The following is a 144179-nucleotide window of genomic DNA, read 5'->3' on the forward strand; positions in this document are numbered from 1 at the left end:
TTTGGGGTTCTATCATAATCGTACGCTGCGACTTTCCACTGACATTTCCGAAGTAAAACTTGAGGATGCCTGGTTGTATGGCAAATATATGCATTCAGTATAAAAACGGTCTACCATGGTACTTAGTGTTCCGATAGACCATAAAGATTTTTTCCACACGTAATGGAGTAGCGAACCTGTGATGTAGATGTTGACAATTGTTTATATGATTTTCAATACAGTCTCACAGAAAAGGAACCAGTCTCCGCTTGGATTAGTATTTCAGTGAGCGAAGGAACACTTATCAGGTAAATTTGATACATAACGGCACAATACTTTACTTAAAAGGAACTGCTAAGGACAGAGCTGATCAGTAGTGGTGTGTGTGTGTGTGTGTGTGTGTGTGTGTGTGATTTGGATTGTTAACGTAGCTTTAACAATTTTTCCAGTCATATCGCTACGATGTCTGCAGTGTGACAGTTTATAGTGATGTCTAGCACTGGGACATCATGCTGAAGACATGTAGCATGATGTTGCACCCAGTCACATTATCCTGACACCAGGTCGATCAGTCCTAACACTAACCTCTTAATGCTGTGCGCCAAGCGAGGAAGCTGTTAGTACCATAAGTATTTGGTATGCCTCGACAGAAGATCGAACCCACGACCTACCGCATCTGAGGCGAACGCTCTAATAACTAGGCCACCGGACCGGTCCAGTAGTGGTGGGATGTTTCACGAGTAAGACGTGCAAAGAGGTCTCGCGACGCTCTTGGATTGCTTTGGGCCGAAATTGTGAGAAGCCGTGTTTACTGCGCGCTTGCCGAGATTTGCTCTGGTTTGGTTTCGAAACCGTACTGGTTTAGATATTGTAAATTGCCGCTGTGCGCGAGTTTATGTGCGCTGAGAATGCACTCACGATGCACTCGTGAGAACGCAGGGATAAACTTATGGCGAGAAAAAGGAGCTTACTTTACTCGGCAAATTATTTCTTAAATCCTTATTTCACATTACTCAACTCAGCTTGACACTCTACATAGTCCCTCTAAATGATGTCCACTTAGTCAAACCACAGATGTACCGATAACGACAAGAGATATTGGAAACTGCAGATGTGAATACACAACAAGTTTGGCTTAAACGAGAAAAAGGTAGTGGTATTATCGTTTACACTGAGACCTTTTAGTAACCTAGAAGTGCAAGAATTTGGAGTTGTAGATTTATGTTACCGATTGCAGTTAACTCCTTCTATACACAATGACCTTTCCCTCGCGGTAAATGCAAATATGTGGTGATAAAATCCAAGTTCAAAGTGGAGGCGGTGATCACCCACAGTGGGCGTAGCGCAAGAAATCCATTATGGTGGCTTCCGCTCTAGCCTGCAACATCTATTAACCACGAGTCTACATTCAGCAGTATTTGTGTAAGATTAATCTGATAAATTTCTAGTTTTGCGTGACTATAATTCTGAAAGAAAAAACGAAAAAATTTCAAATTAGGTCCTTAACAATCAAACATAGCCACCGCCCATGTAAAACTGACCGTATAATTGTTGGTGGATGTCCTAAGTTAATAATTTGTGAGAAAGAACTGTCATACCAGCCGTGGGCACGAATATACGCGTGTGCACATATACAATCTCCATAATTATTTCGCAGAGTGACTGTACTCTAAAGAATAGTACACTAGAAATAATCGCTGAACTTGAAAATAATATGCCATGGAAGACATTTTAAAATTGATTCGTTTTTATATGGCAATATGGCATGGAGTGTTTTACGTATTTTTGAACAAATACTGTTAAATTGGTATATCGGTTCTTTTCAACTACATGTTAATGTCTGCGTGACATTTACGCGTCATACGCTCGATAGAAACGTTCCGTGTTCGGATGGTGCTCTGGGAAAAAATATTTTTACCTCATTAGCTGAGGAAACACAGTGCCCAGATTGTCATGCACATAAAAGAGTCAAATCTCATGTCATGATGTACACAGTGTCGAATAAAACTACTATATACTGATCATTCTTTGAGAGGTAGTCTTGTGTGGCACAACCTCTGAACTTTCTAGGCTGTTATTTGGCACAATAGTAGGGTCTCATTATAGGTTACAAACTCGCACCGCTGTAATAGACACTGATCAGAACACCTGTTGACTATAAGAAATTAGTGTGCAAGAGCTCGAGATAGCAGTGTGCCTTTAATTCGCTTAGTAATACCATCAACATCAACAACACTAGAGGCGACAGTTTCCTTCTGTGCGCCAGTATGATATTAAACAATCAGAGCGAGTAATATATAATATCACCAAAACACCCAAAATGTTTCATATCAATTCGTCAAAGAGGACCAAGAAATACAGTACAAGTTTTCAAATCCGTATCCCGAACGACCTGATGGATTAACCGAGTTAGAGATCGCGCTGGAGCGAACATGAAGGAAACTCTGCGAAGAATACAAAATGTGCGAAAATTACTGCGTGAAGTAGTGGAATAAAAGTTTAAGTTGCTGATGATAACTGAGAAGACGGAGCAAGTGGTGACAATGAGGACATTAGAGACGGCGAAGACATGTTTTCCATGATAACCATCAAGAACAAATTGGAGATACAGTCAGCATATAATTTACTGGAATATTAATAGTATTTACGCGTATACATGGCAATGCAATGATTTGCACCAACAAAGAGTATTCGGAAATGACAGACATCCCTGAGAAATGGTGGCATTTCCGTTAAGAGTTATTCCAGTGTAGACACATAGAACCTATACTGTCAGTACTTATGGTCGACACGTAATCGTCGGGAATTTCAAGTTCAAAGACGAGATCACCAACATATTTGAAAATCCTGGATGTGGACGTACAAAGGATGGTCAGTTTTAAGTTGCAATCAACTATGGCAACAGTGGGTGTACAGGGAGCTCTCCGCTTGAAAAAAAAATGTATTTAAATAGCTGTTGTTATAGAGTTTGACGTTATTTTTCAGCACAAGACAGACTGTACCTGGCGGTCAATATAAATGGTGGATGAAAAACCCGGGAAAAGCCCGGAAAAAAAACACCGACCCACGAGAAGCTACTGGCAAGCTTTCTCACGTACCCACATTGGACAAGCCAGAGACTCGAACCCACGCAGACAGAGGTGAGACGGCAGTGATCCGTAACGGTAAGCGCTTGAGACCTCTCGGCTGCTCGTAGTCCCATAAGTAGTGAATGGGGATACTAGAGCGACAATGGGAATTAGCATTACAAGACCCCTTGGGAACATATAGCGACAATGGAAATTTAACATGGAGAAAAATCGTGGGAACATATAGCGACAAGGGAAATTAACATGGAGAAAAATCTTGGGACTGTTGAGCGTCAAGGGGATTTCAACATGGAGAAAAATCGTGGGAACATATAGCGACAAAGGAAATTAACATGGGATTTTTTTTAAAAAAATAAAAAATAAAATAAAAAAGGGGTAGGCAATTCAAAGGCTATCTCTTTTCGAGAAATATGGCTGGCCCTGAAAAGGGCCTTTGGGTTTATGTTAATGTATTCATAAACATAAATGGCACCGCATTGGTCTTCTTCTTGTCCTTAGGCTGCGTCTTACTGTTGGTCCGTTCATCAGCACTCTTTTCAGGCATCCTTGTCTTTCGACGTAGATCCTACGTATCCACAGGCTGGTGTTTGTCCTGTGGACAATGGTCCACTTCGATCGGACATACATGAGCAAGTCTGTCCGAAACATCATGGAAGACACAAGGGTGGATGACTCAACTGTAGTCCACATCTTGAAGCGACGAGAACAGGTGAATTAATGCACTGAACTTCGCTTATTTATAGGCGGAGGTAGGATTGAAACGGATTGAGTTCATTCACCAATCCGAACACGCGTTACAGAATTCAGTCAACCGCATCCAATCCGAAGAGAGCAGTCTGTGACGTCACGTAGTCTATATAGATTCGCTAGCGCTTGTGTGCAGTCAATCTATGCGACAGTGATTCAACATGACGGAAACTCAGAAAACGATCCAATGGGGTGCACCAGCAGGGGAGACCGCCCAAGGGAACCCGGACTTACTTTCAGAAGAGGTGAATTGGGATCTTGTGGATTTTCTTTCCTCGCAAGAATTTGTTCCGGAACCTTCGTTACCTTCTTCATTACCGCAAGTGGAGAATTTTAGACAGAGACAGAAAGAAGAATTGGAGAAATTTATACAACGACAAAAGGAAGCGGAACAGGCTTTTCTCCTACAGCAACAGCAACAAGAAGAAGAGGTAAGAAAAAAACAACAGCAACAACAGCAAGAAGAAGTAGCAGCAAAGAAACAAGAGGGTGAAAATCAAACGGTCACGGTACTGTTGGACATTTTAGCGGAGTTAAGAAGTCTGAAACAAATGTATCAGACTTCTTTATCACGACCGAAGAGAATACGACCTTCCCGAGCTAAACACGTCAACCCTGTGACTAAGCCTACCGTACCACCCTTAGTGATTTCAACCCAATCATTATCATCATCAACATTACGCAGTCCAGAAGTAGGCCTTGGCCGTGGCAAAGGCATAAGGCAGTTAAAGTTGATTGCTTAAACTCACCCCTTCACCATAAAGAAAAAAAGGCCCTTTTCAGGGCCACCCACATTTCTCGAAAAGAAATACAATTTCAATTTGCCAATAACTCAAAAATAAACCCCACCCATTTTACCCTTATAGTACGTGTCTGTGTATGAGTGCGTGAGTGTACGTTCTTATTTTAAAATCATAACTCAAAGACACTTACCTTATATCATTAATTTATTCTTTTATCCATTTTTTTACAATTCAATTCACAATTCACAACACAACACTTTAATGAAAAGTTCATTGACTTCTTCTTTCTCCTTGTTTAGTCTCTCTGTTTTTTGAATTTCTTCACCGTCTTTTCCTCATTTTCTTCCCTTCTTCATTTCTTCTTCTCCTGTTTCTTTGCCTCTTGTAAATAGAATTGTCTTTTTTCTTCCTCTTCTTCCTCTGAAGAATCCCTCTCTTCTTCCGAAGAATCCCTCTCTTCTTCTGAAGAATCCTTCTTTTCTTCTGACTCCTCTTGTTTCTTTTTTGGGCAATCTGGACACCAATGTCTTTTTTCTTTACAATAATAACAGGTATCTTGACTTTTGTCTTTTTTAGTCCCTGTTTTTTTTTTTTTTTTGACGGTCTGGACACTCTGAAGACCAATGCCCTTTCTTCTGACAGATATAGCAAGTATCTTGACTTTTATCTCGAAAGGAAGGAGAGTAGTCCGTAGGCTGGTCTGAAGAGAATTTTCTAATGACCCCTCGCAAAGCTCTGACGAAACGTTCCATCTGGTTAGTCTCTTCCATCGTTGTGTTCGGCTTGAGAGTGAAATGAATAGTGAAAGGATAAGACACACACCCTTTTATATACGCTGGTCTGCTATGACTATAAAGTAGCTCATGGTGTTTGAACTTGAGTCATTTGACTTTTTGCTTTCAAGATGAAACGATCCCATTCATTCGAGAAGAAAGAAGAAAGTAAGAGGCAGAAACGTGATCTATCGCCTCGAACCAGGGCTGAAATCTTGGCACAAATTCATGCCAGTGATTTTGAAGAGGACATGAGTGAACCAGAATTTGAAACCTCTAAACCAAGTTCACCACCCTTAGTCAACCCTGAAAAATACTATTCCATTCGAGAGACGGAAAAGCGCTCCTCTAGAAAATTTAGAACCACGGCTTACAAATACACGGTGAAGTTTAAAGATTTCAAGTCCGAAGTACCGTTAGAGAAAGCAGAAGGGTTCATCACCGGAGTGTGGGATTCTCTGCTCACTGCACTCAAGCGACAATGTCAACCCAAAGAAGACGACCGCTTGAGACTTTCCATACAACACGACGGTTTGAAATCCCCTGTTTGGATCGAGTTTAGCACCCCTGCAGAATTGACCGCTTCCAAAGTCATGGACAAGATTCAACACGTGCAACAATCTAATGACCAGTTTGACATCACCGATGGAAAAGCCACATTGGACATGACCCACGTCTCTCCTCCTCAAGGGACCGGACGCAAAAAGATGTTATTGGTGAACGACCTTCGCAGCATTAAGCGTAGCCTTGTCCAAATTCACAATCCTCATGACCAGATGTGTTTAGCCCGTGCCATCGTGGTGGGACGAACTTATGCCAACAAGAACGACACGGTAGAATGGAAAAGAACCTGGAAAACTATTCAACGATCCGATCGAGCCAAACAACGAAATGAAGCAGAACTCCTGTTACAACAAGCCGGACTGTCCAAAGACACACCCTGTGGCATTCCTGAGATGCAAAAATTGCAAGATGCCCTAGCTCCACGATACACTTTGAAAGTGCACCCTCAAGAAGTGCGCGGGTCTCTGTTGTTTCGAGGGCAAGACTTTAAGGACGGAAAATACATTCATGTTTATCATCACGATGACCATTTCGATACGATTACCAGTATCACCGGATTCCTGGGATACGGTTATTACTGTGAGAAATGTGACCATGGTTATAATAATCGAGAGCAACACAAGCATTGTGGATCGAAATGCTCAGGATGTTTGGCCTCTTCATCCTGTCTGAGCGAAGGACCAGTGCCTTGTTCAACTTGTCTGCGCACGTTTGTCAGCCCTACCTGTTACCAACAACATCTGAAAACGCAAGGTTCACAGAAGAAATGTGCTTGTCAACTCCTGAGATTGTGCCCTACGTGTGAACAAGTCATACGTACCAATAGTACCAAGGCACACGTATGTCGAGGAAAGAAAAAATGTCACATTTGTCACCACATCGTGGACTTGGAAGACCAATGTTACGTGCAAAAATACCAACCCCCACCAGAGAAAGAGGACGGTCACAAGAAGAAAGGCAATTTCATCTTTTTCGATTTCGAATGCATGCAAGAGACCGGCATTCACATTCCTAATTTCTGTGTGCCTCATCGAGCGTGCGAGAAGTGCATTCAAGAACCTATCTTCAGTCATTGCCCTCACTGTAGCAAGATTCCTGGAGGACGTGAAAAAATCTTTCGGGGACCGAACACGTTAGCCGATTTTGCCCAATGGGTCTTAGACCCCATCGACAAGACGTGGAGCCAAGAGGACATCGAACTTTACGGAGATTGTCATCGTCATGCCACGGTGATGGCTCACAATTTCTCCGGATACGATGGACAGTTTCTTTTGAGGTACTATACGGAACAAGGCACCGAACGTCCTAAAGTGACTTTGAACGGAGCCAAAATCATTTTCATGCAAGTGGGACAAGTGCAGTTTAAAGATTCGATGAGCTACTTGGCCATGCCTTTGAGTCGAATGCCTAAAACGTTTGGAATGACAGAAATGGCTAAAGGGTACTTTCCACACTTTTTCAATACGGAAGCCAATCAACACGCCGTTCTACCCCATTTGCCCGAGGCTCACTATTACGACCCCGACAACATGCGTACCGAACAACGAGAAGCTTTCTACGCTTGGTACCAGGCTCACGCCTCGGACCCTTTCGACTTTCAGGAAGAAATGTTAAAGTATTGTCGTTCCGACGTGGACATTTTACGACGTTGCTGTGGAAAATTTCGAGAACTGTTCATGGAACACGGAGGGGTCGATCCTTTGAAAGAAGCTTGCACCATTGCCAAAGCGTGTTCCTTAGTGTACCGCCAACGATTCATGCCTGAAAACACCGTGGCTGTCATCAGTCCTCAAACGACCCACTTTGTCAAGCGTCAATACTCAGTCAAAGCCCTACGTTGGTTACATTACTTGTGTGACAAGGAAGACAAGTGGATTCAGCATGCTCGCAACGGAGGGGGCGAAAAGACCATCGGAACGTATTCGGTCGATGGCTGGGACTTAGAAAACCCCAAGATCGTGTACGAGTTTAACGGTTGCTTATTTCACGGATGTCCCGTCTGTTACCCTGACCGTGGCACTAAAAATCAGTTTTTGCAACGAACCATGGAAGACTTGTACCAGGACACTTGTCAGCGACGCCTAAAGTTAGAACAGCAAGGATACCAAGTGGTGGAAATGTGGGAACACGAGTACGATCACCGTTTGAAAACCGATCCCGAGTTTAAACGCCTCGTGGAAAGTTACCAGTTCATGGACCCGCTGAACCCGAGGGATAGTTTGTACGGAGGAAGGACCAATGCCACCTGTTTGCTGTACCAAGCCGACGAAGAGAAAGGAGAAGAAATCAAATACTTGGACGTGTGTTCGCTGTATCCCTACGTGTGCAAATATTGTCGCTTTCCTGTAGGGCACCCGCAATTGTTCACGGAACACATCGACCTGAAAAACATTCGACAATACGAAGGCTTGATCAAGTGTAAAGTTTTACCTCCCACGAACCTATACCATCCCGTCTTACCTCACCATTGTCAAGGCAAACTGATGTTTCCCTTGTGCCGTACTTGTGCCGAAACGTGCAACCAAGACCAACCTTGCCATCACAGCCAGGAAGAACGGGCCTTGACGGGAACCTGGGTCAGCGTAGAATTGTTCAAAGCTCTGGACATGGGATACCAACTGTTAGAAGTGTACGAAATTTGCCACTTTCCCAAGACACAACAATACCACAAGAGTGACCCCACGCAGAAAGGCATTTTCGCAGACTACGTGGATGCCTTTTTGAAACTGAAGCAAGAAGCCAGCGGCTATCCTTCCTGGTGTCACACTCCCGAAGACCAAATAAAATTCAAAGAGAAATACTACGAACAAGAAGGCATCACTTTAGACCACATCGAGAAAAACGAAGGCAGGCGATCGTTTGCCAAAGTGATGTTAAATTGCTTGTGGGGTAAAATGGCACAACGACCGTGTTTACCCAAGACGGAATATTTGACAGGACCTTCCCGTTACTTCCAGATGATTCACGACAAAACCAAATACATGAAACACGTGGACGTCGTTCGAGAGAATTTGATCTTGGTCAATTACGAAGAAGATCTGGACTTTGTACAAGACGACCCTTTTGGAAATGTCATCATTGCGGCTTACGTGACAGCCCATGCTCGCTTAAAATTGTACGAAGCTTTAGAACTGTTAGGGGAACGCGTCCTGTACTTTGACACGGACAGTTGCATTTACATCCATCACCCGATTCAACATCACCCTAACATCGAAGGAGACCGTTTAGGAGTCTGGACAGACGAGCATCCCGACGACAAGATTTTAAGTTTCGTCAGTGGCGGTCCCAAAAATTACGGCTACGAATACCGTGACAAACAAGGAGAAGTGCACACGACGTGCAAAGTGAAAGGACTGACTCTGAATTATCGTACCAGTCGAGTGGTCAACTTTGGGGTATTGAAAGAAGCCTTGCAATCGGGAGAGGATGGAAACTTTAAAGTGACCACCTATCAACCGAACAAGATTGTACGTTTACCCACTCACCACATCGTCAGTCGACCCTTGGAAAAAATCTATCAAATTGTATACCAGAAGCGAGTTCGACTTCACAATCATTTCACCTTACCGTACGGTCACGTCGGTATTGGTCTGTATATAAAAAGGAACCCTAGGCAAAATTGATAGTTCATCGTGACTACCAAGACCGAGCGAACAAGATGAATACTTTGAAAGAGACATCGTTCCAGTTTGGGGATTGTAAAAAAGTTGTATCTTCCTCTAGTGTGACTAATATTTGATGGATAAGACCCAGACATTGCGACGGAAAATGTCCGGAAGGAAACTGCGATTGTCCATGTGGTTACCATTGTAATTGCGTAACGGAGTTTGCAGACGAGTGCGATTGTGAGCCTTGCGATGGATACGATGCTGTACCTTGTGACCTGAGCGATGCCGTAAAGCATCATGGGAACTTTAGTGCCCCTACCCCTATCATGGAAAGTGATGCTGTGCGTGTCAAACCTGTGGGATGCGAAAGCGATGCTGCTCGTCCTCTTGGACATTTTACTGGGTTTCGTTTTAAAGGGGAATGTTCACCTTCACGTCTACCCCCCTACGGATGTCATCCAGCCCTGAACAAACTCCTGCCCATGTCACTCAACCCTCATCGAAACGAACCTGTGAAAGACGAATATTCGTTTCCTGTGCGTTTGTCGGAATACTGCGACTTTGAAAATCGTCTTCAATCGTTCAAAGGAAAATGGCCAAAGTATCTGGGAGGACCGACCCCCGAAGAATTAGCCAGAGCCGGATTTTTCTACTTGGGCGAAGGAGATAAAGTCAAGTGCTTCAGTTGCGGTGTGTCACTTCACCACTGGGAACCGCAAGATTCGGCCTACGTAGAACATGCTCGATGGTCACCGAATTGTCATTACTTACCCTTAGTGGGACCGAGACATTGAAGTAACTTCTTACCATAATAATCTGTTCATGGATACTTTACAAGAGAACATTCGTGCTTTGCCTGTGGAGTTAAGAGAACGCATTTATCGAGAACTGGTCAAAATACAAGTGAAACGTAAAGAACAATTGCATCCGTTACGTCACCGGTGTTTGAACCACTGGTACCTGAAGGCTATACAAGGATTGATTCAACTGAAAGTGTTCCATCGGACAGACATTGATTAACGATCCTCTAGTTTTAAAAAGGATTGGTTTGGTATGGACGATTGTAGTTACATCATTGTAAACGTACTGCATCGAATTCCAGAGGAAGAGTTAACGAATTACCAACATCTTGAACACAATGTCAACTTAGTGAAAGAGGAAACTTCTGAACGAATTGTAATGTGTAGATTAGTGACTCAACGATTTAAATTCGACACTGAAGTGAAACCATGTTTGTGCAAAGAGTACATTTCTTGTGTCAGACCAAAGAGGATTTAGTATGACCTATTCATGGATACTTTGCTAGAGAACATTCGTGCTTTGCCTGTGGAGTTGAGAGAACGCATTTACCGAGAGCTGGTGAAAATACAAGTGAAACGTAAAGAACAACTGCATCCGTTACGTCACCAGATCTTTAACCACTGGTACCTGAATGGTATAAGAGAACTGATTCGACAGAAATTGTTTCAGTGGTCAGACCTTGTTCAATACTTCCAGGCCCCCGATGATTCGCGTGTTGATCATTTTGGTTACTTCGAGATTCACCTAGAGCAACCCATTGAGGAAGACAAGGTAAAGGATTACCAACATTTGTTACGTGGAATCTACTTAGCGGAAGAGGAAACTTCTAATCGAACTCTGACGTTTCGGTTACAGTATGCAAGATTTACATTCCCAACTGGAGAACGAAGATCTCTGGCTAGAAAGTACGTGTATTCTTTTCGAAACAAAGAGACTATAAAAACAGGCTGTTATGCCACGACTTATGTCGTATGTCATCCAACAGATTCCGTGGAAGGAACTCAATGACCATATTCAAACCGTGGATCATTACCATCAATTATTACAACAACTGTATCCATTCAATTTGGGACGACAAGTGGTGTGTGTCTTAGTGACTTGTTTTCTGGGATTTCGTTTACCAGCCGATTCTTTGTGGACTCTTTACGATCAGTACTTACCACCTCCATGGCCTTAAATGGTCACGAAAAACTCCTTTTGCTCAAAGCCTTGCGGTTTCATCTGGATACTTCTCGACCTCAACAGGAAAAAAAGATTCGTCAACTTTTAGCTACCCAAGACGTGTATGACGATGTGTGTGTAGCTTGTGACTTACATCCCCATTGGACTGATGTCCGTGCCTGGAAAGAATGGGGTTTTGAGGCTTGGACCCAAGAAGTGGCCCAGTATGCACGAGAGTTGTTCAAGGAAAAAAGTTACTTTTCAACCCGTGTTAGTGACGGTGCCAGAAGAACCCGTCACCCAGGACAGGACAGTCGTGGACAGGCCTGAAAGACCCTTTCGGGAGGACACTTGTGTGACCTTACCCCCTACTATAGAACTGGTTAGAACATTACCCAAAACATGTGGTTGTTGTACAGACACTTGTGTTTATTCCACGTTCATCGTTATCATGTGCCTTTTATCCTTGTACTTAAGCCTTTGGCTTTTATGTATTTTTGTCTTTCGTATTCATGTTTGAAAAAAAACATTCAATAAACGTGTTCTGAAAAAAGTATATAAACTCTTGTCTTGTTTGTTTTTCGTGTCACAAGTGACATTTCTCACACCATGGCTACCTCTACTGTCTCTGCTCCCTCTTCCTCTACTATCAAAGTCATCGACGAACACTTAGATCGTGCCAGTTGGGAGGCTTTGTATCTTCGCCATCCCTTTAACATGCTCATTGCTGGACCTAGCGGTTCAGGCAAAACCGAATTCGTCAAACGTTTGATCGAACATAAACATCATTTGATCGATCGGCCCCCTCAACGGATCGTGTGGTGTTACAAAGAGTGGCAATCGGCGTACAGCCTCTTGCGAGAAAGTCAAGGCGATTCCATCGTGTTTGTGGAAGGCATTCCTAAAGAAGACGACGGCATCGTCTCTGACTCCCGTCAAACCCATTTGGTCATTTTCGACGACATGTTAGGAGAAGACGAAGAAGAAATTAAATTGTGGTTCACGCGCAAAGGGCATCACCGTAATGCCAGTGTCGTTTACATCACCCAAAATTTGTTTCAACAAAGTAAAGCCCATCGCACCATCAGTCTCAATGCGCATTACGTGGTCTTGTTTAAAAGCCCTCGAGATAAATCGCAAGTGCAAGTCTTAGCCAAACAGTTAGGAACGCCTTGGCTGACTCAGGCGTACGACGATGCCACTCAAACTCCACACGCCTATTTACTCGTCGATTTGAAACCTACGACTCCCGAGGATTTGCGATTTCGTACCGACTTGTTTCACCACTGGTGCCAAGACGGAGGGCCTGTCCTGTACACGTCTACGTCCTCGACTTCATTTCACTCCCCATGAAAAAAAATCTATAAAAACCTCAGACCCTTTTTCGTCTGTCTCACACAGTGTGAACATGACGTCCCTTCAGTCGCATCTTCCCGTCAAATTGATTCGTGCCTTGTATGGCATCAGTCGAGAAAAAGATCCACAAACACGAGCTCGTGTCTTAGAAGCTAGTCTCAAAGAAGTCTTACGATGGTTCACGGTGACGGCACGTCAATTACTCCAAGGAATCATTCAGATTCCTCATCAAACCAAACGCTTTTTCGATCGAAACAAAGTCGCTTTGGTCCAACTGGCCGATCCCCGCATCGACACTCAAACCAAAAAACAAATCATTTTGAAACCTGGAGGGAGCGGTACTCTAGGAGGGGTCATCATTCGCTCACTCTTAAGATGGGATCCTAATGCCCCCAAAGTTATCCCCAAGACAAAAGTCCAACGAAGCCCCAAGAAGAAAAAAAAAAAGACTAGGTCCCCAAGAAGAATAACTTCTCCAATGGCAGGACCCTCCTCTTACCAGACACCACCCCGGAAAAAGAAAAGAAGCCCCCAGAAAAAGAAACAGAGAAAAAGTCCTCAGAAAAAGAAAAGTCCACAGAAGAAAACTAGTCGCAAGAGAGGCACTTCGGCCAGGACGCAACCTTACACTCGCAAACCACGACCTGCCACAGCGGTGACTGCGTCTCCGGCAGCCTCACGTTTATCCACTTCTCCGTTGATGTCACCAGGAACTGAAGAGTACTTGGAGACGTTGATCACACCAAGAACTTCTCCGTTGATGACCCCCAAAAGAACTTCCCCAGTGGCAGGACCCTCCCATTTAGCGGCATTGGCTGCTGCTCACAAAGTACCTTCTCCCAAAATCAAAGTCCATGAAAGATCGGCCATGTTACAAAGTTTACTGGATTTGTCCAAGCAAGAACTGGCTCGATTTAGTCCGTTGCGTACCCCTGCACGACGTGTCATGCCTGTCCTCAAACTAATACGACGTAAAGACAATCAGTGGCGACGCGTTCCAGTATAAAAAAGACCTGTGACCAAGTCGGGTATCAGTGTTTTTTCGGTGCTCCTGAAGACTCAAAGATGTCACCCTCCAGAAAACCCCAAGGAAAGAAAAGGAAAGGACTGCCACCACGTTTAGCCAAACATGGGGACCTGTTATCTGTCCTGTCCAAAGCTTCTCCACCCCTACGAAAAAAACTCATTCAAACGGCCTCCAAAGAGGTCATCGATACCGTGTGCGAATGTTGTTTGAACGTTTTGAAAGGCACGATCCCTTTGTCCAAACACCAGAAACAATGCTTAGGCAAACATCATCACGTTCTTCGGAAAATGGTTCAAAAGAAAATTCCCATTCGTCAAAAAAAGAAGATGTTGGTCAAACGTGGAGGCATTTTGCCTCTCTTGTTAGGCCCCATACTGAAAGGAGTCTTGGGAACCATGTTGGGAGGACTGGTGGGAGCAAGATAAAAAGGCCCTCGGAAGTCCCAAGATCTCAGAATCGACCGCTGACAACCCCATGGAAGGACGAAAACTAGCTTTAGTGCCTTACAAACGATGGATGGAATACCATCGGTGGCAAGAACAACGCACCCCGCATTTACCTCCCAATCCCAATTTGAGCGAGATGTCCCAGTTACAACACGAATTGCAATCCTTGATGGATCGCCAAGATTTGTCCGAAACAGAAAAATCGCAAAAGTACGGTCAACTCTTGCAAAGATTGCAACTCTTTCACCAGAAAGCTTTAGACGAAACAGCTTTACCCACTCTAAAAGATTTTAAGACCTTGATGAAAAGTCCAGCACCATCACCAGTACCAGTACCAGTACCAGTACCAGTACCACCAGTACCCGTGACCAAGACAGAAAAAGGAGAAGAAGAAGAGGAAGGGTTTCAAACTCCACCAGAAAAAGTACGCAAGTTAACAACGCCACCTACCTCCAGAATTGGATGGATTAAAAAGATGATGGCCACCCCTTCTTCCTCACAAGAGAAAAAGAAAGTGAAGACAGAAGTGAAACAAGAACCGATATCCCCTGCTCAGACATCCTCCTCCTCTTCGACACCTATTGCCGGTCGCACACGCAAAGCCTTGCAATCCAAGAAAATACCCCAAGAGAAAAAGAGTAGCCTCTTCCAAGAGTGGGTGCCTTATTAAGACACCAATCAACACAAAAAAATGGAAAAAGTCTTAGCCAGCATTTACTACGATCCCTCCCATCCTGCAGGTTACGCAGGAGTTCAAAAATTGTATCGTGCTGCCAAAACGCGACTGAAAAGTCTCCGTTTACCTCAAGTGCAACGATGGTTACAAGAACAAGCTACCTACACTTTACACAAACCCATTCGACGCAAGTTTGCCAGAAGTCGCACCCGAGTGGAAGGCATCGATCATCAATGGCAAGCCGATTTAGCCGATGTCTCTCATTTGGCCAGCTACAATCGTGGCTACAAATATTTGTTTTGTGTCATCGACGTCTTTTCCAAATTTGCCTGGGTCGTGCCCTTGACTTCCAAATCGAGCAGCGAGTTAGTGCGAGCCCTGCAACGGGTGTTGAAACAAAGCGGTCGTCACCCTCTTCGATGGCAAACGGACAAAGGCACCGAATTTCTGAACCAAGCTTTCCAAAAAGAATTAAAGAAACGTGACATTCATTTTTTTACCACCGAGAATCCCGAAACCAAAGCCAGCATCGTGGAACGTTTTCAACGCACTTTGAAAGAACGCATGTGGAAATATTTTACGCATCACTACACTCTGAAGTACATCGACATCTTACCGCACCTGGTGCAAGCGTACAACCAATCTTACCATCGAAGCATCGGACGTGCCCCGCAAGACGTGACTCCCGACAACGAAGTGCTGGTGTTTGAGCGTCTGTTTGGTACGTCCCCGACGAGGGCTGTCCCCAAGAAAAGTGGAGAGTTGACCGTAGGAGATTGGGTGCGCATTGGCAAAACCAAACGCACTTTCGACAAAGGTTACTTACCTAACTGGACGACCGAATTGTTTCGCGTCACTGGACGAGTGCATGGTCGTCATCCTACCGTCTATAAATTGGAAGACATGAACGGAGAAGTACTCAAAGGAACGTTTTATTTGCCCGAGTTACAACGTGTCACCAAAAAAGAAGACGACGTGTACGACATCGAAAGCATTCTCGAACGCAGAACCCGTAAAGTGGGCAAACGACGTGTCAAAGAAGTCAAAGTACGTTGGAAAGGATATCCACCCAGTTTCGATTCTTGGATCGACGCTTCGCAAGTCATCGACTATAAAAAGAAGAAGTGACCATCATGCCCTTTCACACAACAGACGCAGCTACGTCGACCACTCCTTCTTCCCCTAGTTCTTCTGTGCAAGATTTACAAAAACAACCCTTGTGGGTGTGGTGTGGAGAACGTGTGCCTAAAACGCAAATCGTCTTTTTCTGCCAAATCTTCGTGGTGTATTGTGTCATCGGGGCAGCCATTGCCAATCTGAGTTTGCAACAAGGAGACAAACAATTGTGGACCATTTTATTGAGCAGTTGCATCGGTTACCTGCTTCCCAATCCCTCCCTGAAATTCTCCTCGAACGGGAACGTTGTGTCCAGTGCCAGTGCCAGTCACCACTCCAACCACAACCAGAACCCCATTCTAGACGGAGACACGCCTCTGACGTCCAGTAATATCCCCTCGGACAGCCACAGAACTCTGGAATTATGAGTCACCAAAACCAATTTTACTTAACCTTACCCAGTGACAGTTCCATGGAGGTGTTTCCCCACAACACGTTGTGCTGTTACACGGCCAAATTACCTCAAGCCATCCCCTTAGATCACGAAGCCCATTGGGAAGTGGCTTTAGTGGAAATGATTCACCCGACCCAAGTCCTCAATGTCCTTCCCAATCAAAACAAATTTGATGTGGAAGTTCATGACGAACAATTGCAACAGTGGATGGATACCCATAGCAAATATGACAAGAAAACCCGTACACCAAATCTAAAGTGGACCACCTATCACTTGTTCATTCCCCCAGGCTATTATTTTAGTGGTCAACATTTGGTCAACACCATAGCCACCAGGTTTAATGGTGTGTTTCTGAAAGCTTTGGAAAGTGTCAAAAAAAGTGTCACCCTGGAGTACCACAAAACAGCTCGTCGCTTCCTGATAAAATTTCCTGAGGGGCCCAAAATCATGTCTTTCTTATTTTGTCCTGAATTGTTTGACATGTTGGGCGGTGACATGGAGCTGAGGAAGAAAGTAGAACAAAAAACACAACCCGAATTACCAGTCATTTACGACAACGATTCTTTTGCCAAGTATTTTCGTACCCCGGTAGAACTGAACCAAGGACTGAATTTGATGTTCGTGTACTCTGATGTGGTGGAATACAACGTGGTGGGACACACCTCCGTGCCGTTACTGCGTGTCATTCCTTTCAAAGTGGATTCTGCCGCAAACGCTGACGAGGAAGGTGGAAACACTTACCACGTCCACCGCGAATTTGTCCATCCTCACTATTTGCCTGTCAGCAAGTCGTATTTGGACACGGTCAACATTACTATAAAAGGAGATTTGGGACAAAATATTCCATTCACCAAAGGAAAAGTCACAGTGAAACTCCATTTTCGAAAACGGTTTTCTCACGACTCGTAAGTAAGTCATGTATCCAGTATACCGAGGGGTTGCTCGACAGCGAGGACACGGTTTAGGAGACATGTTAACATCGGCCTTTCGTTCGGTGGCTCCGGTGTTGAAACCGATGGTGACACGCGGATTGCACGCCTTGAAAGATGCGGCACTGACACAAGGCAAAGAATTTCTCCAAAATGTTATCATCGACAAACAAAACCCTAAAGAAGCCTTCATGAGGGCAGGCAAAAATGTCTTTCTGCAAACGGGCAAAGACATTTTGGGCCGACGAGACACACCTATAAATGCCCTGCACGCTACCGAGTCAGGCATTCAGCAAGGACAAGGCAGAAAGAGACGACGAAGAAAACACCCTTTCACCAGACTTCAAGCGAGAAAGGCCAAGAAAAGAAGAACCGTTCGAGACTTAGACGTTTTCGATTATTGAGAAAGAACAGAACAAAAAAATGATGCACCGAGAGTCATGCGCCTGTTCCAAGACGGAACTGGATCTGTTTGCCATGCCCCCCACCATGATGACGATGCAAGAATCCCAGTGGGTGGAATTTCACCCCGTCTCCTCATTGACAGCCTCAGCTCCCATCGAGTTTGAAATCAAAGGACAGCCCGAAGATTACATCGATCTGAATAGCAGTTACTTGTACTTGAAAGTCAAAGTTGTCGATGAGGACAATTCGACTCTAGATGGCGATGAGGTAATAGCTCCCGTCAACAATTTCATGCATTCCTTGTTTAGCGGAGTGGACTTGTACTTGAACAACAAACTGGTCAGCAGCAGCATGGATACTTACCCTTATCGAGCGTACCTGGAAAATCTCTTGACGTACGGAATAGATGCCAAGAACACTCATCTCAATGCCTGTGTGCTATGGGAAGCTGACGAAGCAGGCCAGTTTGAAAGATTCGAAACTGATGCAAGCAAAACACCAAACAATGACGGATTTGTAGAACGAAGAGACAAAATCAAAAACGGACAAAGTTTAGAACTGATGGATCGTTTACATCTGGACATGTGGTTGCAAGAGAAATATTTGCTAAACGGGGTGAATGTTCGCCTGAGACTGAATCGTAGCAGTGCCGCTTTCCATTTGATAGGTACTACTGTTTGCAAAACTGTCATCGAGGAAGCCAGGCTCTACGTACGCCGTGTGGAAGTGTTACCTAAAGTGGGAAACGACATCAGTCAGACGTTGAGCAGAACGACCGCCAAGTATCCCATACGACGCGTGGAAGTGAAAACGTTCACCATTCCCAAGGGACAGCGATCCATGATCGAAGATCATCTGTTCCAAGGACAGCTACCCAAACGTTTAATCGTTGGTATCGTCGAGAATACAGCCTTCAACGGAGCTGTCGAAAAAAATCCTTTCTACTTTCAACACTTTGGCGTGTCCAAGATCGAAGTCAGTCGCGATGGCAAGACCTTGTGTACCCGACATTTCGAACCTGACTTTGAGAAGAAGAATTACTTGAGATCGTACTTGTCCCTGTACGAAGCCACCGGCCAGTTAGGAACCAACACCAGTCACGGCATTACGTACGAGGATTACGCAGGAGGTTATGCTTTGTGGGCTTTCGATTTCACTCCAGACCAAGGCAGCGACGAGGGACATTTCCACCCTATAAAATCCGGCCAGATTCGTGTGGAAATTCAGTTTGCAAACCGAGACCCTGATGTAACGGTGAACGTCATCCTGTATGCCGAATTTGATAATACCATAGAAATCAATAGTTCGAGAGAAGTCATTCTAGATTACTAGAAGCCATGGAAGACTGTTATCCCTCTTTACCTAGTGGAGAAACTTTGGACATGGAATGTAAGGAGACCGTGGAAAAAGAAGAAGAAGTGATCATGATGAAGTCCCGATGGCCAGAACAAGAAGCGCATTTAGTCTCCTGTTTTGCCAAACACTTGGTCGATAAAATGACGGAATTGATCAAGAAAAATTGTTATGGATGTCAAAACGATCATCCCAGTCAAATTCAACACGATAAATGCCTGATGTTGAGTCAAGAAGAAAAATTGGACGAGTATCTGGACGAAGCTTGGAGTCTCATCTCGAACAAAGACGTGTTGCACCAGTGGTATAAAGACTTGCGTGAACATTCTTGTCCACCATTAACCACTCAAGAGATCCATCGTATCGAAGCTCTCCTGAATCAGAGTGAGGAAACAGAACGAATAACCGTTTATTCGTCAGACATTTTCAAGCAAAAAGTCAGGATCGAATTGACGACTTATTATTACCTGTGAAGAAGAAAACAACACAAATGGATACCTGGGAACTTTATTACCTTTTGAACCACAGTTCGTATACGGCTTCTTGGAATCCTGTCGTCTGTGCTAAAGATGAACTCCCTCATCGCAAACCTAAAGACCATCAAGCTTACGTGATCAACACGGACGACAGTCATCTCCCAGGAACCCACTGGGTAGCCGTCTACTTTCCTCAAGAAGGATGTGTGGAATATTTTGATTCGTACGGATTGCCCCCTTTGGAAGACGATATCATCGACTTTATGAGAAGAAATGCTCAAACCACCCGATTCAATAACGTGAAATTACAAGGCACAGATTCCTTGGTGTGTGGACAGTACTGTGTGTATTTTCTGCATCATCGCAGCCTGGGCTATTCCTTAGAACATTTAGTGACTCATTTTGATCCTCGTTCTTCTGCTAGAAACGATGTGAAAGTAGATCGATGGTTTTGTGACCATTATGCTTATCTTTTGTCTCAAGCTAGGAAACGTAGTGTCCATCAATGGCCTAATGATTTCCAACAGTGGAAATCACAATTTCATTCACAACGTTGTCAGCCCTGTTTAAAATGTTTGTGATTTGAAAAAATTGTTTGATGTTATAGTGTTGGATTATTGTTAAAAAATGTTAGGGTTGTTGTTTAGTGTTAAGTGATTTTTGAATAAAAAATGTGTTTTGAAAAAAATGCTTTTGTCTTTTGTTTAGCTATAAGAATGTTGGATTGATGCTCTTTCATTTCTTACTATCCCTCTCATGACACTCACTAAACGTTGCGGCTCGAAAACCGTGTGGGGGATGTTTTCCTTCACGTCCGCGCTTTGACTTTAAGAACCGGGGTTGTTTCCAGTCTAACCATCCATTGTCGACTCATCCTCCTACGACGATGTGCTCCAAACTAGCTAAGCTCAACGAAGCCTACGTGAATTTGCATAGGGTCAGACACAGTCTGATACCGAAGCCAGAAGAAATAGAGAATGTGAGAATGTTAAAAATCACTGAAGACCTGATAGAAGAGCTCTTCAGAGAAGAAATGAACAGGGAAAAAGAAGAATGGACAGAGAAGTACAGACTTCAGAGACAGCAGCAACAGCAGCAACAACAGCAACAGCAGCAGCAACCTGAACCTGACAGAGGCTTTGTCGACTGCCGTATCGACACTAAAGAGTTCTTCTTCTCTTTCCGAAGAAGCAGACCTATCGCCAGAAAGTCTATCCTCAGAGGACATCGCATTCTTAGAAACTAAAAAAGAATGCCATAGCAAAACAAAAAAAACAGCCCTTTTCAGGGCTACCCAATACTCTAGAAAAGAAATAACCATCGATTTGCCAATGTGTGTAAGGTTGAGTAGTGTGAAAATAAACACTAACTCTTTCTTAAAAAATGTGAGGGTATGTGTTTGTGTGTTTGTGTGTTTGTGTGTTTGTAAGTGATAAAGTAGGTTGGTGTGGATAGTAGATTAAATTATGTCTTTTTGGTGTTTGAGGTGTATATTTGGGGTTAGATTGGATTGCTTTGCGTATGTGGATAGTCTATTGAAGTGATTTATAAAAAATTTTACAATAGTGATGGGTAGCAAAAAAAAGTGAGTGAGTGTTTCTTTTAGGTCCGCGCGTTGTTGTTTATTGGTCATGATCTAGGTAAGATGAATTTTATGTTTTAGGGGATGTTTTCCTTCACGTCCGCGCTTTCAGTATAAATTGAAACTCGTTCGGCAGTCCAGCTACCCTTGTTGATTGATCAACATCAAAAATGAACACGAGACTGGAGAAACTGTTGGAACTTCATGTGCATCTGGAATATGCCAGGCGCATATTAAATGAACTGGCCGCGGAAGCCATTGTCGAGGAGGGAAGGATAAGAGAGGAGGAAAGAAGAAACAAAGAAGAGGAGGAGAGAAGATATAAAGAAGAAGAGGAAAGAAGATACAAAGAGGAGGAGAGAAGATACAAAGAAGAGGAGGAGGAAAAGGAGAGAAGAAAAAATTTCAGAATCCCAGAGAGCGAAAATTGGGATTCTGAAGCGACATATCCTGCCTCTGCTCTCTCCCCCCAAAAGGTAAAAAGTAACTGGGGGATAAGGTGTGTATGTGGCGCCAGGCCTGGAAGGTGCCACCATTAACCAGGTGTCCATGAAGTTCCAAACAAAACAGCCCTTTTCAGGGCTACCCAATACTCTAGAAAAGAAATAACGATCGATTTGCCAATGTGTGTAGGTAGAGTAGTGTGAATATAAACACTAACTCTTTTTTAATGTGTGAGGGTATGTGTTGGTGTGTTAGTGTTTATAAGAGCTAAGGTATGTTTGTGTGAATAGTAGATTATGGGTTTATTAATTGTTTCTTAGCGTATGTGGAGAGTATAGTTGGGGTTATATTATATGAAATGAAAAAGTAGGGGATGTTTTCCTTCACGTCCGCGCGTTGTTCGGTCATGATCTAGGTAAGATCAATTTTATGTTTTTAGGGGATGTTTTCCTTCACGTACGCGCTTTCAGTATAAAACTAACAGTGTTGGCCATTGGAACCCATTCTACGGAATAAGCAAACAAGAAGATGCCAGCAGCTTCAGCTTTATACAACGATCTTATGGGAAGTTGGTATTGGATGGTAGATGGATTGAGTGTAGTAGAAAGGGTTGAACAGGAATGGAGGTATGCAGTGACAAAAGACTTCGTCTCAAGACAAGTAACCAGCCTCCACTTATCCGTAAATATTGTAAAAGAAATGATAGAGGATGAGAAGAAGAGAATCAGAGGTTTAATTAACCCACCGTATGTCAAAGTGGGTAAGTTAAAAGAAGCGATAGATCATGTGACGAGTGCAAGGTGCTTTCTAGAAGACATTGTAGAATGGACAGATTGGTGTTTCGCGAAGTGGGGGTTAGAAAAACTTAAGAAAGCTGAAGAACTAATGAGGAATGTGCTGACCGAAGAGGTCAAGAAGATCAAAGAAAAGTGGTCAAAGGAAAGAAAAGAAGAAGAAAATAGAAAAAAAAGGGATGAATTCGATAAACTGAACACAAACTGGATGAAAATCCAAGAGAAGTTCCGGGCCATGGGCCACCCGGACTGGTTGCCGGAAACAGAAAAGAAAAAGAAGAAAGGAATGATGGACAAAATAAGAGGATGGTGGAAGAAGTTAAGAAGTTAAAAGACGAAGAAGAAAAAACCCAAAGGCCCTTTTCAGGGCCAGCCATATTTCTCGAAAAGAGATAGCCTTTGAATTGCCTACCCCTTTTTTATTTTATTTTTTATTTTTTTTTAAAAAAATCCCATGTTAATTTCCTTTGTCGCTATATGTTCCCACGATTTTTCTCCATGTTGAAATCCCCTTGACGCTCAACAGTCCCAAGATTTTTCTCCATGTTAATTTCCCTTGTCGCTATATGTTCCCACGATTTTTCTCCATGTTAAATTTCCATTGTCGCTATATGTTCCCAAGGGGTCTTGTAATGCTAATTCCCATTGTCGCTCTAGTATCCCCATTCACTACTCCCATATTTAAATAGGAAGAGCGACTTTATACCAAGCTACCACGAGAGAAAATATCGTGTTTACGCTACTCAGCCTTGCAACAATACCATCGGGGTGCAACGTCTGTTATGGTTGCTGATTGGTGTAATATTATATAACATCCAGTGCAGAATAATCTGATGAAGAGCCGATTCAGGGTACACAAACTATGAATTGAGAACAAATGAACATAATGTATACAATAATAACAAATTTACCGACAGGTTGTTGGATCATTAGGAAGAGAGAGACAATACTGATAGCACTTTGTACCGTTTATTGACGTATATCTGCGCTAAAATGGGATAACGAAGACTTTCGTACATGCTAAAATATAATGTACGCGCGCGAGCCAAATAGAAATCGACAATTTACTGCCACCCTGATGTTGCAATTCCAACTAGAAGCTAACCTGCAATTATTGCATTGCAACACAAAGACGCCCGGTTGTTGACTACGTCGCCGTTAGGCTTGAAACACACAAGGATTGCGTCGACAACGATGAAGTGGAATTCATCGACACATTCACCGCGATAACATTCTCCATATCAAACTGTTATCATTGTCTCTGTCAAGAAATTAAAAACGTCTCCTGATATTCAAAAGGACGAACATGTTTGCGTAAAAGTTCTTGGGCGAAAACTATCTTTGACTTACCATGTACAGGCGTAATCAATGTTGTTTTAGGTAAACGTGGTGACAACCTCCGCCCTACCACTTGAAAAATACAATCGCCGGAGACAAAAATATTCCCTGTAAAAAATATGTTTTCTTTGATTTCATGGCAGCTGTACCAATAAAGAAAGATGCTTGGTTGGATCTGCGTGTGCGTCTTGTACCCGGACAATGCCAGACAGTCCTGAAATGTGCTTCGCGATGACATTAGTAATAAAAGAACTGTGATAAACTCTCAATGTTACCGACACGCAAAAATAATCGAAGCAGAAAAACAGCTGCAAGATGACATCACCAAGGGAGCCGTGTTGTTTGTTAAATAAAATGCGTGAGAGAGAGAGAGAGAGACAGAGAGAGACAGAGAATCTGGGATCGCTGATGCAGCAACCGTTGGACTTGGCATGTGGAAATTACAACCACAGTAACTATCATAGGCATGCCAGTGGATTTGTTTGCCGTCTGAGCTACATGAACAGTAACCGGTAACGCTGGTGGCGCCCACAAAATAATTTCATTACTACTGCATCAATAAGTACGTATTTATTCAGAAATTTTCGATGCAAATCAAATCAGTCTTAATACAACTAGTAAACTGTACTAGCTGACCACAGAAGATGTCTGTACATCTTCTCCATTTATCGGACTGATGAGCAGCGAACTTCGAAACATTAGACACTGAAACAGACAATTTGTATTCAGATTTATTTGCAAATAAATTCCCTAAACCGTTCTTGTCAGATTTCATGTACTTAAGAAAGTAATGAAAAGTGACGCAACTCTTTCTAGTAATGCTGTAAACTTTGGTATTATTCTCTCCTGCATTAATTGGATACACGTACACAGTTCCGATCACAGTTTGTACTCTTAAAATGAATCGATTTGCCATTAAGCATTAAAATGATTTCTGTACTAAATTAGTCATGGCACACAACATTGGTCCATTAGGTAATGGTGTCAATCTGGCCTCGGAGATGAAATGACAAAAGAACTTTATGACTACAAGTATATTTGCCCTCAAAATAAGATAATCATTGTTAAAATCCTAATTGGAATACCACTTTGGCCTGACACTGGTGATTAACAGGTTTATATGAAAGATCGACAATTTCCAATATTCTCTTTTTGGGTCTTTTTTATGTTTTCTAAATAGAAAAACGGCGTAAAATTTGATATCGCATAATGAATATTTAACTGAATGTACCATCTAGACATTATGATATATCAAAATCTTTAGGAGATGTTAATTTCAAACATTCTGGAATATAAATACGACATTTACAGGAAACCAGGTCCATCTCTCTACCAGACCATGTACTAAATTCGAAATTGTGACCATTAGGGAAATTCTCACAACGTTCTAATTAAAATGTAATTTCTTGATTTATATGGTCTGTTACGACTACCTTTTTCTAGAACACGAGTTTAATATATTCTTGCTAACTCACATTACAAAATTACAAAAATCAGAACGCAATTACGTACTCAGATTTCGATAATTTGCCAGCCGACTAGTTCAGTGGGATAATTTATTTATCTAGCATTAGTCCAAAATCAATAATGGATATAAAAATGGTAGTTATGCTTCTGATACATGTATAGCCTGTCCTTTTATGTATGGGTGTATAGGTATTCTGAATCAATAGGTATAAAATATGAATTAACGATGTTAATAAGCCAGGTATAAACCGTGTCGAGACAACGACACAACATTACAGATCACATTGCACTGTTTCTATAGATATATAGTTAGGAAATAAAACTTTATAAATCTTCAGCATTGACATAATAAAATCAAATACCAGAAAAACAGTAGTCTGAATCGGAAGAAAGCTATAGCAAAACTTTGTTGTTACCGCTTCCGTACAAATCTTGCCCTGTGATAAACTCTCAATGTTACCGACACGCAAAAATAATCGAAGCAGAAAAACAGCTGCAAGATGACATCACCAAGGGAGCCGTGTTGTTTGTTAAATAAAATGCGTGAGAGAGAGAGAGAGAGACAGAGAGAGACAGAGAATCTGGGATCGCTGATGCAGCAACCGTTGGACTTGGCATGTGGAAATTACAACCACAGTAACTATCATAGGCATGCCAGTGGATTTGTTTGCCGTCTGAGCTACATGAACAGTAACCGGTAACGCTGGTGGCGCCCACAAAATAATTTCATTACTACTGCATCAATAAGTACGTATTTATTCAGAAATTTTCGATGCAAATCAAATCAGTCTTAATACAACTAGTAAACTGTACTAGCTGACCACAGAAGATGTCTGTACATCTTCTCCATTTATCGGACTGATGAGCAGCGAACTTCGAAACATTAGACACTGAAACAGACAATTTGTATTCAGATTTATTTGCAAATAAATTCCCTAAACCGTTCTTGTCAGATTTCATGTACTTAAGAAAGTAATGAAAAGTGACGCAACTCTTTCTAGTAATGCTGTAAACTTTGGTATTATTCTCTCCTGCATTAATTGGATACACGTACACAGTTCCGATCACAGTTTGTACTCTTAAAATGAATCGATTTGCCATTAAGCATTAAAATGATTTCTGTACTAAATTAGTCATGGCACACAACATTGGTCCATTAGGTAATGGTGTCAATCTGGCCTCGGAGATGAAATGACAAAAGAACTTTATGACTACAAGTATATTTGCCCTCAAAATAAGATAATCATTGTTAAAATCCTAATTGGAATACCACTTTAGCCTGACACTGGTGATTAACAGGTTTATATGAAAGATCGACAATTTCCAATATTCTCTTTTTGGGTCTTTTTATGTTTTCTAAATAGAAAAACGGCGTAAAATTTGATATCGCATAATGAATATTTAACTGAATGTACCATCTAGACATTATGATATATTAAAATCTTTAGGAGATGTTAATTTCAAACATTCTGGAATATAAATACGACATTTACAGGAAACCAGGTCCATCTCTCTACCAGACCATGTACTAAATTCGAAATTGTGACCATTAGGGAAATTCTCACAACGTTCTAATTAAAATGTAATTTCTTGATTTATATGGTCTGTTACGACTACCTTTTTCTAGAACACGAGTTTAATGTATTCTTGCTGACTCACATTACAAAATTACAAAAATCAGAACGCAATTACGTACTCAGATTTCGATAATTTTGCCAGCCGACTAGTTCAGTGGGATAATTTATTTATCTAGCATTAGTCCAAAATCAATAATGGATATAAAAATGGTAGTTATGTTTCTGATACATGTATAGCCTGTCCTTTTATGTATGGGTGTATAGGTATTCTGAATCAATAGGTATAAAATATGAATTAACGATGTTAATAAGCCAGGTATAAACCGTGTCGAGACAACGACACAACATTACAGATCACATTGCACTGTTTCTATAGATATATAGTTAGGAAATAAAACTTTATAAATCTTTCAGCATTGACATAATAAAATCAAATACCAGAAAAACAGTAGTTTGAATCGGAAGAAAGCTACAAATCTTGCCCTAAGGGAGTAATAATTTAACAGACATCTAAGTATCATAGAAGCAAGTTAGAATTCTGGGGTTCCCAATTTTCAGACAGTTCTTTAGTGAAATAGTAGTACTACCGGGGAAAAAGTCGAGACGTAATAAATGTTGAATATGACCAGACGCTGCGGTTATAATCTCCGTCACCATGTCCATCTATCTATCCGGCGTTAGCGCAAGATTAAAGTAGATATTTACGGGAAATATCTCCTGTTTCTATCAGGCATATATTTAAGGGATTATCTCCTATTTCTATCAAGTATAAATTTAAGGGAAATATTTCCTGTTTCTATTAAAAAATATATATAGTTTAGGGAAATATCTCCCTTTTCTATGAAGTACATATCTAAGGGAAAATCTCCCTTTTCCATCAAGTACAAATTTAAGGTATGGATCTCCCTTTTCCATCAAGTACAAATTTAAGGGACCGCTCCGGTGGCCTAGTGGTTAGAGTGTCCGCCTCGGATGCGGAAGGTCGTGGATTCGAACCCCTGCGGAGTCATAAGAAAGACTTACAAAAATGGTCCTAACAGCTGCCTCGCTTGGCGTTCAGCATTAAGAGGTTAGTATTAGGACTGGTCGGCCTGGTGTCAAGATAATGTGACTGGGTGGGTCATCATGCCACATGTCTGCGGCATGATGCCCCAGTGCTAGACATCTGTAAACTGTCACACTGCAGACATCGTAGCGATATGACTGGAAAACTGTTAAAGCTACGTTAAAAATCCAAATCACACACACATCGCAAATTTTGGGGATGTACCTCCCGTTTCTATCAAGTATATATTTATGGGAAATATCTCCCTTTTCTATCAAGTACATATTGAAGGGAAATATCTCCCGTTCTATCAAGTACATATTGAAGGGAAATATCTCCTATTTTTATCAAGTATATATTTATAGGAAATATATCCTGTTTTATGGTCAAATTCTTATAAAATCTTACATTTTAAGGTAGTTTATTTGATGACAAGGTGCATCAATACGAATCCCATTGCCATAGGTCGAAGGGCTAAGTCATTATCGGTCAATTACTGATCTTTTTTTAAGTTACCTTATTTTAGGTTCCTTTAAGTAAGATTGCCTGTAGAATACTAGAGCTAATGTAAATTTGTAGCGATCATGGGTAAAGTCAGATGTCAGCATAAAATATAAACTTTGGAAATTTGCCAAACGAACTATTATTGTTCAAATGTTTTCACTTTAAATATAAATGAAACATCTTCTGTAAATGGGTGGTTGTAGCGTCCAGGACCACGCGGGGGGGGGGGGGGGAGGGGGATTACCAGCTCCAAATAATAGCAAACATTAATTCTAAATGAGACAATTAAATACCAGTAGAACATTTTTACATCAATCGACAAAAGCGAAAAGTAAAATAACTGCCACTTTAACACCACTATTATGTTGGAGGAATAATATTTTACGAGTCCGACAGTGCGTCTTAAACTTCTCTCTCTCTCTCTCTCTCTCTCTCTCTCTCTCTCTCTCTATATATATATATATATATATATATATATATATATATATATATATATATATATATATATATATATATATATATATATTGTGGGGTGCGTAGGTGGGTGATTTGGAATTTTAACGTAGCTTTAACAAATTTTCTGTCACATCGCTACGATGTCTGCGTCTGCAGTGTGGCAGTTTATATTGATGTCTAGCACTGGGGTATCATGCCGCAGACATATAGCATGATGTCCCACCCAACCACATTATCCTGACACCAGGCCGGCCAGTCCTAACACTAACGTCTTAATGCTGTGCGCCGAGCGAGGCAGCTGCTAGGACCATTTTTGTAAGTCTTTGGTATGTATATTCGCCTGCATTCAGTTTCCTTTTCTTTTCTCCTATCTACAAGTCTGACGAGGTCCAATCTCCTCAGTGTAAAGATGGTCACGGTTCAGGATTAAATGGACAAATAATTCCTGTAAGATGGCTGGATTTTTAATAGATGTGAAGTTAATAGACATTTAAAGTAACAAATGTTACCTTATTATTCATGATGTCATCATCAGAAAACCAGTCAAGCAAAAACTTGCAAACTTTGCTTGAATTCTTGTATAATGTCAAGTAGTTAAATATAAAACTGTATAGCTGAAAAAATAATTATACAACTTTCTTACTTACCATCTATTACAGTCACTTAAAAAGACAAACAATTTTCAAACCGTACACCTGTTTATGACTTACATAATGACAGCTAATTCTAAATGAATTACCATTTCTGCTTCACATACCGCAATTATCCATGGCGTTGTGTTGTTCATACTGTACAAATAAAGTAAACCAAGATAGTAAGAACCTACATAAATCTGCAAGCATACAGCCCGATCAGCCCTAGCATAATGCGCTTGCAGATCAAGGTCCATATTGTTTGGTCTACTGATTACTCCTAACAAACTGCACAAATCCAGCTTATGCCGGTGCATTATGCAACAGCAGATCCAAATGTGTTTAGCTTGTAGTTGATTCACTTGTAAGTGAATATAGATGATACACGTGTTTACCATGATGGAAGCATTGCTTTAAAACGTTACACCTTCACAAAGGTCGAATGAATATGTTGAAAAACCAATAATTTAACTCAACGATGATTGATCACTGGCATAAACAAATTCAGGAACTATAAGTAAAGGAAAAGCTTTAACTAAACCATTTACAGTTTTTTTTGTGTTACTGTGACCTTGACCTCTATATCAAATATGTGAATGCGCATATTACAGAATTACCTAAGCATCGTAATGCTTCATCCCAAGTAAAAACAAAATCCATAAAGATATTTAGGAAATGAAGTGAACCCTCTCAGGGACGAAACCTCACAAAACCAAAACCCACTTGAAATAGAAAATATCATCGAGTCATGCATTAAAAAATAAAAAACCGGTACACATACTGGCAATGATTATGTCCTGGGCAAACAAATAGTTAATCAAGAGTCTTCACACCTGGCTGAAATGATAGCTTTCAATGCTAATTATTTTTAATATAGTACCGATGGTTGTGCAAATCAAAGGAGATTATGTTTATTTGCAAATCATCCATGTCCATTACTACACATCTAAATCGCCCTCGATCAACCGACTTGGAATCTAAAACAAGGCTTGCACCCTTGCCTATACATTTTACTGACAAAGATCAACGTGTGTGTGTGTGTGTGTGTGTGTTGGTATTTTCGACGTAGCTTTAACAATCTGAGTTATATCGCTACGATGTCTGCAGTGTGGCAGTTTATAGTGATGTCTAGCACTGGAGCATTATGCCAAAGAGATGTGGTATCATGCCCACACTGTCACATTATCTTGACACTAGGCCGACCAGTCCTAACACTTACCTCTTTATATATATATATATATATATATATATATATATATATATATATATATATATATATATATATATATATATATATATATATATATATATATATATATATGTGTGTGTGTGTGTGTGTGTGTGATTTGGATTTTTAACGCAGCTTGAAAGATGTTTCAGTCATATCGCTACAATATCTGCAATGTGACAGTTTATAGTGATGTCCAATACTGGGGCATCATGCCGCAGACCTGTTGCATCATGTCCCGCCTAGTCACATTATTCTGATACCAGGCAGACCAGTCCTAGCACTAACCTCTTAATGCTGAGCGCCAAGTGAGGCAGTTGTTCATACCATTTTTAAAAGTCTTTGGTGTAACTCGGTCGGGGTTCGAACCCACGACCTCCCGCATCCGAGACGGACGCTCTAACCACTTAGGCCACCGGAGAGGTAAAAAAATAAAACCCAACCCAACAAACGAAATAATATTTAAAATTGCTTTGAAGCTTCAATACAAGTTGTCAGGATTTTACAGTTTCCATTACATCACCACCTAACCCGATATATGGTGCATTACCTTAAATTGTTTTGTATTCGATCTTTACATATATTCGCCTGCTCAAACACCACACACACTCGTGCACACACTGACGCATACATTCTCAAATATTGTAGGCAACGACACACTTGCATACTTTTGAAAAATGCGATATAAAAGAAACAAAACAACGAAATTCATGATAATGTAAAACAGATTTTTTATATATAGAAATATTAATTTTTTTAAAAGTACGTACTAAAAATTAACAATAGGGTCCACTTTGTCTTAAACTCGACTATGTTGTTCATTTTCGCTACATATTTTTTCCAGCGTTTTATAAGAAAAAACTATTTTTATGATGTGTGAGATTTGTTATTTTTTCATGCACAAGGTGAACTGTATATAGCATATTTTGCAAGCAAACTTACTAGGTTAGTACGACCAAAGTTATTATTTCCTTTAAAGACCTCTTTTCATGCAATTTTAAAATTTGATTCATAGGTTTGGAACCATTCCACAAGTAATTTCCCAAAGATTTCAGTAACTGAACAGTCAAAAGAATAAGAGCTCGGTTTGTTGCAATGTTTCTACGAAATAAACACGAAATTAAAGTTAATCAGTTTTGTATCTTTTGTACAATATTTAATCAAAACAAAAGAATTGGTCCATTCATTTACAATATTTGTACAATAGTTGCCTGGACAAATTCCACGTTTATCATTGTGCTTTTGTATCTTGGTTCTTATCATGTATTAATAATTGAATTCACTGTTTTCTCTTACCATAAATAGTTAAATTTGATCAATAACTACATGAAAAGTGTTTACTCTTTCAAAATAACTAATAATTTTGTCCACTTCACGGATATCTTTAAGAAAAGAGCAAAACACTTTATGAAGTTATTGGTTTGTTTTATTTAATTAAAGCTTAATAGAGATCATTGTGCATCAAAACAACCTTAAATAAGTACAACTCATCTTAAGCACGATCTGAAATTCTACATTAACTAAATTAAAAATATCTAAGAGTATCTATGAACAAATAGATCGTTCAATCTTCCACAGCAAAACCGCATAAAAAACGCAAAATATATATTGAATGGATTTAAAAAATGTATTTCAGTTTCGCTTTCCTAATTGAAATAACTGTTCAGAAACCAGTTTTTGTCCTTAACCATCTTCGTTTAGGGAAAGAGGCCTAATCCAGGAAAGTTTTATAAAACAAACAAACCAGTGCAAGTAAATCGTACTAAATCCCCGTTTAAAGAAACAATCAGTCTCTTTTTCGCTCTTTCAGTTTTACCGCTCCATATGAACTGGAAAAATAATGTATTCAGTTCATTTTCTACATGTGGTGGAGGATTTGGTAGGACTGAAAACAGATGACTGAATTTAGGCAAAATAAAAAATTCAATACAATTTTTTTCCAGTAAAATATGTTTCTTCAAAAATTCTTACAAAATGATAATACATTAGGAGAACTACTACTGCCTCGCAAATCCAGCCCTCCCAAGCAAATACGTTTAAGCTGAGGGACACACGGTACTAATGGTAAGGAAAAATGGGAACCAGCCTGGAAATAAACTTAAAATAGAGTATATATGGGTTTGGCTGACCAGGATTGGTTAATAATGTAAGTTATGTTTTAGGAAAAAGAATCTTTTGAGAGCTTATCCTAGTTGTAAGTGAACAAAAATATAGACATTGTTTTATTGATGATATTTCAGTCCTTTAACAATCCTGAGTTTGGAAACTCATTACTAAAATTAGCACCCGACTTTTTGGTGCGGAATTGAAAGCACATGTTTCAAACACATGCAGGTCCAGAAAATGCCGCGGTATGAGCACTCAACAATTTTAAGTTATTGCATTTTAATATCATGGGGTTTGCATAGGTTAACTATGGGAACTAAATTAGTACCGTGAGTACTGAGGAGCTAAAAATTATGTTAGAGTGGTCTCCCTTTGATACAGGCTTTACGTACACACAACAGATTCGGAACAAAATTTTACTGTACAGTTTCTACATTTATTTCTCAGTACTGAACTTTTCTTTGTGTCCAAATGATAATAAATAATACCTCATTCTAAAGTAACTTCAAAAATATACTCAGTGAAGTTCTTGGCATAGGTTCACCAGCGTTTCTTGGCGAGGCTAGACTGTAAACAAAGCAATGAGTAATGAACACTTCCGGATCATCATCAAGACCTTATTACTCAAATGTGTACTGTTGCCGAAACACACAAAGTCAACCATATCATAAGTTCATATTCTAAAGAATAATCAATTATCTTTAAATCCATACCAAGAATTCCTAAATCTATCTATTGCATCACCATAAAAAGGAGACTGGAAAAAATGATGTAAAAATACTCTGGTCGCAGCCTGGGCTATTCCTTAGAACATTTAGTGACTCATTTTGATCCTCATTCTTCTTCAAGAAACGATGCGAAAGTAGATCGATGGTTTTGTGACCATTATGCTTATCTTTTGTCTCAAGCTAGGAAACGTAGTGTCCATCAATGGCCTAATGGTTTCCAACAGTGGAAATCACAATTTCATTCACAACGTTGTCAGCCCTGTTTAAAGTAGACTGTCAATTGAGAAAAAATGTTTGTCATTTGAAAAAAATGTTTGATGTTATAATGTTGGATTATTGTTTAAAATATGTTAAAGTTGTTGCTTAGTGTTAAGTGATTTTTGAATAAAAAATGTTGTGTTTTGAAAAAAAAATGCCTTTGTCTTTTGTTTAGCTATAAGAATGTTTGATTCATGCTCTTTGACTTCTTACTATCCCTCTCATGACACTCATTGAACGTTGCGACTCGAAATCCGTGTGGGGGATGTTTTCCTTCACGTCCGCGCTTTGACTTTAAGAACCGGGGTTGTTTCCAGTCTAACCATCCATTGTCGACTCATCCTCCTACGAAGATGTGCTCCAAACTAGCTAAGCTCAACGAAGCCTACGTGAATTTGCATAGGGTCAGACACAGTCTGATACCGAAGCCAGAAGAAATAGAGAATGTGAGAATGCTAAAAGTCACTGAAGACCTGATAGAAGAGCTCTTCAGAGAAGAAATGAACAGGGAGAAAGAAGAATGGACAGAGAAGTACAGACTTCAGAGACAGCAGCAACAGCAGCAACAACAACAGCAGCAGCAGCAACCTGAACCTGACAGAGGCTTTGTCGATTGTCGTATCGACACCAAAGAGTTCTTCTTCTCTTTCCGAAGAAGCAGACCTATCGCCAGAAAGTCTATCCTCAGAGGACATCGCATTCTTAGAAACTAAAAAAAGATTGCCATAGCAAACAAAAAAACAGCCCTTTTCAGGGCTACCCAATACTCTAGAAAAGAAATAACGATCCATTTGCCAATGTGTGTAGGTAGAGTAGTGTGAATATAAACACTCTTTTTCAAAAAATGTGAGGGTATGCGTTTGTGTGTTTGTGTTTGTAAGTGCTCAAGTACGTTGGTATGGATAGTAGATTAAAATGATGTCTTTTTTTGGTGTTTGAGGTGTATATTTGGGGTTAGATTGGATTGCTTTGCGTATGTGGATAGTCCATTGAAGTGATTTATAAAAAATTTTAAAATAGTGATGGGTAGCATAAAAAAGTGAGTGAGTGTTTCTTTTAGGTCCGCGCGTTGTTTTTTTTCTGGTCATGATCTAGGTAAGGTCAATTTTATGTTTTTTAGGGGGATGTTTTCCTTCACGTCCGCGCTTTCACTATAAATTGAAACTCGTTGGGCAGTCTAGCTACCCTTGTTGATTGATCAACACAAGAATGAATAGCAGAATAAGCAAACTTCTTGAACTCCAGATACATCTGGAATATGTCAGGCGCCTGTTAAATGAACTGGCCGCGGAGGCTATAGTAGAAGAGGAAAGAATAAAGAAGGAAGAGGAGGAGAGAAGACAGAGGGAAGAGGAGGAGGAAAAGAAAATAGGAGAGAGGATGTCGTACAATATTCCCGAGACAGAGGATTGGGGTGTTGAAGCGAATCATCCTCCCTCTGCGCTCTCCAGAAGAAAGGTGAAAGGAGACTGGGGAAGAAGATGCGTGTGTGGCGCCAGGCCAGGAAGGTGCCATCATTAGATAGGTGCATCTGGAGTTCAAAAAAAAACAACAGCCCTTTTAAGGGCTACCCAATACTCAAGAAAAGAAATAACCATCAATTTGCCAAAGTGTGTAGGTAGATTAGTGTGAATATAAACACTAACTCTTTTTAAAAAAATGTGAGGGTATGTGTTTGTGTGTTAGTGATTGTGTTTGTAAGTGTTCAAGTAAGTTTGTGTGAATAGTAGATTAGGGGTTTCTTTATTGTTTCTTAGCGTATGCGGAGAGTATAGTTAGGGTTCTATTATATGGAATGAGAAAGTAGGGGGATGTTTTCCTTCACGTCCGCGCGTTGCTTGGTCATGATCTAGGTAAGATCAATTTTATGTTTTTAGGGGATGTTTTCCATCACGTCCGCGCTTTCAGTATAAAACTAACAGTGTTGGCCATTGGAGCCCATTCTACGGAATAAGCAAACAAGAAGATGCCAGCAGCTTCAGCTTTATACAACGATCTTATGGGAAGTTGGTATTGGATGGTGGATGGATTGAGTGTAGCAGAAAGGGTTGAACAGGAATGGAGGTATGCAGTGACAAAAGACTTCGTCTCAAGACAAGTAACCAGCCTCCACTTATCCGTAAATATTGTAAAAGAAATGATAGAGGATGAGAAGAAGAGAATCAGAGGTTTAATTAACCCACCGTATGTGAAAATGGGTAAGTTAAAAGAAGCGATAGTTCATGTGACGAGTGCAAGGTGCTTTCTAGAAGACATTGTAGAATGGACAGATTGGTGTTTCGCGAAGTGGGGGTTAGAAAAACTTAAGAAAGCGGAAGTAATGAGAAATGTGCTGACCGAAGAGGTCAAGAAGATCAAAGAAAAGTGGTCAAAGGAAAGAAAAGAAGAAAATAAAAAAAAAGGAAGAACTAGAAAAACTAAACGCAAACTGGATGAAAATCCAAAAGAAGTTCCGGGCCATGGGCCACCCGGACTGGATGCCGGAAACAGAAAAGAAGAAGAAAGGAATGATGGACAAAATAAGAGGATGGTGGAAGAAGTTAAGAAGTTAAAAGAAGAAGAAAAACCCAAAGGCCCTTTTCAGGGCCAGCCATATTTCTCGAAAAGAGAATGACTTTTTCAATTGCCTACCCCTTTTTTAAAAAAAATTTCTTTAAAAAAAAAATCCCATATTTAACAAAAAAAATCCTATGTTAAATTCCCCTTGTACGTATATTGACCCACGATTTTTCGCCATGTTAAATTTCCCTTGTACGTATATTGACCCACGATTTTTCGCCATGTTAAATTTCCCTTGTACGTATATTGACCGGGGGGGGGGGGGGTCTGTAATGCTAATTCCCATTGTACGTCTAGTATCCCTACTTACTACTTTCGTAACAGTGAGCGCTTTAGACCACTCGGGGCCCCCACAGTATTATGAATTGAATCAATAATAATCCTGAAAAAGTTCTATTAAAGTCCAAAAGAATGAAAAGTTGCGTATAAATTTCACATCCACAAATATACTGGTTGGCCAACAGACCTGACGTGTCAAAATGGCGTTGTCCAGAACTCCTTTGAATAAGTCACAATAGTTCCCGAAAAGTACTATATCTCAATGAGCACTTTCCAATGAATAATCCAACTTAATTCTTCTGAGAACCTACCTCAGCGACCCGTCCAGTGGGAAACAGCCAGACACTTGTCAACATTTACTAATAATTTATTAGTCACCTTAAACACACATGTAGGCATCTATTTAAAGGTCCCATGCACTTTTTACGTTCATAATATCTTAAAATAGAAAATATGCACGTACGAAATTTCAGCTAAAGATAATCACTACAATTTAAAGCCATGAAAAAATATTAACAGAATATATAAATATACATAGCAGACTATACTTATTTTACTAGAATTTTTTTTTTTTACTTCTTCACAACCATTTACTTGCCCGATCATAATACCATAATAGGTAAGAGGTGAAAAGAGTACAGATTTCCAGCCACCACCACCCCACGGTATGCGAGACAGCTTGAAGATAACCAGAGTGGAGAACAGACTCCATATATCGGGAAGTGGTATTGAAAGAGTACATCTCCCCACAATCCCGCAAACCCAGCGAGGTCGTGAAGTAGCGTCTTTATGAAGCTGTCGAATGTCCCGAGAAGGTAACCTGTTGCGCCACAGCTATAGGTCGTACCAGGTTGAGTTGACCCTTTGGGATGAAAACTAAAGAAAGTGGAATATGACCGCCATCCAACGGTGTGGAAAATGACAATTATGGAACAGTTTCGGTCGAATACAATGCTTGTGGCAGCTGCCCTAACTTCGCAAGCCTATGCGCTAAGTGAATTCATATGATCTGGAGTTATTTCCCCAAATGCGGAGCCAAAAAACCACTCTTTGTCGAGGACGAAAGTGCCTGAGACGGTTCCCTCTTTCTTAAATTAGTTAATCACTAAAATCACGAACTTTAAAATGGAATTTTGCCATGCTAATTGTAATAATGTCTGTTAAGCGAATATTGACTTGTACGCGACCATATACTCTTTTCCTAATACAGCACACTATTGTTGTTGTTGTTATAGGATTTAACGCCATTTTTCAGCACAAGATAGGCTATATATGACGGCCAGTATTAATGGTGGAGGAAGAACCCGGGAAAACCCCGGAAAGAACCACCGACCCACGAGAAGCTACCGGCAAGCTTTCTCACATATCCACATTGGCCGAGCCCGAGACTCGAACCCACGCAGAGATGAGATGGCAGTGATCCGTGACGGAGAGCGCTTTAGACCACTCGGCCACGCGGGGCCCCCACACTATTGTTAGGTTCCATAGTGATATAGCGCATTTTCAAGTACCACTGTTTAACAACGTTCCATAGTGATATAACGCATTTTCAAGTACCGCTGTTTAGCAAGGTTCCATACGTTCCAAAGAAATATTGAGAACTGTAATAGTAAAGTTAGCGAAATAGTAATTTGGCGAATGGAAATATGTTACCTTTCCTTTTCACGGAATCACAACTTTGTTCACCTAATGTTTTCTTGCGAGGATATACAATATTGATCATTTCAATGCATAAAGCATATTTCATGAAATGGGGTATGTGATAGCTTACGCCAATATTTTAAGTATTTCACCTCCACGGCATCTATAGCAAAAGCTTCTACGTGTTGGATTTCCTGACAATTTTTCATAGCTGGGTGATTGAGTTTGATAGTGTTGCAAAAATCTGACAAATTTCTATCTCAGCAATAGTTTTAGTGGGACAACTTTCGTCAAAAACACAGACGCACGCACGCATACATGAATTGAGTATGTATGATATGAAACTAAGTTTTATTATGTTCATTTTTAAGTTTACCAAATGTGTTAACTGCCAATACAGGTAAAATCACCGAAGCGTCGCTTATATTAAATACGAAGTGAACCCTATGACTAAGTAATGTATAGATAACTTGCCAGTACGTATCTGACCGCGGCGAAAACAATACATTAATATAATCGAGTTTTCTATAGCACACACAATACTTGCACATAAAATAAAGCTAAAGCACGAAAGCGTCACTATCAATACTTACTAAGTGTATGCTATAATACCAATTAATGTTACATGTAGGAAAGGCCAAACGTTGGGCTATATAGGTAATACAGCACTAATACTAGAATCCCTACTTCGTGGAGGATGAATCTATGACATCGTAGCTAGTACAGCCAGTAAAGCGTCGCTTATACAACTAGGAAGTGGACGCACGGACTAAATTACTATGCAAAACTCACCTTTATGTATCCAACCGTTGCGGATATTATACAGCAATATTACATTAGGCTACCTTTTTATATCGCACATCAGACCTGCACAAATTTAAATACATCTATAGAAATGCGAGGAGACGCACTAGCGACCCGTGCAAGCACATACAAAAAGCGTCTAAGTTTGTGACTTCGGCAAAGTGATGACACTGAAAAGACAGAACTTTACCATCAAAGAAAGAAAGAAAAGTTGTAAATTATTGATGGAGCATACTTCCTCTAGACGTGACGTTTCTTCCAGCTTGTTTTAAGGTAGAACACTTGGAGAATACTGGTTACGAGGTCTCTATCTGTCTGTAGAGAGCGTGAAACTCGGCACGAGCAGAGGTAGTTACGGGAGAATGCATGGGATTTGGCGCTAGTCTCTATCAAGGAGAGATCACTCTATCTAATTGCCACTTAGGTGGGCCGATAACTTTGAGCTTAAACGTTTTAGCCCGAGAGGGTTGGATTTTCAAGGTAGTATTAGTTTTCCCAAATTATTATAATCAGGTACCGTATTTGAAGAAGGGTAAATTTCTTCTACTCCATCATCCAAGCAGTTTCTTTACTAATTTCAACTTAAATGAATAATTAAGTTCTACCATATCCTCCAAGTTTAAAGAGAAGTCTACTTCCAGTAATCTAAAACTGGACGTTGATTAGTTAGTATTAATTTGTGGACATGTTTTCGTTAGAATTTTATTTATTTCGAATCCAGATAGCGCTTGGTTTACCCTCCCCCCTCCCGACCTGATATCAAGGCAAAGTCATTTTTCAGGGGCAAACAAGAAACGAACTAATAAAAGAAAAGTATCATCAGCATAGCATCCTAATCCGAAATCCATTTCATCATAGAAAATGCCTGTAATATTTACATTCCCTCTTAACTCTATTGCCAGAAGTTAAATTCCTATCATGAATAAATATGGCGCTGAAGGGTCTCCCGGGTGACATTCTCTCTCCAAATTAAAAATCAGTATACAAGTCTTTAGTTAATAACATGTTTTTTTTTTTTTTGTTTTTTTTTTTTGCTTTATTGCAAACTACTCTGAAACAGTGACAATAAAATTCTCCAAAATTAAAAGATTTCACTTCGTTTTTGAAAGTCCTATTCAACTGAGTATGAAGCTTTTTCAAAGTCTATAAATAGAAAAGATTCATATTTTTGCTCCAGATAATGCACTGGGCCATGGGTCGTGTTTTTCATGCAAAATATCATCCAAGTCAAGCTCCACGTTCTGAACATTTCAGTTAGCATAAATAATAGCAGAAGAATTGTCAAAATGTATAACATTCTCTTTCAAATTTATAAAACTCTATACATTATCGTCATTATGACCATATAAATTCACTCTAGTAAGCATTAATCTTTGTCCATTAACTGATAGGATAATTTATCTGCCCTGGCAATCACACCTGTTGCTGTTAATAATAAATTCCAAATTATTTCTCAACAGAATAGCAACATCAGCACTATTGCTCATTTTTTGGCCAAAAAGTCCACTTATAACCCCATTCCGACTCCGAACACTTTTCAAATCTCAACTTTACTATGTGACTCACATAAACATATAATAAATTCTTCTGTCTGACTCAGCAGAAATTATCTCATCTTTTGATACTGGAAACATGTAGTGCCCTAATGTTCACCGACAAAATTTAAATCTGAGTATCCAAAGTTAAATTCTACTTTAACTAAAACTTTCCCCAGATAATATATAAGTATGCATTACAAAACATAAATAAGGAGAAGCATTCACACCTTGGGATACACTCTCACACACAAAATGTTTAAAAACAGTACAATTTCATGCACCACTGGTTACATATATGGTGTTGCCCAATATAAATATAAGCGAGGTCTGTTTTATAAAATTTTAACATCGATACAGTGTGTGTGATTATGATTTTTAACGTAGCTTTAACAATTTTGCAGTCACATCGCTACGTTCTCTGCAGTGTGGCACTTTATGGTGATGTCTGGCACTGGGGCATCATGCCGCAGACATGAAGCATGATGTCTCACCCAGCCACATTATTCTGACACCAGGCCAACCAGTCCTAACACTAATCTCTTAATGCTGAGCGCCTAGCGATGCAGCTGTTAGTACCATTTTGATAAGTCTTTGGTATAACTCGGCCGGGGTTCGAACCCACGACCTTCCGCTTCGGAGGCGGACGCTCTAACCACTAGGCCACCGGAAACATCAATACAGTGTGGCTAAAAGACACTTTGTCCATTTTCTTGCTTTATCAAATGATTTATATATTTGTCGGTTCTTCTATATATTGGAAGAGGGTAGTAAATGATAAGCCATACATATATTTTATTTTAGTAAATAAAACCATGATCTAGTCCTTTTTTTAAAATTAAAAACCAAAATTTAGCAACAGAGTTGTTTCTTCAAAATTAAATGAAAAATACATTTTGTGACTAAATTTTAAGGAATGATTGAAAAAATAACATATCAGCATTCAAATTTTTATCTTTTAAGTCAGAGAGTATGGCATTAAATAGTGTGACAGGAGAAAGAAAAATAACCAAAGCTCTATCTAGTCTATCAATTTGTCTGATCTTCTGTGTACACTGGTTAGGACTTTTAATGTACCAACATCACTCAAGAAAATGGAATTTGTAGGAATTCACCTACAATCATCTGCTTACAGAGATAACAGCATGGGGATGATTAGCACTGGTACATATAAACAGCAGCACATACTGACATCTTTGAATGCGGCACACATGCCCCCCCCCCCAAAATAATATCCATGTAAACATTTATACGAAATGACATTGGCAACACTGCCTAACAATCAAGTACCAAAACTTCAGAAACAAATTTATGATTCAAACACAATTATATGCATATGTCAAAATTTAGCTGCAAGATTATGTAAAGATTCTTACCAATTACAGCCTTTGTCCTGTACTTTTCTAACTCAGAATATACATAGCTGAAGATAGAAACAATAGACGTCCATTTTGGTACAAAGTTTCATACCTCCAAGTGTATCCAGAATCAACAGGGAAAATTTATTTCAAATGAAATAAAGTTCGATTTGTTCCACTGATGATGTCAATAAGGTCAAATTTGTACTTTTTGCCAGGTTTTGTTATGACATACACAATACAATGGAAATACCAAAATACAATGGAAATACCAGGCAAATTTAATTTTTGGATCGGTAGATAATCTAATTATGAGTCCCGTATTTCACCTAGTAACATCTTCTACTATTCTGACATTAAATTTCTGCTCTTAAAATCCCTTTTTTCTTAACACTTTAGGCTCTGCATTCCAAAATTTCACACACTAATTGGTTGTGGGGCATCATTCTTCCCAGTATCTGATGTATCACAAGAACATTAGTCTTGTCTAGGTCATGATCTGTAACAATTTTCACCATCTCTTCAAACTTTGCTCTATTTTGGGATTCAGGCATGTTCAGAATTATGACACTTTTTCTTCAGAATTGCACTTTGCTGTTTATGTTCTTCATGGCATCCTTGGGGGCAATCTTTGGTAATTTGTATTTATTCTTTTGGCTTTCATTTTCTTTCTTTCAAATTCTTCTCTTTGCCGACTGTTTTCAAAATTCATTGATTTAATTTTATCTTCCAACTTTTGTTCTGTTTACAATTTGTCTGTCCACTTCCTTCATCAGTTCGACTTTAAGTTTCTCACAGTTGGGGTATGATATCAGGAACTAAGCCACCTAATCCCTCTCTGGACACTAATAAAATAATACCAATTTTGATTTCACACAAATCCCTCTGGATTAGAACAATACTACTCAATCTTCATCATCCATGATCCAATCCACTGAGAGCTTGTAGCTGACTGTTATTGGCTTGCTGCTTTCCTTCCAAGCACTCTAAAAACTAGTGTTCTGGGTAGACCAAACAATTTTATTTGGATTGCTCATTTTGAAACATTACCTCTGATAGGTAAGGAGAGGTGACTCAAACTATGGAGCAAATAGCGTAATTAAGGCTATCTGATTTGATAACAATGATTAGTCATGGCAGTTTGCTCCAAGTACATGTAGTGTAAGTTGACACACAAGGGTTCAAATACAAGACAATGAAAACTCACTTTAAAACTTCCAAAATCCACAGTTTGTAATAGACACATAGTCTCCACAGATTAACTAAAACTACATCTTGAAGAAAAAGTAATCTTTACAAAAAAGTTAAAATATCTATATCCAAAATTTGGCATTAGAATATCAACTCTTTCTCTCTCACTCGGTCAAACATTTTCTGTCACACTCAATTTTATAACAATGCTTTCTCCTATTTACTGGCTAGTGTCATTTTATCAAATCATATAAATTTACATAAAAGTACATAAGCAAGTTTTAAAATAAATTAATGCAAATAATTACAGTATAAATACCAACAGAAACTAGATCACAATATTCAATAATTGTAAAGTAAACACTAATCAATATAAATATATTTTATAAGGGGACATAACTACATCATTTTAATTGAACTATGAGAACCTCAGTACATAACAAACCACTAAAAACTGAACTTTTACCTGGTTTCATGGGATTTACTCTCAAGAAATTTCACTAGTGAAGCAATAAAATACTTAAATCAAAACTTGAAGGCAAATATTCAATGACTGACTTTGACTCCATGGTCAAATAGGTGAATGTATATTTACAGAATGAACTGCCTTCATGATTCATCCCAAATAGAGACCAAATCTATAAAGACATTACTAAATATAAGCAAACGGATCAACCTGAACCAAAATTTTAACATGAATTCCAGTGCTGTGACCTTGAAGAATATCCATCAAGGGTGTTAGGAAATGTCAGCAAATGAAAATCTAAAAATCTTAATTCAAATTTTCTATGATTGTTACCTGATTCCTAGATCAAAGGCAAGTAAGTGTGTCACAGAATTGTTTAGCTTTATAATCATTTATCCTAAATATGAAACAATAGTTTCTCATGTGTATGATGCTCCACTGGCTGAAAAGAATTTCCAGGATCCAAGGTAAGAGAGTTCCTCCTTTAACAGCTGAGTGTTAAAACCATCTCTGATATGTCTGAGTGATAAAAAGATTTCAAGATAGTTGCTATGGTGGCCATAATGGATAAAAGATTGGCATTATTTTTACTTAGAACCAGCTAGATATCATAAAGAAATCTTTTGGTGAAAATATTGTGTCAATATGAAGATTCCTTTAGAAGAAGTCAAGATAACAAGATTTTCAAGATGGTCACTATGTTGACCATACTGATTGAAAGGCGTCATTTTTGTTTAGGACCAACTAGACCAACCAGACAACATACAAGGTCTTCAGTTAAAAACCCAATGTCATTCAGACTTTCCGTTTTGGAGGAGTAGCAATAACAATATTTTAAAGATTGTTGCAATTGTCGCCATATTGGTTGTCATATCAGCCCCACTATTATTTAGGACCAACTAGACATCATCAGAAGTCTTCTAGTGAATTTCCATGTTGAAACTACTTTCTGTTCATGAGGAGTAATGATAAGATTTTCAAGATAGCTCTTGTAGCAGCCATACTGGATGTCGGATGGATCCATTTTAATTTAGGACAAAGTAGACATAATAAGAAGTCTATTAATGAAAATCCCATTTTTATATGACTATCCATTCAAAAGGTTTTGTGATAAGAATATTTTCAGATGGGCAACTGTGGCAGCCATACTGGATGCCCAAGGAGACCATTTTTGTTGATATGACCATCCGATCAGGAGGAGCATCAGTGACAATATTTTAAAGATGGCTGATATGGTAGCTAAATTGGATGTCAGATTGGCACCAATGCATTTACCAGACATCAAAAGTAGTCTCGCATTGGAAATTTCATGCTGATACAACCATCCTTTCAGAAGGTGTAGTGATACCAAGATATTCAGGATGGCTACTGTGTGGTGGCCATATCTGCAATCAGATCAGCACCATTTTCATTTAAAATCAATTGGACAGTGTAAGGAGTCTTCTGGTAAAAGCCCCAAGTCAAAATGACTCTCTGTTCAAGACAAGTTGTGATAAGATCTTCAAGTTGCCTGTCATGGTGGTAATAATGGATGTCCACTTTTATTTAGGGCCAACTTAAAAAACCCATGTTGATATGACCTTACTTTTATTTAGGGCCAACTTAAAAAACCCATGTTGATATGACCATATTTTTATTTAGGGCCAACTTAAAAACCCATGTTGATATGACCATACTTTTATTTAGGGCCAACTTAAAAAACCCATGTTGATATGACCATACTTTTATTTAGGGCCAACTTAAAAAACCCATGTTGATATGACCATACTTTTATTTAGGGCCAACTTAAAAAACCCATGTTGATATGACCTTACTTTTATTTAGGGCCAACTTAAAAACCCCATGTTGATATGACCATACTTTTATTTAGGGCCAACTTAAAAACCCATGTTGATATGACCATACTTTTATTTAGGGCCAACTTAAAAAACCCATGTTGATATGACCTTACTTTTATTTAGGGCCAACTTAAAAAACCCATGTTGATATGACCATATTTTTATTTAGGGCCAACTTAAAAACCCATGTTGATATGACCATCCAGAGTAACTACAAAAAGATTTTCATTATGGCCACTACGGTTGCCATATTAGACATCAGACTGGCACCGTTTTCATTTATGGACCAACAAGACCATGATATGAATGAGTGGATAATGTTTCATGGCAATATGTCAAGTAGTTTAAGATGAGTAGCGATAATAAACCTGTGCTAATGGACAGACATATGAGGGATGAAAGACCTTCTCATAAGCTCTTCTGTCTATAACCAGGAAACACTAGTAACATGACTACTATGTAATGCTCCCTACTAATGTGGGTTGACAATAAAATAAACCACAACACTCATTATCTGTAGTCACATCTTTTACTTTAGATTGCATTTAACAATGAATATTCAATGTTTTAAACATGAGATTTATTAGTTAAATATGTACAACAAAATCAAATGTATGAAAAAGTTCATAATACATTAGGTAAGCATTACTGTACATGCATACCACAGGTATTTCATTCAGTTACAATGCCTGGAACAAAACCACTAATATTAAAAATACATTTTGCATGCTTTCAAAAAATGACAGACCTGTCCTATAGTTACAAAACATAAAACAGGTATAGATAGTGAGGTGTAATCTATGGCTGAAAACTGGGAAGGGGGGCAGAGAGATCCAGTTTCGTTTGTTTTTTTTAAATGGGGGATTTTGGGGATATTTTTCTAAGGAAGCAAATGTAGGGCTGCTTGAAAATATGTTGTGGGATATTTTGCACCTCTGGATGATTCTTATGTACACTATTTGAAAAATCAGCATTAACCTTGCAATAAAGTACCCTAGAACAGATCCTAACACAGGAACATGTACAAGTATTAGTGTAAATGTTCAGAATAAAATAGTAACATGTACAGGTATTAGTGCAAGTGTGCAGAATAAAATAGGAACATATATATTTATTAGTGTTAAGTGTACGGAATAAAATAGTAATATAGACAAATATTTGCATTAATGTGCAGTATCAATTGGTTTTTCCAAAGAACATAAACGTTACCATTTCAAGTTTGCAGGCATCTGGATTTACATATATTACTGGCCCAAGTGTGAAAAAGTATGGGTGATATATGGGTTTGGTTCGGTTCACAGGGTCATTTGGATATGAGAATTTTGGCTGAATGGCTTTCAAAATAATGGGTGTTCATTTTTAACATACATGGTACCCAGGGAAAGCACGTTTTAGAAACATATGCCTGAATTCTTTGATTAATCAAAGAGTTAATATGAAAATGATTGAAAATTCTAAACTGCAACAATAGTTGACTAGTTCATATTAAAAGTGCCTTCTCTGGGTGCAAAGTATATTTTACTGGAACAGCCTTAACTGTATTTACAAATCAAAGTAGTCAAAATCAATATATGTCATATCAAGGAGTCAAAATCAATTTACCTGCCAACAAAGGACAGTCAGCTCAAAACCAATGTACCTGTCATATCAAAGGAGTGAAAACCAATAGACCTATCATATCAAAGTAGTAAAAACCAATATATATGTCATATCAAGGAGTCAAAACCAATATACCTATCATATCAAAGTAGTCAAAACCAATATACCTAACATATCAAAGTAGTCAAAACCAATTTACCTGTCATATCAAAGTAGTCAAAACCAATATACCTGTCATATCAAAATAGTCAAAAGCAATATACCTGCCATATCAAAGTAGTAAAAACCAATGTACCTGTCATATCAAAGTAGTCAAAACATATTTACCTGTCAACAAAGGACAATCAGCTCAAAACCAATATACCTATCATATCAAAGGAGTCAAAACCAACATACCTACCATATCAAAGTAATGAAAACCAATATACCTGTCATATCAAAGTAATCAAAACCAATTTACCTGTCAACAAAGGACAGACAGCTCAAAACCAATATACCTATCATATCAAAGGAGTCAAAACCAACAAGCCTACCATATCAAAGTAATGAAAACCAATATACCTGTCATATCAAAGTAATCAAAACCAATTTACCTGTCAACAAAGGACAGTCAGCTCAAAACCAATATACCTGTCATATCAAAGTAGTAAAAACCAATTTACCTATCATATCAAAGAGTCAAAACCAATATAACTATCACATTGTTAAAACCAATTTACCTGTCATATCAAAGTAGTCAAAACCAATATACCTGTCATATCAAAGTAGTCAAAACCAATTTACCTATCATATCAAAGTATTCAAAACCAATATACCTGTCATATCAAAGTCGTTAAAACCAATTTATCTGTCATATCAAAGTAGTCAAACCAATATACGTATCATATGAAAGTAGTCAAAACCAATTTACCTGTCAATAAAAGGGCAGTCAGCTCAATCTTCTAATTAGCATAACATCTTCTACACAATTTGAAGTTTGTTTTCCTTGAAATTTCTTATTGCGAGAGAATACAATAAGTTATGAGTTAATTTAATAAAATTTGAATGCAAAAAAAGTGAAGTTACAACATAACGAATTGGTACATGCTATTGTAAACATTCATTACCGACAGTAATTACTGAAGCAAAGCCAAGCCAAGATTTTAAAAGCCTGCACCACATCAATGAGCACATAATTATTTACACATAGCCTGCTAATGGTCCACAACTCGGTCCACTGAACATTTCACACAAGCTCTTTGACTTTTAATAGATGGAGTAAATTGTAATCCAGACACAATCCTGGATGAAGTGGCTACCTATTCTCTGGGGATGCCTCAATCTCCCATCACTCACCTGCTTAGTGAAAGCTCTATCCGTACACATAAATGTTCTTACACTGTATTTCTTTGACTTATATGGCTGCATTCATTTATCTGCAGATAATGGTATCCTTATCATTGATTTTTATGCATGCATCCAACAAGCTTGCTTCCAAACCACAGTTCATACAGAATTTTTAAACAAATTTCATTCATGATTTTTAATATGGAAACCCTGCTTTACTGTATATACTTGCTTGTAAGTGGAGTCCAACTGCAAATGCATGGACCTTGATCTGTTATTGCATAAGGTGCCAGCATATCTAAGCCTATGTAGTTTATATACTAGTAACCAGTAGAAAAAAAACAACACAGACTCCAATCTGCCAGTGCATTGTGCAACAGCAGATCAGGGTCTATACTGTTTGCAGTTAGACTAGACTCATTCATAAATACACATGGTATTTTGTCTCCATTAAAAAAAAAATGACTGCTATCGCTTGTCTTTCATGCTCTGTTTGCTTGCTTCTCGTCTTCGTTTTGTCAATGGGTTTCTGGGATCATATATTTCATACCTGTCCAAGTCCTGTATATTGGCATCAATAACTTTCTTGTTATGTTCATCAAATGTCAGTTTGTGACTCATCCTAAACGAAAGAAAAAAAAAGTAGATTCTGCTCTTTGTCTTTTATGTGAATGGTTGTACATTGGTATAACGTTTTCAGCAGTGACAGTGATGGCATGGTCATGCGCTTTCTCAAAGTATTAAAAGTCATATACCATCTTACCTCAGTTTCTGTGTTCAACTGAAACTTTGGTAAAATACTATGAAATCTGGCTAATAACAGCATGAGCTTATAATTCAACTAATGAAGGTTATATGCTTATTATTAAAATTAGAAAAGGTTATTTGGGCTTATTATTTAAATTAGTCAAGGTTATTTGGGCTTATTATTTAAATTAGTCAAGGTTATTTGGGCTTCGACACGTCCACGGATGGCATATATCTACACACCAGGTCCGACGGGAGGCTGTTCAACCTGGCACGACTGCGCTCAACGACCAAAGTGAAAGCTGTGCTCATCAGGGAGATGCTTTTTGCAGATGACGCAGCTCTTGTGGCCCACACCTAGGAAGCCCTCCAGAGACTGGAAGACTGTTTTGCTGTTGCCTGCATGCAGTTTGGTCTCACCATCAGCTTGGAAAAAACAAATGTCAGCGTGCAAGATACCACCATTGCCCCTTCAATCAAAATCAACGGTGTCACCCTGGAAGCAGTCAACAACTTTACCTACCTGGGGTCAACCATCAGCAACACTCTCTCGATTGATATGGAGCTGGACAGAAGGCTTGGAAAGGCAAACACCATCATGGCTCGATTAACGAAGAGGGTGTGGGAAAACAACGCGCTGACAGAGCACACCAAGGTCCAAGTCTACCAGGCCTGCATTCTCAGCACCCTTCTATATGGAAGTGAGACCTGGAGTACCTACATGAGGCAAGAATGCCAGCTCAACTCCTTCCATATACGGTGCCTAAAACGCATCCTGAAAATCAGCTGATAAGACCGTGTTCCACACAGCAAGATCCTACAGCATGCAAGTACCCTCAGCATGTACTCCCTGCTAATTAAACGCTGCCTTCGATGGCTGGGTCACGTCCGACGCATGGAGGATGGAAGGCTGCCAAAGGACATCCTATATGGACAGCTGGCCACTGGCATGAGAAGAGTCGGACGCCCCTCACTCTGTTTCAAAGATGTGTGCAAGAGGGACATGAAGGCATGCAACATTTCACCCGATGGCTGGGAAGAGCTGGCCGAGGTCCGAGGCACCTGGAGACTGATGGTAAACAATGGCATATCAGTCGCTGATGTGAGGAGAGGCCAGTTGGTGGCAGAGAAACGTAAGAGAAAGAAGAATGCAGCAGCAACCACAGTAACGCAGACTTCCCAGTATGTCTGCACCAACTGCAATTGGGACTGTCACTCACGTATAGGCCTGCACAGCCACAGCAGACGATGCCAACAGAGACAGACAACACCCCAAGGGCGCTATTCGCATGGTCTTTCGAGACCGAGTCGCCAATGATGATGATTTGTGCTTATTATTTAAATTAATGAAGGTTATATGTCTATTATTTAAATTCATCAAGGCTGTTTGTGCTTATTATTTAAATTAGTCATGGTTTTTGTGCTTGTTATTTAAATTAATGAAGATCATTCATCTGTTATTTAAATTAGTCAAGGTTATTTGTGCTTATTATTTGAATTAGTCAAGACTATGTGCTTATTATATAAATAAGAGATGGTCATGTATGCTTCTGATTTCAGCTGTACTGAAGGTCATACAAGCTTATTATTTCAATTAAGTAAGGTCATATGTACTCATTATTTAAATTAGTCCAGGTTATATGTGATTATTATTTAATTTGTGAAGGTTATATGTCATTATTTAAATTAGTCAAAGTTATATATGCTTAAAGGGGACGAAAACCCGGACCTGTACAGTTGTATTGTAAATAGAAGGATATATAGTAGTTTGTGTAGATAATCTATCCCGACTATTTTTTTTTGCATCTATTGTATTTGCACAAACATTTCATACAAAATATTGTCTTTTATTCCGAGATGAAACGGAAATAACCTGCCACGAATTTGTTATCTCCCTTCCATACAAGCAGGATGTGACGTCATTTGAGACAATTAACGTATAAAAGTTGTATTCAATTTGTGCAGCAAAATGTCAAGTAGAAACAAGATAGTTCAATGCACAGCTCTAAATTGCGTGAATAATATCAGTTCTGGAACAATCCTTAATTATTTTACTCTTTTTATTTTCTTTCTCCATCTTTGAAAAGTAAGAAATTATCTACCAAATAAAATAACATTAAAGAAATGTTTACGCTTTTTCATTCAATGTTTCCAACATTAATTTATTATGCACGTTTGGTTTTGTATGTAACTGCATTGGATGAATATGCATTTTTTCTTCCACACTTACATTCAAGACTGTTTTCCACTTGTTATATAATAAACCCCTCCTTCCCATTCTGCATTCATCTTTTTTGTGTAATGTCAATAATAGAAAAATAAATCACTTATAATTGAAAGTCTGTGTGTTCATATAAACTCATTAGATATCTTATAACTACACACATCGGAACACCACGATACAATTTTTAAAACAAATTTTTAAACAAATGTTACTGTTAACTTTCTTGATTGATATATCTATTATAGTATCATTATTCATTAATGTGGTAATTACTCTCAAACTCTGACCAGGCTGATTCGGTACAAATCGCTGACTCCGCCTATATATCTGGCTGATTCTTCAAACTTCCAAGCTGATTCGGACCATGCGAAATGTTATTCAGTTTAGTCCAGGATTGTTTTTAAAGATGATCTTCTCATTATGTCCCAAGTAAGTTGAGCAGTTCAAATATGCATTTAAAGTAACAAAATCCCATTAGTATGCGTGATCATGGTATTGTTATATATAATAAAATAACATAATCATGTTTATTGTGCATCAGCAATTTAGTAGTGAAATATTTTTTAAACTTCTCGTTCAGCTTTTTAAACAGTTTGTTTTATTGAGAAATAATAAAATTATGAACATTGACAAAAAAGAAGAAATAAACTAAATGATGGGAGTAGTACATGATAGTTTTCAGAAACCGTCCGAATTCTGTGCATTAGCCATGATGTTGAACTCAATAGCGACCGGATTTCCTGAGTAGGCGTCAATTATGGTTTTCATTGAGTTCAAGTCTCATTCATCAATGGTTAGCAAATCTCAATGAAAAATCAGATTAAATTGTTCAGTTAGAGAGATGATACTATAACCCTTTGGATTATTGACGACAAGAATTCAGTCGATTTCTGTTCAAAACAAAGGATTTAGCTTATCTAAGATGGCTACCAAAGTGGATTAATTTGAAATTGAACTACATCTACCATATCTGAACTTCAGTTGATACCAAATGAAACACATTATGCAAGTTTCTTTTTCAAAAGTTTATGGATATGTGCCAGTCATATATAAGTATCTCATCTTATACTTTCTATCACTGTTATGAACAAGCTGAAAATATCAGAATCATGGAAACTTATTTAAATACCAGCCTTGTATGTTCCTTACTCAGCACACTTAGCTCAACTTTTTCTGCATCATTCTCTGGCTTTAGTATGTCTGATATACCTGAAGATCAGAGCCACACAGATAATCCCATGAAGGAAAGTCATGTTCAGAGTGAAAATGAAAACAATGGTACAGATGATGATTTGGAGTTATCCAATATGGCTGACATTTATCCAGGATTCCTGAGGGTCAAACATAATAAATACAGTACCACTGTGCATATAGATCCACAAAAGTATGAGTTTGTAAAACAGTTATTGGATTCAGAACCTTGCATGGCTTCATGCAGTTCAAGTGTTCAAAATGGTACTATCTACAGAACACAAGAGAAAAACACTGTGACGGCTACATTGTATAAAGCAATATGTGTCTTACATATAAAGGGGCTGAACAGTCTCACATGATTGGATCATATTATCTGTAAATGTAGACAGGATGAGAATACCATTGCTAAAGGCAGTTATATGCTGACATCTACACCAGTAACTAGATGTAGTACCAAACGTGAAACAGCTCCTGAATTCTTTGACCTAAATGACTCAGGCAATAAAATTAACACCCCTCCAGAGTGTCAGGCAATTACATGCTCCATAAATCATGACCACAGCAGTGATGGCTTAAACCTTAATGATTTCTTCCTGTGTGTAAATAAAAAAACAATTAGGGACTTGGAGGCCCAAATTTAAGAATTAAAACTACAGTTATATGCTATTAGGTCAGTACAGTGAATGATTAATGAGCAAGAAACCACGTGTGAAACAGCAATTCAGACAGACTCCCGAATAGAAACAATGTCAGATGCTCAGACACAGACAATCCCAATACCAGCCAAAAGAAAATGTAAAATGACCATGCAAGTAACAACTGATACCCAAAGTAATCTTGCATTGCAAACAACAGTACCCCCTCTCAGTCACGTGTCACACCTGCAACTGCAATTAATATACACCCATGACCCTCAGCTCAGACAGGTCTGTTGCCTGCACCAACAACTGCATTTCTCAGTGCTCAGACAAATGTGTCAACATCAGCTCAATTAGCTCACACAACTGAGACACCAATTTCAGCACCCCTTCCTCCAAGAGATCTGACTGAAACACAAATCACCTGAGTCCAACACAGGCTCTGTCAATCAATATATTATACATACTAGGAAGCTGGCAAAGAGGAGAATGCCAATGCTTCATTTATGTAAAAAAATCTGAATGTACCTAGTGAGACTCTTGTCTCTAACTATTCAATGGACGCTATTGAAAATGCAAATGGATTTTCAGGGTCTGTATGTAACTTTGAAAATGCTAATAACTATGAACATTTCAATATAGAAATATGATGTCATATTGACAAAAGTAGTATGGAGACAATCTCAATGAGTATCCCACTGCATGATGTCATATATATAATTGATAATATAATTGATATAAAACTAAATACAAAAGGTTTTAACATAGGTCACTTAAATGTACAAGGTATAGTGGGAAAAACAGACCAGATTAAGTTAATGATGTCTTCCAAGGAAAATAATATACATGTTTTAGGACTCACTGAAACCAAAATTAAATGCTAACCACAACGATATCCATTTCACTGCCAAGTCTACAGTACACCATTATGCAGGGACAGAAAGACAGCAAGGTGAGGTCTTGTTGTATACATTAGGGAAGATGTAAATGCAGAAAGGCAACTTGACTTGGAGTCACATGAAATGGAGAGTATCTGGTGGAACTTTCTCAAAATAATGCAACATCATTCCTAGTTGGTTTCATTTATAGGCCACCTCCTTCCAAAGCAATTTGGAATGATAACATTTTGAAACAAATGGAAAATGTTCTTACACAGGAGAAAGAAACATATCTACTCAGTGATACAAATAAGGACCTAGTCAATGCTCAAATAAGGAACAACCAGATGGAATTTATTGAATCATTAGGCCTAGTCCAGCTGGTAAATAAGCCGACAAGGACAGAAAAATCAAGCACTCTTAATGATCACATTTATACAGACCTACCAGACAATGTGGCTTGTGTTGATGTACTAAATAGTAGTCTTAGTCACAACTATCTTACTTTTTGACAAGAAAGGTCAAATGCAAGAGAAATAAGAAAAACACACAAAAAAATGATCACTTACAGATCATTGATATATTTTAATGAAGAACAATTTCTCAGTAACCTATATAAAGTTCCATGGAACATGATCCAAAATTTGGATGACATAGATGAAGCTCTGAGGGTGTGGACTGACCTATTTATGGATGTAGCCTCTAAGCATGCACCACTGAAAGTACATCAAGTAAAGAATAAAATCCAACCTAATTGGCTTACTAATGAAATCTTAGATGCTATGAAAACATGAGACCAATTCAAGGCTATGGGAAACAATGCACAATATAAAGTATGGAGAAATAAAATAACAAGTATGATTAAAAAAGCTATAAAAAAAACCCACTTATTATCAATCATTACTTGACAACAAAAACAGCAACACAAACTCCATTTGGAAAATCTTCAATGAACTCACTGGAATAACACACAAAGACAAGACAAATAAAACTCACTCACTTCTGGTAAATGACACCATAGCCGTTGATGACACTAACATTGCAAATGTTTTCAATGCTTTTTTCACCAACATTACCACAAAATTAAAAGAACCAGTGACAGAAAACAACTTTAATGAACTGAAAAAGTTCTGCAGCAGCAAAATCTGTAAGGAGGTATGTTTCTCTATTCCACCAGTATCAGAAAACTTTGTTAACCAAGAAAGTTACAGGACTGGATCAGAGTGGTCTATGACTCATTAAATCTTCTGCCTCTGCATAACATTCATAATTAATTTAAGTACTGCAACCTCATATGTCCTCAAAAGATGGAAAACTGCAAAAGTAACTCCTATTCATAAATTTTGTTCCAAGGATGATGCTGATAACTACTGACCAATCTCAATACTACCAAACTTGTCAAAATTGATTGAAAAACATGTCCATGACTCATTCATGTCACCAAACACTTGCTATTACACCCTAATCAATCAGGCTTTAGACAGAAACATTCCTGTGAGACTGCCTTGATCTCCATAACTGATAAATGGCTTCAAGCACTTGAACAAGGTAGAATAATAGGATCTGTAATTGTAGATTTCAGGAAAGCTTTGACATGGTGGATCATGAAATCCTTTTGAAGAAACTGAAAATCTACCAATGTGATGAAAGCACAGTTAGATGGTTTACTTCATAATTAAGTGAGAGAATACGACATGTTTATATAAACAATGTTCTGTCTGAACCTGGAACAATTAGATGTGGAGTACCACAAGGCTCAATTCTAGGTCCAATACTATTTATTTTATTTATTAATGACCCACCACTTTTACTACGAGACTCAATAACATCTACAGATCACTATGCACATGACATAACATTGTCAGACATCCAAAACACAAAGCATGAACTTGAAATTTCTTTACAGAATGCCCTAAACAAACTGGACAACTGGTGCACATGCAATGGCATGGTGGTAAATACTGGTAAAACTAAAATATTACTTATCTCAACATGGCAAAAATGGACAAATCTTGATAGTGATGAACTATGTTTGACATGGAAGGATACAAATTTGCAAATGATCTGTCATGATAGACTACTTGGTGTTTTGGTCAATAGTAACCTATCATGGACTGAACATATTAAACACATTAGTAAAAAAGTAAATTCAAGTTTATGGCTTCTCAGTAGGATAAGATATTTTCTCCCTGAAAGGCACAGAAAGCTATTTTATAACAGTTACATACAACCCTATTTAGACTACTTAATACAGTATGGGGTAATTCAAATGATAAAAACATAGCAAAGCTGGCACATCTTCAAAATTGAGCATTTGGACTAATATCAATCCAGAAAGAAAGCAAAGAAAATTTAGCTGGTAAGTTAAAATTATTACCTATTATAGACCGAATCTGTTTGAGAAAAGCCAAATTAATGTACAGGATATCTAATAATAGTGTTCCTGAATAGTTACAATCACTATTCCAGTATAGGCTACCTGGCAATACTCCCCACCTGCAATCCATATCTACCAAACAGTATAAAATTCCCAAACCAAATAAGGAATTATATAAAAAGTTTCTAATACTCTGGAACTTTGCTCTGGAATAGTATTCCAGCTGAGATTAGAAATGCCCACTCTATTTCCTTATTCCAAACCCAATATATTCAGTGGCTTCAGAGATGCAACTAAAATAAATTAATTCCTTTGTATGCGGGCTTAAAGGTAGATTAGTTCTTAGCTAATTGTGTTACCCTGTTTAAAAAAAGTAATTATTATTATTATTATTATTATTAAATGTCTGAAACATGTAGCTACATTTAAATTAGGCAGCTATATGTCAGAAACGTTTGTCTATATCTAAATTAGGCAGCTATATGTGTGAAACGTGTAACAAAGTCTAAATTAGGTAGTGATATGTCTGAAACGTGTAGCAATGTCTTAATTAGGATGCTATGTGTCTGCAATGTGTAGCTATGTGTAAATTAGGCAGCTATTTGTCTGAAACATGTAGCAATGTCTAAATTAGGCAGCTATATGTCTGAAACATTTATCTACGTCTAATTAGGCAGCTATATGTCTAAAACATGTAGCAATGTCTAAATTAGGCTGTGATATGTCTGAAACATGTAGCAATGTCTTAATTCTGCAGCTATATGTCTGCAATGTGTAGCTATGTCGCAATTTGGCAGCTATATGTCTGAAACATGCAAATATGTCTAAATTAGGCAGCTATATGTCTGAAACATGAAGCTATGTTAAATTAGGCCGTTATGTGTCTGAATCTTTATCTATGTCTAAATTAGGCAGCTATATGTTTGAAATGTGTAGCAATGTCTAAATTGGGCATTTATATGTCTTAAATGTGTAGCTATGTCTAATTTAGGCAGCTATATGTCTGAAATGTGCAGCTATGCCTAAATTAGGCTGCTATATGTCTAAATTGTACAGCTATGTCTAAATTAGGCAGCTATATGTCTAAAATGTTGTTCTAGGGTTTAACGACATTTTTTAGCACAAGGTAGGCTATACATGGCAGCCAGTGTAACTGGTGGAGGAAGAACCCTGGAAAACCCAGGGAAGAACCACTGACCCACGAGAAGCTACTGGCAGGCTTTCCCATGTACCCATGCTAGTCGAGCCTTGGGCTCAAACACATGCAGGCAGAGGTGAGATGGCAGTGATCCGAAACGGTGAGCGCTTTAGACTCAGCCACTCAGTGCCCCTTTCTAAAATGTGAAGCTATATTGAAAATGTGTACTGAGACATGCTAAGAAATCCTGTATCACATGTATAATATGTAAGCTATGTAATAATAATGTTGTTTACAGGCAAGACACTGTGTTTCAAGTAATACTTGTATACTTTACTTCTATCTCTATGGATCTACAGCAGGGCTTTCCCTCATAGCAGACATGCCAAATCTAACAGGATTATCTCAGTAACATTTTTCTGCAAGTCGGACTAGCTTTCCTTAAAGTGTATTAAAAACATGTCTAATATTGTCAGGTTGTATTTAAAAATCCAGAAATGTAGCCGGAGAATGATGCATCAACAGTAAATATTATGTTGAACTAAAACGCTTGTAGAGTCATCTTAGATCCTAATTACATCCAGTATGTTTTGCAGGTGATATGGAGCTCAATGGCCTAATGCTATATCTGAAGACGATGTAATTCTTGACTTTCTTTTCCCAATTTTTCACATGATGATGGCAATCCTTTCTCTTGACAAAAGGTATACTCAATCCAACACAAAATGTCTAATAAATGTAGTTATAGCCCTTCCTGCTTTTTTCCCCAAGAATTATGAATATTCTTTTTATTATTCTGTGCTGACTATTAAAACTTTTTATAAGGCTTATAGTCTCTTTCATTTTAAACATGTATAATTTGTTGGACGCCATTTTTATAAACTTCTATAGGCAACATACAGATGTTTTGCATGAAGAAATATGTGCAGTTTAAGTCTCATGTACTCCTGTAAAGTTGGTCTGGTATATATATATATATATATATATATATATATATATATATATATATATATATATATATATATATATATATACATACACAGTGCAACCCTGCCATAATACGCCCCGCAATAACGCAAATTCTGATATAACGCAGTTGTGGCATGGCTCCCAAAATTTGTATATTCATTTGCACACGAAAAATTTTTTTTGTTCAAAGTATGTAAAATAGTATATAAGAAATTTATTATCATTTTGGGGAAGAGATCGCATATGAATTCGAATATAATAAGATCGTGGCATGGTTCCTGAAATTGTAACTACATGTATGTGCATTTTTCTTGTATAGGGGGAAAATACTGTTTTAAAGTATGAGAAATAGTGTGTAAAATGTTTATTATCATTTTGTGGAAGAGCTCACATATAATATGAATATAATACGATCATGGAGTAGCTTCTGATATTTAACAATTTCACCAGGTTCTTGAAGTGTTGTGCCAAAATAAATATTATCAGAAATTTACTTATTACTGATCCATGAGTAAGGTCAGTAAGTTGTTTTTGTGATTGTCTTCAATCAATTCTTAATACAATCGTTGCTCAAACAATAGCTGACATGTGTTTCTTCTTTAACTGTATGCACAACCAAGCAGCAGACAATGTGATGGTTGATAAAAGATTCTCACAATTTAATAAACATCAAGAAACGAAAGCTGCTGGGCTTGGTGGTGATATTAGATGCAGTCAGTTGACCAGTAAATAATGTCACTTTTATTAGCTGGAAATTGGAAGGGTATGAAATTGTACATGCGTTCAGCTTACAATTTTTTTTATAAAAGTGACTCAAAACCATTGCAGGCATACTGCACTTAGTTCTCAGGTTTTACATGTGTATGGTGTCTGCTTATGAACTCGCTATTAATTTCCTATTTTTATATACAAATATTTTACCGTTATGGAAAAGAAGTTCACATATGCAAGTCGTTCTCTGCACTTTGTGCAATGATTAGTATAGTAGTTTTCACACATTTCTTTCGATATTCCCATAATCTGAAGTAAAAGTTATATGCAGGCTGAAAGCACATTTTGATTGTTAATTATTCTTGCTGTATTTGTTCAAACAAATAGGAGTACAAGCATCAATTATTAAAATTTACAATGGATAAATGTACACTGAAATGCATCAGAAAATTTTAGCAGTATTAAATTTGTACAGACACTGTTTATAAACACGAGAACAAAATGAACCATACATGTGCCTCATTTTTCTTAACCTAATTCTACCGTTAATTTTTCCCATTAAATTCAGACACATAATGATCAGTGAAAAAATTACTGAATAGTTTAAATATGTATGCAATTTTTGCAATGGAATTACATGTATTATGGATTAACTGCAAGCCCTGATGGTACAATATCAGATGGCAAGTAAATGGTGTTAATACTCTATTCATGCCATACATTAAGACACTGAATTCAGACACAATAATCTGGGACAAAATTATTGAATATTGTAGGTCTGTGTGCAATTTTTCAATGGAATTACATGCATTATGGATGAACTGCATGCATCGACGACACAATGGTAAACATATACATTAGACATGAATACACGTATATGTGCCATGAAATGTTCTCTGAAAAAAGTAAAATACTGTAAAACCCTGCATTACCACGACCCCACTATTAACACGATCCAATTTTTTGGACCCCAATTATATATATCAAGTGATTAATATCAAACAAGCAACATCTGAAATTAACCTCTCTGGGACTAAATTAAGAGTTATCTAGTCCAAGGTGTAACTCGATCCTGGGAGTTAGAAGTTATGATTTATATTAATGAGATATAAATATGTAATGTTGATAATACATTTATAAGACTGGAAAAGTCTTTAATAACCTAATTTGGGGAGATGAAATTGTAATTTTCTTTTGGCAACATATATACATGAAAATACATTTATGAGACTGGTTTATATCATCTGATGAAATATGTTTTGCTAAAAAGACTTTTGTCTTCAACAAGTAAGGCATACCATGACAAATCTGAATCATCTTCCTCCTCCTCCCCATCTTTTGTCTCCACCTTTTCTTCCCCAACCAGAGACTTTGCAGCATGAAGCTTGGCTTGGAATTTGGCCAGGAGATTCAGTGTCATCTCTTCTCTTTCTGGTCCCTTCTTGACCTGCAGTTTACGCATATCTTTGTATTTCTGTGTCTCTTTCTGATACTCAGCTAGTGCATCATTCTTTGGAGTGGACTCTGGGTAAAGGAAAACAACACCACAGCTACTTTTATTTTGATACAGACTGTATTTTTCAAATATTCTCCTCCAATTTTATCACTAATTCTTAAATTAATGCTTGGAATCATTGTAGTATGCGATGTACATTGCCACTGATGAAATATTTAATCTTCTGACACTAGTTTCAACACATTATAATGCACTTGAGCAAAATTTACGGCTTTCGAAAATCACAACAGGTCTACTCACTACTGTATTAGCAATGGGTTCATTGCAGAAGCCTTACCCACAACAATCTGCTGTGTAAAGAGAGAAGCTTGTGTTGAGAAACAACGTTCACATAAAAGACACATCCAGGTGTGTAAAACAATACTCACATAAAACTGCATCAAAATATGTTGAATAGTTTTTGAGCTATGCTGATTACAAGCTACTTCCCATGGAAAGATATGAAAGTTAATTGACATGGGCCATAACTCTTTCCAAATTGGGGTAGATGAAACAAAACCCCATAAAAGGCACATCTATGTCCAAGAGAAAATGGTATTAGCAAACTCCATCAGAATATGGTGAATGATTCTTGAGCCACATGCATGCTGATTGCAAGCAACATTCCAACTTGCTATGAGAAAACAAGAAGTTTCTTCACAAGGGGCATCACTCTGTCTAAACTGGAGTAGATCAAAGTAAACTCATACAAGTCACATGCAGGTCTATAAGGGCTGTTCCATTTAACCATAATGGTAGCAAGGGGAAGCAGTTTTTTGAAATATATATGCCAAGGCACTTTGATTTCACCAAGTTCATATTAAAATTTCTAAATTGCCTCTATGCGTGAGTAACCCACTTTAAAAGTGCCTTCCCTGGGTCCCATGTAAGTTTTAATGGAACAGCCCTAAGAAAATGTTCATATAAAATTATATCAGAATATGAAGAATGGTTCTTGAACTGTACCAGCGATAAGCAACAACCGATGTGAAAGATATGAAATTAATTGTCAATGGCTATTGATCTTTTCAAAATGGAGCTGCAGAACCACAATTCTTCAAGGCATTCCTAGGGCTACATGACAGTGTCATTATCAAACTGCATCATAATATGTTAAATGTTTCTTGAAATAAGCTGGTCAGAAGCAACAAAGAATGTGAAGATATGAAGTTAGTTTTCAAGGGCCATAACTCTATCCAAAATAGTGCTGAGGAGACACAATCTATAACAGGCACAACAAGGTATGTGAAACAATGTTCATATCAAACTGCATTGCCATATGTTCAATGTTTCTTGAGTAATGTGGGTTACAGGCACTATTCTATATGATGATATAAGAGAATTATCAATTGCTATAACTCTTTCAAAAATGGAATTGAAAAGACAAAATCCACCAGGGGCACGATGTACACACCAAAGTGAATTAGAATAACATTATGTTAAATGGTTCCTGACCTATGCTGTTACAATAACCCACTGTAGTGGAGATTTAAATTTAACATAAACTATTTTGTGGAGTAAAATATGCTTCTTTAACAATACCTACATGATCATGATACATCAGAAGTATGACCACTATCTAAAAGATCCAGCCCTTAGCAATCAAAGTTCTAAAAATTTGTCTCTGGAAGTCAGATAAAAGTGATCTTCCCTTACAAAGATTGGTGCTAAATGCCATCCTTACTTCAGTTACTACTGAGGCAGATATGGGTCAGGATATAAAATTATAATAAATTATCTCACAAGGGTAGGTATAATCCAGCTACATTTCTGTCTATTTCTTGCTCTTTCTATAAGAAACAAAGAAATCATACTTTACAGGTCTAACTTTGTTTTGAAAGATACATTTGTTTGCTATATTTATGGCCTCTCCTATGTAGAAACTCAGTCCTCATTGAAAGGAATTGGAAGACGTGCTCCTTTTTTGGGCATGCCTCAAAGAGTATTTCCTGTTTCTCAGAAACAAGGGCTGGGTTATTTGTTACTGTACTTGTGTGAAGTCTGCCCCTTTGGAAGCCTGGTACAATCAAAAAATGGCTTTTTGATGGTTTTTCAGGATAGTGGACTTTGAGAGAAAATAAATCTCTCTATAACCCATATTACACCCATCAATCATATACCAAAATAAAGGGAATTAAAGGTTCTTTGAATTATACCTAAGATATACAAGATCTTCTTTAAATAGCCAGTATAACCAGTGAGGAAAGCTGAGGAAATTCTTTTTCTTTAAAATTCTAACCCTATAAAAATGCGAAACTGTAGAGCGCCACCTTAATGCTGAGCACCAAGTGAGGCAGCTGTTAGTACCATTTTTGTAAGTCTTTGGTAAGACTCAGCTGGGGATCAAACCCATGACCTCCTGCATCCAAATTATTGAAGAAAGGTTTCAAAGAACTCTAGTACACATTTCTGAGACTCCCTTCATCACATCTGAGAACTATTCACATGTGTAATATCAAAGAAACAGCTGCACACAATACGAGTGTCTCAGACAATTTAAACATTATTGTTCCTATGTATGGGCTATGTGATTGAATTTAAAATGCCTGTTACATTCTATTGCAATGCTGTACTAAACACATATAGCTAACTAAGGCAGCAGCTTCAATGCTGAATAATATTAATCACCATCTATTATCCATGTATTTTCTCACTGTACCTGTCTTTCAACAAAGAGTGCTTAAGGGGTGAAAATCTTGTACTAATAAAGGTACCCTCCTTTAAAAGGTAAATTATTATTACTGTTGTTTTTATTTTTGCCAGTGTCAATTACATGTAAGGAAAAGGTAGTGCAGTATACCATGTTTGACTTCCTCTTGTTTGATTTCTTTCGTAGTCTGTTTCTCTCTCTTTTTTGAATCTCTAATTTCTTTCTTCAGCTTTTCAGCTTCCTCTCTGAGTTCATCTCTGAAAATCAATGTGTACAAAATTTTGCAAGAGGAATAAGTGAAGACTATCTGCATTCACTGGAAATAAGAACGAAAGATTCTCTCTAAGAAACGACACTCACTGGTCCAAAAAGGATATGCAGCCACACATGAAGTCCAGCTCTTCCCTACTTTTATCTGTTTTTAACTGTTGAGTATTGAAATCATCTCACATACTCTCAGAAACTCCAACATATTTCTTTTATACTTGAATTAACAATGTTTACAAATGTTGCAAAAAAGTTTGTATCATGATCTTTGACCTTTAACTTAATACAATAAAGAGAAGATCAATGAACTTGTCTCGAACACTATCAAAGCATACACATGGTTTAACACATTTTTTTTCATGAAAAAACAAACAAGTTAATTAACTACTTCATGCAAAGCAGTGTTGAAATATATCCATTCACATTTATTTGTGTTATCACAAGCCATAACATACAAAGTCAGTCTCGTAGCCTGATATTATACAAAATCTGGTAAAAATTCATTTCTATATACAGTGTCTATGAGTCACCATGTGAATGAAGTAAACCCAATGTCAAGGTGATCTGGTTCTCAGACCTGTTTACAATAATGCAACAGTGTTAGTAGTCATATCTGCACCCTTTTCATTTAGAACAAATAACAAAGTTTTGAACTATGTGTTTTAGTGACACCCAATATCAATGTCACAATTCTTTCCAAAGGAGTAGCAATAACAAGACGTTTTACATCACTTATAAAGTGTATAAAAAAAAGTATGCCAGAATGTGCCTTACTAAGACAGTTGCCAACCATCATGATTTTGGCATGAATTTCACTACTCTTGACAGCAATTTACAGATAAACACTGCATGCAAACAAAATCACTAATTCCCAAATTCCCAATCAGCTTGAATCAGGAACACAATAACCTTTGTCCCATTAAGTACAAGTCATGATATCAGCAGTGGTGCAGATAATGGTCCCATACTGCTAGTCATGATATTTGTATAACTATATCCAATTGGTACAGATTGCCATGTATCATGCATTTAAGGTATATTTATTTATAAGAGAAATTTTATACAAACTTGTGAAGAAAACTGGAGCCCAACAGAACTTTTTTAAAATGGGACATATACATAGCAACTGTCAATTCATTAAACAAAAACTTAATGATCACAGCTTTTTCAAAGAATCTGATTAGGAAGAGATTATTATATGTGGGCAACTTTATGTTAGAAGTACCCAGGAACAATTCTGTGCCTGAAACCAAGGTCAAAATCGGGTGGAATCGCTGAAAGTATAGGTCAGTTTATTGAAGACTGTGACTTGCCACTTGGAGATATTTTCACAAATGTGTTAAAAATCCACTAATTTTTATACCTCCTTTCACTAAATGTGAGCTTGGAGGGTTGGCAGCTCTGCTAACATGCAGATATTTTCTATGTCAGCCCAGATATGCCTTACTAACTTGTGGATATTTTCTATTTCAGCCCAGACATGCCTTACTAACAGTAACATGCAGATATTTTCTGTGTCAGCCCAGAAGTGCCTTACTAATATGCAGATATTTTCTATGTCAGCCCAGATGTGCCTTACTAACATGCAGATATTTTCTATGTCAGCTCAGATGTGCCTTACTAACATGCAGATATTTTCTATGTCAGCCCAGATGTGCCTTACTAACTTGCAGATATTTTCTATGTCAGCCCAGACGTACCTTACTAACATGCAGATATTTTCTTTGTCACCCCAGATGTGCCTTACTAACATGCAGATATTTTCTATGTCAGCTTAGATGTGCCTTACTAACATGCAGATATTTTCAGTGTCAGCCCAGATGTGCCTTACTAACATGCAGATATTTTCAGTGTCAGCCCAGATGTGCCTTACTAACTTACCAAGGATGCATACATTTTTATGGCAATGAGTGAAAGAAACAAGTGGATTTCTGATAAAACTGCAGCTCAATATTGTGATACTACAGTATAACAAATGTATGACGAGTTTACCTAACACAATGATAAAGGATACTTCCTAATTTATATAACTTAGTGTACATTGTCTTCATTATGTTTACAGCAAGTAAATTTTTAAGTAAATTATGTTTCTCCAAGAATACTTACCCAATCACATTACGTTAGGAATATTAGCCTGCTAAAGCCCTACTAAAAGATGAAAACCATTTTTTTTGTCTGCTGCAATAGTGCAGTAACTCTTGCCATTACCTCCCCTTGGCACTGACAGGTGTCACTAGCTTTTAGCTGAACAAGATACTAATGAGGATGCTCGCAAGATGGGGTGTTTGGAAGGACTTTTAAGTAATGTGATTGGAAAAGTATTCTCTGAGAAATATAATTTACTTTAAAAATTTGCTTTTTCCTTCAAATATGTTCCTGAATCACATTATGTTAGGAGAATAAGTAATAGGAGGAGGGGATGCTGAGTATCTGAACTCCCCCTCAGGTATCCTTTGAGGGAAAAATGGCTGAATTCCCACAAGCAAATTATAACCTTTTCTTCTAATTATATAAGCAACACAGCCTGGGAACACTTGACCTGTGGCCCTTACATACGATTACAAACATAAATACTGAAATCTTCTTACCTTTAAAATGTCACTGGCAAATCCAGCAATGCTAACAGGCTGGTTGATTGATCTAGCTTTGTCTGGTGGCCGTCTGTGCTGCCAACACTGGACCTACCAGATTCAAGGTAAGTCTCTGTGTTGCTAAATCTCTGAGATAAAAGCTCTAGAAGGTTGACTCTGCATGTGAGCGAACAGCTTCTGTTATATTTTAGATTTAAACTTTGCATTCAAACGTGTGGCTCACAGAGATGGCTCAAAGTATTTGAGCGGTAACTTCATGAGGTGACTCAAATCTGGTGAGACCTCAGAGACTACCAAGCATACAACCCACTTCAGCCACAAGCAAGGACTTTAGGGGTGATAACATGTGATACAGCTCCCACCAGAAAGAAAAGATCTTTGTGTGTGCCACAAGTGAAGTAGCCAACACTCTTTAAATGTTCTTGACTGCATCTTGAAAGCTAAACTTCAGACATGTGGGAGTACTTCACACACTGGGCTGCCTTGACTTATTCAATCTTTCCTTCCTTACTATGCTGAAAGCACTACTGCTTTGAATGTGCATTTCATGCATTTAGTAAATGTTTTTCCTGACATAAGAGCATAGATTAGCAAATTATTAGGTGACTAACTAACTAATAGTGTAAGATAAGGTATTCAGTATCGACTAACTAGCTGAAATGGTAGCCCATACTTCCTCTGACCACATATTACAGACACTGTATATCACAGATGGTGTATACTTAGCATAAACAAAACAAAATTCATGGTAGACTTCCATGCTCTCAAGTTGCATATATAACACTGAAATCACATTCTGCTGAAACAACACAAAAAGAGATGGCAAAGCATAAATTAGTATTTCATCAAGTTACTAACTCGGTAATATAAAATTTATCACCATTACTAACGAAGGCTCAAAAAAGTCATTGTCACATACAAAACTTATCGACGATGCTTTGAGCTTATGCATTTCAAGTATTTAGTTGACTGTTCTGTTGAAACTATACAAGGGAAAAACAAAGCATAAATTAGAAATGCAGCATGTTAAAACTTGCTAAAGCAAAACTCCATTACAAATGGAGCAAGCAAAAATGTCGAAATTGTACTAACTTGTGATGACCTTGCAAAGGTCAATGACACCGTAGTGTGACATGGTCTTAAAAGGAAAAAGCCATTAAAGGTGACAACAGCACTCAAAGTGGCAGAAATTGCATAAAAGAATATAAACAATCTGCAGCAGAATGATTAATCCAAACAATAACTTCAAAAAGGAACATTGGATGAGTCAGTTCGAACACAAAAATGGCTTGGACTATTGGAGGATAAACTGTAACATATTATCAAGTACAACAGCGAAGTAAAAAACTAGCAACACCTGGTTGTGCCAGGGGGAGGTAATGGGCAAGAGCTATTGTCCTTTGTCTTCGTTTTTTGAACTAGAAAAAGACAATTTTCATCTTTTAGTAAAGCTGGATTCGTGAGGTAGCAAGCTAATATTAATTAAAGTGACTGGCGAAGGCATTTGAAGAAGAAAATATTGCTTAAATGAAAGCTTTGGAGATGAATTCCTTAAGACATGGAATTTTTTTAAATGAATTGTTGGTCAAAGAAGAGTTCAATTTTCTGATATATTTTCTCACTGCAAAAACAAACATTGTTGCCTCATGACCCAACTACAGGTAAGCACTTCAAATATGCATAGGCAAGAAATGCACTGTATTTAAGCTTTGCACTGTATGAAGTACTTGTATGAACTATATTTATAAAACAGATTACATAGAGATGATCTGTTTGTATTCAGATAGACTGCAGAAATGATCTGCATTTATTTCAGATAACAGATTGCACACAGATGATCTGCATGTATTTCAGATAATAGACTGCACACAGATGATCTGCATGTATTTCAGACAGATTGTACAGAATTGATCTGCACATAATTTAGATAACAGATTGCATAGAGATGATCTGCTTTTATTTCAGATAACATCATAGAGAAGATTATCTTGTATTTCAGATAACAGACTGCACTGAAATGATATGCAAGCAATTTAGATAACAGATTGCAATTAGATGAGCTGTGTTGATTTCTGATAACAGATTGCACATAGATGATCTGTGTTAATTTCTGATAACATATTGTACAAAAATGATCTGTGTAAATGCCTGATAACAGACTGCACAGAGATGATCTGCAAGCAATTTAGATAACAGATTGCAAGTAGATGAGCTGTGTTGATCTCTGATGACATATTGCACAGAAATGATCTGTGTAAATGCCTGATAACAGATTGCAGAGATGATCTGCATGTATTTCATGCATGTAACAAGCTACTTAGCCTAGGAAGAGAACAATTAGTATAGTTAATGCCACTGCATAAGGTGTCAGCAGATCTGAGTCTATGCAGTTAGTTAGGACTAATCAGGAGAACAAACAACTCAGACCCAAATATGATGCCACTGCATGATGTGTCAGCAGATCTGAGTCTATGCAGTTTGGACTAATCAGGAGGAAACAACACAGACCCAAATCTGATGTCACTGCAGTTAGTTAGGACTAATCAGGAGAAAACAACACAGACCCAAATCTGATGCCACTGCATGATGTGTCAGCAGATCTGAATCTATGCAGTTTGTTGGGCTAATCAGGAGAACAAACACACACACCCTGATCTGCCAGAGTATTATATACTTGTATATCTGGGTCTAAGTCATTTGCAACTGAATCTGACCTATATACAAGTATAAATGGTACATGTGGTTCACAACATTAGCAAGAACTATATATAACAAAATCTGATACAAAAGAGTTCAGCAAAATGATTGTTAACAATATGTATCAGCTACATAAAAAGTCAGCTGCATTTTATCAAGCAGTCTAAATCATGCTGGATGTAATTTATACCAATTAAACAATACAGTCTAAATCATGCTGGATGTAATTTATACCAATTAAACAATACTAAATCATGCTGGATGTAATTTATACCAATTAAACAATACAGTCTAAATCATGCTGGATGTAATTTATACCAATTTAAACAATACAGTCTAAATCATGCTGGATGTAATTTATACCAATTAAACAATACAGTCTAAATAATGCTGGATGTAATTTATACCAATTAAACAATACAGTCTAAATCATGCTGGATGTAATTTATACCAATTAAACAATACAGTCTAAATCATACTGGATGTAATTTATACCAATTAAACAACACAGTCTAAATCATGCTGGATGTAATTTATACCAATTAAACAACACAGTCTAAATCATGCTGGATGTAATTTATACCAATTAAACAATACAGTCTAATCATGCTGGATGTAATTTATACCAATTAAACAATTCTAAATCATGCTGCATGTAATTTATACAAATTAAACAACACAGTCTAAATCATGCTGCACATAATTTATACCAACTAAACAACACAGTCTAAATCATGCTGGATGTAATTTATACCAATTAAACAATACAGTCTAAATCATGCTGGATGTAATTTATACCAATTTAAACAACACAGTCTAAATCATGCTTGATGTAATTTATACCAATTAAACAATACAGTCTAAATCATGCTGGATGTAATTTACACCAATTAAACAATACAGTCTAAATCATCCTGGATATAATTTATACCAATTTAAACAATACAGTCTAATCATGTAGGATGTAATTTATACCAATTAAACAAGTCTAAATCATGCTGCATGTAATTTATAAAAATTAAACAATGCAGTCTAAATCGTGCTGGCTGTAATTTATACCAATTAAACAACACAGACTAAATCATGCTTGATTTAATTTATACCAATTAAACAATAGTTTAGATGATGCTTGATTTAATTTATACCAATTAAACAACACAGTCTAAATCATACCTGATTTAATTTATAATAATTAAACAATAGTTTAGATGATGCTTGATGTAATTTATACCAATTAAATACAGACAAAATCATGCTTGATTTAATTAATACCAATTAAATAATAGTTTAGGTCATGCTTGATTTAATTTATACCAATTAAACAAAAGTCTAAATCATGCTGCATGTAATTTATACCAATTCAACAAAACAGTCTAAATCATGCTTGACTTAATTTATACTAATTAAACAACAGTCTAAAACATGCTTATTTGATTCATACCAATTAAACAACACAGATTAAATAATGCTCATTTGATATATACCAATTAAACAACAAAGTTTAAATAATGCTTATTTGATTTATACCAATTAAACAACAGTTTTAATAATGCTTGGTTTAATTTATACTAATTAAACAATACACTCAGCTTGGTGAAACAACTTATTTCACATGCTGTTGAAAATTCAAAGAAAAGCCTTACACTCCTACACATGCCATAACCAGCAATCCAACCTAGCACTGTAGATGTGCAAAGCTAACATGTTACTATTCAGCTTTATATAAAATTGTTCGGTAAAAATGTACATTACTACCTCCGAGAAGTCTTTGGTTTAGGCTCCTCTTTCTCTTCATCTTCTGGCTTGTTACTACTAGGTATGTTTTCTACATTCTTTTTTAGTTTTTTCTGTACTTGTTCCATCATAACGTCTTTGTCAGCCTCCTGCACAAAAAAACCCACATAATGCAGATAGTTAGTTGACAGAAATGACAAATAAAGTAAAGTGTCAAACATTGTGCTAATAATTAATAATGTCCTTTTACTTCCCATGGTTCTAATACTGAAACGAACATTGTTTGATCTATGCTACTTGTATATAAGTATAAAAATAGCAATCAAATTTGTGTTGTAGTAATAAATCTAAAGACAATGTAAACTAAATATGTCCTTATGATTGGACGATATACACTAACAATTGTGCATATATTTTCTTTTATTCTATGCCCTGCTTTACTGGCTTTAGCTTTGCTTGAATTTGTTTGGTTTGGATTGGTGCCATATGGCACGGTAATGCAATTAGGTTATTTAGTGCTAAGGCAATTGGAGTAAAGTTCCAAGCCCAGAAGCTGGCCTGGGCTGATCCAATGAAAGGATCTGAACCTGCACCATTTTGGTCACAAATATGGCATGTAACCACTGAACCACTGCAGTTCTTGCCTCCGTTAACCAATCTTAGATGAGAAAGGGCATATTGGATTGGGTCTGTTTTACATTCCTGAACCCATGGAGAGAATGGGTCAAATTTGTAAAAACTTGGATTTCACAAGCATTGGTCAAATATTTTGTTCTTTTAATTCATAAATATATAAATCTGAATCTAGCTCAGATGAGTAAAAGTCATGTGTTCAATAATTTTAAGAATATTACAAGAAAATTGAAGATTTTGTAACCAGACATGCGTGGTTTTTACTCTGATTTGATCACAATCATTTCAAGTTTATTTCATAATTGTTCTATTTCATAAGAAGAGATGTCAAAACATTCCCATGCTTTTCAGGAATCCTATGATTAGTTCCTTTTTTAAAATTTAGCCTGCACATCTGAAATCATTGACACATTCATTTAAAGTAACAAACTTCTATACAACCATCTACCTAACAGCCTTACTTACTTTACATTGTCATAAATAATGATGGTTGAATAAGAATAAATACTTAATCTATTTCTTCAATTCCAGAACCTTTGATTACTTTAACATATTTGGCCAAAATAATAGCTTTGAAGAAGGGAGGTCAAATCTGAAATCTCACTCTTATGACTGGCTCAGTTCACTTTATGTAGTTCTTACAGGGTCCTTAAGGTGAAAAGTCCATGGAAGAGTGGAGTTTCAAGACAAAATTCCAATTTCCAATCAGAAGCAACTAGTTCTTGGCAATACAAGAGAAACAGCAGCCTCATAGAGGAATTGCAGATAGTTGGACAAAGTGACAAGTATGTCACGAATCCTGCTTAGGGTAGCTTGAACTAAGACAAGTCAGGGATGCTTTGGATAGTGGTTATTAAACAATGTCAGAACCTATGGAAGATTCCATTTCAGTCAAAAGGCCCAAGCCTCCCATCAAGACAAATAAAAGTTTACAAGAAGGTTGGAAAGGTTATTGTTCTGTTCTCTATATTCCCTTCCATAACATTAAAAACATTTCTGAGATTGTGGAACAGTAACCCTTGACAGTAACTGGACCTAACTTTTCCTCAAAGAAACAAAGGCAAAAAGTTAGTTACCAAGGATACAAAGGAATTCTGTCTGCTTGTTCTGAGAATTATTACCTTCCAAGAGCTTATTTGATATGAGTCAGATATGCAGGCTTAGCATCTCTGGGTTCATCTGGAAGACCTGCATTTATGGTTGTTTGAGTAGGTGGGGAGAAAGCAGGATTTTCATGAGAATCTGGCTGAATCTTGATACCAAGTTCAATAGATTAATGATCAATGATTTTTTCCACTTTAAGAGGAGCAATCAGAATTAGATGACCTTCAGATTCCCACTTTTTACAAAACTTTAGAAATCAGTGTGTTTGGTACAAAGCATATGTACCAAACCATTCCAGTTCCAGGAAAAGGCACAAAATGTCCAGGCTTTCGGATCACCCCCAAGCACAAATAGGGTTACAATGAAGGAACAGAAAGAAAATGAAACAGAAACATAGTTTAATTATACTTCCCTGGTGTGACAAAACTCCAAAGAATTATTCAGCTAATAAAATGGTACAGGTGAATTTGGTATTTACAATGTATAAAGAAGGAGCATGCTTTCTTGCATATGCAGAAATTGTAACTGATGAATTCATGAGGTTTGCTGCCAGTCCCTCTATTTAAGGGGAGACCACACTCCTCTGACCTCCACCTGGCAAGCAGATGGCTTTTCAGCCATTCTGTTTCTAAAACAAACCAAAATATATTTTTTTCAGCATCAAAAGGCTGGATCTTCAAGGTAGTTGATGTACCATAGTATTCAAACACCTTTCCATTTGTCTGTACCCCCCATACTATCTTTAAAAACAAAAAGCATCAAGGACATACAAAATGCACAATACGTCTTTTTTATTCATAATGTCTAACCTGATTGTTATGGGGGGGGGGGGGAATGAGGCAAAAACTATCATGTTGTTGGCTTTTTTAATCAAAAGAAAAGAGAGTTTGTTTTATAATATGGCTGCCATATCTGCATGGGCCAGTCTGTTTTCAAACAACAGATGTGAAGAAAGTCACTGTCTTTGATAATCTCAATAATTCCATAAATTTTGAAGTTACATTTTGATGAACACATATTTAAAGGAGATCTTTTCATTTGTTCAGTTTCTTTTAGAAAAATTAAAACTAGACATTGAAAACATTGGACACAAGTTTTACTGAAATGGACAATTTTAGAAACCAAAAAATGACTGAGCAGTCTGTTGGCTTGTTTACATTGAAAGCTTTCATTTGGTTTAAAATGCTAGTAAGGTGACATTGTTAGGGATCCTCTGGTGAAAATCAGGATAGAAAATTGATGAATGAAATGACTAAGTTTTGTACATTTTTAGATTGTTATTGCTTTTTGTTTTTAAAATCAGCAGGGGGTGGGGTAAAAATAAACAGGCCAGCACATATATAATTTAATATGTTATGACTGGGTTTTGCAAAAACTTATGATTTGTAAAGAATTTTGTCAGCAAAATTTGGAATGTGGAATTTTCAGTGAAAATTATAACAATTCTGCAAAATCCAAAATGGCTGGCATCCTTGCATGAAGCTTGATTATCCAGGTCTAATGCTATTTTATGTATTATTTAACAAGACAGGAATCTATCTTACATGAACTGCAGATCAAGCAAAGATTTAAATCTAGCATGTATTCATTTAAATCAAGAGCTAACACAATCCAGGTTTCATTCAATGTGACTTAATAATGGCTTGCAAAGTCAAGTTTACCTACATTAAAGTTGAGCTTACCATGGGCTCTTGATTTTGCTCCTCTTCCCCACTAGAAACATCACCCTCCAACTCCTTCCTTTTCTGACCAGTGTTCTCCTCTTTCCCATGATCCACTTCTAATGCAGGCACTGAACTCAGCCTAGGGTCATTAGCTAAATCATGACTGCTTTTACTTTTCCCTCTCATATCCTGTAAAAAGATTAAATATTTAACAATGTGTTGCTTATTCATATGCCTTTTATCACATATTGCATACATCCCACCCATCCAACACCCCATACTATGATCAAAGAATAATAATCCAAAATGTGTTTTCTTGCTTGGACTGCACCTGCAATGTTTGTTCAAAATGTTTGAAAATGTCAATTACAATCCCTGCAGGCAATAAAATCTATGATTATCTTCCTAAATTCTTCATTTTACTTTTTATGAACTTTACCTTCAGCTGTTGCCATATAGCCACTATTGTGCTGAGGCACCATAATATGCTACATACATACATACATACATACATACATACATACATACATACATACATACATACATATATACATACATACATACACGTACATACATACATATACACATACATACATACATACACACACACACATGTACATACATACATACACACATACACAAACGTACATACATACATATATACATTCAAACGTACATACATTCATACACACATACACACGATTAGACATACACACACACACATACCTACATACATGCACACATACACATGCATACATACACGATTACATACATACATACATACATACATTCATACATACACATGATTAAACACACACACACACACACCTACCTACATACATGCACACACACACGCATGCATACACACACACACATGATTATATAAATACATTCATACATACACACAATTAGACATACACACACACACACACCTACCTACATACATGCACACACACACACACATGCATACACATATATACATACATACATACATACAATACATACATACATCCTTGGCATCCGTCTGTCTACGGGAGATGATGGCGTAGCTCCAAAGTACGCTTTTGCTTATCCTTCTTTTTAGCTCTCTTTTCAGCTTGTTTTATTCTTCTCTTTTCCTCTGCGTTTTGAACTCCCTGCCTGCCAGCTAGACGCCAGCTGGAACAGTTGTTTGCATAGCTCTCCCAGTCGTTGACATTGATGTTTGCTGTCTTCATATCCTTCTTGCAAACATCTTTGTAGCGCAGATGTGGTCGTCCAGTTGGTCGTGCACCTTCTGCTAACTCCCCATATAACAGGTCCTTGGGAATGCGACCTGGGTCCATTCTCTTGACATGGCCAAGCCAGCGAAGGCGCCTCTCGCTGAGTATGGAGAACATGCTGTTCATGTTGGCGCGTTCTAGAACCTCTGTGTTGGGTACTTTGTCCTGCCACTGGATGTGCAGAATGCGCCGCAGACATCTCAGGTGGAAGCTGTCGAGTTTCCTCTCGTGTCTTGCATAGGTGGTCCATGTTTCGCTGCTGTAGAGAAGTGAGCTGAGCATGCAGGCTTGGTAGACACGCAGTTTGGTCTTCTCTGTGAGGTTGGGGTTGTTCCAGACCCTCCGGTTAAGTCTGGCATCACTGCTGCTGCCTTGGCAATCCTGCTGCCCACCTCAGAATCAATGGAGAGTGAGCTGAAGATGTTAGACCCGAGGTATGTGAAGTTCTCGACAACTTCCAAATTGTACCCATCGATGGAGACAGAGGGAGGGGAGTCTGTGTCCTGTGCCATGACATTCGTTTTCTTCAAACTGATGGTCAGTCCAAATTCCTTACATGCATGGGAGAGGCAGCATACCAGCTGCTGAAGTCCATCTTCTGTGTGTGATGTCAAGGCTGAATCGTCAGCAAAGAGCAATTCACGGATGAGTACCTCTGTGACTTTAGTCTTAGCACGGAGACGGGCGATGTTGAACAGCTTTCCGTCAGCCCTGGTATGGATGTACACTCCCTCGCTGCAGTCCTTGAATGTGTACTGGAGAAGCATGGAGAAGAAGATGGCAAAGAGTGTCAGTGCAAGGACACAGCCTTGTTTGACTCCGCTAATGACTGGGAATGCTTCAGATGTTGCGCCATTGAAGCACACTGTGCTGTGCATGTTCTCGTGGAACGACATAATGACAGCAAGCAGACGTGGGGGGCAGCCGATCTTCTGCAGGAGTCTGAAGAGTCCACTCCGACTAACCATGTCAAACGCCTTCGTCAGGTCTATGAAGGCAATGTAGAGGGGCATCTGCTGCTCACGACACTTCTCCTGCAGCTGACGTAGTGAGAAGATCATGTCTACAGTTGACCTGCCAGCTCGAAATCCACACTGGGACTCTGGGTAGACGCGGGAGGCTAGGATCTGCAAGCGCGCCAAGGCAACATGGGCGAAAGCCTTTCCAACGATGCTGAGGAGGGAGATGCCCCGATAGTTGTTGCAGTCGCTACGGTCTCCTTTGTTTTTGTACAAAGTGACGATGTTGGCGTCACGCATGTCCTGTGGGATGCATCCCTGTTCCCAGCAAAGGCAGAGGAGTGTGTGTAGGGGCTGGAGCAGTGCTGGTTTTCCGCTCTTGAGGACTTCAGGCGGAATGCCGTCGCTTCCAGGAGCCTTCCCACAGGCAAGGCAATCGATGGCTTTTCCGAGCTCTTCCAGAGTGGGCTGTGTGTCTAGCTCCTCCATGACAGGCAGGTCTGGAATGGCATCCAGGGCAGTTCCAGTGACATTGTTTTGGGTTGCATTTAGCTCGAGATAGTGCTCAACCCATCGCTGCAGTTGTTTCCCCTGGTCTGTGATGACTTCGCCCGTCTTGGACTTGAGGGGGGCAGTCTTGTAGCTGGGGGGGGGCCTGTCGCCTTTTTGATACCCTCATACATTCCTCTTGTATCCCCAGTGTCAGCAGCTGTCTGTATACTGTTGCAAAGTTTCAGCCAGTAGGTGTTGGCACAGCGCCGGGCGGTCTTCTGGGCGTTATTCCTTGCAATGTTGAGGGCTTGTAATGTTCTGGGGCTAGGTGCAGCCTTGTATGCCAGGAGGGCTTTCCTCTTTGCCTCAGTCATGGGCTCCATCTCCTCCCAGTTTGCCTCATACCAGTCGACATTCTTTCGCTCCCTCTTCCCGTAAGCTGTGATGGCTGAATTGTACACAGAGTCACGGATATGGGACCACTTGGAGTCAATGGTGTCATCAGGTGTCACTTTGGTGAGGGCTTCCTTCAGTTTGCTGATGAACTGCTGTGTTTTCTCTGGGTTGCTTGCACAGCAGGTGTTGATACGTGGGTGATCCTTCTTCTTGGCGTGGTGCAGCTTCTTGGGTAATATTCGCACCTTGCTGGCCATGAGGGAATGGTCCGTGTCACAATCGGCACTGTGGTAGCTGCGGGTAAGGAGGACACTGGCCAGTTCTGCACGCCTGGTGATGACGAGGTCTAGCTGGTGCCAGTGGCGTGAACGTGGGTGTCTCCACGACACCTGGTGGATCTCCTTGCATTTGAAGAAAGTGTTGGTCACACATAGGCTGTGGGAGCAGCACATCTCCAGCAGTCGCTGACCATTCTCGTTGATCTTGCCCCTTCCGTAAAAGCCGAGACAGGTGGACCAGGCCTCATGGTCAGCTCCCACTCTAGCATTGAAGTCTCCTAGTAAGTAAAGGCTTTCATTGTTGGGGATACTGGATATTGCCTGATCCAGAGCCTCATAAAACTTGTCTTTCTCCTCGTAGGTGGAGCAGAGGGTTGGGGCGTACACACTGAAGATGTTGACCGGGCCTAAGGATGTTGACAGCCGGAGGGCAAGGATTCTCTCAGTACCTGATGATGGAGGTTCAATGAAGGCGATTAGCGTGTTCTTGATGGCAAAGCCTACACCATGCTGCCTAGGTTCATCCAAGGGCTTCCCCTGCCAAAAGAATGTGTAATTGGCTTCCCTGATGGTGCCGCTGTCAGCCAGTCGGGTCTCCTGGAGGCAGGCAATGTCGATGTTCAGTCGGGAGAGTTCTCTGTCAATGACAGCAGTCTTCTGTGCATCGTCGATCTGCTGTAGGTCAGTGGTCAATCCAGGACACATGGTCCTGATGTTCCAGGTTGCAAAATGAAGAGTTGGAGTCTTTTTATTTCTTCTTTTAGTCTTTCCTGGTGCAGAGTTTTGTGGCCCACTTGTCGAGATGGTTCTCTAAGCTCCACGCACCCAATGAAGCAGGCAGGCCATGGCGGGCAGCACCTTACTGACTGGGGACTGCCCAGCTTGAGGCGGGCAGTAGCTGTCCAGTGAGACCTGGTGATCTCTCCCACCGTCAGAAGTAACCCCTGGCGCCAAGCTCTACGCCAATCGAGCTTTGACTTAGAACCGGTAAACTGCTACTTCTCGTGTTGTGCCGACGCCGTACGATGACGCTGGAGTGTCCTCTCCAGTGGAGCTATGAAGCCTGGGCAGGGTGGTATGGAGAATCAGCTGTTGCCCATGCAGCAGATCCCCCCTCTCCACACAGCTGGTGTGCCCAAGGGAACGACGAATGCCGATACAGCTTGGCACCAACGGCGTCACAGGAGTTGCCGGAATGACGTTGAAGTCAATGTCATACCGCCTTAGGGACTCCATCTCCGGATTTTCTGTCGGGGTTTACTCCCTTAGCCTTTCCCATGAGTGGGTATAGCCACAAGGCAGCAGAGGTTTGGAATCGGAGTTTTCCTTCTCCTAGATGAGCTACCATCCAAGGTTTACGAGTCCCATCTACCCGAAGCAACTGGTTTTAAGGCGCCAGTGGGCCGCCTTCACCCCTTTTCCTGTTAGTAGAAAACATGGTCTGCCGGGCTTCAAATCTAAGCCACTCACGAAGGCCAGGAACTGGATTTTAGTTGACAGAGGCAGTAAGAGACGCAGGCCGTATGGGGCATTTTGGAGGATTGGGGCGCTTGTCTCCCACTCCCACCCCGGGCAATGTCATCCTTTGACCACATACAATACATACATACATACATACATTACATACATACATACTGTCTGCAACAGGCACTCTTTAATCGTTTGAAAAAAGCCTTTACAATATCTGAGGTGAAATCATCAAATTATAATATGCATGGGTGGTATAATAGACAAGATCTCTCTGAAATGGGGTTATATTTTACAACCAAAATTCTAGGTACAACTTTTTTTAGTATGTCTGGTACAAATTTAAAAATTAATTGTCAACCATCTTTTCAATGAGTATGCAAATGTATGTATTAGGATTTGATGGCACATCAACACAACACTGACTATATTTCAGTAGGCAGTATAGCAATTTTTCAACACATAAACTTGAGTCAAAACTTAAAAAAGATGAGAAGGAGAACATCATAACAACATCGATTCCTCTTGTTTCTTAAGTTCACACAGTAATGACTCTTGGTGTTAACAAAAGTCCCTTGAAGGAACTTATGCTCTACTGACCAAAATGATTTTCGAATAATTTAAGACAAAAGCATTTCTTTCTTTTCACTGGTGAGTGTTCAAACCATCTCTGATATTTTTTAGCAATAACACAATTTTCTAATTAGTTGCTGTGGATGTCAGAAATTTCATTTAGGAGCAACAAGACATGATAAGTTACAATAACAACATTTTCCAGATGGCTGCCTTGGTGGCAGTATTGGATACCCGATTGGTAGTGACAATAAGACTTTTAAGATGGCTACTGTGGTGGCCATACTGAATGTCTGAGCATCAGTATTTTCGTTTTAGACCAACTTGACCTTAGGATGAATGTGTGTGTAAAGTTTCATGGCAAATCTCCAAGTAGTTTAAGAGGAGGTCTATGACCAGTATAGCTAAAACTCAAAACTCCCCTAACTATTTTACATTAGTGATCACCTTCCCTCCTCCAGTTAAGCTGATGTATCAGACTGACTGTCCTCAGTTCAACTACTTACTTTTGTTACTATATTTGTCTCCTCTTCATCTTCTTGAGCTTCTTCACCAAAAGAAAGCAGCTTGAAATTCCTGTGTTAAACAGATCAAACAAATCATGATCATAGTCTCAAATACAATGAAAATAACTACATCACAAAACCCCAGGTGATCAAGTGGTCTAAAGTGCTTGTCTTTACAGATCACTGCCATCACACCTCTGGCCACACATGGGTTCGAGTGTCCAGTCAGTGATTCTCAACAGGTTTTTTCCTGGGTTCTTCCTCCACCAATTATACTGGTTGCCATGTATAACCTATCTTTCACTGATAAATGTGTTCAACCCCAAAACAACAACAACAACAACCACTTAAGAAACTTTTCCTTGTATTCCAGAAATATGTACCAAACTATTGGACCTCCAAAATCTCCAGGTAAATTTAGGTACCAGTCTAATGAAACAATGAAAATATGGTATATTGTTTCCACAAGTCTCATGGAAGCAAGAACAGCATGGCTGTGTCACCACAATAAAACACATTAATAATGATACTTTTAATCAAAAGTCATAGAACGAAAAATTTTAACCAATTTAAAACAGACGCACTGTAAGTTAAAAAGTCATAATGCTGTACATCAAATTCATTACAATGGATATCATTCTTAAAATCTGGTAGCATGGAAGAAAAGTCAGTAGAAATGGACTCTGAAAATCTGGTAGCATGTAAGAAAAGTCAGTAAAAATGGATTCTGAAAATCCAGTAATATGAAAGAATAGACAGTCAAAATAGACTCAGAAGATACGGTAGCATGGAAGAAAAGACAGTAAAAAATGGACGCTGAAGATCTTGTAGTATGGAAGAAAAGACAGTGTGATTTGTAATTTTGATTTTTAACATAGCTTTAACAATTTTTCAGTCATATCGCTACAATGTCTGCAATGTGGCAGTTTATAGTGATGTCTAGCACAGGGGCATCATGCCGCAGACATGTGGCATGATGTCCCACCCAGTCACATTATCCTGACACCAGGCCGACCAGTCCTAACACTAACCTCTTAATGCTGAACGCCAAGCGAGGCAGCTGTTAGTACCATTTTTTAAGTCTCTGGTATGACTCGGCCAGGGATCGAACCCACGACCTCCCGCATCCAAGGCGGACGCTCTAACCATTAGGCCACCGGAGCGGTAGAAAAGACAGTAAAAAATGGACGCTGAAGATCTTGCAGCATGGAAGAAAAGACAGTCATTTCTGAAACTTCGCATCAACTTCAGCACAAACTGTAACTGTAGCAATGAAGAAGCTTTGCAGAATAATAATCTGCAAATATTAACACTGAATTGTGATTTAACTGATACAATGTGGATCTTCCAGGATTCAAATTTATTGTAACGATGACGTGACAATACACTACTAGTGATACAGCACATGTTCTTATGTACCATGTCTAAATTTGCAAGAAATATGACACCATCTTACTTTGTTGCTTTGGATTTGCTTTTAGCCTTCTTCTCATCTTCATTTTTATTTTTAGGTGTCCATCTGGGAACAATGTCATCAAAAGGGTTAGACAGGACCTGGAATAAATGAGAACAATCAAATGGCACCATAGCATGCATGCTAAAATATCAATAATATGCCTTTAGCTAGGTCAAGGTATTGCTGGTTCTTGTACTAACAATCTCACCAACCTACATCACAAGAATTTGGATGAATTTGGGCTTTTCTGCGTTTTAAATCTAAGCCAACTGACATCACTGGTTGAAGTGTTTTAAAAAATAAGAGAAACTCAGATATCAAAACCAGCAATGATAAATAGCTAATTTAGCATTCTTGGTAGATTAAATCATTTTCAACCAACTTGGCATAAGTCGAGGCAAAAACTTGCTTTGAATTGAAACAGTTTTGCAAGATGATGGTATCCCATAAAAATGTGAATGTCAGTGCATAATTCTACTGCAAGAAATGATTCACATAGATAATACATTGCACCAAAAATTTCGACATTGTAGCTATTTATCTCAACTAACTTTATTGCTTTAATGGCTCTGCTTTCTTCAATATTTTCAACAAAATGTTGCTACGGGCTGACACATAAAGCTCCTGCCCAAAATCACCAGCAACTAAAAATGTTCGGCTGAAAAAATAAACAAGTCTGTGAATAAAACTTAAGATGCACATTGTAAATACTTTTTTTTTTATTCCATAAAAGAAATCATAATAGTCTTCTAAAGAAATTTAAAAGTGTAATCTACATTTACCTTGCAGCACAATCACATACAGTTGCTGGCTGAGCAAGTCAAAAACACAAATCAAGAAGAGCAGGGCCACCATATTGAGAAGCATTATGAGAAACTTTAACCAAAGCCATAAAAAACTGTTGATGGTAATGATGACAGAAAACTGACTGTTATGCCTAACTTTCCAGTAAAATGGGCATAACAAAATGAGTTTCAGCAAACAAACTTTATTATCCTCTCTCTATCCTAAGGCCTGGTCTGAAGACCCTGGATGTATTGTGACAGTTCTCCGTTACTTTCATATAGAATGGCTATGCTATATAAGCATTTTAGCTCTAGAATTCAAAATCAAAACAAATTTGAAATAAAGCTTACTTCATATAACTTCATGGTGTTATTAGTCTAATCATTACAAGGATAATGAGGATGTGTGTGTGTGTGTGTGTGTATATGTATGTATGTATGTGGTGTGTGTGTGTGTGTGAGTGTGTGTGGGTATGTATATAGGTATGTATGTAGGTATGTATGAATGTTGGTATGTTGGTATGTATGTAGATATGTATATAGGTATGTATGAATGTACAAAGTGTTTTACACCTCTTCAGCACAATGGTGGCTAAATGGTGCAAATCAAAGGTTAAAAGTTAAAAGAATTTAAAAATGAATTGCACAAAATATAGGAAGATAAACTCTTCCAAATAAACTGCACACACATTTAGGAAATGCAAATTTTTACTAAGTTATGTTTCTCCCAAGAATACTTACCAAAATCACATTTTGTTATTAATATTAGCCAGCCACTTCATGAATCCAGCCATACTAAACGATGAAAATTGTCTTTCCTGTTTATCTCATATAGACAATGGGCAATAACTCTTGTCCACTACTTTCCATTGTCACTGCCAGGTGTCACTAGTTTTTAGCCAAGTGATATACCAACAAGGATGTTCACATGGTGGGGTGGCTTGGAGGGTTTTTAAGTAATATGCCTAGGTAAGTATTCTCTGAGAAACAATTTAATGAAAAATTTGCTTTCTCCTTCATGTATGTTCCCTAATCACATTATGTTAAGAGAATGGGTAATAGAATGAGGGAATGCTGAGCATATGGCCTCTACCTGTGGTATCTTTCTAGGGAATGATGGCTGGATTCCCATGCAAATGATAACCAGTTCTAATTACATAAGTAACACTGCCTAGGATCACTTGACCCTTACATATGGTTAAGAAGATAAATACTGAAATCTTGTTACCTAAAAACTTTCACTGGTGAATCCAGTGAATCTGATAGGCTGTGTTGGTTCTTTAAACTGGGTCTGGTGGCTGTCTCTGCTGCTGCCACCAGACCTACCAAATTCAAAATTAGCCTCTATGAAGCTTAATCTCTGAGGTAAATACTCGAGAAGGTTGACTCTGCATGCCAGCTCTATATCTCAGATCAAAATGTTACGTTCAAACCAAGGCTTACAGAGATGGCTTGAATCTCAAAAGGGGTAATCTTCACGAGGCGGGTTTGAGGGGTGATATCCTGATTCACAGCTTTCACCAAATAAAAGAGGCATTTGTGTGTATGATTTTCCTCTGTGCATTTCAAGTAGTGCTTGAACATGCAAGCAGGATCTTGCATGGCAGCTGCTCTCTACCTGTCTATAGAAGAGAGCGAGCAAATGACTCTTTGATTACTGACTAATAGTAACCTATTTTTGGCTACAAAGCCTGGCTGTGTCAAGAAGACCACTGAACCATTTGATCAAACTGAAGATACTTCGGGTCGAGAAAGGGCATGCAGCTCACTAACCCTGCAAGTGGAAGCTAAAGCTATCAGGAAACGTGTCTTGTGTGATAGTAACTTTAGTGAAGTGAGGGCTTAGAGGCTCGAATGTATTCTAACTGAGCCATGTTAAAACCAAGAACAGGTTCCATTTTGGAAACAGAGTGAGGGATTTTAGTTGATTAAGATCAAAATTGGCTATAAGATCCAACAGATCTTTATCATGCCCAATATCATGTCTACCATGATGCTGGAATGTGTCCAATATCATGGATAGTAAATGGGGCCAAAGATCCAGAGAAAAAAATTGGCCATTTGAGGGACTGAAGCACTCTGAGGGATGATGTTTTCAGTATGGCGCCAGTCCCTGAAAACATGCCACTTTCCTCTGCAAGCTTGAGAAGATTCAGGTTGGCTGAATCTTAAAGAATCTTCCTGGGCAGATCTTCTATTGCTAGATTGAGTAGGTCAGTGACTTCTGAGAGGGGCTATCAGAATCATTTTGTATCCCATAATATCTGGATTATTTTCAGTATCAGGACTGTGGAAGGATTAGGCACTCCCAACTGACTGACAGTGCATCCTTGGTCCAAGCTTCTAGGACTGGGACTGGAGAGATGGAGGTGGGTAACTTCTGACTCCACCTTGTCACAAAAAGGTTGATCACTGGATGCCTCCTAATTGATCAGATCCGAATAAAGACCAAATGATGAAGAGACCATTTCCATGTGAAGGATTTGACCTCACCTGGAGATAGTGTCAGCCGAGACAGTGAGTCTGCCAGGAATGTACCTGATTTGGATGTTGATATGAAGATTGTTGCACAAATGTGGAAACTTCCAAATCAGAAAACACAGCTTGGGTAATTTGGTCCCCCCATTATAAGAGATAGGTCACCACAATATGTATCAAACTGCAGAAGATGCACAGCTCTAATATATTTATTAAAATTTTGTAATATTGCTATAAAAGACCATTTTATAATTCTGTTTTCTCACAAATTTGCTGTCTTGTTACCACTACTGTTGCAAAAAAATGTAAAGTTAATAAGATGTAGGATGTTTCTAAGATAACTGTTACCTGTATTTACATGAGATAATTGTTACCAGTAAATATTTACCTTTGTCTTGAGAATCTTGTGTGGGTATAAAGGCCTTTCATTAGCACCAATTTCACATTCCTGCAGTCTCAGAATATTAAATACTGTGTCTCCTGTTACCTGAAAAAGGCACATGCAAGATGTACATGTATGACAATCAAGAAAAACTTTGCATCTTAATTTTTAATTTCCAAGAGTTTTTAAAAGCTAGGGTTGCTCCATGTTAAAACAACACTGTATGCTACTGCTCAAATTTGACTATAAATTTAAGAATCAACATGATGGTCAACTTAATTAACCTGAGCTTTCAGTCAATTTCTATTTATTCTAAATTAAACCAGTCTCAAACTGGCTTATGTATGACTCATTCTTAACTCCACCTGGTGTGCTATAAATATCTATCTCCCTGGAAACATGATTAACTGATGCAGGGTCTATTCTAGAACTGAAATCTGGAAAGGGGGGGGAAGGAGATAGAGGAGTGACCACTTTGTTTTCATTTAGTAAATATTTTCTTGCAAAATACCTGTGAAATTTAGTGCGAATCCCACAATCATTTATCCTAGAGTAAACCCTGCCACATCTACGAATGTTTCAGGAATGCAGTATTTTTCAGTAACCATTTTTCAGTAAGGTGTAATGAAATCTCATCAGCTATATTTGTCAGGTTGGAAACATGCATTTAAAAAATTTTGAAGTGTGTTCTGATGCAGTGAAGTCAACATTGTGTACAGCTAAAAACTTTTGAAGTGTGTTCTGATGCAGTGAAGGCAACATTATGTACAACTAAGAAGTTTAGATATGTGAACATTATGTACAACTACAAACTTTTGAAGTGTGTTCTGATGGAGTGAAGTCAACATTATGTGCAACTAAAAACTTTTGAAGTGTGTTCTGATGGAGTGAAGTCAACATTATGTGCAACTAAAAACTTTTGAAGTGTGTTCTGATGGAGTGAAGTCAACATTATGTACAACTAAAAACTATTGAAGTGTGTTCTGATGGAGTGCAGGCAACATTATGTACAACTAAAAGTACTCTTCAACTTTTATGATCTCCAGTTCAGTTTCAAAAACTGCAGTTCTATTTTAGAACATGGCGGACAACTGATTCTGGCAAAACCTCTCAACAGGATGTAATATTTACAGTTATTTCTGATTCTGGTGGTGGTAGCCATAATCTCTTCTAACCCAAGTAATGTTTAAAGTGATAAAACATGATGTTCAAGACCTTCCTTTTATCCCCCCCAAGTACAACCTTTATCTGAATATTCCATTTAATATATGGATTTGATGATTGGACTTTCCAAGAGACTAATTCACTTTCAACATGCTACTCTTTGTTGGATGACATTTACAGAGGGTACTGTAATGTAAAAGCCAAACCCTGATCATGCAGGCATTTTGCACAAAAAACAACTGAAAACCCCTGTACAGTTAGCCTGGTTCCCTGACCAACTCCACTGAATCTAATATAAAAACCTGGAGCTGGACCAAACTTGGACATCAAAATATCTGGATTTGACCACAATGATTGTATTTTCATTTTGTTTGTGCTCTTGATCCACAAGTCCATAATTTAAGAGTCATTTCAAAAGGTTGTATGGTAAAATTGTAACAACTGGTAGTTGTTGATGATCAGGCGCCTACCAAGGTAGTTTAAATTATTAATATGCATAAATTACAAAATATTAAAATTCTTAAAATATCACTGCCTTATGGTAGTGGTAAAATTTAAGAAGAAAAATTCATTTTATAGACTGTTCCATAAGTAAGCAGTGTTATCTTGGCTCTGACAATTTTTTGATTACTTCGTCCATATTCTTCTTTTCATGGGTATTACTTAATCCATATTTTTCTTTTCATGTGTCAATTACTTAGTCTATAATCTTCTTTTCAAGTGTCAATTACATAGTACAAATTCTTCTTTTCAAGTGTCAATTACTTAGTCCATATTCTTCTTTTCAAGTGTCAATTACTTAGTCCATATTCTTCTTTTCAAGTGTCAATTACTTAGTCCATATTCTTCTTTTCAAGTGTCAATTACTTAATCCATATTCTTCTTTACAAGTGTCAATTACTTAGTCCATATTCTTCTTTTCAAGTGTCAATTACTTAGTCCATATTCTTCTTTTCAAAAAAGTGTCAATTACTTAGTCCATATTCTTCTTTTCAAGTGTCAATTACTCAGTACATATTCTTCTTTTCATGTGTCAATTACTTAGTCCATATTCTTCTTTTCAAGTGTCAATTACTTAGTCCATATTCTTCTTTTTACGTGTCAATTACTTAGTCCATATTCTTCTTTTCAAGTGTAAATTACTTAGTCCATATTCTTCTTTTCAAGTGTCAATTACTTAGTCCATATTCTTTTTTTCAAGTGTCAATTACTTAGTCCATATTCTTCTTTTCAAGTGTCAATTACTTAGTCCATATTCTTCTTTTCAAGTGTCAATTACTTAGTCCATATTCTTCTTTTCAAGTGTCAATTACCTAGTCCATATTCTTCTTTTCAAGTGTCAATTACTTAATCCATATTCTTCTTTTCAAGTGTCAATTACTTAGTCCATATTCTTCTTTTTACGTGTCAATTACTTAGTCCATATTCTTCTTTTCAAGTGTCAATTACTTAGTCCATATTCTTCTTTTCAAGTGTCAATTACTTAATCCATATTCTTCTTTTCAAGTGTCAATTACTTAGTCCATATTCTTCTTTTCAAGTGTCAATTACTTAGTCCATATTCTTCTTTTCAAGTGTCAATTACTTAGTCCATATTCTTCTTTTCAAGTGTCAATTACTTAGTCCATATTCTTCTTTTCAAGTGTCAATTACTTAGTCCATATTCTTCTTTTCAAGTGTCAATTACTTAGTCCATATTCTTCTTTTCAAGTGTCAATTACTTAGTCCATATTCTTCTTTTCAGGTGTCAATTACTTAGTCCATATTCTTCTTTTCATTTATTAATTAATTAGTCCACATTTGTCCTTTCGTGTGCTCTAATATTGTTTTGTTGTCCTTATATGTTTAGTTATTCCAATGTAATGCATCAGCTTCATTAGGTATATACATGTCTTTCTCACTTTTTTCAAGATGCCTTAAACTGCAAATTGTTACTTCGGTAAGTGTACATATATCTTTTTAGAGTCAAATTTTGTTTATTATTTTGAAATATTCAATTTTTTTTAAATGTATAAATCCCATAAAATTTATCTACTGAGAGCCATTTTCTAAATCAATTTGATAATAATGTGTATGAACTTTTACAGTGAAATTCAATTCATTCTTAGGCAGTTTACATATTTCTCAAAAACTTTTAATTGGCCTTATTAAAATAATAAAATATTCTAGATAAAAAACTACGTATATTAATATAATATCAAAATGATATTTTTTAAAAACATGATGCAAATTGAAACTAATGACTACAAAACTGACATCCTTTTAAAGGACTTTCTGTCTTCTGATAATACTAAAACAAAAACAAACAGTAACCTTTCCAAAGATTGTATGCTTGTTTTGCAGCTCCGGTGTGCTTCCCATAGTGATGAAAAACTGACTGCCATTATCATTTGGTCCAGCATTAGCCATTGCCACAAGACCTCTCCTAACAAACCGAAGTCGAGAATGAAACTCATCCTGAAATTGAGAATCATGGCAAAATCAAATACATGTACTTGTATATTTGTTAGCTGTCTTGCTCAAAACACATTTTTTTCTTCTCCAAAATGTTTGCAAATTGATTCTTTAAGCAAAGCATTCATTCTCTTATCCAGAATGGCAGACAGATTTACTTACCTGGGCTTGACATTAGTGTTTTTAAAAAACTGGCCCAGTCTTCAAGCCCTTACTGAAACTACAATGCCCTAACCAATTAATTACTTGCCCAGACCAAACAGTAACAAAATAAACTGATATGTGAATGAAGTAATAACATTAACATTTTTCTTAAAAAGTTTAACAAACTAGAATACAAAAAGATCATAGATATAGCAAGATATTTTATATGTAAATAAGCATGTTTCAAAACAGAAAATTACTGTATTTGAGTAGAAATTATTTTTTAAATTATTTTATTTAATAAAAAGATTTTTGTGCAACAAAAATAAACATAAAAAGAATAATGGAAGAAAAATGACAAATGGTCAGTAATCCTCAAGGCAAGCCAACTGTATGGCTCTTTCCATTTCAACTGAATGTCTGTGTCATAAAAGTGTGCATATCTGTGGAATGGCTCATTTTGTCCATCATAAATGAGTGTCTGCATATCAGTGGAATGACTCATTTTGTGCGTCATAAATGAGTGTCTGCATATCAGTGGAATGACTCATTTTGTCCGTCATAAATGAGTGTCTGCACATCAATGGGATGACTCATTTTGTCCATCATAAATGAGTGTCTGCACATCAGTGGGAAGACTCATTCTGTGTCATAAAGGAGTGTCTGCACATCAGTGGAATGACTCATTTTGTGTGTCATAAATGAGTGTCTGAATATCAGTGGGATGACTCATTTTGTGTGTCATAAATGAGTGCATATCAGTAGAATGACTTATTTTGTCTGTTGTGAATGGGTGTCTGATTATTAAATACATGAAATATCATAAATTTTGGAATGAAAGGGACATCAAATGTAAAATGTAAAGTTCAACAACAAGCACTTCTAGTGATAGTCAGTCCTGTTAAAAGACCAAAGTATGCATGTTCTCAAGAAAATATGTCCTTGAAACAAACATTAAATGCTCCATCAAATAAAACTGGTCAAATATATATCTTTGTTAATGTATGCTGGACCATGAGGACTTTGCAAATCTGATTAATGATGCATACTAACTACACATGTACAAAGCAGATAATTAATATATTAGTATGCCAATTATTGAATGATACACACTAACTACACATGTACAAAGCAGATAATTTATTAGTATGCCAATTACTGAATGATGCATACTAACTACACATGTACAAAGCAGATAATTAATATATTACTATGCCAATTACTGAATGATACATACTAACTACACATGTACAAAGCAGATAATTAATATATTAGTATGCCAATTATTGAATGATACTAACTACAAATGTACAAAGCAGATAATTAATATATTACTATGCCAATAATTAAATGATACTAACTACACATGTACAAAGCAGATAATTAATATATTAGTATGCCAATTATTGAATGATACATCCTATTACTGTTATATAATCAGTGTCTGGTTTTTACTTGCATTCAATTAAGACTTTCTATAATCAAATATAAACAATTATCGTTTGTTTCTGTTTTTGAACTATTTGATTTATTGGGATTAAATATTCCAGGATTATGTAAAATATCTTTGGTTTGTATATCTATATTATGTGTATTATCATTCATGATTATAATTAGTAAGGATTATTTAATTAATATTTAAAATATTAATATTCTTTTTAAATGGGTTTGCACTGTACGATGTCATGTATCATGTACATAGATTAATTCATTGCATTCCAAGGTTGAGATGTACTGTAATTCAAGTAAACATCATGTGATGTGAATGGAGGTCATGGGTTTTTGAAAGGCCAGGCTGACCTAAATTTTTATTAGTTAGTGTAACCCACATGACCTTGTTTACCTGCTTAAATCATTCTGGAATGGACTGCTCTGGTGGCCTAGTAATTAGAGCATCCGCCTCGGAAGCGGGAGATCATGGGTTCGAACCCCGGCCAAGTCATACCAAAGACTTACAAAAATGGTACTAACAGCTGCCTCGCTTGGCTCTCAGCATTAAGAGGTCAGTGTTAGGAGTGGTCGCCTGGTGGCAGGATAATGTGACTGGGTGGGACATCATGCTACATGTCTGCGGCATGATGCCCCAGTGCTAGACATCACTATAAACTGCCACACTGCAGACACTGTAGTGATATGACTTAAATTTTTTTAAAAGCTACATTAAAAATCCTAATCACACACACATTCTGGAATGAATATGCATCTCTCAATTTTATTATGACTTAGTTATCTATATAAGAGAATTATTACACAGAACTACACATTCCAAGTGACTAATTTATTTAATCAATTTATCTGTTGAAATTACAGTGCTCGAGATATTCATATTAATTGGAATAATAGCTGTCATGCAACTACTGTGAATTCATTTAAAGACATTTTGGGATTATTTTATATTGATTATTCAGTACTGCTTACTGCTGGTATATCAGTAAATTACTGACCATCTTTCAGAATAACATTGGAATTCATCTGGATTACTTGATACATTGGACTTGAAATAACTACACCACTCCCTCAATAACTCACGCCCTGATAACTTGCGAACCCACTTATAATGCGGGGTCATGAGTGGCTCTCATTTTTAAACCAGAAAATACCCCAAATATTGATCCCTATTTGAACTTGACGAAAATCACGATCAAAATTGGTAAAGGAAACTTTTGTGTATCGCTTGTTTTATCATCGAAAACGGTAGATAGGACCTGGAAATTTTAATAAACACTTTGAAATATCAAATATAAAAATAGGTCGTAAAATTTTTTACATTTTTTTTCCAAACAACATTCCTAGTACACTGCAATTGATGATATGTAAGGAAATTTCAATCAATGAAAATGTCACGCCGAGTGGAGGCAGTACTTTAATAAATAAATACAATTTAAATAAAAATTTTTATCAATTGAAATTTGTGTTCTAGTTACTTTTAGTTCCTTTTAAGTGTAATCATCATAAATGCAATGTGTCCTCTTATAATTAAACTTAAAATGCGTCAATCTACCGTAATAGCTACGTCCGCAAGTGTTTCTCTGAGAACTTCAGTGCCGACGGTGTTTTGATAACTGACCTTTGGAAGTATTTGTTGTAGGGGTGAAACGATACGCCTGTGCCACGTATCGATACGATACACAATACACAGCCTACGATACGATACATATCGATACATGTATCAAACTGAAAATGGGATTATCACAGTACATTTGATTAATCATGTGAATGTATATGTTGAATGGTATTTTCAAGTTCAAACAGTGTCAAATATGCAATGTATCAGCAGTGAGTTACCTTGTTAACCTGTTATGTATAATAATAACAGAGAAAAAACTGAATCAAGATACAATGTCATGACTACTAACATTGTTGTTCTGTGTAACCAAATAAAATATAACAAAATCTTTGATGTGTTTCTTTATCCTTCATTCAATAAAAATGAAATGTTACAAGTTTTGTGTCTGATTCATCATGCAACAACATACTGGAACAAAATAATATATTAAAAAGTACACGTAACACAAAAATACAACAAACATTTAAAATGCTTAGGATTAGGAAATCATAATTATACAACCTTTTCTAAGCTGTATACTTTCCTCCTTTCTTCAGTTCAAGAAAGATCATCTTAGAAAACACAAATGATAAACTTCACTGCAGCAAACACTAATTAATTTCACATAAATTGCCATGTGTGTAATTGAAGTCTATAGATGAATTAAAGAAAGTTCCTAATAACTGAAGATGATATCCTCATCAACTTAAATGCATCTTCCAGCAAATGAATAAATCTTCTTAAGTCACAAACTCAGTGTTCTAAAACTAGCTGACAATTGTGATGACTGTAAATGGCATAAATGAACTGAATTAGATAATTCTGCCTAACAGATGCACAGGACTATTACAAGTTTTGTGTCTGATTCATCATGCAATAACATACTGCAACACAATAACACACTAAAAAGTACATGTAATACAAAAATACAAAATAAATTTAAAATTATTGGGATTCAGAAATAATAATTATGCAGTGTTAAACCTGAGATCTGTTATATCAATCTATATCACACAAACACCCAACTGCAGTGTAAAAACTGAGATCTGTTATATCTATCTATAACACATACAAGCACCCAACTGCAGTGTCAAACCTGAGATCTGCTATATCAATTTACAACTTGCAAGCACCTAACTGCAGTATTGAACCTGAGATCTGCTACATCCATCTTTATCACACAAGCACCCAACCGCAAACAACGTTGAGCCTGAGATCTGTTATATGAATCTATAATACACAGCACCTAACTGCAAATAATGTTGAACCTGATATATGCTATATCAGTCTATAATGCGCAAGCACCTAACTGCAAACAGTGTTAAATGTAATTTCACATAAATTGTCATGTGTATTTGAATTCAATAACTGAATTAAAGAAAAGTTCATGATGATTGAAAATGATATCCTCATCAACATAAATGCGTTTTCCAGAAAATGAATGAGTCTTCTTAAGTCACAAACTCATTGTTCTAAAACTATCTGGCAATTGTGATGACTCTGTAAAAGGCATAAATGAACTGAATTAGATCATTCTGCATAACATATGCACAAGACTGTCAGACTACTCGTCACAACTTTCAAAGTTTCATATTCTTCTTCAAAAAAATCAAAATATCCACATTCTCCCCAGTCAGAGAGGCTCTTTGTGCTGATACAACATCTCCAGCAGTTGAAAAGACTCTTTCAGATGGCACTGATGTTGCTGGAATAGTCAACAACATCTTGGCTAGTTTGGCCAGCAAAGGGAATGATGTTTCGTTGAATTTCCACCACATCAGTGGGTTGTCACCAATATGTATACTAGATGTCTCATTCCTATAACGTGTTATCTCTGTGTCAGCCCTCTGAAAGAGGGACTTTGATGGCTCCACCTTGACCACGTACACATCTCCAAAAAGATCTTCAAGTGCACCCTTTTTCACTGGAGGCTCATCAACTTCAACCTTCGCTGTTACTGCTGGTCTGTTATCTCGTTCTGTAACTTGTACTGCAGGAAGCTGTGGTAGTGGGGGAAGACTAGATGGTAGTACATGAGTGAGTTCATCAGTCTTCTCTGTCTTCACTACTGTTTCACACTGTAATAAAAATCAAAATTATATAATATGTACTCCTTAAGTTAATACGAATCTCGCAATTTTATGTTAATTAACATTTATGCATTAATTCACTGGCATTTAATATAAATAAAACAACATGATTTTATCAATATAAGATCAATATTGAATATTAAGAAATATTTGTGTATATGAAGTTATGAACTTCAAACAATGAAGTTATGTAATAGTTCGTGTGTTTGCTCTATGTGTGTGTGTGTGTCAGTGTTTCAGAGGGAGATGGAGAGAATTGGATGACATAAGAACTTTGAAGGTGACTCTGGGGCATACCAAGATCAGTGGTGCATCTAGGGTAACCTTTGGGGACAAGTGTCCAATTTTAACTACCAAAAGAAATTTCATATATCCTTAAAATCTTGAAAGGGGACAATAATATTATGTTATACTTCAACTGCTGCACATAGATAACACAACGATACTCATATGTAAATTTTTGACTTACCTCATTGACCTTCACTGTTTGCATGACAATGGAAGCATATATTTGGATCCTTGTAGCATCGTCTACATCAGTTAGAGCCCTAAATCTTGGATCTTGGGCACAACTCTGCAACAGAAACTGCTGCGTGTCCTTGTCATTGTATCTTTTGTCTAGGTCTTGGAAGATTGCCACCTTGACTGCCTTCACAAGTGCAGAGTCACTTTCTTGCACTTCCATTGCACTAATAATACGATGTTTAAGAGGAAAAATCATTGATATGGTAGGTGCTGCTTCATCGCACAATATTGTTGTAATGGTTTTCATTGGTTTGAGCAGTTTGAGAATATCCTCTGCATTTGATACATCATCCTCTGATAAAGTGTTTAAGTCCGTCTCCCTCTGTCTGATTTCCTTACTTAATAGAGTAGCTACAATGGCAGGCTGCTGCTCTAAAAATCGATCAATCATATCATAAGAACTATTCCAACATGTCTGGACATCTTGGATAAGTTTGTGTTTAGGAAGCTGTAGCAGCTCTTGTTTGGATTTCAGCAGGGTAGTAGCAGTTGTACTGCGATGGAAAAACGAGACAATGTGCCAGATCCTCTCAAGAAGGCATGACATCTGATGAACTTGCAACCCTCTCTGGGTTGCTAGATTTATAGTATGTGAAAAGCACTTGATATGTGGTGTGAACTTTGCCTCTTGAATAGCAACATCCATGTTAGCAGCATTATCTGTTACTATGGGGAGTAACTTGTGGGGCCTTTCCAGTTGCCATTCCTTACTGGCATCAACTAGTACTGTTCCTATATTTTTACCAGTGTGAGACTCGTGTAAAGGTCTCGTCTGAAGAACAAAGCTTTTCATGCACCATTCCTTATCAATCAAGTGAGCTGTGATTGTTATGTAACTCTCTGTAGCCCTTGAAGTCCAACCATCTGTAGTAATGGCCACTGGTTCTGCCTCTGATATGGTGCTTTGCACTTCTTGTCTGGTGTGAAGGTATAGGTCTGGGATAACTTTCTCTGCGAAGTGTGTTCTTGATGGGATGATGTAGCGAGGTTCCAGGGTACGAATCAGATTTCTGAAACCTAGCGAATCAACCACTGAGAAAGGGCGCATATCATGTGCAATAAACATCGCTATATGCTTAGTGATTGTCTGTGATCTTTGCGATGATGGAATTAATGGAGACTGAAAAACTTCAGTCAATCTGAGCTGACCAGTGGTTGTTGGATGTGATGGCTTAGGAGTAGGAGAAACACTGACCTTGGGAGCTGAAATCTTGTCATCTTTAAAAGGAATTCCAATGGCAATGGTTGGGTGGTGCCGTTTTAAATGTGTAGACATATTTGTGGTGTTTCCAGTATTCCTAAGAGCTGTAAAACACAGTTTGCAAACACACCTGGACTTGTCTACTTTTCTTACTCCATTCTCATACTCCACAGGATATCCAAAATAGTTCCAGGCCGATGATCTTCTAATCGCAGGTAACTCGAGTTCAATTTTTTCGGCCTTTTGCGTCTGCTCCATTTGACCGGATGTTGGAATCACCTTGGTCACCCCGCTGTTTGTAGTTCATTGCATGAAAGCATCCCAAATGTCTTAGTGATTAAGAATAATCATAAGTTCTATCACCGGTTCCACACCCATACCGATAGTTTAGTCCCACGCAAAGAGAAAAGAATTGACACTTACATTATTATAATAATTTTAAGAAAAAAATTTTTCCTTCAGAAACTATTATTAATTTATGTGTTTGATTATATTTTTAAATTATGGTATTATTTAAAAAACAAAAAATAATGTAATTTCCTAGTACAAGGAAACTTATCTATAGAACTGGTCCGGGTGCGGGAATGGAGATGACCAACTGAATCTCACACGCTATACTTCCTGTGTATACAAAACAACTACCGCGACAGTTTGGTCTAATGAGCTCCTAATTTAATTATCATAACTGCTGAAGATTTATGTAGCTATTATAAGGTAGATATCGTTTTGTATCGATTCTTCACCTTGTGTATCGATATGTGTATCGAAATGGCAAAAGTATTGATGCATCGATGTATCGATGAATCGTTTCACCCCTAATTTGTTGTATTGTTACACTGAATTAAAAGCTGGCCTCCTTTGTATTACCCCATTAATTATGTCTTCTGACTCAAATAAAGAAGGTGGAATAAAAGAAAAGTGAGAGGGCACAAAAATCCTACAAACTTAAAATCAAGCGGCCTTGGTCATATGTTGGGTGAACTCATTTCATTTGATCAATCGAACACTTATAAATATTATTATGCATGTAACATACACTACCTTAAATTAACCAACTCTTTCATAAATGTGATCAAAGATAACAAGGCAGCCAAGCAAACTGAATATTTCGTAAAAATAAGAGCTTGATTTCACAGATACGGACCATTGTGGGCAAACGAGTTTACAAGAATTCTTGAAAGGGCACTTAGAGATATCCTCAAGGATGATAAGAAGTTTCATTATTACTTCAATGAAATCACGACATCAATATTGTACTAATTGAAAAATACAAAAATTGAGTTTGGACATAGATGATTGTCTCACAAAATAAATGTTGCATGTCTTTGAAAAAAAAGGATCTTGTTTGGTGGTGCATCAACAGTTAGTCTAGTTCCCTGCTCTGAGGACTCCTGATTTGGCAGGATAATAATAAACACCACTACGGGAACCTGGCTCATCAAGGAAATAAAAAGCAATGACGAAATGCAAAGATTTTTTCACATACAAGTGATGGTTGTTGAAACCAATTTGAAAATAAATTTTATTTAAACAGATTAATGAACAACTTCATTAGAAAAAGTGCGTTATTAAACATTATTATCAACTTGATTGTAAAATGAGGATTCAGTCAATAAACAACCCAGTTCCTTAATGCCTCCACTCCCACCAGGTTTTCTCTATGTCAAAGCGATTTTTTTCAATTTTTGGAGGTCCCTCGATAACTCACGCCTCGCTTATAGTGTGGTCTATGTTTGTGGACCCTGTTATCGAGGGAAGGGTGTATTTAGAACCTTATGATTTCAATCATCATACTATAAGTTATTTTTACTTTTGCTTTTGTATTTTAAGAAATAAATTATATTTTCAATTATACAAAACTTGTTAGTTTTCACTTTTTCTTGTTACATATTTTAAGACCATAGAGTCATAACAAAGTGTATAATTCCTTCCAGTTAATATAGATTGCCATTGTTTAGGATAACTCAAGTGCCAGTGACATGGCAGATGACAAACATGCTGGCAAACCATTTGAGTTTAATATACAAGCATGTTAACCACTACCATGTAACTGAACTGGATCCAACCAGAGCACTTTAATGATCATTTATTCTGTGGATTTGTTTGATTTATTGTATGATGACCCTATAAAAATAACCAGTATTTTATGAATGACACCAAAAATGTGACCAGTCTTCTATGAATGACACCATGAATATGACCAGTCTTCTATGAATGACACCATGAATAGGTCCTATTTTCTATGAATGACACCATGAATATGACCAGTACTCTACGAATGACACCATGAATATGACCAGTCTTCTATGAATGACACCATGAATATGACCAGTCTTCTATGAATGACACCATGAATATCACCAGTCTTCTATGAATGACACCTAAAATGTGACCAGTCTTCTATGAATGACACCATAAATATGACCAGTTTTCTATGAATGACACCATGAATATGACCAGTATTCTAGGAATGACACCATGAATATGACTAGTCTTCTATGAATGACACCATAAATATGACCAATCTTCTATGAATGACACCATAAATATGACCAATCTTCTATGAATGACACCATGAATATGACCAGTCTTCTATGAATGACACCATTAATATGACCAGTCTTCTATGAATGACACCATGAATCTTACCAGTCTTCTATGAATGACACCATGAATATGACCAGTCTTCTATGAATGACACCATGAATCTTATCAGTCTTCTATGAATGACACCATGAATCTGACCAGTCTTCTATGAATGACACCATGAATATGACCAGTCTTCTATGAATAACACCATGAATATGACCAGTCTTCTATGAATGACACCATGAATCTGACCAGTCTTCTATGAATGACACCGTGAATCTGACCAGTCTTCTATGAATGACACCATGAATCTGACCAGTCTTCTATGAATGACACCATGAATATGACCAGTATTCTATGAATGACACCATGAATATGACCAGTTTTCTATGAATGACACCATGAATATGACCAGTTTTCTATGAATGACACCATGAATATAACTAGTATTCTAGGAATGACACCATGAATATGACTAGTCTTCTATGAATGACACCATAAATATGACCAATCTTCTATGAATGACACCATAAATATGACCAGTCTTCTATGAATGACACCATAAATATGACCTGTATTCCATGAATGACACCATGAATATGACCAGTCTTCTATGAATGACACCATGAATATGACCAGTCTTCTATGAATGACACCATGAATCTGACCAGTCTTCTGTGAATAACACCATGAATCTGACCAGTCTTCTATGAATGACACCATGAATCTGACCAGTCTTCTATGAATGACACCGTGAATCTGACCATTCTTCTATGAATGACACCATGAATCTGACCAGTCTTCTATGAATGACACCATGAATCTGACCAGTCTTCTATGAATGATACCATGAATCTGACCAGTCTTCTATGAATGATACCATAAATCTGACCAGTCTTCTATGAATGATACCATAAATCTGACCAGTCTTCTATGAATGATACACAGAATGGAAGTTCAAAGCAGATCATCACCATTTGAAACTGAATGGAGTCCACAGCTCTCACTAGTTTACAACATACAGTTTTTGGTTACAAACTCATTTAAACAAACAATAAATGTCTTTCATTTCTGTAAATTAATGTGACCATGAATGTAATGCTGTCATAGATAGCTATTGTTTAAACAAACCTATTACAATAAATATGTCACATCAAGCTCCTACAATTCATATAAATCACTGTATTATCTAAAACAATTGATTACCAAACTTGTTACAGTATCAATAATGGATTTCAGCACACAAATTAACTTATTAATCACACCTGCCCTAGTATTCAATTACAGCCATTTCATCTACTTAACTCATGTGTATTAGGTAATTACTGCATGTAGAATCTTCCTAAATATCTGAATGCCAGAAAATTTACTTGTTTAACATCTGTGATTTCACAGTCATTGGCATCTTGATCCCTATGATAAATTCACATTATGTAACATTCAGCAACTTGGATTTCTGCAATGTAAAACAAACTCACAAACAGAATAATAGAAAATTTCACCACCTCCGATCTTCTACATCTACAAATAGAAATTGTAATATATGCAGATGCAATGTATTACCTTAAAGGGCTTGCCATATATTGATTCTCCCCCTTGTCCAGTTCCTGTTGGGTCCCCACCCTGCACAATAAAATCAGGAACAACTCGATGAAATATGGTCTTATCATAGTAACCTTCCAGACACAGCTGAACGAAGTTCCGACAAGCTTTTGGTGCCTCCTTGGACCACAGCTCTATATCAATATCCCCTACTGAGGTTTCCAGCAGAACCTGTAATAAAATCACAATGAAAACTTACAAAGCTATAAAACAAATAAAGAGTAAAATCCTAGATTAAAATTACAAAATACCTTTTGACAGTTCAAAAGACTGTCCTAGATGATAAACATACAAGTATTATATGACAAGTATAATATTAGAAGTATTATATGACAAGTATATTATGAGAAGTATTATATGACAAGTATTATATGACAAGTATATTATGAGAAGTATTATATGACAAGTATAATATGAGAAGTATTATATGACAAGTATTATATGACAAGAATAATATGAGAAGTATTATATGACAAGTATAATATGAGAAGTATTATATGACAAGTATTATATGACAAGAATAATATGAGAAGTATTATATGACAAGTATTATATGACAAGTATAATATGAGAAGTATTATATGACAAGTATTATATGACAAGTATTATATGACAAGTATAATATGCAACTTAAACCCAAAGACTGACCTATATCTCCAGTAGCTACAACATTCTACTTATAGTCTTTATCAACAGCACTGTTAAAATTCTCAACCTTAGCTGAACTTAATATTCATATTTCTGAGCTTATTTCATTGTTTGAAATTTAAATATTTCTTGAGAAAATATTAGGGAAACAAAAACACAGTGACTTTTTCTACCATGTCCCTGTGATTATATCATATACAAAAATATCTGACTTGCTCAGTACAGTGATTTGTACTCTTCTGAGAAAAGGCACTAAATCAGGATTCCCCTAAAGACTAGGCTGTGTATAGCCCAGCTACATGTAATTTGCCAACCATTTTGATCATGATGCTGTAAAATGTCTCGTTATGATCGACCAAAATCAGCAGACTGAGGCTAGTGTATGTAGATACTCATGTGTACTGACTAAATACTCATGTGTATTGACTAAAGTCACTAACTGCAATGAATATGACAATTTCTGAGCTCATGGGAATACTCCTATCTAGGAATGTTTTTAATATCATATGGTTAAATGATTTAATAATGACAGTCTCTCCACTGTTACGTTATAGTGATGGGTAGGTTCAGTTTACATGTATGTGCACTAACATCTTGGGTTTTCATGTATATAACAACAAACTGATGGATAGAAACCACAACCTGATATAACTTTTATATGGTATATGAACAACTTTGATAAAAAACCAAGTAACTTTTTTAATTCTTTTTTTCCTATTTTTTATTAAATCATTTATGGGGCCCCAAGTGGCCGAGTGGTCCAAAGCACTCTATGTTACGGATCACTGCCATCTCACCACTGTCTGCATGGGTTCGAGTCTCGGATTCGGCCAATGTGGGTATGTGAGAAAGCTTGCCAGTAGCTTCTCAAGGGTTGGTGGTTCTTTCTGGGGATTTCCCAGGTTCTACCTCCACCGTTAATACTGGCCGCCATGTATAGCCTATCGTGTGCTGAAAAATGGCGTTAAACCCTACAACAACTACAACAACCTATTCTGACTGGGCCTTACACAAGTTTTATATGTCACAGGCAGTTTTTATGCATCTAGTTAAAACAAGCCAGTCCTAGGTCAATGGTGAGAGCCACTTACATTGATGTCATTGGAAGCAAAGTAATATCATTGCCATTACAATACTATCTCCTGACAAAATATTACCCCAAATGATACATGCATTTAATACTTGCTAATTAAACCTTTGGCTCTTATCACAGCTTGCAATCACTTAGGAATGGAGTCATGAAGTCACCTGGTGTCGGATGTCACCACAGTATGAACGAGATCAGCCTTAGATTGAAATTCATGTTGCCTTTTTCAAGCTAGGATTTAACGGTCTGCCATAATTTTAACAAATACTGAGGTTTGGGGTCTGTAATGGCCAGCTTAAGGATTCATTTTTTAACAACTTTCCACTTCTCCAAGCAACATGGACTGGGCAATTTTCTTCCTCAGAGGATAATTCCCCACTTAGAAATTCTTTCACAACTGGTCACAAATTTTCATCACTGATGCTCAAAACATTTTCAAAATATTCTTTATTACTAAATGCGCATGATAATGGTGAAAACAATCTGGTTGCCAATCTTAACTGGGTTTCTACTAAACTTAAACTTTTGTTCTTTGTCCATAATAACTTCAGATTCATTGCTAAAAATTACTCTTGGCAACTTGTTTCAATTGTTCAGATCAGTACATCCCAACCTTATTTTGCTATGACTCAAAATTAACCATCTGCATGACCTCCGACTCAGACTACGACTTAGAAAAAGCAAAAGAAAAATCATGTCCTGAAGACCCTTTGTGACTCTACTGAGGACCCCCACCCCATGACCCTGATCTAGGTCGTGACCTGAGATTGGGAACAGCTGGTTCAGATATATGTCTCTACTTATACCATGAAACATATTATGCATCATTCTATTCAGAAAATCAATTTTACTTCTTTGCAGCTCAATCCTGAAGTAAAAAAACTAAATTATGATGCTTCAAGACCAACAGATTCCAAACTGCTTGAACGGATTTTGTGAGGCCCCTCTATCCATTGAGAGTGTGCTACTTGGCATAAGTGGAAGTAGTAACTGACAAATTTGCAGGATATGGTGCCAACCTCATATCAAGAGGATATCACTCTAACTGCCATTTAGGTGGGCAGATAACTTTAAAATATTTAGGTTTTAACCTTACCGGGCTGGATTTGCGAGGTAGTAGTAGTTCTCCTAAGGTACTAGGCAATGTATTTCATGAAGAAATTACAATGTCTAGTTTTAATATTTCTTAATGAAAGCTGAACAAAAATAAGATCATAACTCTTATATATACATGTATTCAAAGGGATGTAACTCTAAAAGTTATATATTTTCAGAATTTTCTGTTGTTTGAATAAAAAAATGCTTTGCCCAAGCAAATATGGCGCAATGTTAGAGATCCCGTGGTGACAATCACGATAGAAATTATAAACTGATGAATGAAATACTTTGGGCCTTTTTATACCATTGACGGTTTTAGTTTTAAAAATCAGTAAAGGTACAAACAAGTGGGAGGGTAAGCAAATACTATATAGTACAGTACTTATTGCTGCAGCAAAACTATTTACAATGTCGTAGCCGTGACTATGTCAAGGCTATGAAGTAATCCTATGCCTTGCAATGGAGCAATTCAAACAATCGCCAAAGACAAAAAGATGACAGGAGTAAAAATCTACCACCAAAAGAGAGTAGTGTTTTTCAGAAAGTTTGGGTTATGATAAAGTTGTTAAGCCTACATAAGATCAAATATATTCCTATGTTTACTCTAACCATACCTTGACCACCATGACAGATAACACAAAATTCGTGCAGTAATTTGCTTTCCAAATAAGACTTGCTATACCGTCTTTGGATATTCTATGATGCGTTATTCAATGTGGGCCACATTTACTACAATCTGTTTAAATTTTCAAAGAAGGATGCAGTGTCCTTATGGCACACACAGAAATGGAGGTGAAAATGGAAGTAATTCTTAGCTAAACAGTGATCAAGATGGATATTTAACAAACGGGACAACGGCCCCTTTTTGCAAAATTTAATGTGATATTTTTAAAATCAATAGGACAATTTTCTATGAAGTACTGTTTTTTAATGTAATTATATATTATTTTGCTTATAAGTAAATCAAGGGTTGTTAATGTAGTATTTTTTAAGTAAACTGTTTTTTAAAAATACTCAGTAGTTAAGTAAACTAACTTTAATGAATACAAAATGCAAAACATTGGCTTGCAAGTTCTATAAAATAACTGATGACACAAGCTACCTTATACTAAATAAATGTCTACTCTTATATGACTAGCAGTAGAAGCCTGAAAGTGAGAAAAAGGAAAAAACATATAAACAGCAGCCCAAGTAAAACTGATCAATTGCATCATACTCTTAGCTAACTTTAAAAAATGAGGCAGCAGGCTGTTACAATATTTAAACATCAAACTTCAAATGAACTGGAAATTTATATATATTCACAACCTTTACGTTAATAATTTTACAGAGTTTAAATATTTTCACACTGTTTAACTGATCTGATGTTCTTTGTATTACAGATCTATTTTTCCTTCTTATTCTTCCAAACAGAAGAACATTGTTTATGTTGATGTTTACATGACTACAAATGGCTACACTGACTGAGTAACTGATCAAGATAATCAGTACTGAGCTTGATCTCGATTTAGTAATAATTTGATTTTGCTGGCTAAACGTTCATTCACTGTCAGCCATGTGTAATGGCAGCATTAGAGAAATCTGTGCCAGCTTGATGATATCCAGGATGCTATCCTTATTGTGCCCAGTCAGAAGCTGCTATAAAGGGTACTGCAGTGACTTTACAATCACCCTGGCCTCTCTCCATTCCTTTCACACAGCTTCTTTCAGAAGAGCAGGAGGGGACACTGATCCCAGGTCAAACTTTTCAACTCCAATATGATCCTTGACTTAATTTATTTCTTAATTACCATATACAGTGGGGTCAGGTTTATACTTGATGCTTCTCATGCTGAGTACAAAGAAGGCATCCATAAGAGTCTTCTGTGGAAACCGTTGCTTTATGTTGGATGGCAGCTGAATGAGAAAGCTACTTTTAATAAGAATCAGGTTCAAACAAAAACAACCAATATACAGAGTATATCTCTGTACTTAAGAGATGATCTAAAATATTCCTGAACTAAGTGTAGTTCTTTTCCCCATGTTTGCGATGCATCAAAATAATAGAAAAATGTTGTTAACCATGTTTATCTTTGTTTTTTAACCTTGTCAGTGGCCTAGCTGGTGCACAGTCAAATGATGGGCCATACAGCTTGTCAGTGGCCTAGCTGGTACACAGAGTCAAATTAGTGGCCATACAGTTTGTCAGTGGCCTAGATGGTACACAGATTCAAATGATGGGCCATACAGCTTGTCAGTGGCCTAGCTGGTACGCAGTCAAATGATTGGCCATACAGCTTGTCAGTGGCCTAGCTGGTACACAGTCAAATGAGTGGCCATACAGCTTGTCAGTGGCCTAGCTGGTACACAGAGTCAAATGATGGGCCATACAGCTTGTCAGTGGCCTAGCTGGTACATAGTGTTAAATGATGGGCCATACAGCTTGTCCGTGGCCTAGCTGGTACACAGTGAAATGAGTGGCCATACAGCTTGTCAGTGGCCTAGCTGGTACACAGTCAAATGAGTGGCCATACAGCTTGTCAGTGGCCTAGCTGGTACACAGAGTCAAATGATGGGCCATACAGTTTGTCAGTGGCCTAGCTGGTACATAGTGTTAAATGATGGGCCATACAGCTTACATGGATAAGATGAGGCTACATTCTCAATAAAAAGTCTTTTCCTGTCATAGCAGATCCTGCATCTGAGCTAAAAGCCATTAATTTATTTATAGGAATGATCCTATTTTCTAATTCCTGAAAGATAACACTACTGAACCCTACACCTGTTCCATCATTGTATTCAATATTGTGCAAAACAGTTTCAGGAACTGATGTGCTTGGTTTGACGATTTGAGCATTTAATGTCATCTCTGTTGATTCTCTCATCAGCTAGTGCTGATATATTTATGCTATTTGTTCATAGCATCTTGATCAAAACCAGTACTAATTGTCTCAAGAAGTTCATTAGGCGTGTATTAGCAATCATAATTGATATGTTCAGAGATGTTCAGAATTGCAATATTTACCCTAAGTGTTTTCAATAAGCCCAACATACTTTCATACTTAGAGAGAGTTTGAATGGCAGATATTGTCCAGCTAACCAAATGACCGCCATTATTGCCATTATCATAGCCTCATCTTCTTCATTGTAACCTGTTTTTCAAAATCAACTTTTTAATTTGTCTAAAAACAAAGCATTGGTATGGTCATCAATTATTTCATGTCATTATAAAGAGCTTGTCTTCATGATAGAGCAACCCACTGTGAATGCATTGGCCTTTTCTTTTCTATACAGTTATTGCAAAACATTTTGCCCTCCTTTTCCATCAACCACAGCCATATCTTAAACCATCTGGATTAAAATTAACATCCAGATTGTTTGATGATACTTTCATTTTCACTACTGCATGCTTTGATATCCTCAGATACCCTACGCGTTAAGAAATTTGCAAGTGATTTGTTTTTTGCACTAGTCTTAAGTCAATGTTTCAGAGGCACGCTTGTGAACGAGACTCACCTATTATATAGCAGATAATGTCATGTAAATGTGTTATGCATATCGCATGATTCACAACAGTATAAGTGTAGGACAAAGAGAATGGCCTTGTCTACAATCACACCAATGATCCAATTAGCAATGTACAGTAAAGTGTATTTATAGTAACTGGGTAAACACGTGTTCTGGCAGACTGTCAATGCTGGAACAAATTTTAAAACATATACCAGGGACAAGCTAGACTTGAATTCTAGGGAGAAGTGAAAGATGAACAGGGGGAAGTGGGAGCAGAGTAAGAAATGCAATAAATGACTACATGTATATATAGAGAGAAAAGTTTTCTTTCTCTTATTTGAATTATGTCATCTATTTTTCATTATCCATTTAACACTGGTCAAAAGCAATACTTTATTTTCAAGTTGAGAAATCCATGTTGCATATTTATTATAAAGATATTTTGTATGTGAATAAAAAAATATATATATGTGCCTGTTGCATTCATACTTTGAAAGTGTATGTTTGGATGGAGATGCATGCAGTATATTTTGCCCATATCACTTTAAATGAGCACATTGTAATTCATTTTAACTAATAGGCAGGGCCGTACAAAGCGATCACAGGCCCTGGGGTAAGAAACACCCTGGCTTCTACTAGTTCTGGTTCAAACAAAATTTTTCTTTTATAAAATTAAAAAGTTTTGTTTGGCCCGGGCCACCTTATGAAACATATCCCTGCTTTGCCTCCCCCCCCCCCCCATCAGCCTTGCTAATAGGAGTATTGAGGTTATAGTCTTGTAATTTGGTAAAATGCTTAATAAATTAGCGCTTATTTTATTTTACTTTCTGAAAGTTTGTATAAATTGATGTCAGACTAAAAGATTCAACTTACTAGCATTTCAAACCAAACGAAAGGTCTTGATGTAAACAAGCAGGCAGACTGCTCACCATCATTTTCTGGTTTCCAGAACAATCCATTTCAATTAGAACTATCATCCGCATTCAGTATTTACTAAGTCTAATTTTAATACTTCTATTTACAATAAAAAAGAAAAACAACAAACCAAAACACAGCAAAAAAGTGAAATGATAAACAGGAGGAACTACTGTACATGTGTTCAAAGAGTTTAATTCTAACAATTTATGGAATTATTTGGAGTATCAAAGACGGTGAACTACATAACATCTGTTGGTTATAAATACCGACAAGCTAATGTTAATAGTGTGCCAAAAGAAACTCCCGTTTCATTGGAAATGCTACCAAGTTCAGTGTTTGGAACCTCCTTAGGACAATCGGGTTTTAAATTGTACCTTTATGAATAAAATTACTGATCTTAGTGAATATTCTGTTTATCCTTGATGTGTGTTGTTTTTGTTCTTTGGGGATAGGGGTTCTGTTGTTTTGTTTTTTTTTGTAAAATCGGTAGTGGGTACAAACAAACATGAGTGGGTGCGAATATTAGACAGTACTGAAACAAGTTTTACAGAGAACTTAAATTTCTCTTAAATAAACGATTTTCTTCGGAAAATGTGACAAACTAAAATGAGACTTTTCTTAACCTTTCCATGTGTGGCTGGTTCTTGAATGTAAATATTGCTCATTACGAATTATATCTAGAATATTGCTCCACAATAAAAATGCACATTAAACAAGTTTTGCACACACGGGCGCAGACATCTTTTTTAAGTCCAAAATAAGTGATAAACCATTGGTATCTAGAAAATAATGAAGCTCGAAAGAATTCAGTCACCTTCAAAAAACTATTTTACAATTAAAACTAATCTTTTTATTTCCTATTTGTTTAAGATCCAAGATGAGTGAAATATTTTGGCAATTATCTAGCGATTCTTTAGACTAAAAACAAGGGGAGGATACTCTTATAGACAGCTGACCGGATGGACATAGAACAGAGTAGGGTTCTGTAGCTCACATCCGCAATAAGAACCAAAATATCTCTGCTCAGAACCACTTAACATCTGCGCTGGGAACCAATAGCCATACTTAAAACGCGCTTCGAAGCAATATTGAGTCCGGTACTTATGACAGTTTTCCTTATTATTATGATTATTATTATTGCTCATTACCACACTGCTGATTGATATAGCAGAACTATTGGTAGCTTGTTATTGATGTAGGCCCTTTAATCATATTTAAAGATATCATATTTAACATTTAAGAAAATACCCTTTACTTCTTTACTGATTTGCCTTAATGAAATTGAAAATTTTCTGATAAACTTACATCAGCCCAATTAGTTCAAAATCTGGGTAAAACTGACAGAAAATCTACTAATTACCTGAATGAGAAGTGAATGTATAATTTAATTCATACTGACGACAACCTTGTAGATTTATAATGTTTTCATTTCGCATTACTTTTAAATTTACAATGTATTTCATCTTCTCGCTTTTCACAATATATCAGAATATCATCACCATCATCATTAATAACAACAACAACAATAACAATAACAGCAGCAGCAACAACAACAATAGCAACAACAAAACCCAATATGGCAGTAATTTATTACTTCATGCTGTGTCTTCATGTATATTTTATTTTTTTGTTTATTCTCCATATAAATCCTTTACAAGACTGGTGGCTGGGTTGGCATTTATATGAGATAATTTATGTCTCATTTGATCCAGTATTTTAATGCTTTAGTTTCCTAATTCTGATCTCTATATGCGTACTGCAGTTGTTATAAGTAAAGTGCTTATACTTATAACTCTGAGTAAAGTGATATTTGTCAAAATCTACAAATTACTTCAAGGTTTTAATTGGATTCATTTTTTGGATAAGAGTACTGAACGTCTTAAAAGTTGAAGAAATAAAAGCTGTAGATTGGAAGAAAACTAAAGCAAATAATATCATTAGTATAAACAGCAGTATTAGTAATGTTTGTATTTCTCATGGACTGACTCGGAATTCTCTCTGTGGGATTCAGTTTCGCGAAATGTTCTTTTCTTATGATTTTCGTAGTTAAGTTTTACATTACAAAGTGTGCTAGTTCAAGCTGCAACTGGCCCTCTCCCCCACCGTCCTGTTGTTGAACCCACTACTTTAATTTGTATTAGTATTTAGTGCTTCGGTTTAACTTTTCAATCGAAAAGTTCGCAAGTCAAAAAAAAAAAATGTTTATTTTCAGTGGCGTACTAAAGGTTGGTGCGGGGGGTGTGGGTGGGGGTCCGCCGGGTCACAGCCAGAAAGTGGAGTTGGCTATCGGGAAAGTTCCAATCAGTACAAGTTTTCAAACGAAATGAAAACTTCGCCAAAGTAAACGTTATTTCCAATTTGCTTATGACAGCACTGTTTTGTTTAAAAATCTACTTACAAACATAATATTTTTTTGTGTGTTTACATTTTAAAATGGGGTGGGGGGTGGCAAAGGATTATCTGCTCTGTGTGCCAAATACTTTAGGTACGCCCATGTTATTTTTACATTATATAGCTAGTAAATGTAAGATCTTATTATTTTGTCCTGAACATAATTTATAAAATATTATATAATACAAGAATTTTTAAAACAAAATGATGCTGAACACAGTGCCTATAATTTTTGTTTTGTAATGAAAGTATTAACAATAAATACTTTTAGCACTGTTCTTTCTTACGGATTAGTAGATGCATGTATCCGATTGGAACTATCATTTGCAAAACTTTACATTCAAGAATATACTCACAAAGCTATGGGTAACTATGATACAGAAAATCAGAGTCATCCATGTTATCAGGGTAATTCATGATTATGTGATAAGATAAGAAGTTCTACATTACATAATGGTGATAAAGCAAAACTTAGATGTGATATTTTACAACTCAGTTATAAAAGAATTGTTTTATTCCTAATTACTTACAATTTTACTATTATTTCTTCATTTGGAGTCTCAAATGTTACCTTCCCATTATTGTTTCGTTCATAATCTTAGTACCATAATCTCATTCCAATGACGCTTTGCCTTTTTCTTAATAATGACTAGCGAAAGCAAACTTGAACAACAAGTCTTCACTTAATCATCTCTCAACATTTAGAATCACAAAGTGTTCGATTGAAGTAGTACCCTGAGATATTGCTACTACGTTATTCAAATAATATAATCTTATCCAATATCATAATATTCCTGCAAGAAATTATTTTGAATTAAACGCTTAACGATTCAAGTGTGTAATGCAATTAAACGCTTCAAGCAAAACTTTCACTGAGTTCTCGAGGCATTATAAGTTTAAGCTTCTTGTTGTTTCCTAACAACTCCTTCTTCCAGTTATTTAACATTTAGCTTTGTATCACGAGTTGATGCCAAAATAAAAATAAGTATATTATGTTTTTTTACACTAACCATTTGACACTAACCACCAGTAAATTTAAGTAAGTACTATTCCTTATTTGTGACGAAACGGTTATCACGAGAGTGTATTCAGTGTATACAGTGTGACTTGCGACCAAAGCCGATTCATTACTCCAAGTTTCCATATAGCATCCGTGCCTGTAACCAACATTGCTTGTTGAAAGAATACTAGAAATATTGCAGATCAGACTCCCATACAGCTATCAGAACAAATGACAAAGGAAAAACTACATCTCTATTGTTACATTGAAATTCATGTCCTACTCCCAATGACGTGCCGCAACATGTAGAATACGGGCATTAATGTCATGAATGATAACAACTTCATAGATGTTTAATCATACTATAGTTAACATCTGAACTAGGATATTTTAAATTCAGTATAAATCAACATATTTCATACTATTCGTTCTTTCCGTGTTTAACTTGCATGATAGATTCCTGGACCTCTGATATAGTGTCGTATCAATTATAGCATCCGTGCTCAGAACCAGCTTAAACATTCTTCATTATAAATGCCTCGGGAATATATATCTTGATCCTTAGCTATTGCAATTTAGCCGCTTTATTCTTACGTCATTGCTCACAAGAGCTGGCTCCCAGGTAAGGTTCCTATACTCATTCCCTTCAAGCGATGCATCTTCGCTCAGACCCACGACCTTATTACCACTGCCTGTTAAAGCACAAGTTGATGCACACAAAAAATAAGAATTTTATTATTTTGGCATTAATCCTCTCACAGTAACCACCAGTAAATTAAAGTAAGTACTTTTTTTCTTTTTTTACTTTAGAAGAAAAGATTATCATTAGAGTATATAGTGTAACAATCGACCAAAGCCTATTCATTACTGCAAGTTTCCTTACAGCATCCGTGCCGGGAACCAACATTCCTTTCTGAAAGCAAATTGCAAATACATGTAGTAGAGGTCCGACCCCTATACGGCTATTAGAACAAATGACAAAGGAAAAACAAATATCTTCATTGCCACAGAGAATTTCACAATCATGAACCGATAACACGTACAATACGGTCATTAAGATCACCGATGAAAACATACCCAACACAATTTCATGTATGAATTACCATGCCAAAGTTAACATCTTTCCTAGGAGATGTGAAATTGATTGTGCATTATAAATCGAGAAGTTTCACACTGTTCGTTCTTTTCATGTTGTTTCAATTATTACATCAAAGATTACTGGACCTGCGCTATAAAATACCGTATCACTTTTAGCATCCTTGCTCAGAACCAGCTTATACATTTGCTTGTAAATGTCTGATTAAAATATCTTGTCCTTCCAGCACATTGGTACAAGTTAAATTATCTGCATGTAAATCGTTTAGCATCCCATGTTCCGTACGTAATATAATCTAACATCCTTATTATTTAGTCATTGCGCACAAACACGGGCTTTCTATGTAAGGTACCTATACACGTATATTTGAAGATGTCCATCATCACTCAGAACTACGACATCCGTACTCAAAGATATCCTAACACAATTCCTAATTAGAGACCATTTTATTTTCTAAAAACAAATAATTGTAACGAAATTTTGTAAACTTTGACTTAAGGTAAAGCAAAGTCTGCGTCCTCCATGCTACATGTCTCGCGCTTGACCATTTCATTCCTACTGACAATAGCATTTGCGTCCTCCCTGCCCTCCATCTCTCTCTCTCTCTCTCTCTCTCTCTCTCTCTCTCTCATTTAAGTACATACGCACTAGAAATGAAATATACACACAAGTTACCTCTTTATATTCAGTACATTTGCTTCCACAAAATTATGTTAGATTCATTGGCTATGAACTCGTACATTAATCTGTATACATACACGTACATAAAATGTAAATCGTATTCACAACCGCACGTGACAGTCTACCTAAGTATATTTATTACTTCAAGTTTCCTCATATCATTTGCGCCTGGAACCAGCATTACAAATCATTTGCAAGTATGTGTGCTGTATACATCAACAAATTTCATACTCTTTGTGCTTTTCATGTTGATAAGCTTACATCAAAGTGACATGCCCTGGAGCTATAAAGTACCGTATCAAATTTTGCATCCGTGCTCAGAACCAATTTATATATTTTTCTTATAAGAGCCTCAGTCATGTATATTTCGTTTTGTTCACATTTGTACACGTCACATTATCTCCATGTATATTATGTCACATTTCTTCAGCTTTAGGTATTGCAATTCAGCAGCTTTATTCCTCAATCGTTGCTCACAAGACCAGTTTCCTATATAAGGTATCTAAACTCGCTTCTTTCAGGGGATGCATCTGACCTCCGAACCACGACTTTATCACCACTACCTGCCACAGCACATGTTGATGCCAAAATAAACATGAGCAAAAATATTTCTTACAATAAATATCTGTTACTAATCACCAGTAAATGAAAGGACTATTCCTTATTTTAGAAAAAAATTTATCACGAGGATATATAGTGTAACAATCGACAAAGGTTTGTTCATTACTACAAGTTCTCTTGTAGCATCCGTGCCTAGAACCAAGATTTCCTGTAGAAAGAAAATTGCAAAAAGATAGAGTTCCATACTCATACATCTTTCAGAGCAAATGACAAAATGAATAAGATCTTTATTACCGCATATAAATTCACGTCCTTTTCCCAATCATGTGCCGATAACATGTAGAATACGGCCATTTACTTAATCGATAATAACATCTCCGCTGGGAACCAAAACAAATTTATAGATTTAATACCATGCTCTAGGTAGCATCTTTAATAGCATATTTGAAATCCTGTGTCCTGTATAAATCAACCAACTTCACACTCTTCATGCTTTTCATGTTCTTTCATTTACATCAAAGATTCATGCATCTGACCTATAAAGTACCGTATGAATTTTTGCATCCGTGCTCAGAACCAATGCAAATTTTTCACTTTGCAAAAGCCCGAGTCATATATATTTCGTTTCTTACACATCTGTACACGTCACATTATCTCCATGTATATCATCTAACATCTGTTCATCTTTAGTTATTATAATTTAGCAGCTTCATTCTTTGACGACACGAAGTAATTCCTATGCGAGGTACCTTCACTCGTTTCTTTGAAGCGATGCATCTGCGCTCAGAACCACGATCTTCTTACCACTGCCTGTCACAGCACAAGTTGATGTCTAAATAAACATCAGCATAACTATTTTTTACAATAACCATCTAATACTAACCACCAGTAAATGAAAAGATTATTATTTATTTTGGACAAAAATTGTATCACGAGGATATATAGTGTAACAATCGAACAAAGTCTCTTCATTACTCTAAGTTCACTTCTAACATCCGTGCCTAGAACCAAGATTTCCTAGTGAAATAAAAGTACACAAAAGTAAATATTCATACGTCTTTCAGAACAAATGATAAAATGAATAAGATATTTACAGTCGCATATACATTCACGTCCTTTCCCCAATCAAGTGCCGATAACATATTGAATACGGGCATTTACTTCGTCGATGATAACATCACCGCTGGGAACCAAAACAACTTCATATATGAAATACCATGCTCTAAGTAACATCTTTAATAGCATATTTAAAAATATGTGTCCTGTATAAATCAACCAACTTCACAATGTTCGTGCTTTTCATATTATTTCAATTACATCAATGATTCATGCATCTGACCTATAAAGTACCGTATTAATTTTTGCATCCGTGCTCAGAACCAATTTTGTATATTTCTCATTGTAAAAGCCTGAGTCATATACATTTCGTTTCTGACACAACTGCAAACGTCACATTATCTCCATGTATATCATCTAACATCTGTTCATCTTCAGGTATTATAATTTAGCAGCTTCATTCCTTGACCACAAGAACTGATTCCTATGCGAGGTACCTTCACTCGTTTCTTTGAAGCGATGCATCTGCGCTCAGAACCACAATCTTCTTACCACTGCCTGTCACAGCACAAGTTGATGCCTAAATAAACATCAGTAATACTATTGTTTCCAATAACCATCTGATACTAATCGCCAGTAAATGAAAGGACTATTCCTTATTTTAGACGAAAATCGTATCACAAGGATCTATAGTGTAACAATCGACCAAAGTCTGTTCAATACTGCAAGTTCACATATAATATCCGTGCCTAGAACCAAGATTTCCTGGTGAAATTAAATTACGCAAAAGTAGAGTTCCGATGCTCATACATCTTTCAAATCAAATGACAAAATGAATAAGATCTTTACTGCCGCATGTAAATTCACATACTTGTCCCAATCAAGTGCCGATAACATACTGAATACAGGCATTTACTTCATCGATGATAACATCACCGCTGGGAACCAAAACAACTTCATATATGAAATACCATGCTCTTGATAACATCTTTAAGAGCATATTTAAAATATGTGTCTTGTATAAATCAACCAACTTCACACTCTTCGTGCTTTTCGTATTATTTCAATTACAGCAATGATTCATGCATCTGACCTATAAAGTACCGTATCAATTTTTGCATCCGTGCTCAGAACCAATTTATATATTTCTCTTTGTAAAAGCCTGAGTCATATACATTTCTTTTCTGACACATCTGCACACGTCACATTATCTCCATGTATATCATCTAACATCTGTTCATCTTTAGGTATTATAATTTAGCAGCTTCATTCTTTGACCACAAGAAGTGATTCCTATGCGAGGTACCTTCAATCATTTATTTGAAGCGATGCATCTGCGCTCAGAACCACGATCTTCTTACCACTGCCTGTCACAGCACAAGTTGATGCCTAAATAAACATCAGTAATACTATTGTCTCCAATAACCATCTGATACTAATCACCAGTAAATGAAAGGACTATTCCTTATTTTAGAAACAAAACATCGTACCACGAGGGTATGTAGTGTAACAATCGACCAAAGTCTACTCTTGACTGCATGTTCCATTATAACATCCGTGCCTAGAACCAACAATTCATCGTAAAAAGCAAATTACACAAAAGTACAATTCCGATATTCATACGTCTTTCAGAACAAAGGACAAAATGAATAAGATATTTACAGTCGCATATAAATTCAAGTCCTTTTCCCAATCATGTGCCGATAACATGTCGAATACGGGCATTTACTTAGTCGATGATAACATCACCGCTGGGAACCAAAACAACTTCATATATGAAATACCATGCTCTAAGTAACATCTTTAACAGCATATTTAAAAATATGTGTCCTGTATAAATCAAATAACTTCACACTCTTCGTGCTTTTCATATTATTTCAATTACAGCAATGATTCATGCATCTGACCTATAAAGTACCGTATCAATTTTTGCATCCGTGCTCAGAACCAATTTATATATTTCTTTTTGTCAAAGCATGAGTCATGTATATTTCGTTTCTTACACATCTGCACACGTCACATTATCTCCATGTTTACCATCTAACATCTCTTCGTCGTTAGGTATTATAATTTAGCAGCTTCATTCTTAAATAATTGACCACAAGAAGTGATTCCTATGCGAGGTTCCTACACTCGTTTCTTTGAAGCGATGCATCTGCGCTCAGAACCACGTCCTTCTTACCACTGCCTGTCACAGCACAAGTTGATGCCTAAATAAACATCAGTAATACTATTGTCTCCAATAACCATCTGATACTAATCACCAGTAAATAAAAGGACTATTCCTTATTTTAGAAACAAAACATCGTACCACGAGGGTATGTAGTGTAACAATCGACCAAAGTCTACTCTTGACTGCATGTTCCATTATAACATCCGTGCGTAGAACCAACAATTCATCGTAAAAAGCAAATTACACAAAAGTACAATTCCGATATTCATACGTCTTTCAGAACAAAGGACAAAATGAATAAGATATTTACAGTCGCATATAAATGCAAGTCCTTTTCCCAATCATGTGCCGATAACATGTTGAATACGGGCATTTACTTCGTCGATAATAACATCCTCGCTGGGAACCAAAACAACTTCATATATGAAATACCATGCTCTAAGTAACATCTTTAATAGCATATTTAAAAATATGTGTCCTGTATAAGTCAAATAACTTCACACTCTTCGTGCTTTTCATATTATTTCAATTACAGCAACGATTCATGCATCTGACCTATAAAGTACCGTATCAATTTTTGCATCCGTGCTCAGAACCAATTGATAGCATATTTGAAAACCTGTGTTCGGTATATATGAATAAATGTCATACTGTTCCTGATTTTCATGTTCTTACACTTGCATTAAGGATGCATGCACCGGAGCTATAAAGTACCGCAGATATTCTTATATCCGTTCTCAGAACAAATTTATATAGTTCTTCCTTACAAACTATGATCTGAAACACATCAATACCAAGGTCTGTTTTTCATTGTTGTCAGGTTGTGTGTAATTTTTCAAGTGCTTTCTTTATTTCTCTCTTTAAAACAAATTTCATAATGCTTTCAAAGATATACTCTGTTAGTATAAATGAGTTTGCTTGTATATGTTGCGAGTAAATGAGAAATTCATAAGCCTTTCTAGATGTATTCTATTTGTGGTTTCCTTTTTTCGTATTTTTGTCACCAAATGCATTTATAGGTCACAATTCTTGGAATGCAGAATGATATTATTATTGGTTAGAATGGATTGCTAGAGTGTTTGTTTAATTTTCTTTCGATATTCATGAGTAGTTAAGTGGGATACCCTAGCGACAATGTAAATTAGCATTACAGACCCCCTTGGGACAATCTGGCGACAATGGAAAATTAACATGGAGAAAAATCGTGGGACAATCTGGCTACAAGGGAAATTAACATGGAGAAAAAATCGTGGGACTGTTGAGCGACAAGGGAAATTAACATGGAGAAAAATCGTGGGACTGTTGAGCGACAAGGGAAATTAACATGGAGAAAAATCGTGGGACTGTTTAGCGACAAGGGAAATTGAACATGGGATTTTTATTTATTTTTTTTAAAAAAATAAATAAAAAAGGGGTAGGCAATCGAAAGTCACTCTCTTTTCGAGACCTATGAGTGGCCCTGAAAAGGGCCTTTGGGTTTATGTTAATATTAATATTAACATAGATGGCATCTGTCACATCTTCTTCTTCTTCTTAAACTCCTTCTAACTGCAGGTCCATACACAAGTACCCTCTTGAGACATCCTTGTCTTTCTATGTAAACTCTTCTCATCCATAGACTAGTATCTGTCCTATCAACAACAGTCCACTTGGACCGGACATACATGAGCATGTCCGTCCTAAACATCACTGAAGACACAAGGGTGGATAATTCAACTGTGGTCCACATCTTGAGGCGACGAGAACAGGTGAATCAATGCAGTAAACTGCGTTTATTTATAGGTAGAGGAAGGATTGAAACGGATTGAGTTCATTCACCAATCCGAACACGCGTTACAAAATTCAGTCAGCCCGCATCCAATCCGAAGAGAGCAGTTTGTGACGTCACGTGGTCTATATAGATTCGTTAGCGCCTGTGTGCAGTCAATCTATGCGACAGTGATTCAACATGACGGAAACTCAGAAAACGATCCATTGGGGTGCACCAGCAGGGGAGACCGCCCAAGGGAACCCGGACTTACTTTCAGAAGAGGTAAATTGGGATTTTGTGGATTTTCTTACCTCGCAAGAATTTGTTCCGGGACCTTCGTTACCTTCTTCATTGCCGCAAGTGGAGAATTTTAAACAGAGACAGAAAGAAGAATTGGAGAAATTTATACAACGACAAAAGGAAGCTCACGCCTCGGACCCTTTCGACTTTCAGGAAGAAATGCTAAAGTATTGTCGTTCCGACGTGGACATTTTATGACGTTGCTGTGGAAAATTTCGAGAACTGTTCATGGAACACGGAGGGGTCGATCCTTTAAAAGAAGCTTGCACCATTGCCAAAGCGTGTTCCTTAGTGTACCGGCAATGATTCATGCCTAAAAACACCGTAGCTGTCATCAGTCCTCAAACGACCAACTATGTCAAACGTCAATACTCGGTCAAAGCCCTACGTTGGTTACATTACTTGTGCGACAAGGAAGACAAGTGGATTCAGCATGCTCGCAACGGAGGGGGTGAAAAGACCATCGGAACGTATTCGGTAGATGGCTGGGACTTAGAAAACCCCAAGATCGTGTACGAGTTTAACGGTTGCTTATTCACGGATGTCCCGTCTGTTACCCTGACCGTAGCACTAAAAATCAGTTTTTGCAACGAACCATGGAAGACTTGTACCAGGCCACTTGTCAGCGACGCCTAAAGTTAGAACAGCAAGGATACCAAGTGGTGGAAATGTGGGAACACGAGTACGATCACCGTTTGAAAACCGATCCCGAGTTTAAACGCCTCGTGGAAAGTTACCAGTTCATGGACCCGCTGAACCCAAGGGATAGTTTGTACGGAGGAAGGACCAATGCCACCTGTTTGCTGTACCAAGCCGACGAAGAGAAAGGAGAAGAAATCAAATACTTGGACGTGTGTTCGCTGTATCCCTACGTGTGCAAATATTGTCGCTTTCCTGTAGGGCACCCGCAATTGTTGACGGAACACATCGACCTGAAAAACATTCGACAATACGAAGGCTTGATCAAGTGTAAAGTTTTGCCTCCCACGAACCTATACCATCCCGTGTTACCTCACCATTGTCAAGGCAAACTGATGTCTCCATTGTGCCGTACTTGTGCCGAAACGTGCAACCAAGACCAACCTTGTCAGCACAGCCAGGAAGAACGGGCCTTGACGGGAACCTGGGTCAGCATAGAATTGTTCAAAGCTCTGGACATGGGATACCAACTGTTAGAAGTGTACGAAATTTGCCACTTTCCCAAGACACAACAATACCACAAGGCTGAACCCACTCAGAAAGGCATTTTCGCCGACTACGTGGATGCCTTTTTGAAACTGAAGCAAGAAGCCAGCTGCTATCCGTCCTGGTGTCACACTCCCGAAGACCAAATACAATTCAAAGAGAAATACTATGAACAAGAAGGCATCTCTTTAGAGCACATCGAGAAAAACGAAGGAAGGCGATCGTTTGCCAAAGTGATGTTAAATTGCTTGTGGGGTAAAATGGCACAACGACCGTGTTTACCCAAGACGGAATATTTGACAGAACCTTCCCGCTATTTCCAGATGATTCACGACAAAACCAAATACATGAAACACGTGGACGTCGTTCGCGAGGATTTGATCTTGGTCAATTACGAAGAAGATCTGGACTTTGTACAAGACGACCCTTTTGGAAATGTCATCATTGCGGCTTACGTGACAGCTCATGCTCGCTTAAAATTGTACGAAGCTTTAGAACTGTTAGGGGAACGCGTCCTGTACTTTGACACTGACAGTTGCATTTACATCCATCACTCTGAATTATCGTTCCAACTTTGGTCAACTTTGGGGTACTGAAAGAAGCCTTGCAGTCTGGAAAAGATCAACACTTTAAAGTGACTACCTATCAACCGAACAAGATTGTACGTTTACCCACTCACCACATCGTCAGTCGACCCTTGGAAAAAGTCTATCAAATCGTGTACCAGAAGCGAGTGCGACTTCCCAATCATTTCACCTTACCGTATGGACACGTCGGTATTGGTCTGTATATAAAAAGGAACCCTAGGCAAGATCGATAGTTCATTGTAACTACCGAGACCGAGTGAACAAGATGAATACTTTCAGAGAAACACAAAACAAGTTATTTAGAAAGGCACAATTCAAGTGTGGGGCTTCTGAAGTGGAATGTGATTGTGAGCCTTGCGATGGGTACGATGCTGTACGTTGTGACCTTAGCGATGCCGTAAAGCATCATGGGAACTTTAGTGTCACTACCCTATTATGGAAAGTGATGCTGTGCGTGTCAAACCTGAAGGATGCGAAAGCGATCCGCTCGTCCTCTTGGACATTTTACTGGGTTTCGTTTTAAAGGGGAATGTTCACCTTCACGTCTACCCCCCTACGGATGTCATCCAGCCCTGAGCAAACTCCTGTTCATGTCACCCAACCGTCATCGAAACGAACCTGTGAAAGACGAATATTCGTTGCCTGTGCGTTTGTCGGAATACTGCGACTTTGAAAATCGTCTTCAATCGTTCAAAGGAAAATGGCCTAAGCATCTGGGAGGACCGACCCCCGAAGAATTAGCCAAAGCCGGATTTTTCTACTTGGGCGAAGGAGATAAAGTCAAGTGCTTCAGTTGCGATGTGTCACTTCACCACTGGGAACCGCAAGATTCGGCCTACGTAGAACATGCTCGATGGTCACCGAATTGTCATTACTTACCCTTGGTGGGACCGAGACATTGAAGTAACTTACCATAATCTGTTCATGGATACTTTACACGAGAACATTCGTGCTTTGCCTGTGGAGTTGAGAGAACGCATTTACCGAGAACTGGTCAAAATACAAGTGAAACGTAAAGAACAATTGCATCCGTTACGTCACCGGTGTTTGAACCACTGGTACCTGAATGCTATAAAAGGACTGATTCAGTTGAAAGTGTTCCATTGGACAGACATTGATCAACGATCCCCTAGTTTTAAAAAGGATTGGTTTGCTATTGATGATTCTATCTACTACATTGTAAACTTACTGCATCGAATTCCAGAGGAAGAGTTAACGAATTACCAACATCTTGTTCACAATGTCAACTTAGTGAAACAGGAAACTTCTGAACGAATTGTAACGTGTAAATTAGTAACTAAACGATTTAAATTCGACACTGAAGTAAAACCATGTCTGTGCAAACAATACATTTCTTGTGTCAGACAAAAGAGGATTTAGTATGACCTATTCATGGATACGTTGCTAGAGAACATTTGTGCTTTGCCTGTGGAGTTGAGAGAACGCATTTACCGAGAACTGATCAAAATACAAGTGAAACGCAAACGCAAAGTTATTCAACCGTTTTTAAATTATGCTCTGTTTCAAATTATAAGAAGACTGATTATGAGTGGATATTACATCAGACACAAAGGTAAACGAGGCTATTGGCCACCACCCAAGGATTCCAAAAACAGTGTATATACTTATGGATACTTTACAAGAGAACATTTTGGGCTTGCCTGAGGAGTTGAGAGAAAGGATTTACCGAGAACTGGTCAAAATACAAGTCAAACGTAAAGAACAATTGCATCCGTTACGTCACCAGATCTTTAACCACTGGTACCTGAATGGTATAAGAGGACTGATTCGTCAGAAATTGTTTCAGTGGTCAGACCTTGTTGAACACTTTGAGTTAGTGAATGAACTAAACGTTCGTAATTTTGGTTACTTCGAGATTCACCTACTGCAACGCATTGAGGAAGACGAGTTAAAGGATTACCGACATATTTTACGTGGGATCTACTTAGCGGAAGAGGAAACTCCTAAACGAAGTCTGGCGTTTCGGTTACAGTATGCAAGATTTAGATTCCCTACTGGAGAACGAAGATGTCTAGTTAGAAATTACGTGTATTGCTTCCGAAACAAAGAGACTATAAAATCAGGTTGCCATGCCACAACTTTTATCACATGTTATCCAACAGATTCCGTGGAAGGAACTCAATGACCATATTCAAACCGTGGATCATTACCATCGATTATTACAAGAACTATATCCATTCAATTTGGGTCGACAAGTGGTGTGTGTCTTAGTGACTTGTTTTCTGGGATTTCGTTTACCAGCCGATTCTTTGTGGACTCTTTACGATCAGTACTTACCACACCCCCCATGGCCTTAAATGGTCACGAAAACCTCCTTTTGCTCAAAGCCTTGCGTTTTCATCTGGATACTTCTCGACCTCAACAGGAAAAAAAGATTCGTCAACTTTTAGCTACCGAAGACGTGTATGACGATGTGTGTGTAGCTTGTGACTAAAACCCCCATTGGACAGATGTCCGTGCCTGGAAAGATTGGGATTTTGAGGCTTGGACCCAAGAAATGGCCCAGTATGCACGAGAGTTGTTCAAGGAAAAAAGTTACTTTTCAACCCGTGTTAGTGACGGTGCCAGAAGAACCCGTCACACTGGACGGGACTGTCGTGGACAGGCCTGAAAGACCCTTTCGGGAGGACACTTGTGTGACCTTACCCCCTACTATAGAACTGGTCAGAACTTTACCCAAAACATGTTGTACAGACACTTGTTTTTATTCCACGCTAATGGTTATCATGTGCCTTTTATCCTTGTACTTAAGCCTTTGGCTTTTATGTATGTTGTCCTTCGTATTCATGTTTAAAACATTCAATAAACGTGTTCTGAAAAAAGTATATAAACTCTTGTCTTGTTTGTTTTCGTGTCACAAGTGACATTTCTCACACTATGGCTACCTCTGCTGTCTCTGCTCCCTCTTCCTCTACTGTCAAAGTCATCGACGAACCACTTAGATCGTGCCAGTTGGGAGGCTTTGTATCTTCGCCATCCCTTTAACATGCTCAATGCTGGACCTAGCGGTTCAGGCAAAACCGAATTCGTCAAACGTTTGATCGAACATAAACATCATTTGATCGATCGACCACCTCAGCGCATCGTGTGCTGTTACAAAGAGTGGCAATCGGCGTACAGCCTCTTGCGAGAAAGTCAAGGCGATTCCATCGTGTTTGTGGAAGGCATTCCTAAAGAAGACGACGGCATCTTCCTTGACTCCCGTCAAACCCATTTGGTCATTTTTGACGACATGTTAGGAGAAGACGAAGAAGAAATTAAACTGTGGTTCACGCGCAAAGGGCATCACCGTAATGCCAGTGTCGTTTACATCACCCAAAATTTGTTTCAACAAAGTAAAGCCCATCGCACCATCAGTCTCAATGCGCATTACGTGGTCTTGTTTAAAAGCCCTCGAGATAAATCGCAAGTGCAAGTCTTAGCCAAACAGTTAGGAACGCCTTGGCTGACTCAGGCGTACGACGATGCCACTCAAACACCACACGCCTATTTACTCGTCGATTTGAAACCTACGACCCCCGAGGATTTGCGATTTCGTACCCACTTGTTTCACCACTGGTGTCAAGACGGAGGGCCTGTCCTGTACACGTCTCCGTCCTCGACTTAATTTCACTCCACAAAAAAATCTATAAAAACCTCAGACCCTTTTCGTCTGTCTCACACACATTTTGAACATGACGTCCCTTCAGTCGCATCTTCCCGTCAAATTGATTCGTGCCTTGTATGGCATCAGTCGAGAAAAAAATCCACAAATACGAGCTCGTGTCTTAGAAGCTAGTCTCAAAGAAGTCTTACGATGGTTCACGGTGACGGCACGTCAAATACTCCAAGGAATCATTCAGATTCCTCATCAAACCAAACGCTTTTTCGATCGAAACAAAGTTGCTTTGACAAAACTGGCCGATCCCCGCATCGACACTCAAACCAAAAAACAAATCATTTTGAAACCTGGAGGGAGCGGTACTCTAGGAGGGGTCATCATTCGCTCTCTCTTAAGATGAGACCGTAATGCCCCCAAAGTTCTCCCCAAGAAAAAAGTCAAAAGAAACTCCAAGAAGAAGAAGAAAAAGACCAGGTCCCCAAGGAGAACTTCTCCAGTGGCGAAACCCTCCTCTTACCAGACGCCACCCCGGAAAAAGAAAAGAAGCCCCCAGAAAAAGAAACAGAGAAAAAGTCATCAGAAAAAGAAAAGGTCACAGAAGAAAACTAGTCGCAAGAGAGGCACTTCTTCTTCGGCCAGGACGCAACCTTACACTCGCAAACCACGACCTGCCACGGCGGTGACAGCGTCTCCGGCAGCCTCACGTTCATCCACTTCTCCGTTGATGACACCAAGAACTGAAGAACTGAAGAGTACATGGAGACGTTGATCACACCAAGAACTTCTCCGTTGATGACCCCCAAAAGAACTTCCCCAGTGGCAGGACCCTCCAATTTAGTGGCAGTGGCTGCTGCTCACAAAGTACCTTCTCCCAAAATCAAAGTCCAAGAAAGATCGGGCATGTTACAAAGTTTACTGGATTTGTCCAAGCAAGAACTGGCTCGATTTAGTCCGTTGCGAACCCCTCCACGACGTGTCATGCCTGTCCTCAAACTGATACGACGTAAAGACAATCAGTGGCGACGCGTTCCAGTATAAAAAAGTCGGGGGTATCAGTGTTTTTTGGTGCTCCTGAAGACTCAAAGATGTCACCCTCCAGAAAACCCCAAGGAAAGAAAAGGAAAGGACTATCACCACGTTTAGTCAAACATGGGGACATGTTATCTGTCCTGTCCAAATCTTCTCCACCTCTACGAAAAAAACTCATTCAATCGGCCTCCAAAGAGGTCATCGATACCGTGTGCGAATGTTGTTTGAACGTCTTGAAAGGCACGATCCCTTTGTCCAAACACCAGAAACAATGCTTAAGCAAACATCGTCACGTTCTTCGCCAAATGGTTCAAAAGAAAATTCTCATTCGTCAAAAGAAGAAGATGTTGGTCCAACGTGGAGGCATTTTACCCCTCTTGTTAGGTCCCTTGCTGAAAGGAGTCTTGGGAACCATGTTGGGAGGGCTGGTGGGAGCAAGATAAAAAGACCCTCGGAAATCCCAAGATCTCAGAATCGACCCCTGACAACCCCGTGGAAGGACGAAACCTAGCTTTAGTGCCTTACAAACGATGGATGGAATACCATCGGTGGCAAGAACAACGCACCCCGCATTTACCTCCCAATCCCAATTTGAGCGAGATGTCCCAGTTACAACACGAACTGCAGTCCTTGATGGATCGCCAAGATTTGTCCGAAACAGAAAAGTCGCAAAAGTACGGTCAACTCTTGCAACGACTGCAACTCTTTCACCAAAAAGCTTTAGACGAAAGAGCTCTACCCACTCTGAAAGATTTTAAGACCTTGACGAAAAGTGCAGCACCATCACCAGTACCAGTACCAGTACCAGTGACCAGGACAGAAAAAGGAGAAGAAGAAGAAGGGTTTCAAACTCCACCAGAAAAAGTACGCAAGTTAACAACACCACCTACCTCCAGAATTGGATGGATTAAAAAGATGATGGTCACCCCTTCTTCATCACAAGAGAAAAAGAAAGTGAAGACAGAAGTGAAACAAGAACCGATATCCCCCGCTCAGACATCCTCCTCTTCAACACCTATTGCCGGTCGCACACGCAAAGCATTGCAATCCAAGAAAGTACCCCAAGAGAAAAAGAGTAGCATCCTCCAAGAGTGGGTGTCTTATTAACACACAAACACAAAAAAATGGAAAAAGTCTTAGCCAGCATTTACTACGATCCCTCCCATCCTGCAGGTTACGTAGGAGTTCAAAAATTGTATCGTGCTGCCAAAACTCGACTGAAAAGTCTCCGTTTACCTCAAGTGCAACGATGGTTACAAGAACAAGCTACCTACACTTTACATAAACCCATTCGACGCAAGTTTGCCAGAAGTCGCACCCGAGTGGAAGGCATCGATCATCAATGGCAAGCCGATTTAGCCGATGTCTCTCATTTGGCCAGCTACAATCGTGGCTACAAATATTTGTTTTGTGTCATCGACGTCTTTTCCAAATTTGCCTGGGTCGTGCCCTTGACTTCCATATCGAGCAGCGAGTTAGTGCGAGCCCTGCAACGGGTGTTGAAATAAAGCGGTCGTCACCCTCTTCGATGGCAAACGGACAAAGGCACCGAATTTCTGAACCAAGCTTTCCAAAAAGAATTAAAGAAACGTGACATTCATTTTTTTACCACCGAGAATCCCGAAACCAAAGCCAGCATCGTGGAACGTTTTCAACGCACTTTGAAAGAACGCATGTGGAAATATTTTACTCATCACCACACTCTGAAGTACATCGACATCTTACCGCACCTGGTGCAAGCGTACAACCAATCTTACCATCGAAGCATCGGACGTGCCCCGCAAGAAGTGACTCCCGACAACGAAGTGCTGGTGTTTGAGCGTCTGTTTGGTACGTCCCCGACGAGGGCTGTCCCCACGAAAAGTGGAGAGCTGACAGTAGGAGATTGGGTGCGCATTGGCAAAACCAAACGCACTTTTGACAAAGGTTACTTACCTAACTGGACGACCGAATTGTTTCGCGTCACTGGACGAGTGCATGGCCGTGATCCTACCGTCTATAAATTGGAAGACATGAACGGAGAAGTGCTCAAAGGAACGTTTTATTTGCCCGAGTTACAACGTGTGACCAAAAAAGAAGACGACGTGTACGATATCGAAAGCATTCTTGAACGCAGAACCCGTAAAGTGGGCAAACGACTTGTCAAAGAAGTCAAAGTACGTTGGAAAGGATATCCACCCAGTTTTGATTCTTGGATCGACGCTTCGCAAGTCATCGACTATAAAAAGAAGTGACCATCATGCCCTTTCACACAGACGCAGCTACGTCGACCACTCCTTCACCCAGTTCTTCTGTGCAAGATTTACAACAACAATCCTTGTGGTGTGTGTTAATTTCCCTTGTAGCTCAACAGTCTCACGATTTTTCTCCATGTTAATTTCCCTTGTCGCTCAACAGTCCCACGATTTTTTCTCCATGTTAATTTCCCTTGTCGCCAGATTGTCCCACGATTTTTCTCCATGTTAATTTTCCATTGTCGCCAGATTGTCCCAAGGGGGTCTGTAATGCTAATTTACATTGTCGCTTGGGTATCCCACTTAACTACTTTCATGTTCTCTGAATAAATAATGTTTATGCATTAAAATTATTCTTCATTATTGGTTATGTTTCCAGATTCAAATTCGTCTGTTTCTATTCCGAAGTATTCTCTAAAATAAGAACATAAACTAATATTCATCAGGTTTATGGCAGGTCCTTTTTGTCATACCTGTTTTGGCAGGAACATGATCTATTTTATTGATCATTATGGTGTCGGTGTACGTGTCTTGTGTCCATCCATTCATCCACACGCCAGATTACAGTTCATGCTAAAACTGTTTGGATTGAGCTCTTTCTCGTTAAAGGAAAAGTGGTCTCAACAAATATGTTGTTTAATATCTCTTTGGGTTTTTCCTATACAAGAAGGTAGACTACCTAAATAGGCCATTGCTGTTTATCAATGTCTGTATGATGCGCTCATAGCTAAAGATTCTTATGTTTTTAAGTATGTTATTCGCTAATCATATATTGCTTTTTGCAAAATTTCACTGGACAACAAATTTTTACAAAAGTCATGTTACTGAAATAAAATTAGTCAATTCTTATCAATTTTTATGTGCTGAACACGAATATGACAGTCAAATTGCAAAATTGGCTCTAGTTTTTTTGTATTCTGCAAGAAATTAATGTTTACATAACGAAATGCATTCCAATAGTAAAAGGTCAACTGTAATAGCCTACCTATAAAAAATCAAGTCATGACTACATCTTAGATTTCTTCGCCTGTCTCTTGTACAGCTGTTCGGGAGCATCTCTGAGGAGTGTCCAGCAGTAGTCAGCCAGCATTGTAGTGGACCATTTTCCCTGGTATCTTTGTTCCATTGTTGCGATATCTTGATGAAAACGTTCGCCGTGTTCATCACTAACAATACCACAGTTGCTAGGAAAGAAATCCAAATGGGAATGAAGGAAGTGAATCTTTAGAGACATATTGCAGCCAAGTTTCTTATACTTCATCAACATGTCTTCTACTAGTTCCTTATAGTTTTCTGCCCTAACATTTCCGAGGAAGTTTGTAGAAACTAGGCGAAAAGCATTCCATGCTTGTTTCGCGTCACCTTCCAGCAAGTTGTTGAACCGGTCATCTTTGAAAAGCTCTCGAATCTGAGGACCCACAAAAACTCCCTCTTTAATCTTTGCTTCGCTGAGTCGAGGGAATTTTTCATGCAGGTATCGGAATGCTGGCAAAGTCCGGTCAATGGCTTTCACGAAGTTCTTCATCAAACCTAGTTTGATGTGAAGGGGTGGTAGCAAGATTTTCTGAGCCTCAACCAGAGCTGGGTGTTGGATATTCTTCTCTCCAATGGCTACATTCTGCCTGCGAGTCCATTCCTTCCTCATGTAGTGCATTTCCCTTGCTCGGCTATCCCACTCGCATAAGAAACACATGTATTTTGTATATCCTTGCTGCAGTCCCATTAAAAGGGCAACTACCTTCAAATCACCACAGAGGTGCCAGCTGTACTTGTTATACTCAATGGAATTCAGTAGCTGCCTTAAGTTATCGTATGTCTCTTTCATGTGGACAGCATACGCTACTGGAATAGATGGAAGAATGTTTCCATTGTGCAAAAGCACAGCCTTGAGACTCAGTTTCGAAGAGTCCACAAATAGTCTCCATTCTTGTGGGTCATGAGTGATTTTTAAAGCATTCATGAGGCCCTCAATATCGGAACAGAATATCAGATTACTTTCCTTTCTGAAGAAAGGCTCCAATTGCTGGTGGCGCTTTCGATATGCAGTAATTGTGACATCTTCTTCTAGAAGATTCCATTGTTGGAGTCTTGACCCTAGCAATTCTGCCTTGTTCTTTGATAAGTCCAAATCACGAATCAGGTCATTTAGTTCTTCCTGTGTTATTCTGTGTTGGGTTGATGATGCACCACAGTGAAAATCTGGATCACTGCATGCTGATGGACCAGGAGAAGAACAGGTCGACTCACCTTTGTCTTCGTCAGATGAATCAAGAGAATATTCTGCTGGAGGTTCTGGAATAGGAAGTCCCTCACCATGTGGAACTGGTCTCAATGCAGACGGAATGTTTGGGTAGACTATTCTCGACTTCTTTCGCTTCGTTATTCCGCCGGAAAGAGGAGGAACCAAGCAGAAGTAACAGTCATTTAGGTGGTTGCTTGGCTCTCTCCACACCATTGGGACTGCAAACGGCATTGATGACCTTTTGCAATTCAACCACTGTGAAAGCTGTGTTGTACATGTAGCACAGCATATATGCGGAGCCCAAGGCTTGTCTTGGTCACCAACCTTGCATCCGAAGTAAAGATGATATGCCTTCTTCACTTGAGAATTGATACTTTTCTTCTGGTTGGCAAATGTCACTTCCCCACAAATATAGCAAAAATTGTCCGCGGTATTAACACACTTTCGAGGCATTACTGTTCTTTATTGTACGTAAATGGATAAAATAATAAGTTTTATGTAACAGTAGCTTGAACTGTCTCGCACAACGTCTAAAATATTTTAAATGCTGAACCTATCTGATTGGGCTTTATATAGTACACTGCTTACGTCAGCTTCAGCAGCCGCCTGGTATTAGTATAATAGGCCTACACATGTATAGTACACTGCTGACGTCAACTTACTTCAGCAGCCGCATGGCATTAGTATTGCATTGCATCAGAAAATGATGCAATCAACTGTGGATGATGTGAGCATGATGGTATTATGCAATGTTACATCATTATTCCGGATGTTGCTGCAGTCCTACTGGAGAAATTTACACAGTGAAACATAGAAAATGAGGTATATGAATATCTTCAAAACGAGAGCCAATACAAATTTTTCACGGTTATATTCGTGTTCGGCACACCAAAATACTACAGATTAGGGCCTTTTCAAGTCAGTAATGATTTCACTGTTGACCAGTGTTATCAGTACCAAGTTACCTTCCTCGTCATAAACTCCTCTCTCTCTCTCTCATTAGAATGATTTCACATAAACGTTTGATCATCATATGGTGTTGAGGCATCTTGTTACAGATTGGTTGAGTTCCCTGTTTAGATTGGCAGCAGTGTGAAATCTGTTTGATATGGATAGGATAACAGAGCATGAATTACAATGTTCACACATTTGATCTCTATCTTCTTCTTGACCCATGTGATTTGGGTCTGTGACATGTCAACACTGTAAGACCAAATAGTTTATATTTTTAATGATCCATGACTTTCTTCCTTTTCTGTAGTTGTAAGAAAGTATCGTCCCTGCAGTAAAACAAAATATGACTCTGTTATGTTTAATTTGCAGTCGTCATGACCCATTGATTGTGTCAACATTAACTCGTCGAGAAACAAACACGTCCTGGAATGTTTGATGTAATTGAAACAAAAACAAAGAAAGAAGAAGAAAGAAATTTGTGAAATTTGATGATTTATACAGCACACTGAATTTAAAATATCCTATTAAAGATGCTATGGCATGATAATACATATTTGAAGTCGGTTTGGTTCTCAGCGGGAATGTTGTCATCGAAGACGCTAACGAGGATGCTATCACCGATGACGTAAATATCCGTATTCCACATATTACCAGCACATTATTGGAAAATGGACGTTACGTTGTATGGAGCATTCAAGCTCTTGTTCCTTTGTCATTTGTTCTGATAGATGTATAGGAGACGAATATGTAATAATTATAATTCTCTTTCAAGAAGAGGTTTTGGTTCTGGGCGCGGATGCCATTCGAAACTTGTGCTCATGGATAGACTTAGGTGGATTGTTACACGTCTATAAATACTAACGTTATATCCTCTCTGTCTAAAACAAGGACTAGTGCTTATTTAATTTACTGGTGCATAGTGTAAAATATCATAATATACAGATATGTATTTTGGCTATCGACTTAGGTAGTGATAAGCATTGCTTAGAATGTCGAGGTTCTGAGCGCGGATGCATATCTTCAAATATACGTGTAAGAACGGATGCAAACATTTATACGGTACTTCAAAGCTCAGGTGCATGAATCATTGGTGTAAGTAAAACAACATGAAAAGAACGAACTATAAGAAATTTGTAGTTGTCTATAGAACACTGAACTTTAAATATGCAAGCAAAGATGTTCACTATTATGATAATTCTCATGACCCAGGCTTTTACAAAGAGAAATACATGCATTGGCTCTGAGCACGGATGCAAACATTGATACGTTATAGTATTGCTCAGATGCATGAATATTTGATGTAAGTTAGAGAACATGATAATCAGGAACAGAATGAAATTTCCTAATTTATCCAGTACACAGAATTTCAAATATGCTATTACAAATGTTACCTAGAGCATGCTATTGCATATATGAAGTTGTTTTGGTTCCCAGAGGGGATCTTATCATCGATGAAGTCAATGCCCGTATTCAACATGTTATCGGCATATGACTGGGACAAGTATGTGAATTTACATGCGGCAGTAAACATCTTATTCATTTTGTCATTTGTTTAGAAAGATGTATGAGTATCGGAACTCTACTTTTGCGTAATTTAATTTCACCAGGAAATCTTGGTTCTAAGCACGGTGGTTATATGTGAACTTGCAGCATTGAACAGACTTTGGTCGATTGTTACACTATATATCCTCGTGAAACGATGTTTTGTTTCTAAAATAAGGAACAGTCCTTTCATTTACTGGCGATTAGTATCAGCTGGTTATTGGAAACAATTGTATTATTGATGTTTATTTAGGCATCAACTTGTGCTGTGACAGGCAGTGGTAAGAAGGACGTGGTTCTGAGCGCAGATGCATCGCTTCAAAGAAACGAGTGTAGGAACCTTGCATAGGAATCACTTCTTGTGGTCAATGATTTAAGAATGAAGCTGATAAATTATAATACCTAAAGATGAACAGATGTTAGATGATATACATGGAGATAATGTGACGTTTGCAGTTGTGTCAGAAACGAAATGTATATGACTCGGGCTTTTACAATGAGAAATATACAAAATTGGTTCTGAGCACGGATGCAAAAATTGATACGGTACTTTATAGGTCAGATGCATGAATCATTGCTGTGATTGAAATAATATGAAAAGCACGAAGAGTGTGAAGTTATTTGATTTATACAGGACACATATTTTTAAATATGCTATTAAAGATGTTACTTAGAGCATGGTATTTCATATATGAAGTTGTTTTGGTTCCCAGCGGTGATGTTATCATCGACTAAGTAAATGCCCGTATTCGACATGTTATCGGCACATGATTGGGAAAAGGACTTGAATTTATATGCGACTGTAAATATCTTATTCATTTTGTCCTTTGTTCTGAAAGACGTATGAATATCGGAATTGTACTTTTGTGTAATTTGCTTTTCACGATGAATTGTTGGTTCTAGGCACGGATGTTATAATGGAACATGCAGTCAAGAGTAGACTTTGGTCGATTGTTACACTACATACCCTCGTGGTACGATGTTTTGTTTCTAAAATAAGGAATAGTCCTTTCATTTACTGCTGATTAGTATCAGATGGTTATTGGAAACAATAGTATTACTGATGTTTATTTAGGCATCAACTTGTGCTGTGACAGGCAGTGGTAAGAAGGACGTGGTTCTGAGCGCAGATGCATCGCTTCAAAGAAACGAGTGTAGGAACCTTGCATAGGAATCACTTCTTGTGGTCAATTATTTAAGAATGAAGCTGCTAAATTATAATACCTAACGACGAAGAGATGTTAGATGATAAACATGGAGATAATGTGACGTGTGCAGATGTGTAAGAAACGAAATATACATGACTCATGCTTTGACAAAAAGAAATATATAAATTGGTTCTGAGCACGGATGCAAAAATTGATACGGTACTTTATAGGTCAGATGCATGAATCATTGCTGTAATTGAAATAATATGAAAAGCACGAAGAGTGTGAAGTTATTTGATTTATACAGGACACATATTTTTAAATATGCTGTTAAAGATGTTACTTAGAGCATGGTATTTCATATATGAAGTTGTTTTGGTTCCCAGCGGTGATGTTATCATCGACTAAGTAAATGCCCGTATTCGACATGTTATCGGCACATGATTGGGAAAAGGACTTGAATTTATATGCGACTGTAAATATCTTATTCATTTTGTCCTTTGTTCTGAAAGACGTATGAATATCGGAATTGTACTTTTGTGTAATTTGCTTTTTACGATGAATTGTTGGTTCTACGCACGGATGTTATAATGGAACATGCAGTCAAGAGTAGACTTTGGTCGATTGTTACACTACATACCCTCGTGGTACGATGTTTTGTTTCTAAAATAAGGAATAGTCCTTTCATTTACTGCTGATTAGTATCAGATGGTTATTGGAGACAATAATATTACTGATGTTTATTTAGGCATCAACTTGTGCTGTGACAGGCAGTGGTAAGAAGGACGCGGTTCTGAGCGCAGATGCATCGCTTCAAAGAAACGAGTGTAGGAACCTTGCATAGGAATCACTTCTTGTGGTCAATGATTTAAGAATGAAGCTGCTAAATTATAATACCTAACGACGAAGAGATGTTAGATGATAAACATGGAGATAATGTGACGTGTGCAAATGTGTAAGAAACGAAATATACATGACTCATGCTTTGACAAAAAGAAATATATAAATTGGTTCTGAGCACGGATGCAAAAATTGATACGGTACTTTATAGGTCAGATGCATGAATCATTGCTGTAATTGAAATAATATGAAAAGCACGAAGAGTGTGAAGTTATTTGATTTATACAGGACACATATTTTTAAATATGCTGTTAAAGATGTTACTTAGAGCATGGTATTTCATATATGAAGTTGTTTTGGTTCCCAGCGGTGATGTTATCATCGACTAAGTAAATGCCCGTATTCGACATGTTATCGGCACATGATTGGGAAAAGGACTTGAATTTATATGCGACTGTAAATATCTTATTCATTTTGTCCTTTGTTCTGAAAGACGTATGAATATCGGAATTGTACTTTTGTGTAATTTGCTTTTCACGATGAATTGTTGGTTCTAGGCACGGATGTTATAATGGAACATGCAGTCAAGAGTAGACTTTGGTCGATTGTTACACTACATACCCTCGTGGTACGATGTTTTGTTTCTAAAATAAGGAATAGTCCATTCATTTACTGCTGATTAGTTTCCATAAGGCATCAAATTGTTAAATAATGTGACGTGTGCAGATGTGTAAGAAACGAAATATACACGACTCAGGCTTTTAGAAAGAGAAATATTTAAATTGGTTCTTAGCACGGATGCAAAATTTGATACGTCACATCTTAGATCTGGTGCTTTGATGTAAGTGAAATAACATGAAAATCACCAACATTATGAAATTTGTTGATTTATTCAGCACGCAGAATTTCAGATGTGCTAACTAATATGATAAAACATACGTGAAGCTGTTTTGGTTCCCAGTGGGGATTTTATCATTCATGATGTGAATGTCGTTATTCTACGTGGAGATAAATTTACGTCTACAAATGAGAAAGAAACCCAATATATATTAGTCATTTTCGTAGAGAAATACACAAGTTGGTTCTGACCAGGTATGCTAAAATTGAAATGTTAGGTTGATGTGAAGGAAGCCCAGTACATTTTACTTATACACATACAAACACAGATGAATAAGTTGGTTGTTTATACTGGTGCTATAATTCATATGGTACTTCATAGCACATGTCCATATATCTTCTCAGGAACACGAAACAATAGAATTCCATGATATTCGTTGATTTCTGTACATTTGCAGAATAGACTATATTTATTATTGTGTTGTAGAGAAACACGAATCTAGTGGCTGGTTTAAAGTACGGATGCAAATATTTGAGTGGTATTACATACCCCATATTAGTAGGCGCTACATGACAGAGCAAAAGCGCTTCGTGAAGTTCCTAGATTGACTAGATTGATTATTGGACACAGAATTTGAATAAACTTAGGAATGATTTTGAGTATTGCTAGAAAATGCCTTTAATTGTTTGGGTTACTGGTGAAAATGTTATGATCGCTGATGTAAATGCTCGTATTCCACAATTTAATGGTTACAGGATTTAAAAAATACAACCCCCCAGCCAAAAAAAAAAAAATGTTCTGAATTTGTTCAGTTATATAGAGATCTGAAACTTTGACATTTCTTTTGAGATCTGTATGCGAGACTTATCAAGAAATTTAAACATTCTGAAAGAAGTGGGGCTAGTTCGAGGTGAGGATGGTGTAAGGGAGACTGCAATACGATTTATAATTACGTCCATTGTACTACGAATCGTTTGTTCGTTGTCAGGATTTACCCATATTAATCGAGGATTCCAAAAGGTCCCTTAATTTCACCTGAATTTTGTTAAGGTGCGGTAGCTCGTGCGCTTATTTAATTCATATCGCGAGTGTATCTAAATGAGAGAGAGAGAGAGAGAGATTTGTGAGATTCACTGTTGCTCTGTGTGACGTGTGTGTGTGTGTGTGTGTGAGAGAGAGAGAGAGAGAGTTACTGATGATGTCATATTTAGTAGCAGAAATAAGTTTTGAGGTTAATATTTTGGAAAGAAATGTTCTTTGTAAACGTAAGAAATATATGTGGTGACTTAGTCATGTTGAATTGAAATATCAAATATGAGAGAGAGAGAGAGAGAGAGAGAGAGAGAGAGATGTGTGTTTTCATATGCCTTCGCTTTATTACAGTACTCCGTGCACGAAGAAATACTGTTATTTCACTTTACTTGAAGAGACAGAGGTAACACATTTATTATCTCTTTTGTTGTTAAGAATCCTATTTACACACACTCACACATGATCTTTTTTGTTCTAGTTCTTCTTCTTCGTACAATTGCTAATAAAGGGAAATTACTCTTGAATTGGTTCTCAGCGTGGATGTTTGGCAGTGGTTCTAGCTGTGGACTTCCGGTTCTTCTCGCGGATGTGCACTGCAAGACACTGTTGCTTATTTTACTTATATTCTCTACATTTGTTTCTCAATACTGATCTTCCCACTGTGTGACAATCAATACAGATCATATGTTAATCTAAAATATCTTCAAAGATGACTTCACGATGAAGTTCTTGTCAAAGGTTGGCCTGCATTTTTTTGAGAGGCTGGAGTGTCAACAGCGCAGCATGTAAACTAAACACAGATTTCACTTCTGGATCATCACCAAGGCCCTTATTACTCGCTGTACACTGTCGCCGAAATACACACGGAACACCACACCCTGAGCTCATATTCTCAACAATAAACAATTGCCTTTAAATCCCTACCAAAATGCATAAATATAACTCTTCTATCACCACCAAAATGAGAGAGGAAAAAATGTTCTAAAAATAGACTAGAACTACATTCGTACTGAACTGGAAGTACTAATTATGACCTGATTCCGGATACTAGAAAGAGCCTCTCTAAATAAGGGGGCGCTCACCAAGTATTATGTACTTTTGAGGGAGTGACATACGTAAGTTGAAGATGTTTGTATTTATAACATGCACAGTGGAGAGAATGTTGGCATCCTTTTTTGCTACTTTAATGTAATGTGCCTGAAATATCTTTGGATATTGTACTTTTGGAATTGTACATGATCTAAGCACACTGCTAACTAAAATGACTGCTCAGCCAGAATTAGTCTAAAGTACGCTATCCATAGCAGCTATTAAAATAGGGAAAATGAATTTTGCCAGACTAGACAATACCAGCTTCTGAAAGTGCAATGAATGAATTACCAAATACATAAAATGTCAACAAAAAAAAAGTTATCGGCTCTTTTTTTTTTAATACAATTTACCTCTGAAATTCAAGAAGTGAAAATGACCAAGTGGAGCTAGCACTTTTTTGAAAGGTGCACATCTGGAGTAAGGCCAAGCTACATAATCTATAACCCATATTACACCCATCAGTCATGCACCAAAATAAAGGGAATTAAAGGTTCTTTAAACTATACGTAAGATATGCAAGGTCTTTTTTTAAATAGCCAGTATGACCAGTGAGGAAAGCCGGGGAACTTCTTTTTCTTTAAAATTCTAACCTATGCAAAATACGAAACTGTAGAGCGCCACCTAAACTAATGCAGAGTACTGTACAGTAATGGACAGTAATGACCTGTAATAGACAATAATGGGGACAAAAATAAAGAAAGAAATTACAGTAATGCGAAAGAAATTACAGTAATGTACATTAAATATTGTAATTTGTATTGTATGGACTTAAATGCATATATCATAAATAACAAATGTGGTTGTTATATTGTTGTATTAACTAATTTCAATATATGCTTTGATGAAAATAAAACAAAATAAAATAGATCAACTGTCTCTCTCTCTCTCTCTCTCTCTCTCTCTCTCTCTATATATATATATATATATATATATATATATATATATATATATATATATATATATATATATATCCCTGTCCCTTCTATGCTACTCATGTGTAACTTCCACCTTGTATTCCTTTCTGTACTTCTTGTACCCTTGTTTCGTTTCCCGGCTCTCCTTGTCGGTCTCCGTTCTCGCTGCCGCCTTGTCGGTACTTCCGGTACCCTCATTTCCGTCTCCGGCCCTCCTTCCTCGCACAACCGCCTATCTCTACATGCCCTCCACGTGTTCTCCTCTCTAATCTTCGATTGGCGTCCGATCCCACCCGGAAAGCTTCCGGTAGAATAGAAGCGACGTACAATGGTGCATCCTTTCTCGAACAAAGGAGAATTAACACACTTTCGCAGATATTTCATCAGCATAATGGCAATTAAATCATTAGGTCAATTCATACCCTCACGTCTAAATATTCCATACACATCTAAATATTCCATGGTGTTAGTAGTGAATGCGGCCGATACAGCGACAATGGAAATCTCAGTCAAAAACGTCGTGGGACGATATAGCGACAAAGGGAATTTAACATGGAGAATATTGGGACTGTATAGTGACAATGGAAATCCCAGTCAAAAACGTCGTGGGACGATATAGCGACAAAGGGAATTTAACATGGGGAATATTGGGACTGTATAGCGACAAAAAATATTGGGTTTGGATAGGGACAAAAGGAATGGAACAGATGGGGTGGCGTCACGATACTGGACATTGGCAACAATCGGGCTCCCAATTGATACGTGTGGTTGAGAGCGCAGAGGGGATTGAGTGGCCTCGTCATCCCAGTTTTTACTCTGAGGCATTGTGAAGACTTCCCTCCTTTTTCTTCTATTCCACACGCGTGGATGCTGTTGCCTCCTTACTTGTGGGGGACGCTGAGGCTCCCACTCTTGCCTTTGCCTCTCCGGTTCTTGGTCCTAGATCTCTGTCAGTGAAACAACGGGTATCTGCGCTGGTAATGGATGTGGTACTGTAAGTGGCTGTGGTGCTGAGGTGAGGCAGGATCGTTCTTTTCCTTTCCTTCTCCTCTTCCTTTTTCTTTTCCTCCTCCTCTTCTTTTCTTGCACTTTTTCCAATGGCCTCCTTGGCTAGCTCGTCCAGAAGGAGCCTGGCATACTCCAAGTGCATCTGAAGTTATAGTAATTTTGAAATTCTGCTCATTTTGCCACTGTTATATTTTTGAAGCACGGACGTAAAAGAAAACATCCCACTTACACCAAAACTCACAATACCCATATCATCACCAAAAAACATGGAACGCGCAGACCTAAAAGAAACACGTTCATTTTTTCCTACTAACACTTTATTACCTCTCCTACATTTTACAAAGTCATGGATACGATGTGTTTATATGCACACTTCTTTTTTACTTACAGACACACACATACTATTTTACAAAACCAGGAAAACGAAGTGCTTATATACACGCTTCTGTTTTTTAAGTTATAGACAAAAACACAAAGACACATATTTTGGCAATTTGACTAGTATCTCTTTTCTAGATGGTTGGGGTAACCCTGAAAGTGACTGTTTTGTTGACGGGGATTATGACAATTTTTTATCGTCTAAGACTGCGTCCCCGTCTGGCTGCAGGTTTTCCATAGGATACGGTCTGCTTCTTTGGAAAGAGAAGGAGAAATCTTTCGTGTCCACACGGCAGTCCACAAAACCTCATTCTGGCTCCTGCTGTTGCTGCTGGTGTTCTCTCTGCTCCTTCTGAAGCTCGTACTTCTTTGTCCGCTCTTCTTGCTCCTTCTTGATTTCCTCTCTGAAGACCTCTAATATCAGGCCTTCGTCCACTTTTAACATCCTGACATTCTCTATCTCATCATGCTTGGGTAGCATCTGTTTCCTGACACAATGTCAATTCACGTAAGCTTATTTTAGCTTGGCTAGTGTTGACCACATCTTGATAAGAGGATGAGACAACAATGGATGGTCAGACTGGAGACTGCCCCGATGTACATTGTTAAAGCGCGGACGCGATAGAAAACATCCCTACGATGTTTGGGGTCGGAAAGCTATAGGGCTTATTTTTATGGTTGGGGATAGAGAGAAGTCAAAGAGCACATATTCACAGTGTTTTTCGAAAACAAACCACCAAGACATTTTTTCAAAACAGAACTTTTTTTATTCAAACAACAATTAACTAACATATAATTTCAAACAAGCAAACAAACTATTTTTGACAAGATTGACAAAGATGTGAAATCATGTTAGACTTCCACTGATGGAAGTCATTGGGTCATTGACGTACACTACGTTTCCTAGCTAAAGAAAAGAGATATCTATAATGGTCACAAAACCATCGATCTAAATTTTCATTGTTTATAGAAGAGTAATGATCAGAATAAGTCAGTAAATGTTCTAAGGGATATCCAAGACTGCGTTCATGAAGACATTACATGCAATATTGTCCACACACCATGGAATATGTACCTTGTAATTTCACATTATTGAATCGTGTCGTCTGGGCATTTCTTCTCATAAAGTCGATGATGTTTTCCAAAGGCGGTAACCCATACGAATCAAAATACTCCACACAACCATCGCAGAGAAAGTGGGTTCCTGTGAGATGACTGTCTTCCGTGTTGATGACATAAGCTTGATGGTCTTTAGGTTTGCGATGAGGCAGTTCATCGTTACCACACACCACAGCATTCCAAGAAGCAGAGTGTACAAACTGTGGCTCAAAAGGTAACAAAGCTCCCAGGTATCCATTTTGTTTCCCCTTGGTTTTCACAGGTATTGATAAGTCGTCAATTCACTCCTGACTTTTTGCTTGAAATACTTTGACAAGTAACCGTTTCTTCGCGGCGTCTCCGCACTCTGGGCCAAGAGAGCTTCGATGTGATGGATCTCCAGAGCAGTCAATGGAGGAGAGGAATATTCACGCAAGTTTTTATACCACTGATGCAACACTGCTTCTTCCGAGATGAGACCCCAAGCGTCCTCCAGATACTCGTACAATGTTTCTTCTTGACTCATTATCAGCCATTTATCGTGTTGGACACGTCGAAGTGCCCACAATTGAAAGGAGTTTGATTGTGGACTCCGTTAAGGGCTGAATTCTTGACAATGCCAATGGTTAAACGCTTGGGTAACTGTCCTTGGAACAGATGATCTTCGATCATGGATTGATGTCCACCAGCAATGGTGAAAGTGTTCACTTCCACGAACGTATCAGATACGTGGCGGTCGTTCCGCTCAAAGTGTTCCTGACGTCATCTCCAACTTTAGGTAACACTTCCACGCGTGGAACGTAGAGTATGGCTTCTTCGATTTTGGTTTTGTAGTCTGCACCATCAGCCATCAAATGGGAAGCGGTACTGAAGCGATTCTGTCTCAGGTGCACATTAACTTCGTTCAGCAAATACTTATCTTGAAACAGGTGTCCAAATGCAAGCGATCCATTAGTTATGAAATCTGTCCATCTTTGATTTTGTTTCGCCGGTCTTCAAATCCATCATTGTCATCCTATAATGTGTCGAACTTAATCGCTTCTTCAGGCTTCCATAGCACGCAGGCATCCAGATGAGTGTTCTTGGCTTCTGTTCCTTACGTCAAGAGATTTTCCAGGTATGCTCATTAAGGGTACGTATCCATGCTGCAGCTCACCAGTTTGTTATTTAAGTACATATCCAGTCCGCTGAACAAGGAATGCATGAAACTGTTGACGGGAGCTACTTTCTCATCGCCGTCTATGTTACCTCCAGTTTTGTCCTGAACTTCGACTTTCAGGTACAAGTGACTGCTATTCAAATCGCTGTAATCTTCGGGCTGTCCTTTGATTTCAAACTTAATGGGGGCTGATCCTGAGTCCTTGATAGAGGAAATGGGATGAAATTCTACCCATTGAGATTCTTGTATCATCATCATGGTTGGTAGTAGTTAAGTGGGATACTATACGTACAATGGGAATTAGCATTACGGAGACCCCTGGGACAATATACGTACAATGGAAATTTAACATGGCGAAAAATCGTGGGTCAATATACGTACAAGGGGATTTAACATGGAGAAAAATCGTGGGACAATATACGTACAATGGAAATTTAACATGGAGAAAAACGCTGGGCCACTTTAGGGACAATGGGAATTTAACATAGAGTTTGGGTCTGTCTAGAGACAAGGGAAATTAACATGGGGAATAGAGTTTGGGCTTTTGGGATTTTTTTTTTTTTTTTTAAAGTTTTTTTAAATTTAAATTTAAATTTAAATTTAAATTAAAAAAAAGGGGTAGGCAATGGAAAGGCTATCTCTTTTCGAGAAATATGGCTGGCCCTGAAAAGGGCCTTTGGGTTTTCTTCTGCTTCTAGTTTCTTCTTTTTCTCCACCAAGTTCTTATTTTATCTCCAACATTCTTTCTCTTCTTTTCTTTTTTTCTCCTGCTCTTCTTTCTTCTTCTCTTCCTCCTCTTCTTTCTTCCTCTTCTCATTTTCTTCTTCTTTTTTCAATCTTTTCGTTCCATTTGCTTATTCTTATTCTTTCCTCTTCATCCTCCTTCTCCTCCTTTATCTCTTTCATGACACCACTAATCTTGTCCTTTACCTTTTTTAAGTTATTAATTTCCATCTTTACACGATGGGGACTATAGGAATAATGGTCTTCAACCAGTCTTATCAACATCTGCTCCATCATTCCTAAGTTGTCTAAAACGTCTTGTAATGTTTGTATTTTGTCCATTTGGTTAGAAGCCATCTTCATTTTTATTCTTTGCAGAATGGTTTGAACGACGAATACTGTGGGTTCTTATACTTAAAGCGCGTACGTGAAGGAAAACATCCCCCTAAAACGTAAAATTGATCTTACCTAGATCATGACCAAACAACGCGCGGACGTGAAGGAAAACATCCCCTACTTTTTCATTTCATATAATAAAACCCAAACTATACTCTCCACATACGCTAATAAACAATAAACAAATCCATAATCTACTATCCACACAATCGTACGTGAGCGGGTACAAACACAAACACACAAACACATACGCTAAGAAACAATAAACAAATCCATAATCTACTATCCACACAATCGTACGTGAGCGGTTACAAAACCCAAACTATACTCTCCACATACGCTAAGAAACAATAAACAAAATCCATAATCTACTATCCACACAATCGTACGTGAGCGGTTACAAAACCCAAACTATACTCTCCACATACGCTAAGAAACAATAAAGAAACCCATAATCTACTATTCACACAAACATACCTTAGCTCTTACAAGCACCAACACACAAACACATACCCTCACACTATCTTAGAAAAGAGTTAGTGTTTATATTCACACTACTTTACCTTCACATTGGCAAATTGATGGTTATTTCTTTTCTAGAGTATTGGGTAGCCCTGAAAAGGGCTGTATTTTTGGAACTTCATGGACACCTGGTTAATGGTGGCACCTTCCAGGCCTGGCACCACATACACATCTTATCCCCCAGTTACTTTTTACTTTTTTGGGGGAGAGAGCAGAGGCAGGATATGTCGCTTCAGAATCCCAATGTTCGCTCTCTGGGATTCTGAAATTTATTCTTCTCTTCTTTTCCTTCTCCTCCTCCTCTTCTTTGTTTCTTTTCTCCTCCTCTTTGTATCTTCTTTCCTCTTCTTCTTCTTCTTTATATCTTCTCTCCTCCTCTTCTTTTTTTCTTCTTTCCTCCTCCTCTCTTATCCTTCCCTCCTCCACAATGGCTTCCGCGGCCAGTTCATTCAACAGGCGCCTGGCATATTCCAGATGCACATGAAGTTCCAACAGTTTAGACAGTCTCGTGTTCATTTTTGGTGTTGATCAATCAACAAGGGTAGCTAGACTGCCCAGCGAGTTTCAATTTATAGTGAAAGCGCGGACGTGAAGGAAAACATCCCCATAAAAAACATAAAATTGATGTTACCTACATCATGACCAAAAACAACAACGCGCGGACCTAAAAGAAACACTCACCTTTTTATGCTAGCCATTACTATTTTAAAATTTTTTATAAATCACTTCATTAGACTATCCACATACGCAAAGCAATCCAATCTAACTCCAAATATACACCTCAAACACCAAAAAAAACATGATTTTAATCTACTATTCATACCAACTTACTTAAGCACTTACTAACACACAAACACATACCCTCACATTTTTTAAAAAAGAGTTAGTGTTTATTTTCACACTACTCTACCTACACACATTGGCAAATCGATCGTTATTTCTTTTCTAGAGTATTGGGGTAGCCCTGAAAAGGGCTGGTTTTTTTTTTTTTTTGCTTGCTATGGCATTCTTTTTTTAGTTTCTAAGAATGCGATGTCCTCTGAGGATAGACTTTCTGGCGATAGGTCTGCTTCTTCGGAAAGAAAAGAAGAACTCTTTGGTGTCGATACGGCAATCGACAAAGCCTCTGTCAGGTTCAGGTTGCTGCTGCTGCTGCTCTTGTTGTTGTTGTTGCTGCTGTCTCTGAAGTCTGTACTTCTCTGTCCATTCTTCTTTTTCCCTGTTCATTTCTTCTCTGAAGAGCTCTTCTATCAGGTCTTCAGTGATTTTTAACATTCTCACATTCTCTATTTCTTCTGGCTTCGGTATCAGACTGTGTCTGACCCTATGCAAATTCACGTAGGCTTCGTTGAGTTTAGCTAGTTTGGAGC

General features: G+C 37.9%; 2 protein-coding genes across 3 annotated transcripts; both read right to left on the bottom strand.

Annotated features, from left to right (window-relative positions):
* Positions 1-46043: 46043 nt before the first annotated feature.
* LOC149806403 (spliceosome-associated protein CWC27 homolog) lies at positions 46044-108024 on the bottom strand. 2 transcript variants are annotated; one of them, XM_089952869.1, is made up of 11 exons: positions 107882-108024; positions 99980-100189; positions 88681-88824; positions 85210-85308; positions 81559-81656; positions 80103-80172; positions 74188-74358; positions 70790-70917; positions 63630-63736; positions 60633-60858; positions 46044-49080 (listed from the first exon to the last, which is right to left on the bottom strand). In XM_089952869.1, the coding sequence occupies exons 1-11, from the start codon at positions 107921-107923 to the stop codon at positions 48927-48929; spliced, it is 1449 nt and encodes a 482-aa protein (XP_089808995.1). In that variant the 5' UTR covers positions 107924-108024; the 3' UTR covers positions 46044-48926. The 2 variants fall into 2 exon arrangements, with proteins under 2 accessions (XP_089808995.1, XP_089809003.1); XM_089952877.1 differs by lacking the exon at positions 107882-108024 and adding an exon at positions 107214-107234.
* On the bottom strand, positions 92361-96360 carry LOC149806404 (E3 SUMO-protein ligase ZBED1-like). Its single transcript, XM_089952857.1, has 2 exons — positions 94571-96360; positions 92361-94089 (listed from the first exon to the last, which is right to left on the bottom strand). The coding sequence occupies exons 1-2, from the start codon at positions 96083-96085 to the stop codon at positions 93592-93594; spliced, it is 2013 nt and encodes a 670-aa protein (XP_089808983.1). The 5' UTR covers positions 96086-96360; the 3' UTR covers positions 92361-93591.
* Positions 108025-144179: the final 36155 nt, after the last annotated feature.

Source organism: Sinohyriopsis cumingii, chromosome 1 (assembly GCF_028554795.1).
Source record: "Sinohyriopsis cumingii isolate HCF-2022 chromosome 1, ASM2855479v2, whole genome shotgun sequence".
NCBI classification, from domain to species: Eukaryota; Metazoa; Mollusca; class Bivalvia; order Unionida; family Unionidae; genus Sinohyriopsis; species Sinohyriopsis cumingii.

Bases quoted from the DNA above. Each gene is read 5' to 3' on its own strand.
- LOC149806403 (XM_089952869.1), bottom strand. From the start codon at position 107,923: ATGAGCAATATTTACATTCAAGAACCAGCCACACATGGAAAG. The intron at 63,737-70,789 runs GTAGTAATGTAC...ATTGATTTTCAG, and splicing joins AAACCAAAGACTTCTCGGAG to AGATGAACTCAGAGAGGAAG. The intron at 49,081-60,632 runs GTATGCCTTACT...TCTTTCGTTTAG, and splicing joins GATGATTCAGATTTGTCATG to GATGAGTCACAAACTGACAT.
- LOC149806404 (XM_089952857.1), bottom strand. From the start codon at position 96,085: ATGGAGCAGACGCAAAAGGCCGAAAAAATTGAACTCGAGTTACCTGCG. The intron at 94,090-94,570 runs GTAAGTCAAAAA...TTTTTATTACAG, and splicing joins AAACAGTGAAGGTCAATGAG to TGTGAAACAGTAGTGAAGAC.